This window comes from Delphinapterus leucas, chromosome 2, assembly GCF_059928025.1.
Source record: "Delphinapterus leucas isolate spDelLeu-1000000601 "Yukka" chromosome 2, BTC_Dleu_Yukka2, whole genome shotgun sequence".
NCBI lineage: Eukaryota > Metazoa > Chordata > Mammalia > Artiodactyla > Monodontidae > Delphinapterus > Delphinapterus leucas.
Genome location: NC_143130.1, coordinates 172,083,956 through 172,227,613, shown reverse-complemented (window position 1 = coordinate 172,227,613; position 143,658 = coordinate 172,083,956). Strand labels below are relative to the sequence as shown.

The 143,658-nt window shown below is 49.4% G+C and overlaps 1 protein-coding gene across 1 annotated transcript; it reads left to right on the top strand.

The window, feature by feature from the left end:
* The first annotated feature begins 25,191 nt into the window (after positions 1-25,191).
* Positions 25,192-140,385, top strand: CLMN (calmin). Its single transcript, XM_089906285.1, has 9 exons — positions 25,192-25,196; positions 38,048-38,334; positions 117,414-117,523; positions 120,233-120,316; positions 125,894-125,986; positions 127,738-127,928; positions 129,950-130,143; positions 132,111-132,193; positions 136,810-140,385. Exons 1-9 carry the CDS (start codon positions 25,192-25,194, stop codon positions 138,460-138,462), a joined length of 2,700 nt encoding a protein of 899 aa, XP_089762411.1. The 3' UTR covers positions 138,463-140,385.
* The last annotated feature ends 3,273 nt before the right edge of the window (positions 140,386-143,658 follow it).

Below are 143,658 nucleotides of genomic sequence, written 5' to 3'. Positions count from 1 at the left end.
GCTTTAACTGTGTTACTTCACCAAAACTTCACAGGAAGCCTCTGGGTTAGGTATAATTATGCCCATTTTACAGATGCGAAAGGCGAGGCTCAGAGGCCACACAGTACAATGAGCATCAGAGCTGGGGTTCTGTATCCCAGGTCCCGGCTCCTTCCACTGACCCGCACAGTCTCATATCCTGTCATTCCAGCTGGGCTGCCTCTCCCCTAGGATCCAGGGTTTCCTTGACTGGCTGGCCCAGCCTTCAACAGCACCCCAAATAGCGTCATGTAGATTCTGGGCCCTACTGGGGAGAGGCCAGGTTCTAAGTGGCAGCATGACCTTGGGCAAGTCATGCCCCATCTCTGACGGAGCTTCAAATCTCCCATCTGCAAAAATCATCTCCAAGGATTGTTGGGAGGCCAGGGAGATGATGTCTGGAAGCACAGAAGAAGGACTTTAACTTAGCCTGAAGAATCCAGGTGGCTTCCTGGAGGGGGTGACGCCTCACCTTGGACCTCAGGACCCACTAGGGTCTGGCCTGGAGAAGTCACTTGGTGAAGGCCTGCAGAATTTGGTTCTTGTGTGAATGCTTATTGAGTGTTTCCAATCTGAAGATGAGGTCCCTGTGATCATGCCACCTGCAGTCCCCAGCAGAGCCTTGGGTACAGGTAGGCACTGCCTTCTCCTCACCTGCTCTGATAGGCAGAGGAGAGAACATCATCTTCTGCTCTGGGAAACATATGGCAATGTCTGGGCACATTTTTCATTGTCACAAATGGCAGGGGTAGAGGGTACTACCGGCATCTAGTGGGTAGAAGCCAGGGATTCTCTCAACATCCTACAATGCACAGGATAGCACCCACCACAAAGAACGACCTGGCCTTTGTCCTTGAACTAAGATGTCCATCTTGCTGAGTGTGAGAAGCCCGTGCTAGTCCAGCTCTTCTGCCTCCTAATATTTTACTGATGGGGAAACTGAAGCTTAGAGGGGGAGATGCTTGACCTGGCTATGTTGAGGCCCACATGTGTCACAGTTCTGAGAGTCCCTGTGTGAGTCCCCATATAACCTGGGCAACGAAGCCATGACCAGGAGCCCATGTTCCTGGCTCTGCGTGCAGGCTGGGCATGTGTTATTTCATTTAATCCTCACAAGCAGCTTGTGAAGTAGGTACTAATATAAACCAAGCACAGAGAGGTTAGACAACCAGCCCAGGGTCACACAGCTATAGCAAACAGAGCAGGGAGTTGAATCTAGGACTTTGGATTCAAAGCCCACATTCTCTGCATTACCTGGCCTGCCTCAGGCAGAGCTCCCATCAGAAACACAGCAGCCTTGTTTTCTAAAACAAGGGAAAGTATCCTTCCGGGATCTTCACCACCGTTGCTCTTAGGGTCATAATCATTGCGCTCCTGTCGTTTGGGGACGTTCCAGTCCTTCTTAGGATCAGCCGCCCTCATTTGGCCTTGACCAAGCGCTCTGGAGTCTCTGAGCCTCAATTTCCCCACCTTAAAACAGACTCCAAGGCCAGTGCCTGCAGGACCGCTCTAAGGAATGAGATCACACGTGCGTGGTTCCGCCCCCAGCCGAGGACCAACCCGGCTCTGTCCCCTCTTCCCAGCCCTCCTTGGTAGCAGCAGTTCTGGTTCTGGGGTGCGCGGGTGGGTTTTATCCACCACCAGGGTGAGGGAGTCCTTGCATATTTGTGTGGGCGGCTGAGTAGCTGCCCCTGAACAAAGAATCCTCATAGCTCTACGCTCTCCACCCGCCTCCAGGGTGCTCGGAGCCGGTTCAATGGAGGGCCTGTGGCCCTGCGAGCACGCATTGTGCATTGTCCAAGGCCAGACGCAGCCGCTGTGGGTCCGTGATCAAGGTCGTGCCTGGGGCGCGCGTTTGTCTCAGGCCCTGGGCCGTGGGGACTTCCACAAAGAAAGCCTTCCCGGGCCCCTCGCCAGCCCTAATTAAGGCACCCATCGCTGGCTGACTGCTCTCAAACAGAGAGGGCAACCCTGTCCAGCACAGGCAAAACCCCACATTCCTTAACCGAGCCCTGAACTGAAATGACCCAGGAACCCAAGGCGGAAGGAACCCCCAGCTGAGGCCAAATGTTTGCTTTTCACTGAACCGGAACAGCACTTGCGGACTTTCCAAAGTCATTCACTCTGAACGTTTGTGCATTTGTTTATCCGTCCAATAAATACTGGCCACTGTCCTGTGGCTCAGACCCAGTTCAAGGCATGGGGGTTACCTAAGCAGGGAGTAAGACGTGACGTCTGCGTCAAGTTATCACAGCAGTGTAAACAGATATGATGACATATTGCAAGACACGGCGGCCACGTCCACACTTTTAAGTGCAAGGGCAGCGCCTGGTTCGGTGTGTTCAGTGGAGAAAGGCAGGTGGAGGAAGCTTGGAGAAAAGGAGAGAGGGAGGGAGGCGGGGACCCTAATAGAGTGTGACCAAGTGCTAGAGGAACAGAAGAGGGAGGACTGCTCACTTTCCTGGCAATCTCAATCTGAAGCCAACGTGAATTTCATCTCCTTGAACTGCACGAAAGTACATGAGAACGATAAGAGATGCTGTGGAGTTTTCAAAGGTCCAGAAGTTATCCTGAGCAGAGTGCCTGGTGGTTCATTAGTTCATCCGTTAATTCATCCATCATTCTTTCATTCAACTAGCATTTATGGAGTACCCTAAGCCAAGATCTGTTGAGTCTTAACCCCAAGCCCTTGCAGTTTCCATAGCAATGCAAAAGCAACTCCTAGGGAAGCAATTCAGGCCTTGAGGCTCAAAGATCTGGGTTCAAATCTCACGGCAAGTGACTGGAATAAGAAATTTATTTGGGCTTGTTTCCTCACTTGTAATGCTACCTGCCTTACAACAATATCGGCAGAGTGAAGTATAGAAAGAGCATGGATTTATTTATTTATTTAAAACATTTATTTATTTATGGCTTTGTTGGGTCTTTGTGGCTTGCTGCGCCTGGGCTTTCTCTAGTTGAGGTGAGCAGGGGCTACTCTTCAATGTGGTGCGTGGGCTTCTCTTGTTGCAGATCACGGGCTCTAGGCTCACGGGCTTCAGCAGTTGTGGCTCGCGGGCTCCAGAGCGCAGGCTCAGTAGTTATGGCGCATGGGCTTAGTTGCTACGCAGCATGTGGGATCTTCCCAGACCAGGGCTCGAACCTGTGTCCCCTGCATTGGCAGGCGGATTCTTAACCACTGTGCCACCAGGGAAGTCCCCAAGAGTACGGATTTAAAACTTTGAAGTTTGGCCTGACACTGTTACCAAGCTTCACGATGATGCCAGGAGACTCTGAGGACTGGTACTTCCAAAGTGATGAGTTACATCTGACATGTGGGAGAGACTCGAGATCAAACACCAAGGATCCACCACCTATTTGGGTCATGTCAGTGGCCCAGGGAATGTTCTAGGAGGACTGCCTGGTGAGACAGATCTTATTTTCCAAAGGTGGTCACAACAGTATCTCCCATTCCACATGCTTTGCTATTGTGTGACTTTTCCACTCTCCCAATCAGGACGTGGAGTCTAGTTCCCCTCTCTCTGAATCTGGCCTGGCCTTTCTGACTTGCTTGACCCATGGAATGTGTCTGGGATCTAGAACTAGGTCATAAGAAACCATGCGGCATCCACTGGGGTCTCTTGGATTGATCTGGGAGTGATCTCTCTCAGGACACAACCACCACACTGTAAGAAGTCCCCGCATGGAGAGCCCATTTTGGGGTGCCCTAACTGCTTTCCCAGTTGACAGCCAGTATGTCATCATGCTGTGTAAGCCATCTTGGACATCTGCAAGGTAAAGTCTGCAGATAATTCCAACCCCAGCCAAATTCTGATATGCAAACAGCATGAAAGACCCTAAGCAAGAACCAACCAGCTGAGCCCAGTCAAATCATGAGAGATGCATCAATATTTTAAGCCACAAGCTGTGGATGGTTTGTTATGTACTGCAATGGACAACCAGAACCCCTGGGAGTAGCTTTCAGGGCTCTTTGGTTAAAGAGAACTAAGGATGGGAATTTAATCAGGGCCCCTCGTCTGGGCTCCCAGAGCCTCCAACATGATCACGGGCAGAGTACCCTGAACCCAAATCATTTGTTTACTTGTCTCTCTCACTAGACTGTGAGCTCCTGCAGGGCAGGGAGGATGTTAGGATTCTGGGGTTGCTAAGAACAGAGACAAACACTGGTTTACTTATGTAAAAACAAGTTGATCAGGAGAATTTGGAAGAGCTTGAAGAATCCCAATAAAAATCTAAAACTGGATTCAGAAAAGAGTGAGGGAGCTCTAGGCTACAGGGACATATGGAGAGTCTTTTTTTTTTTTTTTTTTTTTTTTTTTGCGGTACGTGGGCCTCTCACTGTTGTGGCCTCTCCCGTTGCGGAGCACAGGCTCCGGACGCGCAGGCTCAGCGGCCATGGCTCACAGGCCCAGCCGCTCCGCGGCATGTGGGATCTTCCCGGACCGGGGCACGAACCCGTGTCCCCTGCATCGGCCGGCGGACTCTCAACCACTGCGCCACCAGGGAAGCTCACGGAGAGTCCTTTTAGGTGCCAAGGCCATAAATAAACAATAGCCCTTTGTCAGCTTCAAGTCACTCTGCTCCATATGCAAATTCCAGGGGAAAACTCTTGGGTCACAGAAGGACAGTCCCACCTGGATGACAGCCCCACCAAGGCTGTATCCATTAGCTGGGTCTGTTCCCTAAACAAAAGAATGGGGCGTGAGTACTGAACAGGCAAAGCTGGGTCACCTCATTCGCCGTAGCAATCCCAGTACCTGGCTCAATGACTGGCACATAATAGGCTCTCAAGGAATATTTGTTTGATGAGTGAACAAACAGTTGAATGAATAAACGTGCATGAATGAATGAATTAATGAAAAAATAAATGAGTGGACACCTGGATGTGAATGGGCAGTGTGCTGGCCTTTGAAGACACCTGCCAGATATTACAACAGGGTTTTCTCTTCCACCAGCCAGGCTTTTCTCTTCTCAGGAGAGTTTCCAAGCCTGGATTCTAGAATGTATAGAATTTTAATCCCTTTATCCTCTCAGTTTAAGAACATTATACACTTTGAAAAGAGTCTGTGATAATTCCTGAAAGCACTCCAGGAGCAGCAACTCCCTAGCCCTGCTCGATTTTAAATTAAGTTTTCAGGGGAAGGGCAGTGAAGCAGACAGATGTGAGGAAGAGTCAGCTCTGAGGCCAGAAACTGGGAAGTCCGATGTTTCTTTTGTGGAATCACCCAACTATTTAGCAGAAAGCAGCTACATGGTGCTTGGTCTGCTGGAGGCCATACTTCACTGAAGGCAGGTGAACCCTCCACACATCTGCCCCAGCGCTGCCCATAAAGGATGTCAGATGGTGCCTCAGCCTTTACACCATCTCCTGAGAGTAAATGGATGGACTTCATTAACCCGTAAACATGATCCTGCCCGTTCTGTTATTTGGTACACTCCCAGACACTCATCCTGAATGTATAATACAAAGTGGACATACAAGAGAAGTGTTTGCAATATTAAACAGAATCTCTGATGCCTTCATAATTTGTTAGAGCATATACAATGGAAGAAAAATTAAGAAGCAAATTGGCTCAGTATGTATTAACACTTAGAAACATCCTACTTTGTTATCTAGAGGTACCTTAAGCTGACCGCTGTTCTCCACACAGGAGGAAAAGAAAAGGGGGAGGGAAAGTCATTCGTGGTGAGCACCTACCATGTGCCAGAAGATGTGCAGGGCACTTTCATCCCTACAGTCATCTGGAGATTCATGTCAGCCCCATTCTCCAGGAAACTGAGTCCACAGAGGTATGGTACGTTACCAAGGTCACGAAACTGCCAGGTGGCAGAGTCAGGATTTTTACCTAGATCAAGTCAGACTCTGTGGCCTGTCTCCATTTCATTACGTCACACTGCCTCCAAGGAGTAAGCAAAAGAGGCTTTTCAGGGCTTCCCTGGTGGCACAGTGGTTGAGAGTCCGCCTGCAGATGCAGGGGATGCGGGTTCGTGCCCCGGTCCGGGAAGATCCCACATGCCACGGAGTGGCTGCGCCCGTGAGCCATGGCTGTTGAGCCTGCGCGTCCGGAGCCTGTGCTCCGCAACGGGAGAGGCCACAACAGTGAGAGGCCCGCGTACCGCAAAAAAAAAAAAAAAAAAAAAAGGAGAACTGACACAGATGGAAATACAGATCTAAAGGAAGAAAAAAAGCGTACTGAGAATGTTAAATATGTGGGTAAACATAAATGACTATTCTTAAAAAAGGTCTCTTTAAAATATGATTAAACATTTAAGGCAAAAAATATTTAAATGTACTGTAGGGTTTATAACTTATGTAGAAGTAAAATGGTTGAAAGAAAAGCACAGAAGGACAAGAAAATAAATGAATTTATGCCATTGTAGTTCTTGCATTTTACGTGAAGTGGTAAAATATTAATTTAAGGTAAACTGTGATAAGTTCGGGGTACATATTATAATACCTAAAGTAACCACTAAAAAATAATATAAATCCTAAAATGTAAATTAGAGGGGAGAAAATGGAACGCTAAAAAATACTCTATTATCCCAAAAGAAAGACTGAAAGGAGCAATAAAGAAACAAAGAGGAAAAGAGACAAAGAAGAAAAGTAGAAAATGAAGGCTTACACCCAACCATATCAATAATTACTTTACCTATAAAATAAACACTCCAATTAAAAGACAGCAGCTGTCAGACTGGATTAAAGAGTAAAAACAATAAAAAATTAAAGCAAGACGCAACTCCATGCTGTCGACAAGACAGAACTTGCAGTATAATGAAGAAAACAAATCTGAAAGTCTAATGACAGAAAAAGTTCATAACATGAAAACATTAGGCACAAAAAAGCTAGTGTGAATACAATAGCAGACAAAGTCAAGTTTAAGATGTATTGCCAGAGAAAAAGAGGAACATCTCATGTTAAAACCATCAATTCATAAAAAAAGCATAACAACCTTCAATGTATATGTATGGGTAATAGAGCTTCAAAATAAGTGAAGCAAAAATTCAAAGAATAAAAGGGAGCGGTAGGCAAAACCACAATCGTAGTTGGAGGTTTTAACAATTATTTGACCAGTAACTCATAGAACCAGGGCCAGGGGTAGGGAAAGGCAAGTGAGGCATTCACCTTTGGTGCAAAATTTAAGGGGCACCAAGAAACTCTGTAATCAAGGTAAATGGTATTTTAAGGCAATATTTTTTAAAAATCCACAAGGAACGAAACATCAAAATTTTAAATAATGACAACATCAGTGTTCCTGATTTCTCCTTTTGCCTTGGGCTCCAGTATGGCTCCGAAAAGCAGCATCATTGATTCTTCTTTAATATTTTTATATTTTCCTCTTTCCATGAGTCAGAAGAAGTCACAAAGGGAATTAGAAAATATTTCAAACTGGATGATAATGAGATATATCATAGTAAGATCGGAGGGATGCAGCTGAAACACTTAGAGGAAAATGTACATCTATAAATGCTTATATTATAAAAAGAATAAAGTTTTAAAGTCCATGATCTATGCTTTCAGGTTAACAGTCTAGGGGGAAAAGAGCAAATTAAACTTTAGCAACAGAAATTTAATTATAAAAATGAGTCAAAACCAATGAAATAGACAGCAAACAAACAATAGCAGAAGTCAACAAGGTCAAAAGTTGTTTCCTTGAAAAATTAATAAAACATAAATCCCAAGCTAGATTGATAAAGCAAATAGTGAGAAGAAACCAACACAATTTCTCAGTATCAAGAATGAAAAAGGGAGCATTGCTACAGATGCTATAAACATTAAATGGATAGTAATGAATAACGTTATGCCAATGAGTTGGACGGCTTAGATGAAATGGATAATTACTCAAAAAGTGAAACTATTAAAACTGATCAAGAAGAAATAGAAAAGCTGAAATTATTTGGTCCTGATGTTGCACGCAGCTCCCTTTCCCTCTGGCTACGGGCTTCGGATTACTTCTCCAGACTCTGTAAGTATGTCTTGCATCTCAGGGTTCCCTGGCATTCAGCCCCTCCTCTGGGGGATACAGTAAGTAAATGTTATTGATCGTATTTTATTTTATAGCTCTATCTCATCTATATTTATTCCCTCATTAATTCAGCAAAAGTTTACTGAGCATCTACTGTCAGGCACTGTGCTAGGTATTGGAGATACAATAGATAATTGCATTAATTAGTGGTGAATTGAATTTGATCATTTGTTCATTCTTATCAAAGAGTGGGCTTTGGGTCCTTGGTGAGGGATGTAGCCCATCATTATGATTTTGTTTCTACAGAGAAATCAGATTCGGTGGTTGTTATTTCAAGGCAGTATCTTTGCATTGGAAATGAAGTGTATTATAAACTTGAGGGTTGTCTGTATTCTATTGAAGCAGTAGAGACACATGTGATATGATTTAGAAAGTTTTTAACCAAAAACACTTACAAGATGGTCAAGGTTTTAAAGGAACTGTCAGTTATCTGGGAAATAAATGTCTGTGGAGGCTGACTCTCGAACAAGATGCTTCTGGATTGCCAGCGCCACGTGCTCCATCTGCTGGGGTGGCGTCCCGCACATCACAGGTGTGATGCTGCAAAAGTGGGGTGCATAAGCAGGAGCCAGGACTGAAGGGAAGCAGAACTGAAATCCCAGCTCTGCTACTTACCAGCTGCCTGTGTCCGAACGAGGCATTTCCCACGCAACCGCCCTGCGCAGGGCGCTGGAGGATTGGAGGAGAGCACGCAGGTCTCAGCACAGCCACAAAGGCACCTTAGCAGATCTGCTCTGAGTGTGGCTTCTGCTGACCCAGCCACCTTCCCTCACCTGGCCCCTGGGAACCAGAACAGCTAGCCAGGAGGGTCCCAAGAACACCTCCCTACTGTGCTCTGGTCCTACGTCCACACCTGCTGCAGCACCCATTCACGCAGACTCTAGAACCATCATAAACTATTAAGAGGAGAGGGAGGTACTCGTAGGTTTAGGACAATATCCACGTCGTCTTTACCTGATCGTGCACTTCACCACTTGTAAAGCCCTACCCCTTGTCTCATTTTATCTTCATAACCACCTCCTAAGACCCCAGGGTGAGAATCGCATGCCCATTTCAGAGAACGGAAAGTCGTTTGTCAGAGGGAAGTAGTGACTTGCCCAAGGACCTGCAGTCATGGGCACAACTGGGACTCCAGACCTGCCCGCATCTTTGTCCTCCAAGCCTTTGGGCTGCACCAGATTCCGATGTTCCCTTCTGGTTGGGAGGCTGATGTGCAAAATTGCTGTAGATGCTGTAGGCTTAGCTGGGACATTGTGTGTGTGTGGGTGTGTGTGTGTGTGTGTGTGCGCGCGCGCGCGCGCCAGCCATATAATGGTCACTTGTAAATATCCCTGGAGCCAGGTGGGGCGAGTAAAATGTTAAACAAATAAGGACTATCTTTAGAATCTACAGGTCATTTCCTGGAGTTCTGGCCAAGCAGGTCTGATGGAGGGGCGGGGTTACCCCTTCTGCTGTAAAGGAGCTCAAAGCAGCAGCCCTTGGGGGTGGTGAGCTTCTAGGGATGGGCCTTTGGTTTCCTCCCCAAACCTGCGTAAACATCTGAAAGCTGTCTTAAGGCCAGATAGTGTTTCTTAGGGTGACACAGCTGGACGGAAACTTGTTCTAGGAGGAGGGGGTACTGATGAGAAGGGGGTGCGGCTGAAGATTTCCCACTGTGTGCCATCTCCCCAGCTCCTGCCTCTGTCTCCCAGGCCGTGCAGATGACAAAAGCACCCAGTCTCCATTTCCCAGGGGCTTCTGTTTCTAGAAGCCTTGTTAGTTTCCCCCTATACCTTATTAGTTTCCCCCTATACCTTGTTAGTTTCCCCCATACCTTGTTAGTTTCCCCCTACACTTGTTAGTTTCCCCCGTACCTTGTTAGTTTCCCCCTATACCTTGTTAGTTTCCCCCTATACCTTGTTAGTTTCGCCCTATACCTTGTTAGTTTCCCCCCATACCTTGATAGTTTCCCCCTATACTTGTTAGTTTCCCCCTGTACCTTGTTAGTTTCCCCCTATACCTTGTTAGTTTCCCCCTGTACCTTGTTAGTTTCCCCCTATACCTTGTTAGTTTCCCCCTACACTTGTTAGTTTCCCCCTGTACCTTGTTAGTTTCCCCCTATACCTTGTTAGTTTCCCCCTATACCTTGTTAGTTTCGCCCTATACCTTGTTAGTTTCCCCCTATACCTTGTTAGTTTCCCCCTATACTTGTTAGTTTCCCCCTGTACCTTGTTAGTTTCCCCCACTACCTTGTTAGTTTCCCCCTGTACCTCTAAGGCTGCTGGACATGTGGTTGTTTGGCTTTTTCTCTGCGCCTCCATGACATTTGCTTCTTTTTGCTTCTTTTCAGAAGCAGAAATCTGAGGCTCTTCCTGCAATCTCTTCTCTCCAGCCCCACTCCAGGGTAAATTTCCAACATTTTGCATCTGCTGAATTCCTCCTGGCACCTCCATCCCAAGTGCAGGGTCTGTGTACCCAGACCCACCCCAGGACTGTTGCACTGCCCTGGGTCTCACCCAGTGGGAGCCCCAAAGCCAGCTTTGTGGGGGGCCTTAACTATCTCCACCTCCTCTCCACCAGCCTCATCCCTCCCAAGCCACTCCACATCAATCCAGGAGGAAAACAGCCTGCTTGTCATGGGAACAGCTTTAATACAGGTATCTTATCTCCTCCATTCTCAGGAAGACCCATCAATTTGTCCTATGTTGAAGTTCTGGAGCTGCCATAAGCCCCCTACCACCTCCAATCTATCCTCTCAACACCCTTGTGCCTCAGTTTCCTCATGTGTAAAATGAGAATAATAGGTCCCACCTCATCTCACTGCTGGAAGGCCTGTAACTGTGCCATGACCTGGCAGAACTTGAAGGTGTAATTATTAAGCCACTCCATCACCCCTTCTACAGCCTCCTTCAAACCTACTCTTGGGGGCTTGTTCCTGCCACTGGATGAAATCTTGGGCAGTCCTTGTGGCTTATCTGCTCACTCTTGGATAATACCACTACTGATAACAATCTGAGGGTCACAGTGGTCTCCTGGTCTCATTTTGGTAAATATTATGTTCATTCAATATAATAATCAAAACTTTTAACTTCATTCAAAGTTAAAGCTTCTCCCTGCTTTGGCTAGGGCCTGATGCAGGGAATGAAGGGCTGGAAGCACTGTGTTCCCTGGGGAACGCTTCTGCATCCTTTGTCCCATTATCGACACAAGTACAGTTGAACTGTCCCCTCCTCTGTTGCCAAAGCCACTTCAGGCAGCCTCTTAAAGCCCTTGAGGTTTCATAAGGTCGAGTCAGACACCAGCCCACTGTGTCCCTGAAGTTGTCAAAGACACGTCATGCTCACTGAGATCTCCTCAAAGCCCCTCCTGACTAGCCTTAGATGAGAGGGAAGCACCACCCACTTCTCCTGATTGGAGGAGGGGTTAGGAGTGTGGAGGTGGGAGGGGGCTTCATGCACAGGGACTTCTTCATTGAAGAACTCCAATTTCCTGGCTTTTCCTTTCTGTTCTGGGGTGGACGAGCGAACAGAGGTCACAAAATCAGTTGTCGGCTCGCTCCTATGCAAGCTCCACCTAGGTGGTCTGGAATCCCCTTTAGAATGCGGGAGTCTATTCCTTGGAACCATCATCTCAGGGCCTTGATAAAAACAGAGGATAAAATAGCTCCGCGTAAACACTACAGGATATAATGTTCTCTCCATTTAAAAGGGCCTAGTGCACAGCAACCACGCAACAAGTTCTGCTATTCAGCTAAGTGAACAAATGTTAGCCAGGGCTATTATTATTACTAATAATTACTATCATGACCTGGCCAGGCTCAGCTCTTGCAAAGTTTCTCTCTGCTTCTCTCCGTTTATGGTTGAAGCTTTCCAAATGCCTTGCAGTTTCTTGCCTTTGCCCGTGCTGTTTCATCTCCCCTGGATGCCTTCTCATCCCACTCTCAGTCTGGAGAATTAACGCCTTCCTTCTAGCCCTTGTCAACCCATGGCCACACTGGCGGACTGTTCAACCTCCCCAGATGAAGCTGACCCCTCTTTTATTCTGATGCTCCCTGCAGCATCTAATCTGCCTTTATCCTGGCACTAATCCCACCCGTTGCATGGCCTTCACCTGATGTCATGCCACCCACATGTACACACACACACACACACACACACACACTCACACAGAGGATTTTGAACCATGGCTTATGCATTAACATAGCTCTAGTGGGCCTGTACTTAGCAAGGATTCTTGAATGAATGATTGATGAGTGAATGTAGAATGGATACATCAAAGAGTCAAAACACCAATCCATCCATCCATCAATCAATGTGCTAGGGGAAGAAGTGAAATTTTCCTCAAAGAATTTTGCCCTAAGTTACCACCCCTGCTGAGCATTTGAATGAGGACTTGGTGGCCAAATAAGGCTTGGGGATTTTCTCTGCATAAAATTGTATCTAGATTTCACTACCCCATTCACCCAGAAATATAGACTGGTGAGTGGGAGCAAGGGTGTGGCTCATCTCAGGTCTTCACAGCAAAGCATCCAAGTGCCCTGAGTCTGGCAAATCCCAAGGTTCCGAGACTATTACAGTCTGTGCTTTGAGTTGTGATGGTCGCTCCTTCACTTTTCACTGGGGTCACCATTCTTGTGAGTCAAGAGGTGTGCGGGACCTACTCCCTGTAGAGTACTAGTGACTGTGATTATGAGCTCTGCATCTGACATTGATCCTTGACCGTTTGACAAGGAAATTCACTTACCTAGTCTTACTTTTAGTCAAGTCTTTAGAACTTCCAATTTGCCAAATCCACTGGTCAGTTTTCACCCTCATCTTCCGGGCAGTATTTAACATGGTTGATCACTATTTCCTCCATCTTGAAACACTTTCTCAGACACCACACTTTCATGGCTTTTCCTCCCACTTATCTGGCTTCTAATTCCAGATTCTGTCCTCCTCTGGTCTTTCCTTTCTTTTCCCTTCCCTTCCCTCCCCACCCCTCCCCTCTCCTCTCTTCTCTCTTTTCCTCTCCTCTTCCTACATCCACACCCTTAGTGACCTTGTCCATTCTCAAGGCATTAAATATCTTTTTACACTGATGACTCTAAAATATTTATCTCCAGCCCTGCCCTCTCTTCTGAGCTTCACAAAGCCAACTGCTTATTTGATCTCTCCCCGCCTTGGATATCTCAAACTTTAGACTCTTGATTCCCACTTCTCATCTAACCACATTAAGGTCTCCAGGCCTTGTTCATCTCAGTAAATGACAGTGTTGTTCATCCAGGCCAATAACCTCACATTGTCAGTCTTACCTTTTTTCTCCCCCTTATACCCACATTGGCAAATTCTGTTGGTGACGTCTTTAAAACATTTCTGGCATCTGACTACTTGTCTCCTCCCTGCTCCTGCCCTGGTCCATGTCACTGTGATCTCTTGCCTGGATTTTTCAAGAGTCTCGTAACTGGCCTCCTTGCTGGTCCACTATGTCCCATTTGTTCTCCACACAGCAGCCGATATGATCTTTCAAAACAGTAAATAATATCATGCCACTCCTTTGTTTACAACTCTCAGGTGATGTCCTCACCAATGCAATAAAGCAAGAAAAATATATTAAGATTGTAAAAGAAGAAGCAAAACCATCATGATAGAGTCTGGTCATGAGAAACCTCAAGCCGCATTTTGCTGTCATTTAGTTGCAGTCTCCTCTGATCTGAAATGGGTTCTCATTCTTTTCTATCTTTTACATCCTCAACAATTCTGTGGGATGACCCTCAACCTGGGCCCACCTGATGTGTTTATTGATAGGATATATTGTGTGTTCAGCTTTAGTAGAAACCATCAAAAAGTTTTCCAAAATGGTTGCATTTAGTATGCCTTCCCACCAACAGTTTACTGCACATCCTCATAAACACTTGGTATTTTCTGTTTTGTTTAATTTTAGTCATTCAGGTGGATGTGTAGTGGAATTTCAGATAGTCTGAATTGACATTTCCCTGATGACTAATGATGTTGAACATATTTTCATGTGCTTATTGGCCACTTGGAAGCACTCTGTTGTGAAGATTCTATCCAAGAATTTTACTCATTTTAAAAATAGGTTTGTCTGTCATTGATTTGTATGAGTTCATTAAACGTTTTCAATATGAGTCTTTAAATGTTGAAACTAATACGATAAAGTTTCTAGAAGAAAACATAGAATATCTTCATGATCTTTGTGTAGGCAAAAATTTATTTAAATTGTTTAGGCAAAGACTTCTTTAAATGAATATAAGAAGCACTAACCATGAAGGAAAAGACTGATAACTTGAATTACATTAAAACCAAGAACTTCTGTTCACTGGAAGATATTTTTGAGAGTCTGAAGGCAAGCCATAAAATGGGAGAAGATACTTGTAATAGGTATGTCTAATAATGACATTTTTTTTGGCCATATCTACTAAAGTTGACCATACAAATATACTATGAACTCATACTACATATTCCTGGATACATACCTAACAGAAATGCTTACATACGTGCATCAAGAAACATGAACAAAAATATTGTTAGCAGGATTATTCCTAATAGCTCCAAACTGGAAACTACCCAAATGACTAGCAACAATAGAATGGATAAATAAATTAAGGTATAGTTATATAATAGAAAAATATATAGTGATGGGGGAAAAAGGACCTAATTACTATATATATGAATGTGGATAAATCTCATAGACAAGGTTTGTCAAAAGAAGATAGGTACAAAGAAATATGTACTGTATATTTCCATTTATATAAAGTTTAAAAATAGGCAAAACTACCTTTCACTTTGTAAAAACTTATCACTGATGTGTTTTCTTTCTTTATTTTTTAATTTTTATTTATTTTTGGCTGCCTTGCGTCTTTGTTGCTGCATGCAGGCTTTCTCTAGTTGAGGCGAGCGGGGGCTACTCTTCATTGTGGTGCATGGGCTTCTTATTGTGGTGGCTTCTCTTGTTGTGGAGCACGGGCTCTATGCATGTGAGCTTCACCAGTTGTGGCACGTGGGCTCAGTAGTTGTGGCTCCCGGGCTCTAGAGCACAGGCTCAATAGTTGTGGCGCACGGGCTTAGTTGCTCCGTGGCATGTGGGATCTCCCCGGACCATGGCTTGAACCCATGTCCCCTGCATTGGCAGGTGGATTCCCAACCACTGCGCCACCAGGGAAGTCCTGACTGATGTGTTTTCTTAACATTTGTATAATTCATAGTATGTGATATACCTTGATTAAAATTAAAAGAAAGACAAACAGCCCTCTAGTGGCTTCCCATCTTACATAGAAGTCCAAATTCTTACCAAGGCTGTATATGATTGGCCCTGCCCAGGTCACTGGCCTTAAATTCTACCTCTCTCCACCTCATTTACTCCATTCTAGCTACACTGACCTTGTGGCTGATACTCAAACACACAAAACTATTTCTCACTTGTGGCAAATAGCATCACTGTTCCCAATTCTCCACCTTCTCTCCATTCATGCCCTTTGGATGCGACTTTGCAGTTGCTTCTGCTAGAGTTAAAGTGTATTTAGTATATTTCTCTGCCCCATTAATGTTAACCTTAACCATGTGATGTGCTCTGATCAATAGAATATGGGTAGAAGCCACAGTGTGCCAGTTCCAAAGCTCGACTCTACGAGAACTCATCTCTTTCTGCTCATCTTACTGCTCTCCTGCCTCCAACTTAAGAACATGCCCTCCTTAGCCTGCTGATCCAAAGAGGATGAGAGACACAGATATGTACCTTAGAGCCAAGCCCAGCTGAGGCCACCCTAGATCAGCCACCTACTAGCGGATCTGCAGAGACATCATCAAGAACCAATAATTGTTGTCTTAAGCCACTGAGTTGGGGGGTGTGTTTGTTATGCAACATCATTGTAGCGATAGCTGACTAATACAGCACCTCATGGTCATTACCTTCTGCCAGAAAAGTTAGCTCCCCAAATACTCACATGGTTCATATCCTTATTCTTGTCTTTGTTCAAATGCACTTCTGCAGAGGGGCCTTTGCTACCTATTCTACCTAAAATAGCCCCATTCCATCCCCTCATTCCTCTCCAACCTCTTGCCCTGCTTTGTATTTCTTCCTAGCACTTATTGCTACCCAATATTTTATTAACTACTTATGTATTTGTTCATTCAGCCTTCCATAAAAGTATGTAAGCTCCGCGAGGGCAGGGTCTTCATCCCATTCATTACTATATCCCCAGTGCCTGGAGCAGCGTCTGGCACTTACTAGGACCTCCATAAATATGTGTTGATTGAGCAAAGGAATCTGTGTCCTTTCTCTTACGCTCACCCACAGTGTTTCTACCACCTGAAGAAACTGACCCAAATGCCACGTTCTTTCCTCTGCTTACCAAAGTAGGGCTGGCACAGAAATGCAAAGTGACCAGCCATTAGGTTAGTGGAAGGAAAAAAACGGAAGCAGAACATCTGCAAAATTCACAAGCTGTCACGCCAGCCCCTGGGAAAACTCATCCATCATGATGGTGATTGGGTGTGAGCTAGTGGGTGCCCAGGGAGCCCAATTTCTCAGTCCATCCTTCCCAGAGCCCTTTCTCTGCAAGAGAACATGCCCCAGGCAGGAAACTGCAACCCATCAGTGCAGCGCTGTGCGTTTGCCAAACACCACCCACAAGCCTGATATTTCCAGAGTCCAACCACGGGCCATAAAGGGGATTGAGTGCCAACTATGTGTCTGGCCCTGTGCTAGGTTCTTTGTGAGCTTTATGACACAATCTTCCCAAGACCTTGCCGGGTAAATTTCATCATCATTACTAGTTACCAAGGAAACCACAGCCAGGGTGGTTAAAGAGCTAGTCCAGGGAAACTGGCAGAGCAAGGATTTGAACCCCAATCTGGCCAAGGCCAAAGCCCATGGGGTTTCCACCACATTACCCAGTCCTTCTGCACAAAGAGGGTGGGGTGAATGCTCTCAGCTGGTGAACTTCAGGGCCAGCATCTGAGCTCCCAGAGTTTTAGAGTCAGCACTTTGATATTCTCACCGCACATTCCTGGGTCTGGAATTCGATTTTGTGGAAGCATCACCTTGACCCTGACCTGCTCACTCTGAATTATTTTTGAAGTCTCAGGTAGATAAACAGACAATTCTCACTTGTTGCTTCAGATCCCAGCCTCCTCTTGAAATGCTTAAATAAAGGTGAGGGAGTGGCACCTACATAGCACCTATAAACACAGGTGCAGACATAGTTATAAAGATGTACAACTGGAAAAAAAAAAAAAAGGAGGAAGTGGTCCTAGAACTATTTAGAAGGAGCTGACATAGAAGGAAGGCAGAGAATAAAAATTACCTAGGCTTCTACAAGGAACTAGCACAGCAGTTTGCAGAGCTGTGTATACAGAAGTCTGTGGCAAGAAGAAAAGAAAAACGCAAAAAGTTTCTCATCAAATAACTTTCCCAAGTGCAGTGCAAAGGTCTCTTGGTGTATGCCCAGCACACCTCAGCCCGGAGAACAGCAGTGGGCAATGCGCGGGTGGTGTGTCGGGAGAAGCAGGACAAACTCACTAGAACAGGCAATTGAGGTCAGTGCTCACCGGCCTGGGAGGTGAGAAGCGGTGGGTCCTGAATCAGCCCTGAAAGTAGGAAATCCGCATGTGACCTCTTTGTGGCTCTGCAAGCCTCTCTGTTTGGTGACCCAGGGCAGTGGCTAAGAGCTGGTGCAGGTATTTATTTATTATTGCATGTAAATAATAATAATCCTTGTGCCGCTCGCAAAGAGCCTTCCCATTTGCGTATTGTTCGTTATTTGTCTACCCCAGTGGAATAGAGGCTCCACGATGCTGGAGGGTGAGGATGTGGAGTCCTGGGCTGCATGCTGAGAACCTGCCCAGGGCCGGCACACAGCAGGAGTGCAGGAAAGGCTTGTGGGTGTGAACATGTGTACACTCAGGGGCTGGGTCAGACCCTTTGATGGGATCAACCCTCAGTGGACTCTGGCCAGCATGCAGCCCCGAGGACTCTGCTATCTGCCAGTCGTAAACTCCTGATGGCACCATCAAAAAGATTCAAGGTTCAAGGCCAATGACATCTCCTCCTGGAAGCTTTCCCATCCACACTAGTCAGAATGAATCCCCCTGCCCTGTGTGTCCAAGGCTCATGCCGTGGCCTTTATCACTCCACTGATGGTGGCACTCCCTTTACACAGATGCTAGGCGCTGCGTCAGTGACCTTCACGAATCTTCCCCTGGCGGAGTGAGAAGCCACAGGATGGTTGGAGCAGAAAAGCATCGACATCTGGATGAAGTCTTAACAGGATCCGTCCAGCTGCTGGACTGAGCCTAGTCTGCAGTGGGCGAGCAAGGACAGACACAAGGAGACTAGTCCAGAAGCAACTGTAATAATCTCAGTGCGAGAGGATGGAGGCATGGAAGGTGGGGAGAAATGGCTGGGTGGTGGAATTTTATTTTATTTTATTTTTATTTTTTAGTAAAACTGACAGGGTGTCCTAGGTACAGAGAGAGTACCCAAATACTGAGATCTGGAAGACTGTTGGGGGAGCCAGTTTTGGAGGAAAAACCAGAAAGTCAGTTTGGGACATGTTGAATTTGAGATGTCTGTTAGACATCAAGAAGAGATATCAAGCAGGCAGTTGGATCTATGAGACATAAATGTGGGCGTCGTCAGGGTAGAGTTGATATATTAAAGCCAGGAGCCTGCATAAGATCACTAAGAAGTGAGTGTGACGGATAAAAGACAACCAAGGAACTGATCCCAGGGCTTGACTACGCCAAGCTGAGCCTGGCTCTGTACTAGCAGCTGTGGGAGGGCACGGATTTGAATGAGACCCAATTTCTGTCCTCAATGGGCTCACAGCCTGGTAGGGAAGATGGAGCTTGCATCTCACCCACAGATACAGGGAGCTGTGCCATGTGGAAAGAACTCCGGCCCCGAGCCAAGCAAACCTGGACCGGACCCTCTCTCCCCTCCCCACCCACCGGCCTTGGCTTTTCCCTGTTCTACGATGATCTCAGAGCCTCAGGCTCCTCCTCTATAAACCAGGGATAATTATATGCCCTGTCAGAGAAGATGCGGAGAGATTTAAAGAAAGGAGAGGTGCTTTGCACAAAGAGGTACTCAGCGCCCTGTGCTTTCTATGATTTGCTAGCACGTTTCCCTCCCCCGGACCCTCAGCTCTGGAGCCCCATCTTAGCACATGGCATCAGTTGAGTTTCCAGAGGGCCCGGTCCCCAGGTATGGGCCCCGGGACTCCCCGTGCCCACCACCCAGCCTTCCTCCGTGCCTGCCGCTGCCTCCTGTGGGCTGGGGACGTCTGGAGGCAAGGTCAAGGCCACGCTGCCCCCTGGAGTAATTGAAGATGACACAACAATATTTCGTGTCTCACGGAGACTGGTGGAGATCAAAGGCAGCATGAAGGAGCTGCTGTGACAGGCAGGAATTCCCTGGCAAATGCCACCAATTACCCCAAATTGGCTGCAGTTACAGCTATTACCATTAAGGGCTGCCTGGCTTCCCCCAAACTGCCGTGGAAGCGCATTTCTGACAGCGTGTGTAAGAGCATCCCGGCAGGGCTGGGGGGAGGCCCAAGAGAATCCCAAGGTGTCCACCTACCACACTTCAGGCTTCAGCACGGATTGCTGACCCAGAGACAAGCAAAGGGGAATCTGGAAATGTTCTCTGGACAAATAGGAAGTGGAGGTCCTGGAAAAATATGTGGGGAGAGAAGCTGAGTTCTAGTGCCCAGCAAGGAAAATAACCGTGGGCTCTGGACTCTGTCTCCATTGGCTGCAGCTGTGCCTCGCCAGAGAGGTGGGCATCAGCCCTCTGCTCCGGGGTCCTGACCAGAGGGCACGGCTATAAATATTGTGCCAGAGGAAGGCCTCGCTTCAGGCATGAGAACAAAGCGAAGGGGACCTTGATAGGTTACAGGAGCCTGAACAAAGGTATAGGGCCCTGCTGGTGTCTGGTGCCGCCTCACTGCCTTCTGGTCCTGGCAGTGGCTTTGGGGAGAAGGTCCTGGGGAAGATGGGCAGCCAGAGAGTGGACCCTAGAGCAGCGTGGGGTGTGTATCAGAATTCCAGCAGGTACCAGGGACAAGGGAATGGTACAGGAGCAAATCACTCCTTCAAGGCTGGACATAGTGGAAAGACTGTCATCTTTCTAGACATGAAACATCATGGATCTGATCTCTGCCTCTAACACCTATGAGCTGTGTGACCTTAAGCAAGTTACCTAACCTCTCTGAGCCTCTGATGCCACATGTGAAAAGTGAGCAAAATAATACTGACAACAGAATCATACAAGACGGCACCATAATATGAATCATGAAATTATTATTGCTGCTAATAAAAGGTCCAAGTCTAAGGGCTGCTTGGTGATCTGAGTGGTGTCCTCACCGTCTATAAGACACACATAGACTGTTGTTTCTTGTGCTATCAGTCAGCTGGTCAAAGAGGATCGAATGCATCATCCTGAGAGTAAAAAATGAAATGGCTTTGGCTTAGGTTGCTTTGGGCTGCAAGTAACAAGATGCCTACTTGACAGTGGCTTAAACAATGAAAATTATTATCTCAGTCAGCAGCTGAGGCGGCTGGTTTAACAGCTCAACAAATCAGGAATCCAGCTCCTTTCTATCCTCAGGCTCTGCCATCTCCAGCCTGCTGTCTCAGCCAGTGCCGGCTATGTAGTTTTTGTAGCCCAGTGCAATGGAAATGCAGGGCCCCTTATTTAAAAGCAGGGGAAAAAAGTACTGTAAAGTATACCACAATATAAAATGTTTTCCTTTCTTTCATAGTCTCTTTCTTGACCTGTCTTGGCGTTTTTATTTGCTATTTAATGCTGTGCTTCCCCATGAGGGCACGAGGATGACTGGGGGTCCTGCCCTGCAGCTGGACACACTGACTGCCAGGGTCCTCTCCCCCAACCATAGACTGACATTTGGTGACCAGCTGGGACATGAAGCAGCAGGAGGTGGGGAACAGGCAGCCAAGACTCCCCCTGGGAAGGCAGTGGGAATGGGGAAACCAAGGCTCCAAGCCTCCAGCACATGCACCATTGTCCCATCAGACTTCACTTACAAAACACAAACTCAAAGATAAAATTATTCAGAATTTTAGGACAGCAGCCAGAGCATGAAACCCCAAGCATGGGGCTCTTCAGAGTGACTGCACTGACCACACACCCTCGAAGCCAGCCCTGGCCTGGGCTCTGCCCCTAGCATCTTCACCTGAAGACACCCACAGGTAGGAAGAAAAGGGGCTTTTCCCACAGCCTCTCACTTCTTTAGGGGAAATAAGTATTTCCCTGAGGCCCCCTAGAGGCCAATGAGATGAAAGGGAAACTTCTGTCATCTCATTGGCCAAACCAGCTCATGTGGCCACTCATAGCCACAAAGGAGTCTGGGAAAGGGAGCATCTAGGATTTCCAGCTACTGGAAGAGGAAGTGGGCAGGGAAGAAAAAGGCTGGCAGCAGGTGCTGTGTAGACAATCAACAGTGTAGGCCACAGGCGGGTATGGGAATTGCTCTTCAAAGCCAGCTCCCGTGACCTAGATCTGCTTCTGGCTGGTGGGTCATCAGCTGTAAGGAGTTCAGGTCCACTGGCCAAAGGAAGGGGCACAGGGCACTGAATGGAGGCCAAGCAAACACCACGTGTCGCGTTCCCGAACACAATGCATCGTTCTCACCCCAAACTACGCGACAGATGGTGTGAGTCTCGCTTTCTGCTGACTCGAAAGCTGAGACTCACAGCCTCAAGTAAATTGTCCTGTGTCACCTGGTAAGTGAATTAAGTGTAAGGGTAAGAACAGTGAACAGGAATTTCTCTGATTCCAAAGCCTCTGTCACAGCCCGTGGCTGGTCCAGGACACGCCGAGGGTGAGAAAGTTCAGGTGACTTGCCTGAGGGGTGGGGGCCAGGGCAGGACTCCAAACCAGGAAGGGTGTGAGGGAATGTTCAGAATGCTAGAGCTTAGTCAATATCGCCCCACTGTTAAGTAAAATGAGGAAACCTGTCTCAGGAAGGTCTCCACTTTTGCCTTCAAAAATTTGTGATGAGCTGAGGACTTGAATAGCAAAGTACTTTGCTGACAGGAGCAGTAAAGGTGTTCCATGAAAAGCTGACAAAAGAAGGTGTGGTGACGGGAGTTTTTGGGCTTCCCAAGTCTGCTTCCACTGGATGCCTTCAAAGCTCTGCCCCAGCACATTGGCCTCCACGACAGCTCCATGACAGTGAGGTCACGTGTGTTCCCATTACCACCGTTTGCTGATGCCATCCCCACCCACCACTCACAGAAGGGTCTTCCCAAGGCCAGGCACGTGGCATGGTGGGAAGCGCACTGGCCTGGCCGCCTGGCAACGTGGGTCCTTGTCTTAAATCTGCTACTAATCCACTGAGTGACCCTAAGGACACACTTCCTGTGTCAGCCAGAGTCTGGGGGATGCAAACAACAGAAACCCATCTGGCTACCTTAGGCAAAAAGGGGCAGAACCGAGAGGGTTTCAGAATTAAAAGGAAAGTGAAGGACCAGACTGTGAAGGCAGGATAAGGTTGCCCAGGGTGGGGATGGGGCTCCATGGGACTCCAAGCAGCAGGAACCAACAAGAGTATCTCCTTGGCAGGCTACCTCACCCTCCTCTCTGGGCTGTTTCAGCCTCAGCCATTTTCAGTTTTTGAGATAGAAACTCCAGGGATTGAGAGAGAGAGCCTCTGATGGGCTGAGCTAGACCAGGGCTGGACTTTGGCCAAAGGACCTTGGCCAGATGGACCTTGGCCGGAGGATGTGGGTCCCTTCATTGATAATCCCGCCAGCCAGCACATCATGGGGAAGAGGCAGTTCCTCCCAGAGAAGTCAGGGTACCACTATGAGAAGGAGTGGGAAGCGATATTGGTCAGAAAAAATCAACTCACGTCTACTACACTCCCCCTCTGGAGTCTCAGTTTCCGCATCTGTACAATGGAGACGATGATACCCGTCTAACTGGAAGGTGGTGCTGATTCAGCGTAGCTGTGCATGGGACTTCCCTGGTGGCCCAGTGGTTAAGACCCTGCATTTCCTGCATTTCCAATGCAGGGGTCATGCGTTCGATCCCTGGTTTGGGAACTAGGATCCCACATGCCACACAGCGTGGCTAAAAAATTTTAAATGAATTTAAAATTTAAAAACAAACAGAGTAGCTGTGTGTGCCCTGCACAGGGTAAACAGCCCACAGGGTGTCGCAAGATACTGTGACCTTCCCTCATGCAGACGACAGCTGGATGGCTGTGCATCTGGGACTAGATAAGGGCTAGGTGTTCATGACTGCTTGTTTGAGTCCAGAAGGTATTTCCTTCCAGGAAGAAAGAGGTGAGCCATAGGGATATTCATTCTCACACAACCCTCACGGCCAGCCTATTTTCCAGATGGGACCCAAGTCGCAGAGAACCTAAATGGCTCACTAATGGTGCTCACTGCTGGATGCGACTCAGGTCCGTGTGGCTCCACAGTAGCGACGGCAGTCACAGCTCAGGGGCTGTGCTGCACGTCCCAGGTAAGCAGCCTGACTCACTGGCACCAACGGGGCCACCGCATCCCTCCAGGAGGACCTCGTGTGGAATTCCTCAGTGAGGCTCCCTGGGCCCTACAGACGGTTCTGTTCCTCCTCTGGAAGAGTATTATGTGGATTCACTTGAAGTCGTTTTTGGGGGGTGAGCAAGTTCCCAGATGCTGGCACGCGGCCTCCCCCTCACTCTTCCTGAGAGGGATGAAGCTTTAATTTTTGATTTTCTTAAAAAATAATGGTTCTGGGGCCAGGACGACACATATAGGCAATGTGCAGACAACTCTTGGTTTCCAGATGCCCATCAACCAACCTCAGGAAATGGGCTGCCCTCACAGGTAGGGGCTGCCAGAAACCCTTTTCGGCTGTGCAACATCCCGGTGGACGTTCTTTGTGGACCCTTCTTTGTATTTAGCAGCGTTTAAGAAACGATCCCCGTATCACTGCCGATTAAGAGGGACATCAATTTTAATGGAGAGGTGGTACCAAAGTTTGCCCATATGCCCTATCTGGAAAAGGTCACCCCTTCTCGTGTGTCTGCATTCTTGTCCTTCCCAAATTAGGCACGGGTGTGTGGGGTGGCAGCCTCTATCACTTCATGGGACCTGGGGTCCTCCTGGCAAAGATATTCTGTGGCAATAATATTCCTTCCACTCAGTTGTAAAGGGCTGTGGGCCAGGAGTGGAGCTACAGATTTTTCTGGTCCTGAGGTCTCACCTAGAAAATCTTGGAAACATGATAATCCCTCCCCCAACCACAAATCCCCCTCATATAATGTCCTTTCTCAGGTGTTATTTCATGACTGTGTGCATTTTCAGCAATCAAACAGAGTTGAGAGCATGCGAATTGCAACTTGTAAAATCAAAGACATGTTGAACATTTGAAGGGAGACCCAGTCCTCTTGGACTGCAAAGTCTCTGCCAATCTCTTTACCAAAGATTTGCTGAGGCCGAGGGAAGAGATGGATGAGCTTCTAGCAAGTAAGGAATGGAGAAAGGGAATGGTCATACCATGCCCATCAGTCCTGTTTAAGTTCCACGGAAGGCCTCGTTCATGTTGATCAGGTGCCTTGGTTAGATCGTTGTATTTTATAAAGGCAAAAATAAAGTATTGATAAGAAGAGTCATTCTACATTCACAGTGGAACAGCCATGCTAGTCATGGTGCCAAGACCTGGGGACAGATGCAGAAATAAGAAGAATGCAGGGGATGTGCATGGATTCATTTCTTCATTCATTCATTCATTTCCCCGACGAACTTTAATTGAGGGCCTACCAAATGCCAGGCAGCTTTCTAAGCACTGGGATTCAGCGATGAGCAGGGCAGGCAAGATCCCTGCCCCCAATGAGCTGCACCTCCGGGATTGCAGCACCAAGGGCATGGAGGAGAGAGAAGACAAACAGAAGCAAATAAATCACACCAGCCCATTAAAAGTGCTAACAAAGAAAGACCCAGGGTAGTGAGATAGTAGTGGGTTTCTTATTGCAGGTTAATGCACACGGATGTTACAGGTACAGAGATACATGCGTACGGAGTCCAATTCTCCTGGGGAAATGGGGCAGGAAAAGCTTCCTAAAAATAAGTACAATTTTTGGAACCCCTATTATGTAGCAGAAGCTCTATCAGGTGTTTGATGTGTATTTTCTTTAACCCATACAACGACCATGAGGTGAGCATCATTGTCCTGCTTTGTAGATGAAAAAAACTGAGGTTCAGAGAAGTTGGGTCATTTGTCCAAGGTCACACAGCAAAGTGAGGCCAAGTGAGGGAGGACCTCAGGCCAGTCTGTCCCAAAGGGCATAGGCTGTCCAGTCTCACTCTTTTTGCAGAGGTCATGAGACCTGAGTAGGTGTTTACCTACTGGGCCGTGGCTGCAGAGGTGGGAAGGGCAGCAGAGGGCGAGTCAGATGAGCAGAGATGGTAGGTGTGTAAGTGCCTGGTGTGGTCCAGGAGCCCAGTGTGGCAGGCAGCAAGCATGAGAGATGGAGGCTGAGGCTGGAGGGCCTGGTGAGGGCAGGAACCGGTCTTCAGCGCCAGAGCCACGGAGGGTAGGAAGTCAAGGAGGGAGATTTGTACGTCTTTTCCAAACTCAGCCACCTAAGCCTGCTTTTGCACGGGCCTCCAGCTCCCAGCTGCGGGATGGAGGCTGCCCCATGTCATGGTCCGCAGCACAGCCTCGGCCGGCAGACGGTATAGCCAGGTTCAAATCCCAGCCCCATCCCCTCCTCACTGTGAGGTCTTGCGGAAGGGACTTACTCACGCTCTACCTTAACTTCTTCCTTTGTGACGTGGGGTGTCATAGTGTCACGGTGAGTTGCTGTTTGTTTGGTTTTTATTTTTAATAGAATTTTTTTAAAAGGAGTTTTAGATTCACAGCAAAATTGAGTGGAAAGTACAGAGATTTCCCATATAACCTTTGCCTCCACACATGCACAGCTCCCCCGTTATCTACAGACCCCCTACCAAGTGGCCCATTCATTTCAATCAATGAACCCACACTGACACGTCATCATCATGGAAAGCAGATACTTTATACTAGGATCTACTCTTGATGTTATACATTCCATGGGTTTGGACAAACGTATAATGACATGCATCCGTCATCGTAATGTCATACAGACTAGTTTCACTGTCCTAAAAACCCCCTGCATTCCACCTAGTTATCCCTCCAAGTCCCTAACCCCTGGCAACCCCTGATCTTTTTACCATCCCCATAATTTTGCCTTTTCCAGACTGTCACATAGTTGGAATCCTACATTGTGTAGCCTTTTCAGATAGGTTTGTTTCACCTAGTAATACATACATTTCCCCATGTCTTTTCATGGCGTGATAGCTCATTTCTTTCTTAGTGCTGAATAATATTCCATCGTCTGGATGGACCACAGCTTATCCACTCACCACGGTGAGTTTTCAACAAAGTAACATATAAACAGCATGGAGAGCGGTTCCTGGCACATCATAGGCACAAAGTGAAGAGCACTTACTGTCCTTTGGGGCATCTGTCAAGTGCCCTACAGGGCAGAGTGGCCCTGAGGCATGTCTGACCCTCTTCTGAAAGCTGGACCTCGAGGGAAGGCAGGATCTGAGGTTCCTAGTGATCTCAGAGTTCCTGTCCAGCAAGTGACACGGACCCATTTGGAGCTGTGGCCTGAGCGCGCCTCTGAAGGTATGAGGCCTCTGGGCTCACAGGATCCTTGAACTTGGTTCACGCAGAGAGGAGGGACCCGTGTGGTGTCGGTCAGTAAACGAATTTCTTGCACACCGAGAATCTCACCAGTGAGAGAGCATTTGCAACAGCTCCTCTGCTAATTAGCTAAAACATTTGGTGCCGATTCAACAAACCCTATTTGAGGCTTGCTGTTCCGTGGAGCACGATTCCAGATTATGTTACTTTGATGACCTGCCCCAGGGCGCAGGTTAGGGTTAACCAGCACACCTGTACTCCTCCGGCAGGTTATACCGAAGCTCAGCTCTAAAGATGGCCACAGACCTGCCACAAAGGAATCGATTATGGATTCGATCCCGGCGGCGTCCACCTGCTGCCTCTGCCTCTCTCCTCTGTCCTGTGTCTCAGGAACTGACTCTTTCAACAACCAGTCTCTGCTGTAGAACAAAGTAAATCAGCTATATGTATACATACATCCCCATATCCACTCCCTCTTGCGTCTCCCTCCCACCCCTCTAGGTGGTCACAAAGCACCGAGCTGATCTCCCCGTGCAACGCAGCTGCTTCCCGCTAGCTATCTATTTTACATTTGGTAGTGTATATATGTCCATGCCGCTCTCTCACTTCGTCCCAGCTTACCCTTCCCCCTCCCCGTGTCCTCAAGTCCATTCTCTACGTCTGTGTCTTTATTCCTGTCTTGCCACTAGGTTCATCAGAACCATTTTTTTTTCTTAGATCCCATATATATGCATTAGCGTATGGTATTTTTCTCTTTCTGACTTACTTCACTCTGTATGACAGACTCTAGGTCGACCCACCTCACTACAAATAACTCAATTTCGTTTCTTCTTATGGCTGAGTGATACTCCATTGTATATATGTACCACATCTTCTTTATCCATTCATCTGTCGATGGACACTTAGGTTGCTTCCATACAGCAGAAACTAACAAACACAACATTGTAAAGCAATTATACTCCGCTAAAGATGTTTTCAAAAAAAGGGATGGAAGACTTAATGGCTCAAAGTGTATAAGCTCGGGCTTCCCTGGTGGCGCAGTGGTTGAGAGTCCGCCTGCCGATGCAGGGGACATGGGTTCGTGCCCCGGTCTGGGAAGATCCCACATGCCGCGGAGCAGCTGGGCCTGTGAGCCATGGCCGCTGAGCCTGCGCATCCGGAGCCTGTGCTCCGCAACGGGAGAGGCCACAACAGTGAGAGGCCTGCGTACCACAAAAAAAAAAAAAAAAAGTGTTTAAGCTCAACCTTTAACCATTCATTGGCTAACCAACAAGCTATACTGATCCAGGGAGATCTCTAAGAAACAAGTCTTAAAAATGGAAACAAAAATGTTAATGCATTGTGGCTAATAATGCAGGAAAAGAGAGCCCGAAGAATGATTCGTCCAGGCAAGTCACTAAACAGATAAGCAAGCAGCAACGAATGCCATTCTGGGGGTCGGAATCCAGATTTGCAACATTACCTAAAATATCCAGTAATCAACAAAAGGCGATGAGACGGTGAGCTGTGCACAGAAAGGGGCAAGTGTGGCCAGATATCCAAGAACGTGACAGTCCGGACCCCAGATGTTAGATTATCACAAAAACTTCAAAGCAGCTGTTATAACTATGTTCAGAAAACTAAAGTGAGTTAATGATACTATGTTGTACATTTGAAAGTCGTTAAGAGAATAAAACCAAAGTTCTCAGCACAAGGAAAAAAAATATGTAAGCATGCGTGGTGATGGATGTTAACTAAATTTGGTAGTCATCATTTTGCAATATATACATGTATCAAATCATTACATTGTACACCTAAAATCAATAGTGTTATCTGTTAATTATATCTCAACCAAAAGCAAATATTAAAAAATAAAGTTTAATGAAAAACAAACAAACAAACAAACAAAAACAGCTAGTCTCATCCCCTGGGCTGGTTGCAAGCCTAGCTGGAAGCTGGGTGTGGGGGCAGGGAGGAGGGGCTGGGAAAGCAGTAAGGAAGGGTAGGGCGTGACAGGAAAGCCCTGGCCCGGATGAGGGATTCCCAGCTGCCCTAATTTGCTGTGTGGCCTTGGAAGCCTTTTCCCCTCTCGAGAATCAAGTTCACCTCTTCTCTGAACAAGCCACTGGGCTCCCTCTGACACTTCAACGGAGACAAGGTTGCTCACCGCCCACAGGGCATTGCCCAGGGAGCTGTAGGTCTGCCCCAGTGCCCTTTCATCTCAGGACCCCTCCTTCCTCCTGTTGGCTGCCCTCCATCTGCTATCACCCAGAGGGCAGAACCCAGGTCCTCCAGCTCCAGCATCCATGAGGGCAAACTGCTGGAGCCCCAGTCTCCCAGCTCGGGGCCTCGCCCAGCAATGAACCCAGTCCCATGCAGACAGAGGAAGAAGCCTCTTCCTTCAAGGGCATGCAGTCTCACTGAGGGCATCACAGTTTGGGGAGCCTTGAGCCAAACTGGCCTACACTGAATCCCCACATCACCTCTTCCTGGCAGGTGACCTTGGACGTAGAGCTTCCCTGAGCCCCTTGTTGTCATCCATTTAATGGAAATATCGATACGGTCATCCTAGATTCCTCCTGGGGCTGGTCGGGTGTTGAACTGAGATTGTGAAGAGGCACGTGTTCGTGACAGTGAGGGCAGTGAATGCGAGGGATCACTTGAGCCATGCAGATGTTCAGAAGGGATGGAGTGGAAAGTTGCTCAGATTGGGTGGGGGCCCTTGAGCCGTTGAAGGAACCAAGGGCTAAGAAAGCAGAAGAGAGAAGGTGGGAGGGCAGCTGATGGGCGGAAGAGGATGAACCAAGATGCAGAGGCTGACCTGAGAAGAGTGAGTTGGAGGGATACGTATGGTGCCCAGCCTCCCAGAGATTGTCCAGTCTGTCCTCTACCACAGAAATGCTTCCATTTCCCCAAGACTTCCTCCCTCCCTCCCTTCATCTGTCTTCTGCTCCACCCTTTCCTCCTCCCTCCCTCCCTCTCTTCCTTATTTCCTTCTCTTCTTTTTACTTCCTTTTCCAAATATTTATTAGTATCCATCGTGTCCCAGCCACTGTGCTGGCCACGGTGACCACACACCAGCCCCTGCCTGAACAGAGTTACAGGGAAGTGGGAGAGGAAGGTCATGAACAACTCACTGTAAAAATAGTCAATTACAGGGGGATGAGCCCCACTGAGGGCAAGTTCAGGGAGTGTGAGAGTATATAACAGGGAAGCTGTTCTCTGTGTGGGGTGAGGGCAGGGCAGATTGTTTAGAAGATATGGCCATGACTCCTCCCATCCAGAGGTGGAGTTTATTTCTTCACCTCTTGAATCTGAACTTGGCCATGTGACTTGCTTTCACCAGTGGACATTAGCAAATGTGACACACGCAGAGACTTAAGAAGCTCTTGTGTGTTGAGGCGTGCCCTCTTTTGTGGCCCTTGGAATCCTGAGATCATGATGTGACGAGCCCAAGCGAGCCTGCTGGAGAGGCCACATGGAGGAAGACTGAGATGCTCCCAGCAACAGTGTGACAACTGCCACACACAGGAGGCCACCCTGGGGCAGCCAGCCCAGCCAAGGTGCCAGCTAACTGCAGATTACATGAGTGAGCCCAGGGGAGACCAGCACTAGACTGACCCAAATTGGCAACTACAGAGTCATGGGCTCATTACTGATTGTTGCTTTAAGTCACCACATTTTCAGGTGGTTTGTTACACAGCCAGGACTGACTGATACAATAGGAAAAGGGTTTCCTAATGACAGAAGGTCTGGGCTAGATCTGAACAGGAATTAACCAGAGAAAGACTGAGAGAGGGTAGAGAATTCCGGGTAGAGCAAGAGTGTGTGAAAAAGTGTTTTGGCAGGAGGCAGAGCAGCACTTTTATTTTTGAACACTTTATTGAACATACACCCAGAAAATGCACAAGTTAGTGAATTATCACAGAGTGAATAAACACTTGTATAATCAGACCCACAAAAGAATCATAACATGACGAGCACCCCAGAGAACCCCCATGTCCCTTTCCATCCACCACCTCTCTCCAAAGCTGTCCACTATCCTGACTTCTGTCATAGAAAGAAGTGTTTTTGAACTGATGAATTTTAAACTTCATAGATGGCTTCTGAACTTTTTTTTAAAAAATTGAAGTACGGTTGATTTATAATATCATGTTAGTTTCAGGTATACAGCATAGTGATTCAGATTTTTGCAGATTACGTTCCATTTTAGGTTATTATAAGATATTGGGTATAATTCTCTGTGCTATACAGTAAATCCTTATTGCTTATCTATTTTATGTACAGTAGTTTGTATCTGTTAATCCCATACCCCTAATTTATCCCTCCCCACCTTCCTCTCCCCATTGGTAACCACGAGTTCATTTTCTATGTCTGTGAGTCTGTTTCTGTTTGCATATACATTCATTTGTATTATTTTTTAGATTCCACATATAAGTGATATCATATAGTATTGCCTTTCTCTGTAATTTCACTAAGCATAATGTTCTCTGGGTCCGTCCATGTTACTGCAGATTTTTACTGACGGGCGCTGCAGTTCGCCATCTTCTGCGTCTGGCTTTCTTTGCTCCACATTAGGGTTTTGAGACTAATCCTTGCTGTCTTTTTTTTGTTTGTTTTGTTTTGTTTTGTTTTCCTTCTGCGGTACGTGGGCCTCTCACCGCCGTGGCCTCTCCCGCTGCGGAGCAACAGGCTCCGGACGCGCAGGCCCAGAGGCCATGGCCCACGGGCCCAGCCGCTCCGCGGCATGTGGGATCCTCCCGGACCGGGGCACGAACCCACGTCCCCCGCATCGGCAGGCAGACCCCCAACCACTGCGCCACCAGGGAAGCCCCATCCTTGCTGTCTTTTCATTCTTGTTGGTGAATTCCGTCATTTGTCCATCCTCCTTCTGATGAGCATTTGGGTTGTTTTGCTTATTAAGAATAACCCTGCTGTGGGGCTTCCCTGGTGGCGCAGTGGTTGAGAGTCCACCTGTCGATACAGGGGACGCGGGTTCGTGCCCCGGTCCGGGAAGATCCCACATGCCGCGGAGCGGCTGGGCCCGTGAGCCATGGCCGCTGAGCCTGCGCGTCCGGAGCCTGTGCTCCGCAACGGGAGAGGCCACAACGGTGAGAGGCCCGCGTACCTCGGGTGTTCCAGAACCCCGCTTCCACCATATTCTCTTGGGCAAGCAAGTCCATCCTAGGCTTCAGGACTTATATTACTGGTTTAAATAAAGGCTTTTGCCCTTACTCCCTAAGAATCGACCTGTTAAAATCCATTTCGACAGCATAAAACGTACATAGTTTTCCAGCAGAATCGCACTGAGGGTTCTTTACAGCGAAATGCTGCCATTTGAGATGCTCAGGGGTCAGAAGTAGAAATGCCTCCCAGCATATCACACAAACACAAGAAACCTCCCTACAGAGGGCAATGGACACAGTTTTTCTGTGTCTGACCTAGTAGGAAAAACTTGCCCCCCCCCCCCACCGTGGTCTTGTTTACCTAAGGCTGAACTCATTCTCCAGTGAATCTCCAATGGGAATTGCTCTGCTTAGTAACCTGGGCCAGTTCAAAAGAGTCTACAGCTGCAGCCATGGAGAAGAAAAATCAGACTTGGTTTCTGCACTACATCTGGGGTCAAGTCCTTTCTCTGCTAACCTATGACCTGTGTGACTTTGGGGACATTACTGAATTTTTTTTGTCCTTTGTTTCCTCATCAATAAAACCAGGATGATAATCGTACCTCCTTCAAAGCGTTGTTGAGAGGACTAAATGAGATAATGCAAGGCACTTTGTACAATCCTTGGCCAAGAGTGAATTTGCGGTGAAGGTTAGCTGCACAGCAGACAAGAGACGCACAATAAATTTGTTGAAACTGATTTGCCTGTGCAGGGACTGTGGGCTCCAGAGGAGCTGGTCCAGGGATTTTTATTTGCACTAAGTTTTGGCTTTTAAACCACCCTTCCTGGAATTATCATCAACGAAGTTTTCTTTTGTTTCCAAAATGTTAAATTCTATATATTTCCCCAAGGTTGTTGCAAGCACCTTATATAGGGTGTTTGTTCTCCCTCACAGCATCCTGTCTCTCCCGACATCTTCACATGGCCAACATCTCACACTTGGTGGGGAAAAAAGTTTTTATCATTTGCTTTACTGGAAAATGTACACTCCTTAAATAGTGTTCTAATGCCTGCAAAAAAAAAAAAAAATTAGCAGAGCTGTCTCCAGGGAAGCATCCTTTGACTATTCAAACCTGGAAGAAATGAAGGGTTTTATTTGTGGAAATTGGGACATCCGGTGCTGTATACTTAGGGAAGCAAGATTTTTTTTTTAAACCATCCATCAACACCTCCACACACCAAAAAGTAATAAAATCCCAGAGAATACATTAATAGTTTACATTATGGGTAATCTCCCAAATTCAGGGGCAGTGTTTCTTCCGAGTGCAGTTCATTTTATGCCATAGAAATTATCTGAATCTTACTGAAGCATCTTTTCTCTATCTTTGATCTCACAGCAATTTTGCCAGGTAGCAACTCTGGGCCCCATTTTACAGATAAAACCCCTAAAGGCCCAGAGAGGTTAAAAACTTGCCCAAGGTCCCACAGCATGAGCCTCTACTGTCTGCCCACTGTCCACTACACCACACGTCCTCCCTCCTTTTGCTTGGACCCGAATTCCTTCTGTTTCTCAGCATCTCTCTCTGCTACCAGCCTTGGCATCATTTCCCGCAGTATTCCTGGAAGTGGGTAGCAATCAATGGGGAAATTTTAGCAGGAAAAAACGAGCAGACGGACAGACACTTGGCATTCCTAAGGCATAGAAGAGACCCTGACTCTTGAGGAGCCCAGGGCTCAAAGAGTTTTTAGAGTTACGGTTTGGTGAAGTTAAATACAATTTATTTATTCATATACGTGACTAAGTTTTATTGAGCACCTACTATGTGCCCAGCATGGTACTGGGCTCTGGTAAGACAGTGACGAATTAGGCAGCCCTGTTTGCACAGCATTCTTGAGAAATTTGCAGTAAAGTGGGCTTAAGAGACATGCACAAGTACAAGAACAGGTGCCACAAAATCCTTTAGCCAGCCACCAGGTACTGTCAATTCCACTCTCTGAATAACCTGAGAATCCATCCCCGCAGCAGCTGCTCTGGTGTGGACTACCACCGTCTGGCACCTGTGCCACTGAGGCCAACAGGGTCTCCCGAGCTCTGATCCCTTCCCACACTGCAACTCAAGGGACAATATGACCCATTTTCATCCTGCAAAGGCTCCTCTCTGCCCTTACAACAAAGTCCAAACTCCTGTGCTGGGACGTCTCCTCACAGGCAGATTCTCAGTCTTGTCCTCTGTTGGGTCCTCATGCAGGGCCAGGCCACAGGTGGGCATTCAACCAATGTTTGTTACATGAATAAGTGAGGTGGGGGAGGGGGGGAGGATGGTCTTTACCTTACAATGCAGCCTCATGACATCATAATGCAGATACCCTGCCCAGAAGATGATATTGGTCTATTTGAAGGACGATTATTGGTTTATCTAGCTAGGAGTCATCACAACCTCTTAACTGGACTTAATATGAAACTCCTAACAGTTTCCCTATGCTGACAAGTGCTATGGCTTTAATGGAGCTATGATTTTTACAATGTTATATAAACATGACAAGGCATAGGTATTTGGGATTGATGTGAGTGGGCAGTGAGGGCTACATGACAAAGTCTGGTTTTGCCTTACTCTGTGATTTTGGACAGCTTACTAAGCAGTTTTAAGCCTCATCTAAAAATGATCCCTGCCTAGCTGCCCTAACGAGGTCACTGTGAAGACCAGATTCGCTCTGGTTGAGAAAGGACTGTCCAAACCCTAAAGGGCTGTGCACACAAACGGGGCCATGACAGTGACCAAAGAAAACAGCTTCCCACTATAGGATGTCCCCATCACACTCCTCCCCTGGAAGTGGTTGGGAGGGTCCACCAGGGTTATCTTTGTTGTTTGTCTTCTTCCCCAGTGGGGTTGTGGGTGTGGTGAGGTAAAACATCTGTCCAGATGATCTGCGTGAATTCTCCACTAGCAGAGACAGGAAGATCACTGCGCCAGATGTTGCAAAGTCCTTACGTGGGCAGGGATGTTGGTTTGATGATCTCTGAGGTTCAGACAAGGGATTGTCTGCAGTTCTTTTCCTTTCCCTTGGCAGGAGTCAGTTTTAAACAATGATAAGGATTCTACCAGAATTGGGCAATTTCTAGAAAATCTGTTTCTGGAAACTCCCGGGAAGCCAATCCTTCAGGCAGAGTACTTTTCCTTCTCCAAAATAAAAGTGCAAAAGAAGAATATTACTGTTAATTCATGCAAGAGGGCAAATAACCGAATCCCCCTTGGAAGTCACATGACCCTCTCTCCCAGCCAGAACTCCAGACCTGGGAGGCTGCACAGGCCTGAGGAAGGAAGGGACATTTCACAGTGTGGTACTTGCCTGGTGCCGAGCAGCATGGGCTTTGCCCATTACTAATATGCAAACATTTTTTGATCGCCTCCCCAGAAGTTTGCTTGGGCCCAGGACATGGGGGAGGTCAACTGTTCGTCATTTGGTCCCGGCTTTCTGAGTTCAGGCCAATAATTAGTCATTTATTCATCCATACACTCAATATTGAGACCTGTCTCTGTGCCAGGCACTGTGCTAAGGGCTCAACTAGAGAAACTAATGAGACACAGCTCTTGGTCTCAAGTAGTTCACAGTTAATGGGGGGGGTAACCATCAAGTAAACATAATTATACAGCAGTAATCCAGGTAAAGGTGAAGGGCAGGGGACAGGGAAGGGAAAGGGCATTTCAGAGGGAGCAGAATGAGTAAAAGCCTGGAGGTGACCGCGTGTGGCCATGACCTGCAGTACTTGATCAAAAAGTGTAAAACCAGGATTGATGGACAAGGAGGTGGCACAGGGACCAGTCGGGGAAGACCAGAGTCCAAAGACACTGAAGGGTAGAGGGGTGATATTGACACATTGGTTCAATGACTATCCAAGTACCTTGTAGAGGCCAGCCTCATGCTCAGGGCTGACTCAGGCTCCCATCCTACTTTAAAAACCACCTAAAATTCTTTCCATTTTGATGCAAAGAAAGAAGTTCTTTGGGCTGGTGATCCAACATCCGGTACACAGTTGGTGCTCCATCAATGGTGACCGTGGCCCCTCCCTGCCAGGGAGTTGTTGCCACCTATGCAGTGTTCCCCAAAGATGCAGCATTTCATTCACAGGAACAGACATCGTTGTATCATGAAAAAGGGCCCATCCCTGCAGCTGACATCCACACCGCTTGTTTAAAGCCTTCTATCCCCTGAGATCTTAATGTCAAGGAAGGCTGATTCTCATGGCTACTTTACTTGGAAAAGAAAATGACTTTCCGCCCAACTTCAGCCCATAACAATTATGCAAAATAAATTGAAGTGTAAAAACAGGAGATGGCTAGCCGATGGGGCAAAATTAGGTAAGGTATGGCTTCTAGCGCCCTACTCTACAGACACAGAAGCAGACCCTGCCCCCTGGAGTGTGAAATGACCCTGCACTTTTAAATCCAATCAGGGAGAAGGCAGCACCAACCTCGGCCTGGGGGCATGTGTTTGGACACCCGTGGGTCCCCGTTGGCATCACAGGGCCTCCACTGTGCTCCCAGACCCGCAGATGAGGTGAGCTGGGGCAGGCTGGGAACTCCTGGAAAGGGCCTCCAGAGGTTAAAAGAGAACTTACTGGTTTTCTGTCTGATTGTAAAAATATGTGCTCATGGTGGGAAACTTGGCAAATGGAGAACAAGGAGAAAGAAAAAAGCAAGCTAGAGCTCCGCACCCTGACAGTAGATTCCCATTCGCCCTCTGGATAAACACCCCCCACGGGACAGGCAGTGCACGTGGGCAGCCACGTCCCTGGCTGTGCCATGGCGATGTCTCCACTGACCCCCTGCCCAAACTGCTGTCGCAGTGGTGGTTCCCTTCATCCTTCAGGCTCAGCTCCAAGGTTCCCATCCCAATTACTTATCCCAAGAGGATTTTTTTCTTGAACTCACTTCTGTTTGCAGTTGTCTGGTTTCTTTGTTTGTTGGCAGTCCACTGTTCCCAGGAATTTGCCTGAGGTAAGGCTTCTTCAATTTAGGGCTGTGCCTCAAAGGCACAGGGTCTGTCTATCAGCAGGGGCTCCCTAGTTATTTGTTAATTAGGAAGTAGGCCGTCTGGGTTTCTAGTATTTCAGTACCATGAATATGGCAGTGATGAACACGGCCCATATATATAAATGCTGACGAGCCCTGCCCGTTTTTTCTCTCTTGGAATGTCTCATATATAAACCATTCTCCTCTCCTCTCTCTTTCTGTGTGTGTGTGTTGGTATTTGTTTTCTGGAAAGGGTCAGAGTACTGAGCTGGGGGCTGGGTCCTCAAGTCCCTAGCTCATTCTTCAGCCTTCGGCAAATTCCAGGACTCCAAAGCCTCCTTTTTTCTGTGTTTTAAAAACCAGTAAAGAACTCTGCCTAAGGTATGAGTTGTGAGCACCAAATAAGATAAGATCCTGGAACTCTCAAGACTCAAAAGAAACAGTGAAGAAACACACACACACACACACACACACACACACACACACACAAATACACCCCACCAGCAAGGCCCATACTCATTTTTCACTTTCAGTAAAGCCCCAGAGAGGGTCACTTGGAGATTCAGGGGCCCTGGATTCCATGGGGTACCCTCCCGGGGTGTCGGCTGCTTCTCCCTCCTCCTCAGAATCTGGGGTCATCTCTGGACTGGATCCCCGGGGAAAAGGTTCCCAATACCCAGACCCAGGAAGGAAGTCTTTCTCTCCACGAGTCCCCAATCTGGAGACAAACGAGCGAATCCCCCAACATCATCTCCACACTCGCTGGCCTCCTACCCAGTCCCTCCCGATGCCGGTAGGTGTCCTTGGGGCGGATGGGCACGGCTTGGGGGACCCCCCCCTCCGCAGGGGGCTGCCTCCCCCAATTTTGCCGGGGCAGAGGACCTGGGGTAGAAGAGTGTGGGTGTCAGGTTCCTATCTGGGACCGGGCTGGGGTGGGGGGAGGCGCTGGGAGTAAGGGTGAGAGGGGGCGGGCCCCATGGGTACCGGGACCCGCGGGCTCATCCCAGGTTGCGTCACCCGGCCCACCGCCCACTGAGACATCACAATCGGAGGGCCGGGACCCCGCGCCTCATTACCAACCCGACTGCAACCAAACAACCCAAGCAACAAACACCCCGGAAAAAAAAAAAAAGAAACCAGCCGGAGTCCAGCCTCCCTCCCCGCCCCTCCCCCTCGCCCCCCGGGGCCCCCGCCCCCGGATGCGAGAGTGAGCGCGAGCCAGGCGCCCCGCTCCCGTCAGCTGCCCGCCGCCAGCCCGCGGCGGGGGCGGCTCGACCGCGCGCCCGCCCCGCCCGCGCCCCGCCCGCGCCCGCGCTCCTCCGGCTCCGCGGCGCCCTCGCCGGGTGCGTGCCGCTTGCACGCTTGCACGCCCGCCCGCCCGCCCGGCTCTCCGCGCCCGCCGCCCGCGCCCGGTCCCGGCGCCCCGGCCCTGCTGCCCGCGCTTCATGGCTGCGCACGAATGGGACTGGTTCCAGCGCGAGGAGCTCATCGGACAGATCAGCGACATCCGAGTCCAGAACCTGCAAGGTAACGCGCCCAGCCTCCCCGGAGAGGGGCGCGGAGCGGGGGAGCCCGGGAGCCCCGGGAGCGGCTCCCCCCACCCCCACCGAGGAAGCTCCGACCCGCGCCGCCCCCGGCCCCGTCCTGACCCGGTCCTGTCACTTACGGAGGGGAAGAGGGTCGAGACACCCTCCCCCAAACCCCGGCATTGCCTCCCCGGCCAAATGAACAGTGGCCTCCGGGGGTGTGGGGAGGCACACGTGTGTGTGTGTGTGTGTGTGTGTGTGTCGGGGGGGGAGCATCCCATTTGCTTGAGGGGGGCGGGGGCGTCACGATTCCTCCTCCAGCCGCAGCTGCGAGTTTGGAGAAGTTTGTACTTGGGCCCTTGGGGGCGGCGGCCCAGGTCAGGGAGGGGAGGAGAAAGTGAGATGGCGTGTGTGCGTGCGTGTGTGTGTGTGTGTGCGCACGCGGCCCAGGTCAGGGAGGGGAGGAGAAAGTGAGATTGCGTGTGTGCGTGCGCGCGTGTGTGTGTGTGTGTGTGTGTCTGAGTTCGCACAGTTCCTAAGTACCTCCGGGGCTAGGGGAACTGAATGGGGCGCGGCGGCTCGGGGTGGACGGGGGAGAACGAGGTCAGAGGCGCGGGTCGGTGGGGTCTGGCGGCTTCTTTGTTCGGGGAGCTGCCCCTCCCCTGGCCCGGGGGTCACCTGGGCGGGGGTGGGAGGGTGGGGTAAGGGCGAGAGGCCGGCCGGCGCGAGACGCTGGGACCTGCGTCTGCCTTGGGACGAGGTGAAAGAGACGCTTGGGAGCCGGCAGGTCTGACAAGGGCTGGTGCGGGGCGGGGGGGGGGGGGGTTCTCCCACCACAGACGACATGAATTTATCTTCCAGAGGAGTTTGTTCATTGTGGAAACTTAGCACAAACATATTTAAAGGAAAAAATTCACCAACAATCACCCCATGACCCATGCACGCCTCCCCCCACACACACATGAAGAAAGCCGCTTTTCATGGAGGTGTACTTCCAGCCTCTTTCTTTTCATATGTGGACTTTGCAGAACTGGACAGAGTTCCACCTTTCGCCTCTCTTCACCCACATAGACCTGGACAGGGAAGTTTAGCAGCTTCCTCTTCGGGCTTGGGTTTCTAGAGATTGCAAGGTCAGGGGGCAGCTCAGAGAGAACTGGGAGGCCTGGACAGAGAGTGGGTGGGGCCGTGGGCCCCAAGCAGGTGCCCTGCCTTTACTGCTGGAGGGCAGAGAGCCCCAGCGGTCAGGGTGCAGTCTTGGGGGGTGACTAGGCAGTCAAGTTTAAACATTACACCTGATAAAATGTGTCCCGGGAGCCCACATGGCCTGCTCCACCCCTAGGTTGGGCAAGGACAGTGCAGGCAGAGGTGACCTGCAGTGGGGAGGAGGGGAGCCTAGTGCACTGGACACTGGAAACTTGAGTTTGCTCTGTGCTCCCTTGATTTTTTCTGCAGTGATTTGTGTAAAGTAAGGAGGATTGAGTTGGAGATGCTGAAAATGATCTTTTTCGCTAAGCCTCACGTCTGGGTCCTGTTGCCTGAGAACTGACATCCTATTTTGGGGGTGGGTGTTAGTATCTTTTGCTGAGGTGGCATCTGGTTTGGGCCGTCAGGTTGTGTGTGTGTGTGTGTGCCTTAGGCAATCAGTGGGTGTTTATTAAGCACATACGAACCAATTCTTGGTGCAACAACTTCCTGCACTCCTCAACTCTCGGTAAAAAGGAGATCGACTTTTGTGAAGGGATGTTCAACAATATGAGCAACTAGTTACACCTGGAGCAGTGAGAGAAGGCTTCACTCAATGGGGACAATTTGAAATGGGTCTTGAGGGTTGGGTAGGAGTTCACTGAGTGGGCTCCTCTCTCTCAGCTCCCAGTGAACTGTCCTCACTTTTAGGCAATTGCCAATTGCAATTTGAGCATCAATGGGCTTTGCCATTTAAAAAAATAAACTTCTAACTTTATGTGTATTAATGATTATATACATGTATATAAAATATGCATTAATCTCAAGTACAAGCCCAACACATTTTTATGTATGGATACACCTGTGTAATAACTGCCTAGATCAAGATGTAGAAGTTTTCTAGCACCCTGGATGGATGCTTTGTCTCCCTTCCCACTCACCCCCTCCAACAAAGCAGCTACTATTTTTATCTTTATTGCTGTAGTTTTGCCCCTAGAACTTCTTATAAAATCGAATAGCACAGTATATATACTCTTTTGAAATGGCCTTTTTTTGCTCCACATTATGTTGGTGCGTTTCATCCACTTTCTTGCTTGTATCAGTAGTTCCTTTTTTTTTTTTTTTTTTTGCGGTACGCGGGCCTCTCACCGCTGTGGCCTCTCCCGTTGCGGAGCACAGGCTCCGGACGCGCAGGCTCAGCGGCCATGGCTCACGGGCCTAGCCGCTCCGCAGCACGTGGGATCCTCCTGGACCGGGACACGAACCCACGTCCCCTGCATCGGCAGGCGGACTCTCAACCGCTGCACCACCAGGGAAGCCCAGTAGTTCCTTTTTTAAGAGAGTTTTTATAAAACTACTGAGGCAGTTTTACATATTGTAAAATTCAACCTGCTTTAAGTTTATAATTCAATGATTTTTAGTAATTCTGCAGAGTTGTGCAAACATCCCAACAATGCAGTTGGGGAGCACTTTCATTACCTGCTAACGGCCCCTAGTGCCCAGCATCTGTGTCAGTATCGCTCCCAGCCCTAGATCCAGGCTGTCCATAGTTCCTTGTTTTCGCCGAGGACTCTTCCATCATATGGATGTACCACAGTTTGTTGATGTGTTCTTCGGTGAGGGGCGTTTGGGTTGTTTGCAGCTGGGGGCTGTCCTCAGTGGATGGAGCTGTCAGTCCTGGTGGGCGCTGTGGAGTTGCTGCCCAGCGTCGCTGAGGAGAGGCTAGGAGAGGCAGTGGGCCAGGAATCTGTCTTGTCTCTCTCCATCTTTCCCTTGGCATCCTCGTCTCTTAAGGATGCTAAACAACCATTTTCTCTCCTTGTCTCTGTGGTGCTCAGGAAGTCCAGCCAAAGGGCTGGGTCCAGAAAGCGGTCCTCGCCATGCTTAGAACGTCTGCCCAAACCAGCTGGTGGGTGTTGGCCGGCCCTGGACGTGTCTGGGTGACACGTGGGCCATGGGCGGAGGCCTTGTTCATCTGAACTCGGCATGGGTGGTAGTCAGGAGTCCAGGCAGAAGGGTTGTTTTTCAAACTCTGTGCTTCTTTCGCGAGCACAGGTAGAAGCAGTTGTCGTGGTGATGGGACGCTGGGTACAGGGGAATTTCACAAATCTGCCATCATAGGGACTGAGGCGGATCCCCAGCCTCCATCAAGCTTTTGTCTATGGCCCTGTGGAATTGTGGAATCCATGCAAATATGACTGTGATGTCACCAGACCATCCCCCAGGTCGGGGGGAGCAGGGCAGAAAGCGTGGCCTCTCCCAGGAGGGCTGTGACAACTCACTGTACCTGACACATGGACACGTGAAGTCCTCTTGATGTGCTCACTTCGATGGCTCATAAAAGTGTCTGTAAATGAAGGACTCCCTGGCAGGGAGCATGGATGTCCATCTGGGCGAAGCTGCCTGTGCCACCCTCACAGGGTCCTTCGCAAGGAAATGGGGGCGGCCCAGCTGTTGACCTTTTCAGAAGGGAGAACATGGAATTGCAGGATGTGGGCAGCCGCCACCTGGTGGCCCCCGCTTCCTTGGAGCCTCGTGGGGTAGAGCTGAGGTTGGAGGTGGCACTTCAGGTCTGTGCATTAGTCCTCAGCCGGGCTGTGGGCAGCAGGCGCTCCGGTGCCTTTCCGATGACAAGGCTGCCTGGCTGCCCCCTCTCCGTCTTTGGCTTGGCCTGAGGGTCCAGCTGAATGCTCCACCAGTTCTGGGATCCCCTGACTCTTGGTCCAAGGCAGGTGTCAGGCCAGTGTTCGGAAGATGCTCCCGTTTCTGTAGGGAGCCTCCACCCTGCCCCCCCCCCCCCCACAAGATTCATAGTCCTTTTCTGCTGAGTTTAGCAAACACGTGCCAAGCATCTAGCATCGTGCAGACACCAGGGAATGCAGAGCTGGTTCTTGTCCGTGCCTTGAAGGAGCATGAAGCCATCACGGCACCCGGCCAGACCGGGGCTTGGAATTTTCTGCTCCTGGCAGCACAGATGTCCGTTCAGTTCGTGACCGTCTCCTGTTGCTCTGGTGCCTGTTGGGTCTGACGCTGTGAACTTTGACCTCATTGTTCCGGAGCGACTTGGCCAGAGTTGGAGGTGGACGGAGTTAGATTAGGCTGGGCAGACATAAGGCTTTCCCACTGCATCTCTGGGGCAGTCAGCTAGGTAGGGGTGTCCAGCGCTGCCAGCTGAGCCCCGCCGGCTGGAGCTCCCTGAGCGGCAACCCTCCCCCTCTGCCTCAGTGTCTCCCTCAGTCGGAATTTCTTGGGAAGCAGTACCACCCAGGGTTAGCAAACAGAAACTGTGACTCAGGGCACTTGGAAATGACTGCCAAACAGGGGTAGTAACATTCCAGCAGCCTGTGTGCCAGACACGGCGCAAACTGCTGTGTTTTAATGCTTCTGCAAGCCTTTAAGGCTGTTTCAGAAGTGGAGAGGTAGAATGACTTGCCCAGGGTCATGGGCTTGGAAGTGGAGCTGGGCTTCGAACCTGGGTCACACTAAGGCACACTTCCCATCGCACTGGCTCTGTAAATCTTGGGCAAAGGCTGCACGGGTGAAGGAGCTGGTAGCCTCAGGGCTGGGAGCTGGGAGGGCCTCTCACAGTGGGGGCATTGGAACCAGACCTTGAGGGCAGAGCAGAAACTTAACTGCGTGAGCTCTGTGCTGCACAACCCGGTAGGCAGGAAAGTGGCTGGGATCTCCTGAAGGGAGGCTCAGGGCCAGGACTGTGCCCGCGTGCTCACGATGGGCCCTTCTTGCCTTGTTACCCACTTCCTCCTTTCTTCCACCGGCCCGGGCCCTCCTCACGCCTGCCCAGTCTCCGCAATGACCTCTTTATGGCTCTGGGCCTTGTGTCACCTCCTTCAAGCCACCCACCACCCAGCCACCAACACATGTCCCTGCTAATGCCTTTAGCGGGTCTCCACGGCCACCCTGTGCGCCCAGGGCAGCTCCCGTCCAGCCCAGGACTGATAGCATCCTTATCCACAAATGCCGGGATGTAGGAAAGGTCAGGCTGCACCGGTGTACTGGGTCGAGTCCAGGCCCCTTTGCCTGACGGGTGAGGCCCTCTGGGGTCTGGTTCAAGATGCCGCACCAGGCTCCCCTCCCACTCCCCGCACCCAGTCCCCTCCCCTCCCATTCCTTAGGTTCTTATCTCCAAACCTCTAGGCCTCCTGTGCAGACAGCCATGGGATTAGGGATGTCGCCTGGTCAAAGTGATCCAGCACCCACAGGAGCCAGGGAGCCGAGAGGGAATCTTTCCTGCTTCTGTGTCCCTCAGCTCTTGGAGGGCACAGCGAGCTGCTGGAGGTTTCTGTATAAAAACCAAAGAAAATCAAATTCAGAGGTTTCACCGTCCTCCAAGAACTTGCTGCCCATTAGGGCCCAGCCCCCGGGGCTGTGTGCTTGGCTCTAAAGGATGAGTCATCATGTAGAACATTGCTTTCAGCCCCCCAGCTGGAGTCAAGTCACTGGCTTTGAGTTAACTCTGGATTTTGCCCACAAAAGGCTGTGTTCCAGCCCTGGCTGCATCCCTCCCTCCGGGTGTGGATTCTTCTCCAGCAGCCTTTCCAGGTGGGAGCATTTGAGCAGCTGGGGAAGACACAGGACGGGGCAGCTGAAGGCCTGGGTCTGGGGCCTGGCTTTGCTGCTGACTTGCTGTGGGATCCTGGGAAATCTCTTCCCCTCGCTGTGCCTCAGCTTTCACATCTGCAAAAGGAGAGGGTTGGACTCTCAGGGGCTCACATGGCCCACCCCCACCGAAGGTGGTGTAAGGAGGGTGGGACCTGGACAGAGATGCCTACGTAAAGCCATCGTCATCCCAGCCCCTGGAACACGTGGGCGGGTGGCCGTCGTGCAGCTCTGGGCACCGCTGAGCACAGCTGGCTGCGTTCCTGAATTCTTTTCACTGCCAGGTGCAGGAGACTCACTCCCACTAAGGGTTCCATGTAGAAAAGGTTGCAGTTCATGAGCTCTGTTGTAAAAGTACATGTGGGTAAATGATGTACCTTCTTGGTTTATTCTTGGCTGATTAATTATGGTTTCTATGAAGAGCCCAGGAAAGGCCTGGGACACCTACCCTGAACTAGCTGGGCAGAGTTGAAGGTGCCCTTGGGGGAGGTTTAGGGACCTGCCCACGGTCCTGGCAAACTGGGCGGAGGGGGGCACGTCCTGCGCATGCACATTTGTACTGAGGAACTTTCGAGACCAGGTAGAACAGAGGCCCGTCACCGAAAGGGTTTGTCGGCCGTGAGAGGGAAGCCCTCCATCTAGAGGGCAGCCCCCGGAAGAGGTTTCTCCCTGAATCCCTTGTTAGTGGCCCCGGTCGTGGTTGACCTTGACTCCATCAGAGCAGTCCCGCGGGGTGAGGTGAGGCTTCTGAGCAGATCCAGCGCTCTGGGGAAACGGCCCTTTGCCCAAGAGGCCCAGATTACAATAACCGCCCTCCCGGACCCGGGGTACACTGTGGCATTTAATCTTTGCCTGGAACAGCTGAGGCGCTGGCAGAGTCCTGCCCAACAAGCCAGAGGTCACTCCCGCTCCGCCTCAGAGGGGAAGAGAGAAAAAGAAAGTAATTCTCTTTTCAGTGGTTGAAACATTAAAAGTAAACTCCCGGTTCCCATAGAAACCTTTTCTTGTTTCCCCCACCCCCTCCCTGCACCTCTTATTTTTTAAAACAGTGGTGGATTGTATCAGCCACAGAAGGAATTAGAGGCAGCATCAAAAATCACAAGTGTGGCTTTAAAGAGTCTTTCACAGTTTTTTTCCCTCACTAGCCTGTCTGCCTTTGCTTTCATTAATTTTTTTTTTTCCTATCAGAGCAGGGATTGGTGAACTACGGTCTGAAGGCTAGATCCAACCGGCTCCCTGTTTTGGGGAATAAAGTTTTATTGGAACACAGCCGTGCCCATTTGATTGCATATTATCCAGGGCTGCTTTTGCACTTACAATGGCAATTGAGTAGTTGTGACAGAGGAGATCCACAAAACCAAAAATATTTACTCTCTTGGCCCATTTGGAATGTGGGAATCCAGAGAGCTTCCTGTGGGGTGGCAGGGACCTTGTATTCTAGACCCAGACTCGGGGCACATGACAAGTAGGAGATGTTTGTGAATGGCTGCTGCATGTGTAACAGCCCAGCCCTCTTTGCAGAGGGTGCATGCCTGGAGTGGGTTCTGCACCCACTTTAGAAATGGACTTCCCCACTGGAAGCCTGGCCATTTGTTCAAATAATAGTTATTGAGTCCTCCTGGCAATGCTGGGAGCTGGGACGGAGGGATGGATGGGACACTCTGGGAGCCCCTAGTACCCGGAGGACACAGGCATCGTGAGGCTAAGATGAGCATTTTAGGACTAAGGATGCCAAGGCGTGTGCTGCCAGGAATATGGGGGGAGGGGAGGCGTGATCCAGCCTTAAGGGTGGTGGCCTGGAAAAATCTGTAATCCCAAAGGCAGGCAGTGTGGAACCAGGGGGTAGGGGAGTATGGTAGGGGTTTGGCAGGGGCCTCTCTGGTGGGATTGCAGCCAGGGTTGGGGGGGCCAGTGCAGGGGAGTGGGTCCCAGAGGACCCATGCAGCTGCATTCCCCTTGACCTTCCTGAGCACCGGGATCCACTGCTTCTCGGAGGTGACGGTCCAAAGCCCCGAGGACCAGGAAAAGCCAGGGAGGATTGGGGGAATTTGGCAGCATCCCTGGAGTCATTCTGGTGTCAACCAGCTCCTGCAGAACTGGGGGGTCTAACTGGAAGACATTGGGGATCCGATGACATCATGCCCCACTCCTGCTTCCCCCTCCTGGGGGGCCGTCCAAGTAGGCAGGAGCCTTTGCAATATTTCTATCCCTTTTAAACTATTTTTAATCTTTTACGGTATGACATACTTAAAAAGCAGCAGCGTTCTGTGGCCTTCTCGCTGCGAACTGGGGCGAGGTGGGGAGAGGGCACAGAGATGGCCTGACAGTTTGGTGGTGACATAAGTTAGCCCTCGGATGGGCTCCTCCACCGGCCCCTCCCTCACCTCTCGCATCCTCAAGCGTCTCTCCCATCTACACCTTTCCTTTCTTGCCTGCTTTTGCGAACATTCTCCTTGGCGGTTGCTAGGACCACTGTTTTCCTGCTCCCAGCTTCCCGGGTCCCACTTCAGCCCAGAGATCCGGAAGTCTTTCCCTCGCCAAATCCGTCCTCTACCAAGACTCCTCTTTGCCCTCGGGCAGAAACCCTGCTGTGTGTTCTGGGCACCCTCACTTCTGTCCTTTCTGGAATCAACCAGCTGCACCCGGAAATCATCCTGTTTATCCCACAAACCACTCCTTTCTCGTCCCTGTACCTTTGTCTGCATGGCTCCTTCTGCAGAGAACGACTGTGGCCGCACCTACGGCAGCCTCCCTATACCCCGCCTCAGGGGAATTCACAGCCACCTCCCCTGGACTTCCTGCCGCCCAGCCCTGAGTAGGTCCCTAGAGGAGTGCATGCATTGTTGTCCCGCCAGCCCCCAACATGGAGTAGGTCGCCAGAACTGTTTGCCAAACTACTGTCGGCTGAACTATGGTCCACATCTTAATCCCCAGAACCTGGGAATGGGTTACCTTCCTAGGTAAAAGGGACTTTGCAGATGTGATTAAGTACAGGATCTTGAGATGATCCCAGGTTATCCGGGTGGGTCCCATTAATCAATCACAAGCATCCTTATAGGAGGGAGGCAAGAGGGTCAGAGAGGAGATATGTTGATGGAAGCAGAGGTCATAGCGATGCCATTGCTGGAAGGAGCCATGAGCCATGGAGTGCAGGCAGCCCCTAGGAGCTGGAAAAGAGAAGGAAATGGATTACTTTCCTAGGGCCTCAAGGAACACAGTCCCACTGATAATTTCGATGTTAGCCTGTCAAACCCATTGTGGACCCCTTACCTCCAGAACTGTCAGATAATAAATTTGTGTTGTTTTAAACCTCTAAGAATGTGGTAATTGGTGACAGCAGCAACAGGAAACTGATACATGAATGAATTACAAGTGGCTTATCAAGCCTTCTCCTTTTTTCCTGGAAGAGACACATCTGGGGGACATTTGCACACCTGGAATACCCTTTAGGTTCTGTGGGAGTGTGATGGACACCCATCTGTGGGAGTGTGCTGGCGCTGAGCTGAGTTTGAGCCAGGAGTGCAGAGACCTGGGCTCTGGTCACAGGGTTGGCGCTGCTTGGTTGTGGAACCTGGGAAGGCTGCCTGACCACGGACAGCAGGGCAGGACTTGAGCGGACAAGAGAGGGAGTCTGCCCGGGCCTACAGAGACTGTCTGCTCAGAGGTCCAAATGCAGCAGTGCTGTGATCCGAGATACACACCGGGCTGTGAATAACCAGGGGACGATGTCATGGGCTGGCCCTGTGGCCTATGTCCTGCGGCCCTGGCGGTGTGGATGGTGCAGCAGGAAGTGGGTGATGTCACAGCAGCCTCCAGGTACACACCCTGTCGTGTGGACCCTGGGGTTCAACGTGCTCCGGCACCAATAACATCTCTGTTTTAATCCTTGTGTTGTTTTAGAGTTGAGGTACGTGAACTCTGGAAATGCTGATAACTCCGAGTGAGTCAAGTCTGGAATATTTTGGATAAACATTCTTCTATTTCATGTGAAATATCAAAGTCTTTTTGGAAAACCAGAGAGCATCATTAGAGGATTGGCTTATATGCAGTTCCTGAGTTTTTTCTACATTACATCAAGCATTAAACATACAATTATGAGGAACTGAAATTCCCAGGGAATGGAAGGAAAACCCTAACCGTGCCTCACTGTTTAAGTATGGTTGAATGACATCATACTATACTGTTGTTTCATTTATTTTCCTGAACTTCCCCTCTCTGCTTGGTTGAAGGTCACCCCATAACTTTCACTGCTCTGGTTCCATCGGCTCCATGGTATTGTTTATGAAACCAATAGTGATCATTGATAATGACACTTCCATTTTTTCTCTTTCTACTTATTTTTATAAAACAAGGATGAATTGCAGTCAGATGTTCCAGTAACTCCCCAAACATGCGGTGCAATGAAGATGCCAGTGTAGCTAAAAGGCTCCCCTGTGCTGTAGCTTGGCCCCTTCCTTGTCAGGGTGATTTAGCCAAGACGCAACTTGAGTGACTAAAGAGAATTTGGGGCATTGCTGTTGTAAAATGTATAATATAGAGTACAGGTTCTATAAAAATCAGTTAAGTCAGGGGTTGTCTTAATTGGTTATGGGGCATTGATGTTGTGATTATGGGGAGTCTGGGGAATGGGGGTTGACCCCTTGCTGGATCCTGCACTGCATCTTCCCAATAACCCCTGTGGTGGGCATTATCATCTATCCGCCCAGAAACTAAGGCTGAGCAAGGGTGTCATGAATGCCAAGCTACTGAGCTAGTAAGCGGTAGAACCAGGAATCAGAACCAAGTCTGGGAAGAGGGAGTAAGTTGCGGGGAGGGGATGTTAAGAGGGGAGACTGATGGGATGTGGACTTGGGGGAGGGGAGAGACTTGATGAGCCCTGGCTCAAGGCCCCGCTGGCTGTGGACGGGGCACTTGATTTGGAACCCAGGAAGAAAGCTGGGCCAGGCTAAAGGCTGTTTGGCAAGCAGTCAGCCAGCCTTGGGTGTTGCTTCTTATCAGAGTGGGCTCAGTGACTCTGCTGTTTATAGTCACCTATGTACCATGCACCTCACACTGTGACAGAGTAAAGTCTAAATTCCTAACTGATGATTCCTGACTAGTAATTCCCCGGGGCAGATCTGAGAATTGCGGGGACAAGGATCCCCTTTTCAGAGGTTGAGAAGACGAAATCCTTGTAACCTTGAATTATGGCAGAGGTGACTGGAGGCAGCCATGGGAAACCAGCCTGCCATCCTCGTCCTGGGCCGTACTATGGCCATGGCAGATTATAAAGCGCAGTCTTCCCCATTACATCATTTTAATTCTCCTGGAACCCTCTGAGGCTGGTGTCATAGCCCCACTCTACAGATGCAGACACTGAGGCCCAGCGGAGTTCAACCACTTTGCTCTGTTCCACAGCTAGTGAGCAGCAGTCTGAGGTTTCCTTCCACACTCTGGTGTCTGGGACTTAACCCTGGACCTGCATACCCACCAGCACTTGCTGAGGCTGGTCTGTGCAAGGTTATTCACTTTCCCTTCATGTACACAAGGGACTGTGTGTGTGGAGCTCTCCCTTGGAGAACCAGTCTGGCCTTTGAGCCCGACTCTGATCTAAAACAAAACGAAACATGATACCTTCCAAATCAAAGCTGAGGGCCTTGGACCTGGGTGGCAGTGTGTTGGCAGGCCTGGGTGATAGCCTGTTGAGTTCCCAGAAGTGTTGTGGGCAAGAGCTAAGTAGTGGCATGTAATGACTCACTTGTGGGGCGGTGGGGGGATGAGGTGCCATGATGCCACAGGAACAATGATGGGCTGGCAGAGGGGGAGGCCAGGAACCAGACAGGTGTTGCCCTTGATAGATTGTGACCACCCAGGGTGGGCACTGCTGCACTTGGATTTGTTATTAGTGGTGGCTTGTTGACTGTTGGTTTGCCCTGGTAGACCAGAAGGCTCATTGGATCGGTCCCTGGGGCCCGTCCTGTCCACCACTATGTCTCAGGGCCTAGCCTGCTGTCCCAGGCTCAGTGTGTGCTCAGTTCGTATTGGTTGAATATATGAATGGAGACTCAAAAGGAAAGTGTGGATTCTGGGATCAGGCAGAACTGGGGTCTGAGTTTTAGCGTCTTTTTAGTGTTGCCTAGCTGTAGGTAGTCTGAGCCTGACAGTATCTTTTTGGTGAAGAGGGGAATAAACCCAACTTCTCTTAGTTGTGAGAACATTCGGTGATGTCACATGTCTTCATCAATGTCAGTTTCCCTCTCCCTTGCCTTTTCCAAGTCGTATGAGACTATACTTGTCCAAGGTTTATATGAAAAACAGTGGTTCCCCCTCGTTGCCCCTTTTCCCAGAGGCAATCGCTTGCAAATTATTTTAGTGCAGCAGTCCGCAGCCTTTTTGGTACCAGGGACTGGTTTCGTGGAAGACAGTTTTTCCATGGACCGGGGCGGGGGGTAGGGGGGGCGGGATATGGTTCAGGCGGTACTGCGAGCGATGGGGAGCGGCTGTAAATACAGATGAAGCTTCGCTCGCGTGCCTGCCGCTCACCTCCTGCTCTGCAGCCCTGTTCCTAACAGGCTGCAGACCAGCACCGGCCTGTGGCCCAGGGGTTGGGGACCCCTGTTTTAGCGGATGATTTTGGTATTTTCTTCCACGTCTGTAAATAACATGAATGTATTCCTTTGTCTTGAGTTTTTGGTTCTAGGCTCCTATTTCCTACTATGGAAGGTAAGGATGTAGGTCTCCTTTTTACCTCTTTTAACCTCAGCTCTTTCCTGTCCTCCCAACTTCCTGATATATTTCATCATAATTTTGGTAAGATCAGTAATTGGGGTTTACACTGTTCCGACTAGATCAGTGAGATTCAGAGCTTCGTCGTGGAGTAAATTATGATCACCTCTCCTGCTGTACTTTCTGGTTTCCTTGGAGTTAAAAATTGTCTACTGTTGTTGGCATATGTGCTTAAATTCTTCCTCAAAGTCTCTGTTAGTGTCTGGATAGCCCCTCACGTTGTTTGGATGCATCAGGTAAATTCTCTCCACTTCCTCTTCCTGAGCACTTCAGGATCCTGTGACCTGGTTCCAGTCTGGACTCACTGTCCCCCACACCTGGGACCTGGCTGTTACCTGGGCTGTCTGTCACCATCACCTGTGGTTCCCTTCTCTCCTGGGTCAGATCTGCCATTTCCTGTCTGCCTCGTATGGCTTCGTCCCTTGAATACAGGAGCACATCCTTCCTGAGAAGGTCTGCCTAGAGGGTGAACTTTCTGAGAACTTGCACGTGGAAAAATCAGCTTATTCTCCACTAATTCTTTTTTTTTAAATATTTATTTATTCTTTTGGTCACTCCGGGTCTTAGTTGCAGCTCGTGGGCTCCGTAGTTGTAGCACATGAACTCTTACTTGCGGCATGCATATGGGATCTAGTTCCTTGACCAGGGATTGAACCCAGGCCCCCTGCATTGGGAACATGGAGTCTTCACCACTTCACCACCAGGGAAGTCCCTCCACTAACTGTTGATTGCTAGATTAGCTAGGCATCAAATTCAAGGTTGGAAATCATTTTCCTTCCGAGGATTGAAAGCCTTGCTCCACTGCCTTCTGGCTTCCAGGGTTGCCGTTGAGAAGCATGAAGCCATTTTTGACTCTTTGTGTGGCCTGTTTTGTTCTCTCTGGAAGCTTATAGAATCCTCTTTTTGTCCCCAGTGCCCTGAGATGTCAGGTTGACCAGCCTTGGTGCTGGCCTCTTTTCATCTGTCATGCTGAGCTCTTCTTAGTGAGACTCTTCCAGCTGGAACTATGTCTTTCGGTTCTGGGAAATTTTCTTGGATTATTCCATCATGGTTACTACTCCTTGGTTTTCTCTAATCTTCTAGAACTCCTTGTATTTGGATATTGGTCCTCCTGGACTAATCCTCCAATTTTCTTATTGTTTTCTGTTTTCCATCCCTTTTGCTTTTTTGCTTTACTTTCTGGGAGATTGCATCAATTTTATACTCCATATTTTAATCTACCACATCTTTAATTTGCAAGAGCTCTCTTATTCTATCTTTTTGAATTTTATTTTTTTACTACAGCAGGTTCTTATTATCTATTTTATACATATTAGTGTCTACATGTCAATCCCAATCTCCCAGTTCATCCCACCAACCCCCTCCACCCCCCACGAAGAGCTCTTTCTTATTCTTAAGAGAAGTCCAGAATCTTCTCTTCCACACTGACAATAGTAATGATGGACAGTGGTGGCCGGGGTGATGCTTTGAAAGGCAGTGGTTGAGAGCACTGAGCCACATGGCCTGGTTTGAATCTCGCCTCTGCCACTTCCTTGCTTTGTAACTTTGGGCAAGTTATTTAATTTCATTATTCTTCAAACACCTCGTCTTCAAAATGTGAATAATACTAATGTCTGCCTCAAGAGCTGCAGTGATTACAGGAGGGACTACAGAGGGAGGGTTGAGAGCTGCCCATGCACACTGGATGTGCTGAAATGTGTGTGTTCCTTTTGCCTCTCCCTCTGTTTACTGCGTTTGTTTGGTCTGGAGCTTTCACATTAGAAACTTCTTTCTTTAGCTGGCTGACTCATTCACAGTCCTTGGTTGGCTACTCATATTTAAGAGTTGGGAACTAAAAAGTATCCTGCAGGCTTTGAGCACAGGGGGCAGGGCTCCTTGACTAGAGCTCCTCTGACGAGTGCCCTGCGGGTTGTGTCACAGGGAACCTCGATGTCACTATTTTTAAGTCTTTCCTCCTGGGTGGGCAGACTCCCCACGGAAGGGTCTTACAGTCTCCTGTCTGGAGGGTGAAGGTCGAGCTGCTGGGGGTAAGGGCTGGGGGTCTGGGAGCTGAAAGAAGGAAGAGGGCTTAGGACAGGGAGGTCTTCTGCATCGAGTATGTGTAAAATCACTTAATCTGCCTGTTTTGAGTACAATTCACACTGAGGCCTTCTGATTTACCCTCTTCAGGGAATAAACTTCCCGTCTTGTGCCCGATGGAGGAGGGACAGTCCCCCAGCTAGGAGACTTGTGGGAAGGGATACCAGGACCTGTCTGGTTCTTTCCTCTAAGCCTCTTTTTGCATTCCTCCGTCCCAGCCGCATTTCTAGAGATGCCTGTCATTACTCTTTCCTGAGCCTTTGGGACATCCGCGTTGTATGTTGGGTTGATTATTGTCCTTTCTCGCTGCCACTTGGATATAGATTTCTTGAGTTTGGTAAATCAGGTATCAGAGGCTGGTCTTCTCTCCACCCTGCAGAATTTGTCCCTGTGTTCCCTTCTGTCCTTTCCATCCTGGAAGGTTTCTATTCTATATACACAATATATCCAACAGACAAGATCCCTTTACTCTAGGTTTTAGTGGAGTTTCCAGATGGACTGGAGTTAGAGCCCGTGTTCTGTGTGTCCTCTTCTCTGAGAAGTCACTCCCTCACCTTTCCAAGTGTCTCGGGACAGCCGCGGAGGAAGCTGGCAGGAGGGTGCTGCGTTCACCTTAGCCTTGAAGATTGCAAGTGTGAAGATGCTCGCTTGGCGATGTTCCCTTCCCTTTTGACTGTTTTCCAGAGCCCGCTGCTGAATGCTTGTTACCAGGAGACCTCGGGAAAATAGCAGGAGGGCTTCAGTCACCTGATGGCTGTTTTCCCAGCCACACACTGTGGTTACCTGGGGCTGGGGACCCAAGGCCTGGGGGTCAGGGATCTGGGTGGGTGGAAGGACTTCCTCCCATGAACTTGCCACTGAGCTTCCCCCAGGCCTCAACACCCTGATGAGTGGGCTAAAAGCTCCTCTCGGCTTGACAGGTGGGGTTTTAATCCGAGCCCTGGCGCTAATCTTTATGCACTTGTTTTTGCTGTTCTTGCTTTAAAGCTGCAGCCTCTGCTACCCACGGGTTGCCTTGGCGCCTCGGGAGACAAAAACCAAACCACTGGAGGGAACAGGTTGTTTGGTTTCTACATTATTTGATGTTGGAACCCTTCCTGCTTTTATAAAACCTTCCCAAGCCCAAAGCCACAGGCTACCTGGGGGAGAATTGGCTGGGGCCAAGCTTTGAAAGTTAAGCTATTCTTCATGGCAAGATTAAAGATTATCCAGCCTGAGCCTCCATCACATACTGCCAGGCTGAGTTGACTTGATAGTCTAGATTTTAAAAATTTTTTTTTTTGCGGTACGTGGGCCTCTCACTGTTGTGGCCTCTCCCGTTGCGGAGCACAGCCTCCAGACGCACAGGCCCAGTGGCCATGGCTCACGGGCCTAGCCGCTCCGCGGCACATGGGTTCTTCCCGGACCGGGGCACGAACCCGTGTCCCCCGCATCGGCAGGCGGACTCTCAACCACTGCGCCACCAGGGAAGCCCCGATAGTCCAGATCTTTGAGTGGGTTGGATTACCCGGGAGGAGGAGCGCAGGAGAACCACCCTTTGAATAGTACAGTAAAGACCGAATCAGTACGTGACCCTCCAGGACCCCTGAAATGATGCCTCTTTATCAACCGCAGCCCTTATCGAGTAAACACAGTTGATCAATAAGAACAAAACCAGAGAAAGAAGAGCCTGAGGTGTTGGAAACCAGGGGTGAACTTGAGTTTTAGCTCCTTCACTTTGTAGCTGTAGAACGTTAGCCAAATTACGTGTCCCTGCGGAGCTTTGATCTCTTCCACCTGTAATGTGACTTCAGTCACAGGAATGCCCTCTCGGGGTTGTTTGGAGGATCCAGTGAAACTGTGAATGCTGAGTGCCCGATACTAATCAGGACCTTTTGAACAAATGTTTCTTTCTTTTAATTTAAAGTGAAAGAGGAATTGTGTTGGTATGGTGGTCGATGTTTGGGTAGGGGTTCAACTGAATGGCGTGAATGAATCCATCACTTAGTCAATATATTGAGGTCAGATTTGGTGTCTATACTCAGGGGTCACGTCATGGAGACCACAGGGCAGTAGTTGACAAGCGCTAAGTAAGTTGTCTAGTTGGAGGCCTGGAGTCCCTTGGAGATGGGCGAGATGATGGGGGCCGAGCCATCCAGCAAGGTGCCGGCCGTGCAGCAGGACCTTGTGTTGGGTGGAGATTGAGGACGGTTAGGTGGAGGTTGACAGGGATGGCTCTCCAGGTGAGGGAGGAGGTTGGCACAAGCCAAGGTGCAGAGGCAGGAATGTGCTGGAGTCTTCAGAAGGTGACTGGTCCAGCCTGGGTGGGTGGGAAAAGGACCCAGAGGGGACGGTGTTAGTGGATCCTCATTAACAATGAAGTGCCCTTTTGGACTCATTTTTTCTCTGCCGCCATTTCACCCTGGGGGCATGGCCTGGGCTGGCCTCTGGCGAGTATTCCACAATGTGTAGGTATTGGGGGGATGTTCTTGGGTTTTGGAGCAGGTGGTCCTCCTTGGGTGGGATGTTCCACGTGTTACAGGAGATTTAGCATCCTTGGTTGAGCCCACAAAAATGCCAATCACGTGACGATTGAAATCTCCTTCCACTTGGGGGAGTGGTACCACCCATTTGAGTACTAACAGGGCACCATGTATGCAGATGAAAGGGGGAAGCTGTGCTTTTCCAAAGAGCCATCTCCACTCTCGTACACAGAGGAGCTGTGGTAACTACGTGTGCCCCTCACTCAAAAGACTCTTTGATAGGAACCTCCAGCTTTGAGGCTCTTGGAAAATCAATGGTTGATGTAATAGCTGTTCTGTGAATTGTGTCCATTATAACCAAATCCTCGCCAGTTCTTGGAAGAGTCCAGCAAAGTGACGCAACAATGCACGACCCTTTGGGCTGTTCCGTGGAAAATTACTTAATGTGTTAGGTGCAGATGCCGCAACGTTTGTTTTCCAAAATACTGCCGCTTTTCTCTCCAAGTCCAACCAACCAGAGCCCTTCTGGTTCCTGAGTGAACTTCACGCGACGGCCACTTGGAGCAGATGTTCGTTGAGTGCCTGCTCGGTGCCAGGTGCTCTCCCAGGCTCCAGGGAGATACAGCCCTCGTCTCTGGTCCATGGCAGGGTATCAGTCCCCACAGTCCCGCCGGGGTATAAGGATGACTGTGAAGTCGGACACAGTCACGTGAGAGTGTCCAACAAGGGAGGTCTGCAGCAGGTGCCATGAAGGGCGTTCAGACAAGGTGACATTTTAAGTTGAGAAGAGAAGGATAAGTGGGAATTAGCCAGATGGAAGGGGGAGAGGGACATTCCGTGCAGAGGAGACAACTCACCCAGAGGCTGAGGCAGGCAAGAGCATGGCTCATGGACATGGCTCTACTGACTGGAGGGGCCAGGGGTGGGCTTGGGGGCTCTGTTCAGTCTGGAGCATCTCGTGTGCGGAACCCTTGAGCCCCACCCTGGATGAAGATGTCTTTGGAGTTGGAGGTAGAGCTTCTGGATTTTTCCCATTCAACGAAGCGATAGATCGGGGCTCTGGGCCATTATCACAGGGACCAAAAAGTCTATGATTCGCTGTCTTTCTTTTTGTTTTTTTGGCTGCACTGCGTGGCATGTGGGATCTTAATTCCCTGACCAGGGATTGAACCCATGCCCCCTGCTTTGGAAGCACGAAGTCTTAAACCACTGGACCACCAGGGAGGTCCATCACTTGCTTTCATATAGGCTCAGCTCTGAAGGGGGGCTCCCCACCGCTGATAGAACATGGGTTAGCTCTGACACTGGTTCCCAGAGTTGGGTTGCCTCGGGCGCAGCAGGCGCTGTGGTACTGGTGCCCCGTGGGTATGTCCTCTCCTCTCGCCACGCCCATCTCTCTCATTTCCTCTTCCTGCCCTGACCCAGGCCAGGCAGATCTGCCTCTGAGACAGACTGCTCCTTTCAAGCTTCAGTTTTCTGGGTTGGGGCTGATGGAAATGCAGTTGCTTAAGGCCATATATTCACCACCTGTATCACTGTCATGTCTCCATGTTGAATACCGACGGTGTGCCGAGAACTCTGTTGGGTATTTTATATTTAACTCTCACTGTAACTGTATGAGGAGGGGAATTGAGGCTCAGAGAGGTCAAGTACAAGGTTCATGGTCACACAGCTGGTGACCGGCCACGTCGGAATTTGGCTTTGGATATTTCTTGCTCCAAAACCTGTTGTTCTTTCTGCTAAGCCACTCTCATCCCCCAGTTGAGTCAGGCACTGTGATTAACAAGCACATGGCTCTGGCCTCATTCAGTCACCTCTTTGGACCTCAGTATCCGCAGTGTAAACTGAGGGGTGAGCTGCCTGCTACGGTAGCCACCAGTCACCTGTGCCTATCGAGGCTGTGTCTAGTCCAGATTGAGATGTGCTGTGAGGGTACAATGTAGAAGAAAATTGGAAAAACTTACAAAATCGGAAGACTTTTGGAAAAAGAATGTAAAACATGAATAGTTTGAAAATATTTTGCTTTAATGTTGAAATGAAAATACTTTGGATATAGTAGGTTAAATAAAGTATATTATTAAAATGAATTTTGCCTGTTTCGTTGGACTTTCTACAACATGGCTACTAAAAAATGTAACATCACACGTGTGACCTGCATTGTATTTCGACTCAGCAGGGCTAGGTTAGGCTATGATTTCTGAGAGCCTTTTAATGCTTCAATGTGCAGACTCTGGGACTTGCATCTCTCTCCTTCCTGTGCAGTGTCTTTAAGACCCAAGCCCCCTTTGACTTCCTTGTCCTATGGTTGACTCTCTAGGGGGGCTTTTATCCTGTCTCCTGCCTGACTTCTGACTCCATCGCAGGAAGGAAACTCACCCGCTGCCCTGGACAAGTTGTTTCACCTTTCTGAGTCTCAAGTGCCTCAACTTTCAAATGGAGGTGAATCTTGCCCTCCTCACAGGGTTGTTCTGATAAGGGATGTTGGTAAAGCCCCACGCTAGCAGGAGCTCTACACACACCCACCCCCTACTTAACATTCTGTAGCTGATGTCTGTCACCCTCCCAACAGATTCCAGTTGGGGTTGTCATCGTCCCTGCCGTGGATGGTGTCCATTTCATTTCTCTGGCAAATTTGTTGGGGATGGGATGCCGCAGAGTCAAACGAGCCACCCGCCCCTGCTGATCCGCTGGTCCCCAGTTGGGGGTGGTGGTGATGCTGCCCCACCCTGTGCCCTGGAGGCCAGGATGTGCGTTGGAGTCTAGATTTGACTTTGCACCTGGTGCAGGGAACTCAGAGGCTTCTGGGCAAATGGATCGAGTACGTACCTGGAATCCTCTCTCCGCTGGCTGTAGATCCCACGCTGGCCCATCTCTTTGGGCTTCAGGGGCCTCAGATCTAGAAGCTCTGGGTTTGAAGAGTTGAAATGGTCCTTAGGGTGCCAGTGGGGCAGTTCTGGTGAGCAGTGGTGATGAGGGGGCAGGTATAGGACAGGAGGCTGTGCTGTCTGAAACAGAGCCCTCACGTGCCACAAAAGCCATGGGCTCCAGGGCGAGACCCCTGACCTCGCAGGCCCTGTTCCCCAATGTACTTAGAGGAAACCAAGTCCTGCCTTATTAATAGTGTACGCGAAGCCCTTGGCCTGGTACAGCAGTGGTATCATCCGTGGTGACTGCTGTTCTTGTTTTCATGGGGTTGTAAAAGTCAGACACACACACTTTGGGGCCACCACCCTAACACAACTGCCGCTGTCAGTTTTGTGTGGTCCCTTCTGGTCTTTTTCATATGAGTTTGTATTTTTCACACTTGTATCCCTTACCCGTTTGAGTCCTGCTTTTTCCTTTTCCCTGTCGCATCTGATCCAGCGCCTTCTTCCATGCTGTTGGTGGCCTCCCTGGCACCCCCAGCTGGTGCCCCTAACCCCTCTGCCCTCAGCATCACGTCTCAGCTCTTGTCCTTTTTTCGTCACTCTGCCGTGACTTGTCTGATCCTCCATCAGGCACGAGCCCTTTGCAGGAGGGTCTGGTCTGAGCCACCTCCATGGGCTGGTCCAGCAGTGCCCATAGAGTGGACACACCGCATCCCACTGAGCACCCGGGCCGGACTTTTCTTAACCAGCTCCCTCCTGGGAGGTGTGAGGTTGCTCTCCAAGCAGAGTTCCCTTCTTGAGCATCTGACTCTGTACAGCCGTCTCCACTCTGGGGTGATGTATTCTCAGGATAGGGTCCCTGAATAACGATGACCAGGTCAAACATTGTGTGGCTCTTGGTCAACATTCACGGTGAATTTTAATCTTGGGACCGCCTCTGCCCTTCTTTTTGGGAGTGGGGTCCTGGATCCCCCAGACTCCCTTTCACTCGGCACTTATGCAGAAAAATGAACTGTTAAGCCGGCTCTGATGGGAGAGGGTCAAGCGAAGAATACAAATGAAGCAGAACAGTCAACCAAAGCTTCAGTGGACCCAGCCGGCACGGGTCACGGGGAGCCGATTGACGGCTGTCCTGGGAGAGCCAGGCATGCGAGCCAAGGAGTCCTCCAGGGTGGTCTGAGCGTTCAGAGCCACATGGGGCAGCTCCCTGAGAAAGGGGACTGTACGGGCAGGCGTAGCTGTGGTGAGGAGGCAGAAGGAGGGGACACAGTAGCAAGTGTCAGGAGTCGGGGGTGGGATGAAGAGTACGGAGCTCAGAGCCCGACGGCCTGGGTTGAATCCTGGCTCTGCCTCTGAGCTTGTTTCCTCATCAATAAAATGGTGCTGCTGTAAGGAGTGAGACCTGGCATCCAGCCGGTAACTCCACCAATGGAGGAGGTTACTGTTACCGAAAACAATTCCCCTGTAGGCTCCTGGAGGGAGGGAGTCGGCTTCGTGCCCTGTGGAGCAGAGGTTCTCAAACTTTAGGTCAGTGGATCTCAACTCGGGGTGATTTGACCCCCAGGGGATGTTCGGCAACGTCTGGGGACATTTCTGGTCACAGTTGCAAGGATGCTCTTGGCACCTAGTGGGTGGAGTTCAGGGATGCTGCTGAATGTCCCACAATGCACAGGGCAGCACTCACCACAGAGAACGATGCAGCCCAGAGCGTCCACACGGCCGGGACTGAGGAGCCCCGCCTTTGACGCCTGGGCATCCTCTGGAGGCCTTGTTGAACCACCGCTGGGCTCCACCCCCGGGAGGTCTGGGGGGGGGCTGGGCATTTGCATATCCAGCAGGTCCCCAGGTGCTGCTGGTCCCTTGAGACGGATCCGTGAGCCAAGCGCGCTGCCACCACCTAGACTCCTAGCTGACGCTCTTTTGGGAGCTCACGGTGTGCCAGACACGGTGTAAAGGGATCACTTGCATTTCACTGCCATCCCCTAAGAGAGCTGCTTTTATCAGCTCCCCTATTTTCCAGATGAAGAAACTGAGGCTCAGAGAGTAGGATTCCCACTAAGTATCTGGACACATCACCCCCTGAGAGGGGGCTCAGCTCTCCTCTGGAAGGGCCTGCCCTCAGCCCAGCGGCAGCCTACTGGCCCCGCAGCTGCCAAGAGGTGAGATCACCCGCCCCTTTGTCTCTTCCCAGAGCTCTGCTTATCAGCCTCGTGGAGGTAGGAAGGGGAGGATCCCTGGGCTTTGGTCCCAGGCTCCAGAGGAGAAGGGGGAGGGCGGCCAGGAGGGCCCAGGAGAAGCCTGCCGGGGCGCCAGCTCTGGGGACCTCTGGTCTCCCGTCTGGGCGGCCGGGCAGGACCTCAGGGCTCAGACGGGGGCGTCGCTTAGCCTGCCCCCTGCCGAGGTGCTCCCGGGGGCTCCCCCCGCCTGGGGCCCCTTCACCCCCCTTTGTGTGGTGGGCTTTGGTGCTGGCAGCTGAAGCCTGACGGGCCCTCGGAGGGCTTCAGCTGCCAGGAGACACTGGTGTGCGGACGGCAGTGCCCGTCTCAGGAAACAGTGCCCCTCGAGCCGGGGTTTCAATCTTGCCTCCTCCTGTGACTTTGCCCAAGCGACTGTGTCGTGGGAAATGGGGGGAAGTTCTCCTCTCTCCCACAGGACTGGAGTGCAGATTAATTAATGCCCACCAGCTCTGTAACCCAGACCCGATGCCCAGCAGCCCCTCCAGAACCAGCAGCCGCTGGTTCTAAGCTGATGGGAGGCCCTGGGACCCAGACCAGCCTCCTGGCCTCAGTCTCCTCACCTGAGATGGAGGTTTGAAATGGCTGGCCTACCTTCCTCACAGAGCGGTGGGAAGGTCTGATGAAGCCTGGATGAGAAATGCCCCTCCCTCTATACCCCACCTGTATACCTTTGCCACTCACCATCTCCAGGCAGCCTTCCTTGATTTCCACCCCCACCCTGCTTCCAGTGCCCCAGTGCTTAGCCCTCTGTCCTCGAGTGGGTGTTGACAGCCCTCCCCTCCGCGTTGCGAGTCCTTATGGGGCCGGGGCTCTGCCGTGGTCCTCCTGTGTCCCCAGTGCCTGGTGCAGAATGAGTGCTTGACAAACATTGCAATGAATGCATGGAATGGCAGGATGAGGGACCTGGTGCCTGAGGACCTGGTGCTTCTTGCTCCTACTTTCAGAGCATCTCCCCTTCCGATGTGGATCCCAGTGGGAGCTGGGCACTGAGGAGCCCAGAAAGTTCTCTGTGGGCTCTGGGTTTCCCCAGCGGGCTCCCTCCTGACTTGGATGAGCCTCCTTGGGTTGGGAGAGGGACTGGGGGAGCCACAGGGTAGACCCTGGGCAGCCTCGTCGCCGCACCCCGACCTGTTGGCTTACCAAACCATTAGTCCTCTGAGGACAGGATTTTGTCTTGTTCGTTCACTGATGCTTCCCAAATGTTTGGAACAGTGTCCAGTACATAGAGGACACTCGAAAACATTTGCATGAATGAATGAATGAATCCTGGCAGGTGCTGGAAGTGGCTTTCTATGGTGCATAGAAATACCTGGAACCTGATGGTAACATAGTTTTTTCTTTTTTTGAAAAGTTATTTATTTATTTAAATTATTTTGGCTTCGTTGGGTCTTCGTTGCCGCACGCAGGCTTTCTCTAGTTGAGGCAAGTGGGGGCTACTCTTCGTTGCGGTGCGCGGGCTTCTCACTGCGGTGGCTTCTCTTGTTGCGAAGCATGGGCTCTAGGCGCACGGGCTTCAGTAGTTGTGGCTCGCGGGCTTAGTTGCTCTGCAGCATGTGGGATCTTCCCAGACCAGGGCTCGAACCCGTGTCCCCTGCATTGGCAGGTGGATTCTTAACCACTGCGCCACCAGGGAAGCCCCATAGGAGCTTTTAAAATACGTTTCCCTCCAAAGATACCTTGGAGTCAGGAAAGACCGTATGGAATCCCATACTGGCCGCTCTGGCTGTGTGACCTGAGCAGGTGATGGCTCATCTCTGAGCTCTCTTTTCTCTGCCATAAAGTGAGGATGAAATACCCAAATCCCCAGGGGGTTAGGCCGGATATGCTTGTTGCTGTGTAGCCATCTCATTTTATGTTTGCTTCTGCCAACTTGGCTGCCCCTTCTTTGTGGGTGTAGATGTGCCTTTGTGAGCAAGCATGTGTGCTCCCCTGTTGTAGGTTGTCCTGGGTTACCCTGGGGCCAGTGTTTCAGCCCGAGATTTCCATAGCCTGGGTGGAGAGCTTCTTCCTCCCTCCTACAGATTGTGTGTTTGGGGGAGGTAACACTGACAAGTGGGGGAGTCACATTGCTGTCAGCAAGGTCACCATCTCTTTGCACGACTGACCCCTTCCTCCCCCCGGGGTCCCCGGGCTGGTGACTCTGTGGTCCCTTGAACAGTCTCTGTCTTCTCGTTCCAGTTTGTCTCCAGGGGTGGCAGACGGGACAAGAGAAGGTTGTGGTGGCCAAAAGGGGAACCTTTCTCAGGCAGTGGGGGGTGACCTGGGACAGGCCGAGCTGAGTCCAGCAGGTCACCCTCAGGGAGATCTTTCCGTCCATAACAAGAGAGAACACAGGCTCCCCGTTGTGCTTTGTGGTTAACTGGGGCACAAGACTTGTTGGGAGTTGTGGGGGGGGGGAGTGGGAGAGGAGGAGGGCTGCAGGAAGGAACTGGTGGGGAATTGGGTGCGGTGGGGTGGCCGGGCGGGCTGGGTCTGGGTGGTGACTGACCTTGCAGTTGGAAGGATTGTCTAGAATGCTGTGCCTTGACAATGGTCCCTCTCTCTGCAAGTGCTGGCCAGGCCTTGGAGCAGCTGAAGTGTTCCTACCCTGTTGGTGGGAATGCAGAATGGCACAGCCACCTCGGCAAAGTTTGGTAGTTTCTTATCCAGTGAAACATACACTGCGATTCGACTCAGCAGTTCTCCTCCTTGGTATTTACCCAGAGTAACGGAAACCTGTCCACACACACAGCTATACGGGAATATATGTAGCCGCCTTATATCGTGTGCATGGACACAATGCGCATGCCCTTCAGTCGGTGAATGGATGCAGGCGATGGTACCTCCGGACAGTGGTACTGCTGGTACATGCTGCTCAGCCGTGAGAAGGAAAGAGCTCCTGGTATACGTAACACGCCTGGATCTCCAGAACACGCTAAGTGAAGGAAAAAAGATTCTAATGGCTCTACATATGATTCCATTTAAATGACATTCTGGAAAAGGCAAAATAATCAGAATTTTAAAATGGCCTTGTGGTAATCAGGGGCCAAGAATTGGGGGAAGAGGTTTGGCTACCATGGGGCATGGAGGGACTTTTGGGGGGTGATAGAATATTCTGTGTCTTGAGTGAGGTGCTTCCATGATTTTATTCACATTTATTTATTCACAATGTTCTACATGAGAAAGAGTGAAGTTTACTATATGTAAATTATACTTCAATAAATCTGACTTTCAAAAGAGACAGAGCGAGAGGGACGCCACAGACAAGCTGAGAATCTCTGTATCACAGTTGTTTTCATAATGCTGGTGTGTCCATTTATACAGGGCGTCACACAAGTGGCCTCTTTTGGTCCTGTGACTGCTGATGTAAGTAAGCACGTTCTAGACTGATCTTTGAAATCTCTTCCTCATAAAAAACACAGGACCCCACTGAGCTCTGGGCATAGATTTACCTTGTAAGTGAGACTTTACAGACTTCTTTCAAGCCTAGTAAAGTGAGACCCGCAGGGAGGGCCACAGGTAGGAGTCTGACAGCCACCCTTCCACTCCAGGCCCCACAGGCACCAAGCCCAGAGCTCTCCCTGGGAGCACACTAGCTGGCATGCCTTTGCTTTCTTTGCCTCCGAGAGAGGCCTGAGGGTGACGCTGGATCTGTCTCGATTAGGTTTGGCTGCGAGTTACTGAAACACCCAAATAACAGTGTTATGAACAGATATGCGTTTCTGTGCGGGCAGCCCAAAGCTGGTAGGCAACTGTCCACCACAAAAATCTGAGGGACCCAGGCTCCCTCTAGCTCATCACACTGTCATCTTCCAGTGTAGCTCTGACCTCACAGTCCAAGATGGCTGCTAGAGCTCCAGCCATTGCATTAGTGTTTCAGGCAGCAGGATGGAAGAAGGGACAATAAAGAAGGGTCAAGGGGTGAACTCTAGCTCTCTGTTAGTGGAAGTTTCAAGAAACTGCCCCTTGGCGTTTCTGCTTTCATCTCATTGGCCAGCATATGGTCACATGGTTGTAATTAACTGCACGGGAGGCTGGGAAATAGAGTCCGTGGTGCCCACCTAAGAACAGGGCGTCTATTTTTATGGAAAAAAGAGGGAAGGGATATTTGAGGTGAGGGGCAACCAATAGTCTTGACTACAACTCTCAGTTTCGCCGTGTCTTCGCTGTGGGGCCTTGGACCAGTCTCTAACCTCTTGAGGTCTTACTTTTCTCATCTGTAAAATAAGCACAATAACTCCTTCCTCACTTGCTGGTTTTGGAAATGAAACAAGATAATGTGTATAAAATCCCTGGGGCACAGTTTCCCCATGGTAACCATTTTTATTACTCCCACTGTGGCTTCTGTAAATGGCCTCTGGTTATTAACATCTGGGCTAAGCGGGCACAGCGGAGAGCACCGTAAAGAGGGGACACACTTTGCAGATACCCAGGATCCAGTTACCTGACCAGATTTACTCAGCAGTTAACTCTGATAGGCCCTGGGCACCAGGCTACCATATACTAGGATCACCGCTGACTTACTCTGTGGCAGGCACTGTGTGCATGCAACAATGCTCTTGCCATCCCTGTTGGGCGGAGGGGGGGGCCTGAAGCACTGAGAGGCTTAGGGACTTAGTCACATGGCCAGTGAGAGGCGGGGGGATTTGAGCCCGGGCACTGTGGAGTAGGGTCCGGGTTCTCTCGGTGTGTCGTGGGTACCCGTGGCTTTGTGCAGGGACAGACTGTGAATCAGGGCAGGATGGCGGGGCAGGGGGGCAGGCGCGTTACACGGGGCCGTGGGAACCCCAAGATCAATGCCCCCTTGAAATAAAAGTAGCCGGGTAGAGAGATGGTGTAGGCGGAGGGTGGAGGGCACGCCAGGCAGGGGGAGAAGGTGGCGATGATGAAGCGAGTGGGGTGCGCCATCGGCAGTGAGCTAGAAGAGGTCGTGGCGACTTACTCCATTCCTGGTTGAAATGCTGGTCTTCAGAATAATTACTGCATGTGGGGGGGCATGTCATCGGCAATGTGGGTACCGAGTGATGTGAATCCCAGCCCCCACCGCTTGCCGGATGTGTGGCCCCTCTGAGCTTCTGATTTGTTTTCCCCCCCGTATCGTGGGCCCTACACCAAGCCTGGGTGAGAGGAGTGGGAGTTTCCACTCAGGAGGCACCTGGCACCTCTTGGCAGTGGCCTGTTCTCCCCTGGACTGTCCTGGCCGTGGCCCTCACCGGCTCTGTGGCTCCTCTGCACCCGGCTGGGGGTCTGCTCTGCGGATGAGCCCCCTTGCATGTCAGGGTCCATAGTGCCCTCTTCCTTGGGTCCAGAGCCAGATCCTTGTCCTGCCTTTAAACACGCCCCCTGTGCCCAGGGGGTCAGCCAGGTCCTCGAGGTGGGAGAGGGGCCCAAGCCCCCCTCATTGCCACATCATTGACAGTCACATTGCCATCAGTGCCTTTTCTCTGCAATTCCCTCACTCAGCGAACGGGGAGGAGAATTTTGCTGCATTTAAAAGCCCCAGGATGGGGGCTTCCCTGGTGGTGCAGTGGTTAAGAATCCGCCTGCCAAGGCAGGGGACACGGGTGGTTTGAGCCCTGGTCCGGGAAGATGCCACGTGCCGCGGAGCACCTAAGCCCGTGCGCCACAACTACTGAGCCTGTGCTCTAGAACCCACGAGCCACAACTACCGAGCCTGCGTGCCACAACTACTGAAGCCCGTGCACCTAGAGCTCATGCTCTGCAACAAGAGAAGCCACCACCGTAAGAAGCCCGCGCATCACAACAAAGAGTAGCCCCCGCTCGCCGCAGCTAGAGAAAGCCCACACGCAGCAACAAAGACCCAAGGCAGCCAAAAATAAATTAAAAAATTTATTTATTAAAAAAAAAAAAGCCCCAGGATGGACCTCAGGCTGCTGACAGAGTTCCTCTCCGTGTGCTGGACCAGTGGTTGTCTGATATTTTCCTCTTTTCACTTATGTGTGTTCCCCAGTTTCTCTAGAAACAATACGTTGAGTTTTTACTAATAAGGAAAGCAAAGGTTTTGAAGAATGAGCTTCCAACATTTTGCCTGGTGCATGGGAGGCATTCTTCCGGGCCCCGCCCCCAGTCCTGCCTTCCCACAGACACATCCACCCCACTAGATCATCTGTCTCCATTTTAACCCACCACTGTAGATGAAAATGGAATGTATTAAAACTCATGAATAATTCACGTTACAAAAGGAGTATTGGCTTTACGACGTCTGCTTTCAGAGTTCATTGTCTGACAAAGGCTGCCTAGAAAACCTAAAATGTTAGCCAGCCAGAGAGTGGAGCTACCCATTCTGTGCAGTTGTCGGCAGGTCATTCTCTCCTGGGCCTGCTTCTTCACGCAAAAAAACCACAGGGTTAGATTTGGCTGCCTGTTCTGATCGATGGTTTGTGCCTGCCTAGGTAAGGAGAGGGGCCAAGTCTGGGCTTGGTGGAATGGCGTGCTGGGTTTGATTAGCAATGTCTGCTGTGACGCCAGTTGGTAGTATTTAACATGAGTGAAGGATTTACTGTCCCAGGACTAGATTATCTCAGAAATCTCTCTTTTTTTTTTTTTGGCCACTCTATGCAGCATGCATGATCTTAACCACTGGACGGCCAGGGAATTCCCATATCAGAAATCTCTTTGATAGTCTGTGTATCTATGAGCCGCACTCAGGGCCAGCCACATAATTGGTAGAGTCCAGTGCAAAAAAAACTGGGCTCTGGCTGAGAGTCGGGACATCAGTCTCCTTCCCAGGAGCTCACTGCCCCAGGCCCTCAGACAGGAGTTCCCTCTAGCCCACGATGGGGTCGGGGGCATGCTTCCAGATGGCTGCTGGCCACCCCTTCTGTGCCTACAGACGCCCAGGTCCCCAGCGTCCCAGCCGCAGACCTATAATGCCTCTCCCCCTGTTCTCTCTCTGCTCTTGGGCCCAATGCCATCTTGTCTTTGGCACCCACCCCCCTGACTGTAAACCCTCCTCCATTGGCCCCCTGGTGACTGTTCTAGAACCATCAACTTTGGCAGCTCCATGAGGAAGCTGGCCTCAGTGCCTGTGACCTACAGGAGGCAAGAGCCAGGCTTTCAAAACCACTGCCTAGGGCTTCCCCGGTGGCACAGTGGTTGAGAGTCCGCCTGCCGATGCAGGGGACGTGGGTTCGTGTCCCGGTCCGGGAGGATCCCTCGTGCCGCGGAGCGGCTGGGCCCGTGAGCCATGGCCGCTGAGCCTCGCGTCCGGAGCCTGTACTCTGCAACGGGAGAGGCCACAACAGTGAGAGGCCCGCGTACCGCAAAAACGAACAAACAAACAAAAACCTGCTGCCTCCCAGGAGTGGGGGTGGGGATAGGGGAAGCCTGCCAAGACTTGGCTGTCAGCTGGGCCTCACTTGCCTGCTCTCCCTCCCTCCCAGCACATGTTGATTGGGCATCTACTATGTGCCAGACACGGTTCTAGGTGCTGGGAACACAAGGTGGTCCAGACAGACTAGATCCCGCTCCTCTGGAGCATCACATCCTCGTGGGGGAGACAAGCTGTAAACAAGCGCACAAATAATCAAAATCCGGATGTTAGAAGTGCCTGGAGGAACATTAAGATGGCTTTAGGGAAGAGGGGGTGGGGGGAGGGAAATGTGGAAGCCAAAATAGTGGACCCCAAAGAAGTCCACATTCTAATCCCTGGAACCTGCAAATATGTCCCTTTCCATGACAAAAAGGCCTTTGCAGCTGTGACTGAGAGATTATCCTGGATTATCCGGGTGGGTCCAGCATAATCACACGGGTCTCTCTAAGTGAAAGAGGGAGGTGAGAGGTCAGAGCCAGAGTGATGCAGCTTGAGAAGGACTTGACCAGCTGTTCTTGGCTTTGAAAGGGGAGGAAGACCGCGAACGAAGGAACCTGCGTGGCCTTTAAAAGCTGGGAAAGGAAAGGGCTTTTCCCCTAGAACCTCCAGAAAGAGTAGAGCCTTGATTTGGGCTCAGGGAGTCTCATTGCAGACTTTTGACCTCTAGAAGTAGGAGATAAATTTCTGTTGTCTTATGTCACCACGTTTGTGTTGATTTGTTACAGCAGCCAGGGAAGACTCATACAGGAAGCTCTTTGTGGTCAGGGGAAGCCTCTGAGGAGATGAGCAATGAGCAGTAGCAGCTATGCAAAGATTTGAGTAAAAAATACTTTGGGCCTAGGAAACAGCGAGTGCAAAGGTCCTGGGGTAGGAGTCGTTTGTGGGTCGCTCTTCTGTCATGGCCAGCTGTCACGTGAAACGACCTGGGCCTTTGATCAACATGAGAACTCTGACCTTTGCCCCACCAGGCCTCTGTCTTTGCTCCTGTTTCGCCCTCTGCCCCGCATGCTCTTTCAGCCAGCGAATTCCTACGCATCCAAAGAGGCCCAACCCAATGTGTTCTGAGAAGCCCCTCCTGACACCCCTGTACAGAGTAACAGTTTCCCCCTTTTCAGTCCTCGGCTCTCATCCTCCTTATTCTGTTGCATCAGTCACTTGTTTATACATCTGTCCCCTCTGCTGGGCCATTCCCCAGGAGGAAAAGCTGTCTCTTTTTCTCCTATCTTTAGCACTTGGTACAGTGCCTGGTGTGCAGGAGGTAAAGCATTTGTTGAGTACCTGAGAGCTCTGACCTGTGAACTGATTTTTCTGAAGCCTCCTGCTTACCCTCTCCAGCTACCAACCTCTTGGACTAGCCTGAACTCACCAGCTTGTGGGCGTGGCAGCCTGAACACATTTTCCCCAGAGACACAGTGTCCTCCACCCTGTTATCAGGACAAAAAATGCCTTGAGCTTATCACAGGGCCTTATCAGCCAGGAGCCCAGAAGGAAACTCACAGGGGAGAGTCTGCAGGGTTTGGTGAAGGGCTGTTTACAGGGGTGGGGAGGGAGAAGGGCCCCAGCAAGGGAGGCGCAGCCCTCGGGGACTCACGGCAGAGGTGGGGAGCTGTTACAGGCAAGGAGAAGGGTGGAACTGTGGGAACCCCCCAAAGCCGTAGCCTGGCGAGGGGTCCCCGGCGGGAGCTGTGGGCCGAGGTGGGTGAATGCAGCCCTGGCTGAGACAACAACTGGGGAGGCCAGCGTGAGAGCAGGGGGATGAATCATCGGGCCCCTCTCCACCCCCATCTGGTCCCTCTCCACCCCCATCTGGTCCTGCCAGCCTCTCCCAGTGGTCAAACCCAGCAGGTGGCCAGAGGACAGGGGTGCCCAGAAGCTGCAGGCTGGGGAGGGGTCAGCCTCCCAGATGGGGCGTGAATTGGAGGGAGGGGTTAGGCAAATGGAAACTAAACAGCACGGGAACATGCATTCTGATGTTCAGCCCAGCACTTTAAATAAGCATCTTTTCTGCATGTTATTATAGAGCAAGAGTAACTTGCCCAAGATGGAGCTGCTGGGAAGGAACGGGCGAGGGAGGGAGCTGCAATGTAGATGCAGGCCTGTCTCCCGGGTCTTTCTGCTCGACCTGACCCTTCCACCCAGTTGCCAATGGGCTTGGGTCCCTGAGCACCTACTGTGTGCAAGGTGCCTGCCAGACAAGCACCCCAGCCCACCTCCTTCCAGAGGCGTCCTGGGGTTCAGTCTCTCAGAGCCTAGCTTTCTTCATCCTTGCAACAATCACACTTTGTGGTTCTACGGTTGGTTGTGTTTTCTTGCTTCCCCAAGGCAAGCAAGGACCAGGCATCTTGCTCAACACTGTTGCCTCATCCAGTGCCTGGCGCATAATAGATGCTCAGTAAATACCTCTGGAAATATGCATGCATCCTACCCATTCATTGCAGGTCCTTCAGCAGGCAGGCGGACCCTGCTGTCCTGGCTGCTTGGGGTGTAGTGGGAGGGTGCTGCCTGGGGCAGTAGGGCAGCTCTTCAGGGCCAGACTTCTTGCCTCACCCTCCTTCTCCCCCCCCCCACATCTCCTCAGCATCCCATTGGTCTGTTCTTAGTGGGGGTGTGGGCAGCCCACCCCCACCCCCAGCCAGGCGTGGGACTGGCACCCTCTCTGCTGGCATTCAACAAGCTTTGGCCGCAGCATTAGGTGAGAGACTAGTGGGAGGGATTTTTTCCTCTTCCTTTCTTTATGCTTCCGCCTTCCTTACCACTTGGAACCCCAGGGCTGATTTCTGAGGAGATCGGGTTTGTCTGATAGCCCCGAGGAGGGAGGGAAGGAGCCTGGGCCCCATTCTCCACCTCGCAGGGACAGCTCAGCCCGGGGTTGCGTTGTTGCCACGCATTTCTCTTTTCATTTCTCAAAGCAGTGAGGGCTTCCTGGGGGCAGTGCACCAGCATGGCTCTGCCCTTCCCCACTGGCACGGATGCAGAGCCAGTTCAGAGCTGTTCCTGGGCGTGGTCCAGAGGGAACAGTGAAGACCAGAGCCTGGCAAACTTCCCAGGAGAGTTTCAAAAATATATATGTTCATTTGATTTGATTTAAAAATAAATTAGAGAAAGCTTTGAAAATGGGGGGGGGGAAGAAAGAAAAAGTACCTTCAAGCCCATTCACTCTGATATAATTATTGTCATCTTTATGTTTTTTTTTCCATTTTTAATCATTTCCCAAATACATTTTTATTGGTTCTCCTGGCCATAAAAGGCTACGTGCAAAATTGCATTCTGCTCTGCGTCACTCACCGACTTCTTTTTTCTGGGACTTGGTTGCCTCCATCTGATGATGTCTGATGGCTGGTTGGGTGAGCTGGGATTGAACTCGCCATGGCTCGGAGAGGCACAGACTCCGGGCCTCCTGTCCCCACTGCATCCTGTGCTCTCACAGGCCTGACCTCTCCGAGCCTTGTCTTGCCCTCCCAAGCTGGTCTGTGCTAATCCTTGGTGATTTTTCTCCTGCTCTCAGCAAATCCTGGCTCCCGGGAAAGCTGGTGTTTTTAGCAAGGTGGGAGGTGAGGCAGCCTGGAGAACCTGGAGAGCAGGTGAAGCCAGCGGGCCCCCCTTGGCCCCCTGAGTGGGCAGAAGGGAAAAGCTGTTCTCAGGCTTTTGACCTGAAGCTACTGAAAGTCAAGGGCATCATCTCCTGGGAAGGAAAATCAATGTGTAAAAGACAGTAAGGCTTTTGCCCATAGCAAGCAGGGCGGGGAGTCCTGGGAGGGCAGGTCTCTCATTACTGGTCTTTGTCTGTGTTGTTGTTATTTAAACCATTCTAGGGGAGGTTATGGCATCTCTGGAGGCTTTTAAAAATAGCACAGTTTCTGGTTTTAAAAGTAACACATGTCCACTGTATAAAATGTGGAAAATATCCAAAATATAAAGGAGAAAATAAAAATCATCTCAAATGGCACCACCCAGAAATGACTACAGTGAATATTTCCTTACATTTGCTTCTCAGGCTTTTGTTCCCGTAAATGTGTTGATGGTTTGAGCATAAATGGTTTAACGCACAGTCACTTGGACCTGCATTCTGGTCCCAGTGTCACTGCTTACAAGCCGAGTAATAATTGAACTGAAGACTTCTCTCCATGCCTCAATCCCTTTCTCTGTGAAACAGGCCTAAAGTCGGACCTCCCTCAGGGGCTTGCAGTGAGGCTAAATGACACGTTGGGCCCCAGCACAGCGCCAGGCACACAGTAGGCGTTCAATAAATGCTTGTCGTCGCCATTAGCAATTTTGGTCAATCGTATACACAATTTTGGACCCTGCTCTTTTTCATTTTGTATTAAGATCTCAGAATTTCCCTGTGTCTTAAAAGCTGAATAAACGTCATTTCTGTGGCTGGTGAGAGTTCTCCCTATGACTTATTTAGCCACTGTTTACCATTCAGGTCTTCTCCACCCTTTCACTGTTTTTGATACATCCCACTGTGATGAAGTTCCTTGCCCATTCATTCATTCTCTGGGTTTCTGATGATCTTTAGGACAGATATGGCCGTGCAAACATGTTGGGTCACAGGCTGCAAGAATGTCTTTCTGGGGCTCCCGATAACGCGAGACCACGTTACCTTTTAGGAGGGTGATACCGCTTTACATTCCCTAGACGGCTTTGCTAGGACCGGTCTCCCTCCCCTCAGCAGCATTCTGTGGGGGTTTGATGTTTATTTGCACAAGTAACCATCCCCAACGATGCCTGTAACCAGGAGCCTCTGTGGACGAGAGGCAGACACGCTGGCCAGTAACATTTCCAGGGAGGATGCAAGTGTCCGTTTTTTGGTTTTTTTTTCTGGCATCGGCAGTATGCAGCCGCAGTTATTAGCTCCGAGAAGGCGAGAAGGGCAGGAGCTGAGGGAACAAGATGATGCGGATTGGCGTGGACAGGAGGAGGTATCTGTTTACAGAGCCATCACTAGGCAGCTGGGCTCTCATTTAACGTGGCTGCAACAGGTGGTTTCCTGGATGGCGAGCCAAGTCCCAGGCAGTCAGGAGGCGCCACGCCTCGCGCTCAGTGAGTGGATGGTGTCATCAGTGACCAGGGACGCGGAGGCAGCCCCAGTCCTGCTCCAGCCGGCTAAGGCCTTTTCCAAGGTGGTTTCTTTTTAAATTGTTCCTCTTCTTTTGGGTTGGAGCCTAGCACATAGCTAAGAGGCTATTAATAATAATGATAACTACAGCAAATATTTCAGAGAGCTCTGCTCTTTCCAAGCATGTTTTCCTGCGATCTCCCCTGCAACCAGATGGGATGCATGCCCCTAGGAATCCCAGTTTCTGGGCATCATTATTCCTGGACTGCTGAGACTTACTGGTCCTGTACCAAACACCACCCCCTGCCCCCCACCCCCCACCAATGAGCTCTTGGAATCTGAGCAATACAGACGAAACAAAACAAATATAAAATAAAATGACACCCATTTTACAGATGAGGCTCAGAGAGGTTAGCTTGTGCAAGCTCACCCAGCTGAGAAGGGGCAGAGTCAGGATCTTACCAGGGTCTGTTTGTCTCCCAGATCTGTGCTTCTAACCTCCACTGTATACTCCCTTCATTCAGCTGGTGCTACTGGGGCACCCATGGCCGTTCCACTGGGTGGGGCTGGGAAATTCTGAGAATAGCAAAGCTGATCTGACATTCAGTGCCTCACAGCATCTTAAGGAGGTGTGTGAGTTTCCTATGGCCGTCGTAACAGATTACCACACACTTGGTAGTTGCAAAGAATGCAACTTTATTATCTTACACTTCTGGAGGTCAGAAGTCTGATGAGGTCTCACTGCCCACGGACCAGCAGGGCTGCATTCCTTCTGGAGGCTCCAGGAGAAAATGTGTTTCCTTACCTTTCCTAGCTTCTAGAGGCCACCTGTGTTTCCTGGCTCTCAGCCCCTTCCTCCACCCTCAACGCCAGCAGTATCTAATCTTCTGTCTCTGACTCCGCTTCCGTTAATGGCTTTCTCTTCTGTCTTCTGGGTCAGATCTCCCTCTGCCCGCTTCTTATAAAGATTTGTGATGACATTGGGCCCATCCAGAGAATCCAGGAAAGTCTCCCCACCCCAGACCCCTGCATCAGAGACTCTGGGTGCGGGGCCGGGCAGTCTGTGTGTTTTGGATGTGCGCTCAGGGTTGACAACCCCTGCACTCCGGGAACGGGGACAGACACAGACCCTTCTCTCCCTCTCTGAGTCACTGAAAAATACGCATCCGGCTGCTGCCTCCTGATGCAGCTGGCTCCCCAGAGATGCCGGGGTGCCAGACCTGTGCTGAGGAGGACAGGCAGGTTGAGGCTGGCCCCACACACCTGGCCCTCTGATGCACTGGGCTTCGGTGGAGAGTGACCACAGGGCTGGGCTAGGAGGTCACAGAGACACTGCCTATGAGACAGAGGGTTTGTGGGCAGAGAGGGCTGGCATGGGCGGACAGGTTTTTGCTTATTTGTATAGATGCAGACATGATGCTCAAATCCACAGGATTATCCTGGTTTGCAAAGTCAGCCCATCAGAATTGCCTCTCACTCTCTCTGCAGATTCACGGGAGAGGAGTGTCCAAGGGGAGGTTCAAGGAGCCGGCTTAGGCGGGTACTGGAATTCTGGGAAGGGTGATGGAAGCAAAGTGCAGCAACCCTGGGGGAACATGACCTGGGAGGCAGCTTAAGGTATAGCCACTGGCCCCTTTTTGCTAGCTGCTCACGCTTCCTCCCAAATTATAGACGTGCCTTTTACGTTGCGTGTCTATCTGCAAAACCTCGTGCAGACTTTCTTTGAGTTCACATGGCAGGCGGAGGGTGATGAGTGAAACCTCAGCGATCCCAAATGATCTGCCATGAGGTCTGGGCCTTTGAACTTGCTGTTCCCTCCGCCTGGAGGAAAGGAGTCCCCCGTCTCCAGATGCTTCATCGTCACGTGTTTAACTCCTGAGTATTTTATTTTATTATTATTTGAAAATATAGCGTTTTTATTTTGGAGGATAACTTTTTTTTTTTTTAACCAAAGTGCATAAAATTAACCATTTTAAGGTGTACAGTTCGGTGGCATTTAGTACATTTACAGTGTTGTGCAACCATCACTGCTATCTAGTTTCAAAATACCTTCATCACCCTAAAAGGAGACCCTACACCCATTAGCAGTTAATCCCCACCCTCACCCCCAACTCCTGGCAACCACTAGTCTGCTTCCTGTCTCTCTGGATTTGCCTATTCCGGACCTTTCATGTAAGTGGAATCATACGATATGTGGCCTTTCGTGTCTGGCTTCTTTCATTTTGCATAATGTTGTCTGGGTTCATCCCTGCTGTACTGTGTGTCAGTGCGTCATTTGTTCTTATGGATGAATGATATTCTACAGTATGGATATTACATCTCCCCTGCCCAATCTCACTACAGTGAGATTCTCCCATCTCACTATCTGGGACTTACTGTTTTCAAGTAAATTTCAGGCATGGTGCCATTTTTATCCATAAATGTTTTAGTATGTTTCTTTAAAAGATAAGGACTGTTTAAAAAAGCATGGCCACATTATCATGGTCACAGCTAAAACAATTCATGATAATTCCTTAATATCCTCAAGGAGCCAGAGGAAGCAGTTTTTCAGCCTGGCATTTGGCAGCCAAGTTTACCTCATCTCCTCTCTTCCTCCTCCCCCAGACCGAAGATCTCACATCGATTTTATCATGTGGTTCCACGTGGATCAATTGTCAGTGGCTGCCTGAGGGCTCAGTGCAGAAGTATTTTGAGGTCAAGCCTGGGATTGGTGGGAAAGTGTGGTGGTTGATTAGTGATGCCTGCCATGGGCACCAGTGGAGGATGTGGTAGCACCATGGACCCTTTACTTTAGCCACGTATTTTAGAGAGTCTCTCTGCCTTTATTCCAGGAATCCAGGCACCTGTACATGCTCCCTGACATTCCACCCACCCTCTCACCCACCCAAGATCTTGCCCTGTTTAATACCCAGCCCTGTACCAAAGTGACTGCCACTTTCTATTTGAAACATCAGAAGGAAAGTTAGCGAGCTTACCAAGATTTCCATCGAAAGGAGTTTGGATCATCAAGAGATACGCTTTGGTTTTCTAGAGCCTGCGTGACTTGGAATAGTTCTGTCCTGATGACCTGCCTAGACGCTGTTCTTTGAAATGATTCAAAGGGGTCACAGGTGGGACATGAACTTGCACCTAAGGCTTTGGCTGCTGACTTGCTCACATCCCCAGAATGTAAATTAATCAGAAGTCTGACGTCTAAGCTTGATTCTTCTTCTTTGGCCTGGCCTAGGTCCCCACCTGTAAGATACTCTCGGTGGCCCGGGACTGGGGGAGAGGGGCACTTGGCAAAGGCTTCTTGGCACTAACTCCATTTTATTCTGAGAGCATGTTGAGAAGGCCTGTCCCAAATGCTAGCCTCTGGTTAAGGCCTTGATCAATGGGGAAGATAGTGAAGGGTTCCAGCAGCAGGGGCCTTGGCACTGTGACAAGCCCCTCCCTCCTTATGTCCCTGTATCCGTGACACCAGGAAGTACCAGTTCAGGACCCTAAGATAGATTCCCTCACCCACTTCTGCCTATCAGGAGGGGATGATGAAATTGATTCCCCCAAAACTTTTTCCTAGAGCTACTATATATTTCAATCCCTATTAATTAAAAAAAAAGTGATTATAGAATATTTCAAGCATTCACCAAAGTAGAAAGAATAAGACGGTGAACCTTTTCCCCTCTGCAGCTTTAGCAGTGATCGAGCTGCTCGTGTGTCACCTGTGACCCCAGGCCGCCTCTCCCACCTACCCTGGTGGTTTTGAAGCAGATCGCAGACCTCGGATCACTTTGTCCACAGATATTTTAGTAGAGAACTCTAGAAGAGACTCCGAAATTCTTGGAGGGTTTAGATGGATCGGTGCCGCTCCAGCCCCACCAGCCAGCCCGGCCCCAGCGTGAGCTCCCCGGCCTCTGCTACACTACTTCCCTCAGCTTCCACCTGCCCTTCCACCTCCCCGAACAAGCGTCTTCTTATTCCTGCCTTATTATTGCCTTTCCACGGGGTGTTTGTGTTCTAAACACCCCACAGGTGTCTGTGGTACTGAACATGACACAGGGATATAGAGTGAATCTCACCGGAAAGATACGTACAGTGTGCCTGACCGCTTTCAGAATCCACGCTCACCTGTGTTGTGCGTGTGCATGTGATCATATAAATCTGCCACCCCGTTTCCCTCAGGTCTCTACTCAAATGTCACCTTTTGAGTAAAGCTTCCTTTGCCAGGGTTTCTTGACCTCAGCCCTAGAGACATGGTGGGACGGATAATTCTGGTGGGACGGATGGATAATTCTATGTCAGGAGGGGCTGTGCTGTACATTGGAGGATGTATCACAGCCTCCCCGGTCTCGGCCCATCAGATGCCGGTAGCACCCTCCCCCCAGTTGTGACAATCAAAAAGGTGTCTGAGAATTGCCAAATGTCCCCTGCGGGCAAAATCGTGCCAGAATGAGTACTATTGACTTAAATTTTAATTGGGAGAAATAAAATAGCACCACTTTTCATCCATCCACCCCTCCACCCACAATCTCCATCCCCCTTCCCCTTTCATGTTTCATTTTTCTCTTTGGCCCTTATGCCCGGCTAACAGACTAGATATTTTACATATTTATCCTGTTGATCGTCAGTCTCTCCATATCAGACTTTCAAGTGTCACACATCTGGGATTTTTATCTGCATCATTTGCAAGATACCCTCCTATGCTGTTTCCCCAGGGCCTAGACCACTGTCTGACCCATAGGAGGGGTCAGTAATTGTTTGTTGAATGAACAAGTGATCGTTTTATAACAATACTGGGAGACACGCAGAGGAGGGAGTAGGCAGTCAGGGGCTCCCCCACAAGGAGCCACAAGTTGGGAGACATCCTTCCAAGGCAGCGTGCTGGGACCAGCTCCCTGAGGCTCAGGACATGCTTCCCTCCCAACCAGTGGCCAGGGCCATGTGCCCAGGTGTCCAGAAGCCTGACAGGAAATGACGTCTGCCCGCCGCTGCTGGGCAGAGACAAAGGCAGCTTCCTAGGGGGTATGTTTGCTGACCACATTATGGCATGATGACAGCTAATCACGGGTCCATGACTGCCAAGCATGGGCAGGGGTGGCAATTAAAATACCGACTGATTTCATGGTCCTGGATGCCTTGAGAAGTTTGAAAGGTGTGGTTAGTGCAGTGTGGGTCTGATGGGGGGAAAAGAAAGAAAACAGGCGTTTCCAAGCACAGCAATGGGGGAAAAAGACCAGAGGAGGGAGAGAGGGCTATGGGTGTGCAGGTCTGAGAGCTGAGCATTTCCAAGAGGAAACAAGCTGGAGCAAAAAAACAGGGGGGCAGAGGGACTTCCCTAGTGGTCCAGTGGTTAAGACTCTGCACTCCCAATGCAGGGGGTGCGGGTTCAATCCCTGGTTGGAGAACTAAGATCCCGCATGGCATGACCAAAAAATAAAATAAAATTAAAAAATTTAAACAAACAGGGGGCAGGGACTGCACTGCAAATGTGGGGAAGAAAAGTTAGAATAATTGCGAAATAGAAGGATTGCAGTAAAGGATGGAGTGAAACTGGTCAGTAAGCCAGAGCCCTAGTCATAAACCCAAGAAGAGAACAAGGTAAAACTCTTCCATATCTTTCTCTGCCATAAACGTGCCTAGAGAACAGGAAGTAAATCAGCTCTCAAACCATGTGGGTAAAGAATCTGTTCTCTATTTATCAACTGAAGTGGGTAAAGTGTTCAAAACTGGACAGCTGAGGGCTTCCCTGGTGGTGCAGTGGGTGAGAGTCTGTCTGCCGATGCAGGGGACGCGGGTTCGTGCCCTGGTCCGGGAAGATCCCACACGCCGCGGAGCGGCTGGGCCCGTGAGCCATGGCCGCTGAGCCTGCGCGTCCGGAGCCTGTGCTCCGCAACGGGAGAAGCCACAACAGTGAGAGGCCCGCGTACCGCAAAAAAACACCCCCCCCCCCCAGAATTGGACAGCTGAGCTGAGTTCAGAGTGAGATTCTGAATGTAGGCTTGGCCGGATGGAAGATGGTTCTGTAGGAGGCCTTTGAGAGGGGTTCCGAGGATGGCATGCGATCATTTTGCTGTTGGGCCAGTTCTGGCAAACAGAAATTTGTAGCTGTTAGTATTGTTATTGACTAAGGTGTGTAGTCAGAGCGGAGACCAGGTAGGTGAGGGCAGAGGTGGTATTTATAGAACCACAGGTCGAATGCCCACTCACACTTACCTGCCCTGCCCCAGGCTAAGATAGTCAAGGTTATTAAATTCCCTAGACGTAGCAGTGGGTGTATGGATGCACTAAGTGTATGATTGTTACTGATCCGTCCCAAACACCACGGAGCCTTTCGGGGCCTTTCCTGAACACGCTCGTTGTGTTGGGAGTATTATTTATTTAGGGGTGAGCCAACCTCAGTTGGGGTGCCAGGCCCTATCAGATGGCAGAGCTGGCCACGTGCAGCTCCCAGTTATAAGTGAACTATACTCTCATAAGCACTGCCACCTTCTCCTCTTTGCTGAAGAACACCAGGCCCGGATGAGACACACGGAACCCTCCCGAGCAGGGGTAAGGGATGACTTCTCCCAGATGTGTGACCTCTGATGGGATGGGGTGGGGGGGATTCACTGGTGCAAATCACCCCAGAAATGTCCTCAGAGCAGATGCCCACACCATCCTCCTTACACCTCTGAGCCTTCCGGACATCCTTGGTGGCTTTTCACCTGCTGTCCCTCTTTCTGGAACCTTCTCCCACCATTCTGCCAGCCTCTGCAGGGCCCAGTCCTTTAGAGTCTGCCGATTGGAGGGCGGGATATTATATGTGCATTTGTTTATAAAGGGCTAAAATATTTCTGGAAGAGATCACACAAACCGCAACTAAATCATTTGCTTTGGGGGAGGGGAATTGGCTGGAGAGAGAGGGATGGGAGACTTCAGTTTTATTATTTCATAATTCACTTTTATTATACTTTTTGAATTTTGAACCAGGTGAGGGTTTATTCGAACTTACATTGTGAGGGAGGCTTTTCACAACCTCGGCCCCAATATTTTCCCTTCGGAGCGCTAATGAGCAGCTTACAATTATTTTATGGATTCGTTTGATGTGGCCTTTCTTCTCTCCTCTAGAACTTGATCTCCACACAGCCAGGGCCCAGGTCAGCCTAGTTGTTTGGTATCTGGTACAGGCCTGGACACACAGCCTGACTCGATGGTTGGATACATTAAGAAGGAATGAACTAACTCAGGACATGCGGCTGGTGTATTGTGGTACTGAACTTGAACCTGTAGCCACCAAGCTACCCACTTTAAACGCTGCTCCGGATGTCAAGGAGCTCACGGTTGTCCGTTGAGTTTACTGCTGAAATGCCCGAGATGCCGGGCCCCCCAGTACAGGGCCTGGAACCTAGTAGGTGTGCAGGAGAGATCTGTTGAGTGTGTAAATGGATAACTTCATCTCCCCTCATTCTGAAGCGTTTTGGAGTCTCCCTCACCCATTCTGTTCCCAGGCCCCACTGAGGCTAGGGCGTTGTCTGTTACGGCAGTGAGCATGACTCTTATACCCCCTCATCCTCTCTTCCTACAGTGCCCTCCCCTCCCCTGCCCTCCCCCCGCAGCCAGCAGCCTCCCAGCAAACTCCTCCTCTATCTCAGCCTCCGCTCTTCTGCACAGCCTGCTCTAGCCCCCTGCTCATCCTTTCTCTCTTTATTTTTCTCCTGGTGGACTGAGTACCTCACTCTCCCCAAGGACAATCCCGGATTTAACATTTTGACATTTTTCTTTCCACACTTTTCTCCATGCACCTATTTATATTTAAAAGAAGACAGGAGTTTTAAAGAAATTTTATTGGAGTAGAGTTGATTTACAATGTTGTGTTATTTTCAGGTGTACAGCAAAGTGAATCAGTTATACAGATATCCACTCTTTTTAATTTTTATTTATTTATTTATTTTGCGGCACGCGGGCCTCTCACCATTGTGGCCTCTCCCGCTGCGGAGCACAGGCTCCGGACGCACAGGCTCAGCGGCCATGGCTCACGCGCCCAGCCGCTCCGCAGCATGTGGGATCTTCCCAGACCGAGGCACGAACCCGTGTCCCCTGCATTGGCAGGCAGACTCTCAACCACTGCGCCACCAGGGAAGCCCTAGTTATTTATTTTTTATATAGTAGTATGTATATATCAATCCCAATCTCCCAATCTACCCCTCCCTCCCCCTCTTTCCCCCTTGGTACCATAAGTTTGTTTTCTACATCTGTGACTCTATTTCTGTTTGGTAAATAACTTCATTTGTACTGTTTTTTTTAGATTCCACATGTAAGCAATATCATATGGTATTTGTCTTTCTCTGACTTACTTCACTCAGTATGACAATCTCTAGGTCCATCCATGGCATTTCATTCTTCTTATGGCTGAGTAATATCCCAGTGTATATATGTACCACATCTTCTTTATCCATTCCTCTGTCCATCACATTTAGGTTGCCCCCATGTCCTGGCTATTGTAAATAGTGCTGCAGTGAACGTTGGGGTGCATGTATCTTTTCGAATTACATTTTCTCTGTATATGTACATCCAGGAGTGGGATTGCAGGATGATATAATAGGTCTATTTTTAGTTTTTTAAGGAAGCTCCATACTGTTCTCCATAGTGGCTGTATCAATTTACATTCCCACCAACAGTGTAGGAAGGTTCCCTTTTCTCTACACCCTCTCCAGCACTTATTGTATGTCGACATTTTGATGCCTGGTGTGAGGTGATACCTCTTTATAGTTTTGATTTGCATTTCTCTAATAATTAGTGACGAGCATCTTTTCATGTGCTTTTTGGCCATCTATATGTCTTCTTCGGAGAAATGTCTATTTAGATCTCCCATCCATTTTTTGATTGGGGTGTTTGTTTTTTTCATATTAAGCTGCATGAGCTGTTTGTATATTTTGGAGATTAATCTCTTGTCAGTGTCTTTGGTTGCAGATATTTTTCTCCCATTCTGTGACTTTTTGTTTTGTTTATGGTTTCCTTTGCTGTGCAAAAGCTTTTAAGTTTAATTAGGTCCCATTTGTTTATTTTTGTTTTTATTTTCATTAGTCTAGGAGGTGGATCAAAAAAGATCTTTCTGTGATTTATGTCAGAGAGTGGTCTTCCTGTGTTTTCCTCTAAGAGTTTTATAGTATCCAGCCTTACATTTAGGTCTTTAATCCATTTTGAGTTTATTTTTGTGTATGGTGTTAGGGAGTGTTCTAATTTCATTCTTTTACATGTAGCTGTATAGTTTTCCCAGCACCACTTATTGAAGAGACTGTCTTTTCTCCATTGTATGTTTTTGCCTCCTTTGTCATAGATTAGTTGACCATAGGTGTGTGGGTTTATCTCTAGGCTTTCTACCCTGTTCCATTGATCTATATTTCTGTTTTTGTGTCAGTACCATATTGTCTTGATTACTGTAGCTTTGTCGTATAGTCTGAAGTCAGGGAGCCTGGTTCCTCCAGCTCCATTTTTCTTTCTCAAGATTGCTTTGGCTATTCAGGGTAAAAGAAGACAGGATTAATGCCCATCAACAAGAGAGCAGATAAACAAATTGTGCACTAGTCACACAATGGAATAACATGGTACACAGAAATAATAATAATAATAAAAGATCAGACTATTGACATGCGCAGTAATATGGATGAATATTGAACATTAACAGAACAAAAGAAGACAGACACAAAAAAGGCTCTGTACTCTGTGATTCCGTTATGTGAAGTTTATCTATGGGAATGAGAGTCAAAATAGTGTGTACCTTTGGATATGCACTGGGAAGGGGCACAAGAGAACTCTCTGGGGTGATGGAAATGTTTACAGTCTTGATCTGGGTGGTGATTATACAGATGTACATATAGGTTAAAGTTCATTGAGCTGTACACTTAACTTTTGTATGTTTTGTTGTACTGAAACATGCTTTAGTTGGAGGGAATAAAAAAGAGAGTCTTGTGCTCTATGTGCTGCTCTGTTCCCTGACACTTTCACCTCATTTGTTCAAGCATACTGACATTGCGTAGATCTGCGCTGTAATTTTAGTGGCTACATAGTATTCCATTGCATGGATTCATTTGTATCTTCAGACCAGTTTTGTTCCCGGGTAGAAAATCCTTCTGAAATGATGTAAGAGGAGAAGGAAAACCCAGTATCTTTGGCATCATCTTTGTGCTTCTCAGGGATATGGTTCTGCAGACAGGCCAGGAGAGCATGGCTGCTGTTCTGGGATCAAATTGTTCAGAATATTTTGGTTCATCAGGAACAACTTATAAAAACGAGCCAGGTTCATCAACATTAAAAACTTCTATTCTTCAAAGGAAAGTGAAAAAACAACCCACAGAATGGGAAAAAATATTTGCCAGTCATATATCTGATAAGGGACTTGTTTTCAGAATGTATAAAGAACTTTTATACCTCAATAGTAAAAAGACAAACAACCCAATTTAAAAATGGGCAAAAGATTGGAATAGACGTTTCTCCAAAGAGGGTATACAAATGGCCAAAAAGCACATGAAAAGATGCTCAACATCATTAGGGAAATGAAATAGAAACCACAGTGAAATACCACTTCACACCCACTAGATGGCTAAAATCAAAAGGACAGACAATAACAAGTGTTGACAAGAATGTGGAGAAATTAGAACCTTCATACACTGCTGGTGGGAATGTAAAATGGTGCAGCTGCTTTAGAAAACAGTTTGGCAGTCACTCAAAATTTCAAACAGTTACTATATAATCTAGCAATTCTACTCATAGGTGTATACCCAAGAGAAATGAAAACATACATCCACACAAAAACTTGTACATGGATGTTCATAGCAGCATCACAGAATTATTCAAAAACTGAATGTCCAAATGTCCATCAACATGAAATGGATAAATGAAATGTTGTGTATCTGTACTATGGAATATCATTCAACAGTAAAAAAGGAGTGAAGCACCGATTCATGCTATAACATGGATGAACCTCAAAAACATTATACTAAATGAAAGAAGCAAGTCACAAAAAGCCACATATTATATGACTCCATTTATATGAAATGTCCCAAAGTAAGGGAGGCAGAAAGTATATTAAGGTTTGCCTGGGGCAGGGAGGGGCATGGGGCATGGGGAATGACTGCTAATGGGCATATTATTTCTTTTGAGGAAAGTGATCTGAAATTAGATTGTGGTGATGTTTCCACAACTCTGCACGTATACTAAAAACCATGGACCTGTACTTTAAATAAGTATATAGTTTGTAAATTATACCTCATAAAATGAGTGAGGCATTTGGCAAATATAAGGGGGAATTAATTATTTTTCATTGAATTACCTGGAAAACACTGAATGAGGTGATGATGATGGGGAGATAGTCAACAAAGACAGCATTAACTGGACCACGGTTTGGCCAAGATGTGGCACGTTGTAGGGGGAGGGTCCCCACCGACAGCCTGAATCCTGGGCTTGTCCCTCCTTGCTGGCTCTTTGACCCTGGCCAAGTCATCCTCTACTCCTTGGATTTTGTTTTCTTCTTCATAAAATGGAAACCAGTGTTAGGGGAATGCCAGCTACTCTAACAGAGGAGCCCATACATCACAGTGGGTTCACGTAGCAGAAGTTAATTTCTTACTCATGCCAAGTCATACTGCCCTCCAGCCGGTAGATGGGATGGGAGAGAAAGGGCGGATGACCAGGCCGGAAGTGACACACATCCTTCCACCCCATCCATTGGCCAGAACTCTGTCACACGACCCCAGCTAGATACAGGGGCCAGGAGATGCAGTCACCTCCCAGGAATGTCTCCACACTTTGAAAGGGGAGCCTGAACCTTGGTGGGCAGGCAGCTGGGCTGGGGGATGCAGGCGGGGAGTCTGGGAGTCAAGAGGCCACATCATTGTCCAGTGGGACCTTGAGTACAATCCCTGTGGTGAGTTGAAAGGCACCATATGAACACAAAGTGCTGTAACCTTTATCATGAGTCACGAGCTGGGATGAAGTCCTTTCAGTTCTGCCAGGGTCAGGCCATCTGACCACCTTTCAGGAGATCTGCCAATCAGAGGGGAAGCATATTTTTACAGGAACACCTATGAACTCCCAAATCAAAAGACCGTAGCATTGCCTGCTTCCTCCACTTCGTTCAGGTCTGAAGCTGAGGACTAGATATGACCGTCCCACAAGGCTCTGCTGTCTCAGACGCTGATGGAGACTTCTCCCCTGGCCTAGGCATGAGTTTGGTTTCACCAGGAGATGGCTCACAGCTACGAAGAGGATTGTGCTGTGGGGCTGTTGCTATAGAGAAAATCTGACTATATTCAAACTCAAGTTCATTCAACCAGAATATTCCTTTTCCTCAAGGCTGGAGAATGTCACAGGGAGGGCCTCCCTCCCTCTGCCTACTTCAGGCTACTGGAGAAGGCCAATGTTCAAGAGGGCCGTGTCTGAGCATGAAAAGAATGCCTTGTTCCTTCTGATCCCAGCCAGCTGCTCGGTATGATTCACTGGAAATAAAAATGAGAAATTGATATGGCTGGAACAATGGCAAACGGTTGCAGCCAGGAGGTCTGATTCACAGGTAGTGACTTTCTCCACTTTTCTACACTCACGCATGCCACGGTGCAGCCCTGTGTGTATTAGGGTTCTTCAGAGAAACAGAACCAACAGGATGCGTCTACGTATATAGATTTATTTTAAGGAGTTGGCTCATGTGATCATGCAGGCTGGCAAGTCCAAAATCTCCATCAGGCTGGAGACCCACAGAAGAGTCGCAGTTCAAATCCAAAGGCCATCTGTGGCAGAATCCCTTCTAACTTGGGGGAGCTCAGTTTTTGTTCTGGTCCAGGCCTTCAACTGATTGGATGAGGCCCACCCATGTTATGGAGGGCATTCTGCTTTCCTCAAAGTCTCCTGATTTAAATGTTGATCTCATTCAAAAAGAAACATCCATAATGATGTGTGACTACATATCTGGGTGCATGGCCCAGGCAAGTTGACCCATAAAGTTAACCATCACACCGGGTTTATTACAAACGTGCTCACAGAAGTGGTGGGCTGGCCTGCAAAGTGCATGGATGCCAGGAAGCTTGGGTGTGAATCTTCCCTCCTGAATTTTCTAGGGAGGTAACTGTAACCTCTCCGAGCCTCTGTGGTCTTGTAAAAATACTGGCCATTTATTGAGCCCCTTCTCTGACCAAGGAGAGTGGATTCGTGATTCTCCCCAGGTTTAAAGCCAGGGCATTTAGGGGACTGGCCCAGGGTTGGGTTATACAGCTGCGTGGTGAGGAGAGGAACCCGGAATCCAGGTCTGACCCCGCCCCCACTGGCTGGTGCTCAATCAGTAAAAGGTTTTTCTTCAAAAGGCCCCTTCGGGGATGGTGGTGTTCAGTCTGGACTTGGAGAGTCTAAGGCCATAATGATGATGGTGACAACCTTCTTACTGTTGTTTGCTGTGCCGGCCACTTGTCTATGCTCTTCCCAGACACTCAATTCAGTCCTCATGACAACCCCATGAGGTGGGAGTGGCGATGATCCCCAGCTTTACATCCTGCCACCCAGAGGACCAGCCATGTGGCCTGTGGCATGTTCCCTGACTCCCTAAGCCCAACTTCCTCAACCAGAAAATGGTGAGAAGATCTGGAAAATAGCCTCTACCTTGAATTTAGTAAGATTGGATAAGATAGTATCTCTAAAGTACGTGTAGCAGAGTGCCTGCGTGGCACACAGCAAGCGCTCGAGAAACACTTTTCTTTTTCTTAATTTATTTATTTTAATTTATTTTTGGCTGCTTTGGGTCTCCATTGCTGCGCGCGGGCTTTCTATAGTTGCGGCGAGCGGGGGCTACTCTTCGTTGCAGTGCACGGGCTTCTCATTGCAGTGGCTTCTCTTGTTGCAGCGCACAGGCTCTAGGCGCACGGGCTTCAGTAGTTGTGGCTCACGGGCTCTAGAGCGCAGGCTCAGTAGCTGTGGCGCATGGGCTTAGTTGCTCTGCGGCATGTGGGATCTTCCCGGACCAGAGATTGAACCCGTGTCCCCTGCATTGGCAGGCAGATTCTTAACCACTGTGCCACCAGGGAATCCCCAAGAAACGGTTTTCTGTTTTTATTAGGCATTTAATAAATGCCAAGTGGATATCTCTTGGCTGACTCTGCTTGCTCTAGGTCATTTTTCAGGTCGTAGCTTGCTGAGCTGTCCTCCGGTCACTGGAACGTATTTGTCTTTTGTGGAGGGAGATAGGGTTGCTCTTCTGGTAAGCAGAACAGCTGCGGAAAGGCTAAGTATTCAGTAGCCAGGCTAAGAACTGGGTTAACCACAGGGCAGATACAGGGCCCTGAGAAAATGTCAACTTCAAGAGAGTCACCAGAGCCGGCTCTGAGATTGGCGTTAATGCTCTTGAACAGGTGATGACACTTGACTGCTGATGCCCTGCGCGAGGTGGGGAGACACGTGGAGAGTTCAGATTGATTTCCCGGGACGTTTGGGAATGCAGGTGGAGATGCTGGCTGAGTCTCGGCACCTGTCATCCAGGCTTTTGATGCTGGCTCTTCTGGGCCCTGAGCCGAGCTGCTGCTCGGAGGAGGAATTCCTAGGAAAGGCATCTGGAGAAGGAGCTACTTGCAGGTTGTCAGGATTCATTCCTTATCAGAACGAAGTTGACGGATGCTTTAGGAGGCCTGGGAGTGAGAGGATGGTGATGGCTTCCAGGTTCTCGCTGTGGATGGGAGACGGGCTGTGGAGATCCCCGTGTTACCTGGGGGGATGGGGGAGCCAGCACACCTGCAGGCAGCCTAGGGTGAGCAGGGGTGGAAGAGCCACCTGCCCAACAGCAGTTATGTGCTTTGCTGGGCCCACTGCAGAGGCACAGGTCTCAAGACCCTGGTGACTCTCAAACTGGAGAGTGAAAGGGGGAGCTGTTAATTACATTCCATGCACATTGTCCACAGATTCCGTATCTGTACTTCGCCTACTCGCTAACTTTATTTGTAGCCCCCAAATCAATACTTGTGGTGCTTTCACGGTCATTTGCAGACACGCACAGAGTGGCAAAAAATTTGAGTAACGCACGTGTTCCAGCTGAGATGGAACAAAGCATCAGTCTGTCTTCTTATTTCAGTTCTCGTGCTATCAACAAGTGTCCTTTCGAGGTCTAGTTAGTGCCACATTTTTAGCATTTTTCTGCTTTTCGCTGGTGATCTCATTGTTTAAAATGCCCCACACACATTGTGCTAAAATTCAAGAAGGCTGTGATGTACCTCAAAGAGAAAATACACGCATTAGATGAGCTCTGTTCAGGCGTGAGTTATAGCACTATTGGCGCTGAGTCCCATTTTTTTAAATAAATTCATTTATTTATTATTAATTTTTGGCTGCTTTGAGTATTCGTCATTGTGCACGGGCTTCCTCTAGTTGCAATGAGCGAGGGCTACTCTTCGTTGTGGTGCACGGGCTTCTTATTGCAGTGGCCTCTCTTTGTTGCTGAGCATGGGCTCTAGGCACACAGGCTTCAGTAGTTGTGGCACACGGGCTCAGCAGTTGTGGCTTGCTGGCTCTAGAGCCCAGGCTCAGTAGTTGTGGCGCACGGGCTTAGTTACTCTGCAGCATGTGGGATCTTCTCAGACCAGGGCTTGAACCCAGTGTCCACTGTGTTGGCAGGTGGATTCCCAACCACTGTGCCACCAGAGAAGTCCCCTGAGTCCAGTGTTAAGGAGTCAACAGTATATATTAAGTAAGGTGTCTTTAGACAGAAATACACATAAAACAAGGTGTGTATTGATTGGTTGACAAAAATGTGGCCAGAGGTTCTCGGGAACCCAAACCCGTGTTTCCCCAAGGAGCAATAATTCAGTACTTGCTAATTCAGTGTTCGTGGTGACTTTCTAGAATGTAACTACTGTGAATAATGAGAATCAACTGTATTACCTTTGGTCAATAGGAATAAACTGGGTCATATAGGCACTTAAGACCTAATGCAAAGCCACGCCTTCAGGAAGCCTCCTCTGGTTTCTCCAGCCTCTGAAGATCTTTCTCCTACCCTGTCTCACCCCACAGTATGTATTATTTACCACTGATTTTTTTTTTTGGTACGTGGGCCTCTCACTGTTGTGGCCTCTCCCGTTGCGGAGCACAGCCTCCGGACGCACAGGCTCAGCAGCCATGGCTCACGGGCCCAGCCGCTCCGCGGCATGTGGGATCTTCCCGGACCGGGGCACGAACCCGTGTCCCCTGCATCGGCAGGCGGACTCTCAGCCACTGCGCCACCAGGGAAGCCCTTTACCACTGATTTGACACGTGACATTGACTGCAAGATATTAGTCATTTTTCCCACACATTTATCTTACAGAATGACAATGGCACGAGCTTCTTGAAAGCCGGGAATGCGTCTATTATAATTCTTTGGGCACTGCTCATAGTAGAGTGTGTTTGAGTCTTTCTGCAGATACTTGATTCATTAATTTGATTTGCATGTTGGATTCATCCTCTTAATGAGCAAATAATTGCAAGATTGATGGAAGGAAGGGAGGGAGGGAGGAAGGAAGGAAGGAAGGAAGGAAGGAAGGAAGGAAGGAAGGAAGGAATGATGTGCTTACTGAATGCCAGGCACCCACGGGAGGCAGTAATGATGAGAAAGTCACAAGACAAAGAATCCCGGGTGCTGCAGTTGTGGGGAACAGAGAGGAGGTGGCTCCCCATCCTAAGATGGGTAGGGTGGACGTCCAGAGGAATTTCATGAGTAGGTGGAGAAAGGCAGGAAGGGTGTTCCATGCGGCGTGAACAGCATGTGCAAAGGCCCAGAGGCACGGTGGGCAGGTGTGTTAGGGAGCTACAAGACGTGCAGCAGCAAGGGGAGAGCGGGAGTGAGGAGAGGGGAGGACAGGCAGGTGGGCCGGGCCCCCGCGGCCTCGCATCTGCACACTGAGGAGGTCTGAGTTAGGAAGGGCCTTTGGGGGGTTAAGCACTCAGGGGTTTGCGGTTAGACGCGATGCTCTGGTCCTTAATTAGCTCAGCAGCACATGCACATAATTCAGGACAGGTATCCACCCTGAGCTGGCTGGTGGGGTCAGAGGACTAAGGTGTCCCAGGGGCTCAGGGAGCTCACGCCCAGGAAGGGGAGACACAGACAAGTCAGCTCCTTTCCCAGCCCCACCGGCTGGGTGTAAAAACAGGATCCCCAAGCAGGTCAAGATGGTGTTTTTCTGTCCTGCTCCCAGCAGCTCTGTGGGAACCGCGGCCCGGCCCTGCCCTCTCGCTTCCTCCCAGATGGTTCTTGAAACCCCAGGAGGGTCTGGGCAGAGGTGGGGGTGGGGCATCCTCCTGTGTTGTGTGAAGGACCCTCTCTGGCACCCGCCGGGCTGGTCCATGCTGCCCTTCCTCCCTGCTCTGAGGTCAGGCCTGGGGTGGGGGCAGCTGGTGGACGGCCAGGGCCCAGCCAGCGTCCAGCCAGCATCTGAGCTCTCCGCTTTGTCCTGTGTCACAGCCACACACGGTCACCTCCCTCCATTCTGCCCTCGGGGGGCGCTGTCCGGCTCCCACTCCTTTCCCAGCCCTGGGGGGCCAGCTGCTCATGCCTCCAGGTCCAGGAGCAATCCCTGAACAAACACACACACACACACACACACACACACACATACCACAGACACACCACAGACACACACACCACAGGCACACACACCACAGACACACACACCACACAAACACAAACACAACACAGACACACACACCACACAAATACACAGACACACATACCACAGACACACACACCACACAGATACAGACACATACACTACAGAGACACACCACATGGACACACAGACACACACACACCACAGACACACACACACCACAGACACACACCACACAGACACACACACACCACAGACATACACCACACAGACACACACACCACACAGACACACACACAAACACACAGGCACACACACCACAGACACACACACACCACAGACACACACCACACAGACACACACACACCACAGACATACAGCACACAGACACACACACACCCCACACAGACAGATACCACACAGACACACACACACACACCACAGACACACAGACACACCACGCAGATACACAGACACAGACACACACACACCACACAGACACACACACCGCACACACACGCACACACCACACAGACACACACATACCACATACAAGTACACACACTATATACAAACATCCACATACGTCACATAGCCTACACTACCTTTACACAGCCAACATACCACACCCGCTACTCACACATGCACACCACAGGTACTACACACAGCAGACACACAAAAATACCCACGCACGGCCTAGCCCCTCCAAACACACCACACATGTGCTATACACACCATACACATACACAAATATGTATATTTACACATGTATATACACAAACACACACACCATACACACGCACACCACCTCCCCCACACCATAAGCTACACACACATCCTACACAAATACACACGCTATACACAAACATCCGTACACATCACATACCCCACACACACCTGTATGCACAGCACACACACCACACACACTACATACTGATACACACCCCACACACGTACATCACACACCCCTTACACACATCATACGCCCGTACACACACACACCCTCACACCACACACAGATACACACATGCTGCACGTACACCACACAGCCCTCACACACCACCCCTTACACACACCCCTGCACCACACACAGATACACATGTACCAGACCCACACGCGCGCGCACACACATACACGAGATGCGGTGCTGCCTGAGGCTGCAGGGCCAGCCCCCTACGCTCCCTGTCTCCTCAGAGGTGTTGCCTCCCAGCGCTGTGTTTTTTGTCTCTTGGAGCCTTTATTACAGGCCCCTTGGCCTGAGGCTCCCCGCCAGCGCTTGTTAACATCAGGCCCACCCCACGGGGCGGGCACCTGCCCCGCCGCCGGACTTGAGCTCACCCCATCCCTCCACACTGGGCTCTTTGGGGGCGTCCAGTGAACCACGCACACTTCATTCTCTCTTCTCTGGGGATGAGCCCACACCTGGAAGCTTCTTCGTCCCAGTACGTAGAGACCTGGCTGGCTTTTCCCACCAGCCCTTCAGCTTAGAGCAGTCTGTTCAGGAAAGATGGAAATGTGTCACCTCCTGTTGGAACACTGTTGTCAAGGAAACAACAGGCTTCCTTGAAGGACCAGCAAAGGACAGAGAAACTTCTGCAGCTCGTGGGGCAGTGTGACTGTTAGAACAGAAAACACAGCTGCCATTGCAGGCGTGCCCATGACGCGGTGGCCATGAGTGCCTGCTTTTCCCTTCTTATCACGGCACGCCCTGCACCCTGGGGCCACAGGTGTTGCTTTAGTAATTGCACAGGCGGGAAGAAGGAATGTCAAGGCCTCTGTTTTGTTAGTGCTGCATAACTAAGTACAACAGCCTGGTGCTTTAAGACCAGAAATGTATTTTCCTACAGTTCTGGGGGCCAGAAATCCGAGATCAAGGTGCCGTGAGCGCTGGTTCCTTCTGAGATCCGTGAAGGAGGGCTCTGTTCCAGGCCCCGCTCCTTGCGTTGTAGACCGCCGTCTTCTCCCTGTGTCTTCACGTGGTCTTCCCCTGAGTGTGTGCAAGGACACCAGTCCTAGTGGATTAGGACCCACCCTAATGACCTCATTTTAACTTAATTATCTCTGTAAAGACCCCATCTCTAAATACAGTCAGCTCTGATATCCTGAGGGGTTAGGAATTCAACATACGAATTTCTGAGGGGACACAGTTCAGCCCATCACAGAGACGTTAAGCAAATTACTCTTGACCACACAGCCGGCTGGTGGAGCTAAGAGAGAAACCAACATCTCCCAGCGGCAAAGGCCATGCAGGGCCAGAGCAGAACCCAACAGCAGTCTTCTTGGAGAGGGCTGTCTCCCTTGCCCTGTGGGGACTGTTGCGGTTGAGGGGACTTGATGAGAAAGGATGCAGCAGAGCAGAACCTTTCCATCCCAGCTGATGCCTTTATGTCCTTAGCTCCGGAGATGCCCTGCATTCCAACCAGAAGGACCCATAGGGTCAGGCATGGAATCTGTTCCTTCTGTTGCACGTACCCAACAAATTCTAGTTCTGAAACTCCAGCAAGCGCCCAAGCCTCGTTTCTTCGTTGGTGAGATGGTGATCATAACACCTGCTTCTTAGGACTCCTGGTAGCAAGTGACAGAAACCTGACTGGAACTAACCTAAGCACAAAAGGGAAGGAATCTGCTTTTAGATTTCAAGAAAGAGGAACCAAAGAAGCCACTGGCAGGGTCGGGGGGAGGCTGAGCCCCAGGAGTAAAGGAATCCAGGAGTCAAACATCACCAATTGTTTTGCTCCTCTCTGCATTTTGACTAAGTCTCTCTTATGCCCTAGACCAGCTTTCTCCACCAAGTGGGAAATGTGGTCTTCATGAGCCCCCAAGTTCAAATATCATGGCTTCAGTCATGGGAGGGACATCTCCGATGCCCTCTGGACTCCCAAGTCCAAAGCTCCCAGGGAAGTAGCTCATTGGCTCCGCTGGGCTCCCGTGGCCTTTAAGTCAATCTGACTGTGACCAGGGAGGGGCAGGGTGCTGAGACGTGGCAGGGTCAGAACACAGTAGCTCCACACCCCTTATAACCATGTGGCAGGGGCAGGGGAGCAAGTGGGCAGTCTCCCAAAGAGTTTGAACACACCATCGCTGAGAAAATTCAACGAGATGCTGACTGCCTGACTCTAGTTAGCGCCCTTCTACTCCACCCACCCATGAGGTAATGCCAGTTAATTGGAAGAGATTAATCTGGATTAATGAGGTGCAGTTCAAATATTGTAAACACTTAAGCAGAGTTACTCTATTAGCAAAACATTTTCAGTGGCTCCTGCCGGGTCTTTGTCAATGGATAGACACCTTATTGACAGTTGGCATCCTTCACATCCAAGAGAATGACTTGGAATCTACTACTTGTGGAAGATAAAGAGGGAGGAGAGAATAAAAACAGGAACAAATAGCTCCTCGTCTAGACACAGCTGGCAGCGGGTCCTCGACAGCTGTTTCACTGGATGAACAAAGTACAAATCATTTGTTTTACTCTGGCCTCTGCCTTGGTTTACTTCTCAAATCTAATTCGCAAACACTGCAACTGGGATGAAAGATCACACATTCTGATTCAAGGAATCCATAGGAATAATGGCTTCATTGTATATTTGGTCCAAAGGAACCGCTTGGGTGGCATTCAAGGCTCTCTCACCGAGTGTCCCCCCCCACCCCCGTTTTTGCCCCACTTCTCCCTGCCAAGGAGCTGGGGGCTGACAGGTCTCAGAACCTACCCTTTGTTATTGGTCACGCTCCAGCCTTCTCTGTTCCTCTGCAGGGAATGCCCCCCCCCCACCTCCCTCTCTGCTGACCTTGGACCTTCAAGTTCCTGCTCCAACTCCACCCCACACGGGAAGTTCCTGAGCGGAGGCTCCATCCACCACAAGAGCCCTTCTCCGAGCACTGAGTTTCCCTGTACCTGTGTGCCCGGCAGGGTGCTGACCGGGCCCATGCATTCAGCAGTTTTTCTCTCCTGCCAACACAGACACACACTATGCGTCCAGTGAATTGCTCAGTTTCATTTTTAAATGAATAAATGAAGGAACGTCTAGCCAGGAGCCACCTGGTCATTTCAGCGTCTTGAGTGAACATTTAAGAGATGGTTGGGGGCTTCCCTGGTGGCACAGTGGTTGAGAGTCCGCCTGCCGATGCAGGGGACACGGGTTCGTGCCCCGGTCCGGGAAGATCCCACATGCCGTGGAGCGGCTGGGCCCGTGAGCCATGGCTTCTGAGCCTGCGCGTCCGGAGCCTGTGCTCCGCAACGGGAGAGGCCACAACAGTGAGAGGTCTGCATAACACACACACACACACACACACACACACACACACACAAAAGAGATGGTTGGGAAGAGAGGTGTTGGGACCTCACTGGGTACCCAGCCAGCGCGCAGGGCAGATGCCCTCCCAGGGGCATGACAGGTGGGGGTTACTCTAGGTGGCTGGCCTTTCCTAGGAAGCAACGAGCTCATAAAGAAATCATTTTCTAAGTGTTAAGCCCGGCAATTCTCTGTTGAATCACAAAGCGACTGGCTGGTTGCAGTTTCTTCAGGCAAGATTCACTGTCTCTGACAACACCAGGAGAGAGTTCCTTCCCACTAAACACTCACAAGCCTGATCAGATTGTGTTCTTTTGTCAGTCAAATTGGGTTAAAATGATGTAGGGAGCTCCATGAAGTCCTTCCTGATCTGGCAACTCACAACCTGGAAAGGTAGGCGCTGTGCGTCCCATTTTACAGATGTGGAAACTGAGGTGCCCATGAGATTGCATCTGAAACACGCTCCACTTAGTTGTTTCCAGTTTGGGTGGTTGGGGGTCCCAGTGGACATGAAACTCAGGAGGGTTGGTGTCGGGGAAGTTGTCTGGAATTCACCCTCATTTCTGACACTAACTGCAAAGTTCGAGGGGTTCCCCAAACCACCCTCAGGTTTGATAATGCATTAGAAAGACACAGAGCTCACTGAAAGCGGTTCTACTCACGTTACCCTCCTGGCACTGATGTGTGACAGTACACACAGACATCACCCACTAGGGAAGCTCGTGTGAGCTTCGGTCCCCAGGGTTTTTACTGGGCCTTCGTTAAGTAGGCATGATCGATCCATCGATTGATTGGTGGCCCACATGGTTGCACTCAGTCTCCAGGCCCACTGGTACTATGTGACCCACAGCCCCCATCCCAGGTCACACTGTTGGTCTCTCTGGCGTGGTCAGCCCCTGCCCTAAACAAGGACACTCCTGCTGGATGGCGTAGGTCACCTCCCAGAAGCCAAGGGCAAAGGCTAGTCCTCTCTTTGGCCAAAGTCAGATTCTGTGCTACTCAGAAGTGCTGGCAGGAACCAGCTTTGACTGGCCTGATGGCTGTAAACGTGCTCACCCTATCACAGGGCTGGGGCTGTCCCATCTGCCGTTACTGCCATGTGTCAAGTTCTAAGCATTCTGTAAACACCTGCTCTCACTGCATCCTCATGCCAACCCCACGGTGCTTTAGACTGTCCCCCCACTTTACAGATGGGGACAGTGAGGGGAGGCACTTTGCCCAGCAGTGCAGGGCTGGCACGTGGTGGAATCAGAATGCCTCGGACCTTTACTGTTGCTGCGTTCATTTTTAAACTTTTTAAAAACATGAGTAAGTTGCCGCCCGACTTCAAATGGCCTGCTCAGCACCCGTCCGGTGCTCCTTTGGTAATTTCCAACTCCTTGGAGAAGGAAGGACCACCCTGAGTGCAGTGGTCTTGGGGCCAGACTCAGCCAGAGCTGGGAGGAAGAGACACAAAGCCATAAAGCAGCCAGGAGGGAAGTTATTTTTCAATCAAGTTGGGCTTTGCCTGCTAATCCTTCCCCTCTGCAGGGGCCGAGGGCAGAAAACTCTTCTCTGCGTGGAGACTCCAAGGTCTGGCCCCGGCCCTTGGACCTGAGTTTAGAACCTGGCCTGCAGCTTTGAGAGTAAGCAAAAGTAAAGGAATGCCTCAGAAAACCACCAAGCCCGGAAGAGTTCCAACTGCTCCTTATGAAAGAAGGAATTGAAGGGAGGGAGGAGGGGACCCCTCATCAACAAAGACCCAACAATTCTCTCTGTGACACCACTCGCCCTAGAATTTAGAGCACATTTGCTCAAGACATTTAGAATTCCTTTTTTTCCCTCTTGTCTGATCCTGAACACAAAATTCCCTCACCTCTGAGCCTCAGTTTCCTCATCTGTAAAATGGAGATATTAATACCCACCTCACAAGTGCCCAGCACAGAGCCCAGAACTCAATAAATATAGGGTCCTAGTTTTCACAGTTGAGGGTTAGAGAGGATCTTTGTGATTTTAATGCCAGGATGTCAAGTCCTTGTCCTGTAATAAATGAGTTCTATTTATAAAATGGAAGACATTCTGGGTCGGACACATAGGGAACAAATGTGTTTAGAAGAGTGCAAAGACCACTTGACTGGGAGATGAGTCTCTTACTACATCTCTGATTTTATAGGGTCGGTCAGTGAGAATAGAGGATTCACTTTAACAGCCAGAGTGATTGGACCCCATCCACAAAACAAACATCAAGGGGCAGAGGCACCAAGGTTTTCCAGAACACAAGATGGCGGGTGGTGGTTTTGTCATCATCACCTGAGAACTGAGAACATGGACATTTGCCTTTGGCCCTTCAGTGCCCTCCCACTCCCCTCCCCCACCCCCACTGGGATCGCTGTGTGCAATCACCAAATGCATATACCACATGGGAAATAAAAAGGGCCTCAGGAAATCCAGAGGTTAGAGAGGGTGACGTTTGGTTCCAGGTGGTTCCTGGAACAGATTTCCTGTATTGTTAAGAAGCAGCCCTCTCCTAATACCTTTCAAGATCTCATAGTCTTTGCCACCTTTTCGAACACCTTCCCAACCTCCCTGCTGCTTCTCCAGCCCACCCCGACACACGCAAACGTTGGCTATCATCTCTGAGGATTTTGTCCCATGCCCCCCGCTATGGTGTTCAGAGGCCCCAAGCAATATACAGTATTCCTGAGCCTTTGCTTATGCCTTAATGTATTGCAGTCATTCGTTCTTTGCACCCTGCAGTTAGAGACAGGCTTCCTGGTTTCGCGAGGTGACCTCCCATAGGGTTAATCTGCAGGGTTTTAGAACCTGGATGACACATCCCTAGCTCTTCACAACTTGGAAGTGTTTCTCATCTCTCACTCGGATTCAGCAGCCACCATTTACTGAAGTTGGATGATTTTTTTGAACAGAACATAGATGTTAGGGGGAAACATAAAGGAGAGAGAAGACATCATGGAAAACCTGGTGCCTATAACGTGGCCCTTGAGCCATCCTATCTTGAAACATTTTCCTCTGGCTTCGTGAGCGAATGAACGTGAAAGAGTTTTGCTATAGAAATGTAAGGACCACGGGTGCTTCTGCATAATTGTGCGTATTACTGAAGTATTAACAGCACCCCCAAACCTGGAACTAGCATAACTATCCAACAATAGGGATATGGTTGAGTAAGCTTTGAAGGGTTTACGTTGGGTTTATCACGTCATACAAGAGGATGTGTATTGTGTCAGTTAAGATCGTGTTGAGCTGCAAGTAACAAAAACCCAACTTACAGTGACTTCAAATAGGATTGATTTATCTGAAGCCTGGAGATAAGCAGCTTGGGGCCAGTTCTGGGGCCCAGTAGAGCCATCATGGAGCCAGCTGCTTCTTTTCACTGCTCAGTCATTCCTAGAAGTGGCTGTTATGTTTTCTAGCTTCATAGTTTCATGACTGGAAACCAGAGGATTAAAGGCAAAGTAAACCTCAGCCTTTTCTGCTCCCCTTTACAGGGCACTCCTGGAAACCCCACCCCCTAACTTCCTCTTCCACTTCATTGGCCAAGCTTTGTCACATGACTCCCCCAGACTGCAAGGGAGGCTGGGAAGTGATCATTTTTAAACTAGGCAGATTGCTGGCTCAAAATCAGCATTCCGTTAGTTGAGAAGAAGGGAAGGACGAATGTTGGGGCGGCAACCAGCGGTTGCTACAGGCCGCTCCATTAGCTACTCACCATCCATACATACCTTTTTCCTTCTCAGAACTCATATGAATGTTCCATATCAGAACATTCCCAAGGAAAAGTCAGAAAATTTCACTCTGAGCCAGGCCTCAAAATCCAGGACCATGAAGGGCTCTACCAGTTGCCTATCAGGTTTGAAAGTGTCTGTCTGGTTCCTTGTACCTATAAACTAAAAGACAAGTTATTTGCCCCCTCTTCCAACACAGCCAAGACACAGTGATGGAGAAGGGGCAAGATTGATGACAGTAATAATAATAATGACAATAATAATGATAAGTACTACTACTACCATTCAGGAAAGGTGAGAAAAGATATGGAACAGGCAAACAACAGTGCCCACCCCCACCGAATACCACATGGCATGTATAATATGGTCGAAATTATGTTCAAACAAGCAAGCAAAAATAAAAAGCATGTAGAGGAAGAATGGAAGGAAATAAGCTTGCCTTGGAATAATTGAATCCATGTGACTTTTTTTTTTCCATTGTATTTTCTGATTTTTTTGTGTGTTTTAGGTATCTACTAGTTTTACAAACAGAAAATTCTTTTGTCAGCTCTGGCATTTGGAAACATTTCCCCCAGTGGTATTAAGGTCAAAAGATGAAAAAAGATTGCACTAGGCACAGGGTTGGGTACATAGCACATTTTTTAAAGTAAAGCTTAAAATTTCTATCACATGTATGCACATCATTTAAAAAATTAAATATTTTTAAACTTATTAAATTTTAATAAATAATAAAATTAATAAAAATTAATTTTATAATAAAATTAAATTTAATAAAATTAAAATGAATTAAATTTAATTAAAATTAAATTTAATAATAAAATTAAATTAATAAAAATTAATTTATTACAAGATAAGTTTGTAATAAAAGTTGCAGTCTCCTTCCCTAGCTGTCTGCACTTTCAGGCCCGCTTCTACCGGGAAGCCCTTTTATAGGTTTTAGACTTTTGAAGATAGGGTTCTTCCTGGGTAGAAGTTGTGGTTTAGTGTGGGAGAACTGACAAAATGTATGAAATCGCTAATAGCACAGCCTCGGAAAGTAGGCATCCCTCTGCAGTGGGACCCGCCAAGGTGGCACACGGCGTGGCAGGAGGTGGTAGTGACCTAAATTGGAAGGACTTAGAATAGTCCTGCTAATGAGCTCCGCCCTGGTTTACTGCGAAGTCTGGGAGTGGTGGTGGCGTCCGGTGTGTCCCGGTCAGGGTTGAGATCGGGAGGCAGTGTGCCCAGCAGACTGGGTTTGACACAGGCTCTGGGGCCAGGCCTGGGTATGAAACCCGGCTCTGGGTGGCCAAACTCATCCCTGCCTCGGTTAGTGCATCTGTAAAATGGGAATCAGGAATGTTCAAGTTAAGGACTGTTTGTTGTTTTTTTTAACATTTATTGATGTATTTAAATTCCCTATTTCTTCTTGCCCTGATTTTGGCATTTTATAATTTGCTAAGAATTTATTTCAGTTATGTTTTTGAACTTCCAGAATACAATTATTTTATCTTCATAACAGTGTGTTTGAATCTGGATCCAAATAAGGGCCGTACATTGCAATCCGAGGGTGTCCCTTGAGCCTTTCTTAATCTATCGGTGTCCCTTCATCTCTTTGAATTTGCAGTTTGCTTGTTGAAGAAATTATGCTTTTAACTGCAACCAACAGAAACTCACAAGAGCGTGATTAAGCTTAAAAGCTGCCTTTGGTTTAAGAAAAGTACAGGAAAAAAAAAAAAAGTACAGGGATCCCACTGAATCCAAAGGCCAGGGCGCGTGTAGCAGGGCCTCGAGAATAGGCCAGAACAGAGCTCTCCTTTGTACACACTTTCTCCTTTTCCGTCTTTCCCACCCCATCTCTCATCGCTGTGTCTCTCTTTCTTCCTGATTGATCTGTTTGCTCTCCAGTCCGAGTGGCAGCAAATGGCCCCTGTGCCGCTTGCTCCATTCAAGGGACCAGTCAGATGGACGCTGGAATCAGACCCAGTCTGATTCCCAAGAAGGAGCTCAGGCTCCAGTGGTCGTGCCGTTGACTTTCAGGGTCCCACTGCCTTTACCACCTGGATCAACAACCAGGGAGGGGCATCCCTGTACCGGGGGTGCCCTGCAGGGCACTCCGGCGTGCACACCATCATGACAGTACCCGTCCCATAGGGTCACGGATCAGAGAAAAGAGATGAGCCATGTGTAGCGCAAGGCACACAGTGAGCCCAAAAAATGTGGCAGCTTTAGCAACAAAAAGCAGACACCAAAAACTCTTAGGCATCATGAATATTAGTTCACGCACAGTGGCACGGCGCCCGTTTTCTTCCCGAGGGGCAGCGAGACGCAGTATCTTAATTGGCTGTTCATTTAAGCCAAGTGCCGAGATGCCTAACCTGGGCCAGGTGGTGGTCCTTTTGCAGTCAGGCTTGTTCTCTTGATACCTGAACCTGGGAGAAATCCAGATCCAGCTCTCACTGATAGAGCCATGGTGATCTGTTCCACCAGAGACAGATGGTTGTAAGCCCTTCAGGCCGGAGCACCACAGAGTTGGTCCCCATACTGATTCCTGGGTATCTTCATCCGGGCTTTCTTGGTTCAGTCCTATAGATTCCACCTGAGACTTGGCTCACTGGAACAGCCTGAGCGATTCTGTGAGCAGGAACTGCAGGTACAAAAAGGGAGAAGACCTAGTTTGTGTTCCTAGAGCCACACTGGTGAAGTTAGATGGACAGATTGGAGGTCACGGTCGCAGCTGGGAAGTGAGTGATCCAGGCTGTATCAGGATGAGCATGGTGGTTTTGGAGGCCAGATGCAATGAGTGCCGTGGTAGGTGAGTTTTCCATTGCTTGCTTGATTGATTGATTCAACAAGCATCTCTACTTATACACCAGGCATGGGTGGGGTGAAGGGTAACAACCATGTACAAGACACTCTGTTTACTTATGGATTTACTCATTCACATGTCTGTTCATTCATTTATTATACTCTACTTTCTTTTTTTTTTTTGCGGTATGCGGGGCTCTCACTGTTGTGGCCTCTCCCGTTGCGGAGCACAGGCTCCGGACGCGCAGGCTCAGCGGGCCTAGCCGCTAGGCGGCATGTGGGATCTTCCCGGACTGGGGCACGAACCCGCGTCCCCTGCATCTGCAGGCGGACTCAACCACTGCGCCACCAGGGAAGCCCTACTCTCCTTTCTTGAACAAAAACATTTAAGGTAGTTTACCTGATCCATAAAACAAAGCTTAAAAGTTTATAAACAAAAGAATCTGTATCAAATTCAGTTGGCCCTCAATACCTGTGGATTCTGCGTCCGTGGATTCAGATAACAAATATTCCAAAAAGCATTTCCAGAAAGTTTCAAAAAGCAAAACTTGAATTTGCCACGGGGACAACTATTTACGTAGCACTTACATTGTAGTAGGTCTCATAAGTAATTTAGAGATGATTTAAAGTATATGGGAGGATGTGTGTAGATTATATGCAAATACTGCAGTGTTTTATATAAGGGACTTGAGCATCCACGGATTTTGTTATCTATGGGGGTCCTGGAGTCAATCCCCTGCAGATAACAAGGTATGACTGTAATATTTTTGTAAAAATTGAGGTCCAGGGGAAAGTTAGTATCCAGATATGCGGGCCACAGTTCTGCTCATTTGTTAAACTTGGCCTTCAAGTTTAATGAAGAATTTCCTGACGGCAAAGTGAAAAAGGAAATTGAACTCGTTTTGAGATTCCTCCAAAGAGGAATATTTGCAGTGACCACTGTCCCTTTGTATAAGAACCTGTTCAAGAATCTGTTAGTGATGCGGTTATGTCCCAACTTTTTGTGAATTAGTGTGTTTCCATCTCCTACATAAATATATGGATTCATTTTCAAGTAAAAATTCACCCCTAACCAACCTGTTACAAGAACTAGTTTTCATAGCATATCTAGTTGGAGGAATTACAGTAGTTATCAGGAGAGGTACCAAAACCTCCTTCCAGCTCACCAGATTTTCCAACAGCCTGAAAAAACATTTACCAGGGCTTTCTAGCCAGAATCTCAGAGTATCTGTGTGTTTTTAGTTTTCCTCTAAAACGTTAAGATTTGAAGAGCTGGAAATGTTTGGTATCCCATCCCACTATTGGTCAGCTCTGATGGCCTAGCTTCCTGATATCAAACTGAAACCTGTCATCCTCTAGCTCCTAACTTGTACCCACTGCACTTTCTCCTTTTCCATAAGACAAGCTTTGAGATCATGGAAGCCTGATTTTGGAGAGGTACTGAGTGCCTCATCCTGGGACGCATTCAAGTAGACCCTGGACGACTGCCTCGATGGCAGTGTTGGATGAGAAGCTACCCTAAGTATTTAATGGCCTCTCCAGCCAGAACACTGAACTGCCGAGTACTCTGATGGGCAGAATAATTCTGGGTTCCTTGCGGTGCTAAGAAAATGGGTGAGGGAGATTACTCTCCTTGGACAAGGTTTAATCTGCTAAGAAATTTTGCCTACGGGTAGCCCTGTTTGATTTTTTTTTTAAGCCTGTTTCCATTTAAACTTTACAAAAGAAGAAGGAAAAAAAATAATGATTGTGTGGGGTTGTTTTCCTTCTCCATGTTTGCTCCCTTGGATTCTTCAGACAAAGTGGGTATTTAGCAGGGAATGAGGAGAGAGAGGCTAGGTGATAGGACTTGGTTTGAAAAAGGCTGGCTGCTGAAGAAGGAAAATAAGGACAAGAATCACTTAAAAGTCTGGTTGCCCAAATGTGATTTTTCTTACAGTTTTGGTGATGGAAGGAGGAAATCCAAGTGGATTTCTCTGACTTGCAGGGACCAGATACTCAGTTTTTCTGCTGCTCTTATTTCCCATACACTTTCTGCTCCATCCACCCCACCACTGCTGTTTGCTTTTCTTATAACAGTAAACAGAATGCAAACAACCCCCTGCTCCTGAAGCCCCAAACTGACTTTTAAAAGTTGGGCCGTGAAGGGTATGGCCACCAGCAAAGTCTAGAATGGCTGATTAAATCAAGCAATGGGGCTTGTGAAGTCTAGAGCAGGGCTTGGCAAGCTGCGGCCCACCACCTGTTCTTACAAATAAAGTTTTATTGGAACACACCGTGCTCGTTTGGGTATACCTTGGCTGCTTTCTACCACCACTGCAGAGTTGGCTAGTTGCCAGAGACCATATGGCCTGCAAAGTCTAAAACATTTACTATCTGGCCCTTGACAAAAAAAATTTGCCAACCCCTGGCTGAGAGCAGTGGTTCTCAGCCCTGGCTCAGTGTCAGGATCACCTGGGGAGCTTTAAAAATGCAGATACCTGGGCCCCGTCCTCAGGGATTCAGATTCAATTAGTCTGGAATGGAGCCCAGGCATCTCTGATTTTTTTTTAAAGATTCCCCAGGTGACTGTGAGGGTTGAGCATCACGGGTCTAGCCTCAGTGGGTTTTGTAGGATTACCGAACTGGAATTTGCCATTCTACAGGGTTCTGCCCAGTGGCAATGGTCTGCCCTTGACCTCAGCGTGAGTGCGGTCCTTGAGGCCTGAACCATTACGGCTGTGGCATAGGGAGACCTTGCAATGACAAAATCCCTCCAGTGACCCTGGGAACTAAAGGTCCCTGAAGAAGGTTGAAGGTGACCCACATTACCTTGAGGTGTGTGTGCGTGTGCGTGTCACTTTTCGTTGGCAGTTTAAAGTTGTAAATGGGAATTTCAGGGTTTGTTCTGTCCCTGGCATTTAAAGCAAATATTAACCACCTCGAGTTACGCTGTCTTGGTCTCCCACGTGGCTCCCAGGGCCTTCTGCCCCTCCCAGCAGCTGTCCCCTCCTTCCTGCTCTCCAGGACACAGTGCTGTGTCTACTGCTTAGAATGGCCAACTCATCCCAGTTTGCCTGGGACTTTCCCAGTTTTAGCACTGGAGGTCCTGTGTCCCGGGATCCCCCTCAATCCAGGGCAAACCAGGACAGTTGGTCGCCCTAATTCTAGAGAATCTCACAGCTGATTGGCCTTTGCATGTACATAAAAACATTGGTATTTGAAGGGTGAGTGTGGGGCTTTATTAAAAATGTAAATCAAGGTCATGTGTATGCAGCTGAGCGTTTTAATCTCCTTTTTAAAAAAGAGCTGAACCCAAGAAGTCAAGCTAACTCTTATTAGGTCTGTTTAAGCTCTGTTTGGGGACAAAACACCAGGTCAGCCTGTATTCTGCCGAGCTCACCTGGGTGTGAAACCGATTCTTTGTGAAGGTTCTTCAATAAGATGTTTGTTTTGAAGGGTTCCACCAGCCCAGCAAGGTGCCGTGGAGAGGGTATTGGCTCACCAGGCTAGACTCTTCCCTCGGCTGTGCAGCCAAGCACTGGAACAGGTCACTTCCCCTCTCTGACACTCAGTTTCCCCATCTGCACCAGAAGCACCATCGCTCACCTGTTGAGGTTGCCGTGAGGATTCAGTGGCGGAGTATTTCTCCCTGTGCCTGGAAGAGGCTGCAGAAATGTTGACTTTTCCCTTCTCCCCTTCCTCTCGTGCACAGGGGAGGCTGGTTCTCACTTAAGGCAGGTACAAGCCTGGTTGTCCAGCTGCTATAATAACAATCCCCAAAGGACTCTGGCTTAACTCAGTGAAGGTGTATTTCTTACTCACTCAACAGTCCCACAGTGGTATTCCTCATGGGGTGGCACTACTGGGGGGATTTGGGAGTCCAGACTCCTTCCCTGCTATGGCTCGGTCCTCCTCTACATCCTTGGCACAAGGCATGAAGCATTGGCCTGGCCTCGTCTGAAAGTGGCATGCTTGCACCTCCCTGCGTACCGTTGGCTGGAACGTAGCCATGAGGCCCCCACCACCTGCAAGGGAGGCTGGGAAATGTAGTTTGGCTATGTGCCCATGAGAAAAAGGAAACAGGGTTTGGCAAACACATGGGAGTCTCTGTCACAGGAAGTGTGGCTGCCTAATTCAGTGGCTGTGAGGACCCAGTGGAGACATCCCCCATGAATGAACATCTCTCTGTATTTCCAAAGCAGGAGTCTACAAGAAAGTTGTGATCAGTTTTACCCAGAAAAGGGGTCTGGCTTCAGATGAGCTTGGTTGAGACCAAGTGAAACACGTCTTTATTGCAGGACTTATCAGAGCCTTAAAAATACTGATCACAAATATCCATGAGAGGAAACAGAGGATGCACTATTTCCCAGCTTTATTGGGTTCCTCTTTTGAAAGGCCTCTTAGAACTAGTCCTCTGCAGAATGTGGTTTGGAAAACACAGTTTTAGAAGTTACTCAAGTTAGTATTCAGAAGCCAGGATACTTTCCCGAAAATACTGGTATTAGAAAAAAGAAAATCATCAAAATCTGTGGTCCACAAGGGAGAGTTCAGTCCCCCAGGAATCACGGTCTCCATAGTATGGGAAGAGAATATGTTTCTATCTTGCTTCCCTTCCTTCCTTCTCTCCCTCCTCCCCTCCCTCTCTCCATCCTTCCTTGTGGGACCTGGCAAAGGAAGCCCATGAGGACGGGGTCCACATTCTTATTTTCCATGGTTGAATGTAAGCGTCAACCCATTTGCTTCCTGGATGGGTGTGTGAATGATCTGTCCGACACCACTTAACTCTCCGTCTCCGTTTCAACTGGATGCATCCGGGCAGTCTGCCTGACTTGGTCATGTCACCTAGTCTGCCCATCTGGGTGGATGTTAAAATCCCTTTTCCCAACCTTGGTTTTTTTTTGGGGGGGGGGAATTTTATTTTATTTTATTTTATTTATTTATTTAACATCTTTATTGGGGTATAATTGCTTTACAATGGTGTGTTAGTTTCTGCTTTGTAACAAAGTGAATCAGTTATACATATACATATGTTCCCATATCTCCTCCCTCTTTCGTCTCCTTCCCACCCTCCCTATCCCACCCCTCCAGGCGGTCACAAAGCACCAAGCTGATCTCCCTGTGCTATGCGGCTGCTTCCCACTAGCTATCTACCTTACGTTTGGTAGTCCAACCTTGGTTTTTATGGCTGTCTGGCTGGCGTCATCTGTCATAAATCAGGGTGGACCGAGGTTGAGCACTGAGGTTAGACAGTATCACTCACAGAAAAAACTAGAGTGGGTTTATTTTTTTATGTTAGTCACAGGCACCCGCCCTGTATATATATACATATAACTTAAAAGTTAATTTGGTGTGAAATTGGGACTAGCTCTTTGGAGCCCTGGGGTATGTGTTTGAGAGCAGCTAAGAAGCAGGGGCATGGCGGGGCAGGACGTGGTATGTTAATTGGTGGCCTCTGGGACCTGTGAGAGAATTGGATTTAAGTCCGCAGTTCGAATAAGCTTGGCAGTTTTATTGGAGTCTCCCCAGGTGCATATTGGGGAGACCACCGGTTTGCACCGGCTGGAGCCCGGACTCACTCTTGGTCCTGAGGCCCATCGGCGCATCCTCAGTCCCACAAGGGACAAAGGAGAGAAGGCAGCAGAGGAACTAGAAAGGGGGAGAGGGCCCTGGCAGCTCTGCCTGCCACTTCCCTGCACACCGACTGGTAGGAGTTGCATGCTCCTTGGCCTGTGGTCCCAAGGAGGGTTTTGCATTTTATTACCAAAGTCTCAATAAAAGGGACTTGGGTCAGAGCAAACATTGGGGGGAGGAAAAAACAAAGGAAATTAAATGCAAAATCACCACTGGTGCAAACCACTCGGAGGCCTTGGCTTTTAATACCGCCAGAGCCGATGGTGGGAAGTAGCCCCCGGAGTCGGAACCGAAGGCTGCTGGCCTGGTATTCCTGAAGCCTGGCTCCCCTCCTGCTGAAAAAGAAATTGCTGTTTAATTTGTTTCTGAGTTTTATTTCTCAAATGAACCAGCATGGGGCCATGTAATGAGGTTGTTCTGGGAGGTGTTGAAAGATGGGGAAAGGAGTGAAACCACGAGGCGGGGGACCCGGCCTCTTCGGGGGGCGGCCGCGGGCGCCTGGGGGTCCAGCAGTGCCAAGGGCTGGGCGGGGGCGGGCATGCAGGGGCACCCCCGAGGGCTAGCTTCTTTGTGTGCTGTCTGTGGGGCGGCGGGTGCCCTTGATCCTGGGTTAAAGATCCCCGGTTGATGGAAAGAGCTGGCACAGCTGAAGCAAGCCAAGGGGGACACTTAGAATGAGTGGGGGTCTGAGCCATGGAGAAAAAGAAGGATATTTGGCAAGAAGGATAGTGGCTTTCCCAGCTAGTGGAGGAGGTCAGCTCAGACCCAGAACGGGAAAGTGTATGTGAGTGTCTCAGGACGTCGCTCGTCTAAGGTGGGGCAAGAGGTTTCTGGACCAGGATGCTATCAGAGGAACCCCTTGAGACTGTCATTGTCGGGGGCTGTGGCTTCCCCTGGAGCCGAGATGGCCCTCTGTACAGACCCGGGCTTCTGGCGAACAAGGCCTGGGGCGCAGGAGCCTACGCGTGCCAGGGTCCTGCCCTCACACAAAACAGGAGTAAAGCTTGAAAAGTACGGGGCCTCCTGCCACCCTGCCTCCTGGATAGAGAGGGCTGAGTGGGGGACTTCGGTGATCATTCCACAGGGGACAGGGAGGGCCCACCAAGCTGTCACCAGGGTAGCCACGCCCCATCCTACAGAAAGCTGTCAGTAGGGCCCACGTATGGGTCCCTGGAATGCTATGAATTGTGAGAAGAAACAAGTCTGTTTACTGAGGTCCTCTGTGTGTCCGACACACACACACACACACACACACAGGCATCATTATCTCATTTGGTAGGGGAAGGCGTTGTCTCTATTACACAGAAAAGAAACTCAACTTCAGAAAAGTTCAGCAGCTTGTCAGAGGTTAGTGATAACAGCTACAGCTGCGTTTGTTCAGCACATGCACTGTGCCCGGCTCTGGGCGCGGGCTTTGAGCTCCTGGAGGTGAGGCCACAGCTCGCCCCAGCCGCCTCCCTCCCGCCCGGGCAGTGCCCCTGCGGCTGGAAACAGGTGTCCCAGCTGCCGCAGCTGGATGGACGTCGAAGGATAAGCCTCCCCTGCGGGATTCTGCTCTGCGGTCCTCCAAGGCGAGCTCTGATTCATCTCTCGGGAGTATCAGAGCAGCTGCGTGAATTTAGTGACTTAAAGCATTATCAGGAAGAGCATTTTTGACAAAGCAGGAAAGAAATTTTTGTTGCCAGCGCCAATAAGCAATACTGTAGCCAACCCGGGAGCCCTATCCCTGTCTCCGTCTCAGGGTGAGGGGTGGCACTGTAGGCCTGGCTCCAGAACGCCGGCCCTTTCTCCTCCACCAGGTGACGTCCCATTGCCATCTCTACTCTGCCCGAAGATGACCAAGGAACCGTGCCACTTGTCTCTTCCCAGGAAGACCCAGGTTCTTCAACTGTGTACTATCATAACCCCCGAGCTGGTTCAATTCAGATTCCCAGGCCCCAGCCCCAGAGAGTGTGACCCAGTAGGTCTTGGCTGAGGTCGAGGAATTAGCATTTTAACTATCACCCCAGAAGCCCAGAAGCTCTTGATATTAGGGATCCATGGGCAATGCTTTGACGAATACTGAGTCTTTAGGTGACCATGTTGTAGTTGTGTACATGAGCACCCACGTGCATTAACTCTGAACCTGTGTGTGTGTGTGTGTGTGTGTGCGCGCGTGTGTGTGTAGTTCTAGGAGGATGGTCATTAAAATGGCAATACTGGTGATCTCTGGGTGTAATGATTTCACGAGATTTGAGATATATTTCTCTATGCTTTTCTTTCTTCCTTTCTTCCTTTCTTTCTTTCCCTGCTCCGTGCAGCTTGTGGGATCTTAGTTTCCCAGCCAGTGATCAAACCTGGGTCACAGCAGTGAAAGTGCCAAGTCCTAACCACTGGACCACCAGGGAATTCCCTCTCTGTGCTTTTCTATATTTTAATTTTTTATGATGAGCATATTATTTTCAACAGATAAAGCCATCAAGGCTTTCCCATGGGCGGGGAAGAGCAGACTATTATAGAAGAAATATTATATAGGAAGTAGGTTTGAGGGAAATGTGGACCTACGGAAAGACAGCCACAAATGTAAATGAGTCTTTTTTTTTTTTTTTTTTTGTGGTACGCGGGCCTCTCCCTGCTGTGGCCTCTCCCATTGCGGAGCACAGGCTCCGGACGCGCAGGCTCAGCGGCCATGGCTCACGGGCCCAGCTGCTCCGCGGCATGTGGGATCTTCCCGGACCGGGGCACGAACCCGTGTCCCCTGCATCGGCAGGCGGACTCTCAACCACTGCGCCACCAGGGAAGCCCCTAAATGAGGCTATTTTAACTCCCAGAGCTAGTATCCCTTTTTCAGTGGCTTCCAACCCCTGAGCCTGATATTGAGAAGGAAGGAATGTCACACCTCCTGTTTTCAAATTGCCTGTTCTAGGCAAAGCCGGGGCCAAAGTCATGCCTTGGAATTTGGGAGGGTGGAGTTGAGCCAGAAGGCTGGGCTGCCCCTTCTGTGCGTCCCTGGCGTCCCGGGCCTGGCAGCCCCTCCCCGCCTCCACCTGACCTGGTGCTCGAGCACCCTGGCCGGCCAGGCAGAGCTGGGATGGCGATTTTACAGCGCTGTTATTACTCCGTTGTTGCCCAGTAAACCCACACCAGGCCCCACAAACACTCCTCACGAAGGCCAGACCCTTCCTGAGAAATGGTTTCCTACACCTTTACAACGTGATAGGTGCCGTGGACAAAAGGGGCCGTTGGGTTTATGGAGACTATATAAAGTTTATAGAGTCTTGGCAGGGCCAGAAGTAGAAAAGGCCTGTGGCATGGGGGTGGGTATTTGGAAATGCAGAAGGCCCGGAAAGAGCAGCCAACCTTTGTGTGGAGACGCCAGATAAAATACCCCAAGGGCATGCGATGTGGCATGGGGCTGGGGGAAAGGTGGCCCTTCCGGAACAGCTGTTGGGAATGCCTTTCTGGCGGATCCCTTTTGATCTTCACAGCATTCCTGTGAGGGAGGTACAATTATCCCCATCCTGCAGAGGGGAGACTGAGGCAAAGGTATTTTGAAAGTTCTGACTTTCACCAAGGTCAGCTCATGGTCTAATGGTGTGTGGCTCCCAGGTGGGCCTTCTGGGGCAGGCTAAATTCTCGCATTCTCTCTCCTGTGTATTGAGCGGCGTGTCCTAGTTTCAGGGACAGAAAATATGGTCTGCGTACCCTATTTCTGTTTGGGACTCATTTGCTATTTGTGACCTAGTCTCACAGGCCCCTGGTGTCTTCGGTCATCACCTTGCCCTCCTATGGCTCCACTGTGCTCTTGAAGCTGATTTGTGCCCGGATTCACCCACTGGCCTTGGCTGGAATGGAAGTGAAGCCACCCAGAGGTTGGCTGTGGATCAGGCCAGGGCTAAAATGCTGTCTTTGCCTTTCAGGATCCCTCCGTGTCCTAATTCTATGGGGGGGATCATCTTAGGGCCCCCAGAGGAGTCCCCCGTGGAGTCTGAAATCACCTCCTCCCGTCCCATCAGCTCTTGAAATTTCTAATCCATTTCTCCTTGTCTCTGTGCCTTGTGGCATCCGTGTTTTCTCTTCATTTCTCCTTGTTTCTGTGCCTTGCGGCATCCGTGTGTTTTCTCTCCTACTGGCTGTCAATTCTTGGAGTGCAAGATTCCATGAATGCTTAATTCTTCATTTCTGATTTTGCCCACAGGGTTGGGCATAGTTCCCAGCAAGTAGTAATCATTGAGTAAGTATCAGCTGGGAGGCCGGCTGAATGGATGAATGGATGGATGGATGGATGGATGGATGGATGGATGGATGGATGGAATAATGAGTGGGTGGATGGATGGATGGACTAACGGGTGGATGGATGGATGGATAGATGGATGGATGGAAGGACTAATGGGTGGGTGGATGGGTAAGTGGATGGACAGATAGGTGGCTCAGTGGGCAGATAGATGAGGCATATGTAGACTAACAGACACCCACTTCCTCATTTACACCCACTTCCTCATTTGCACCCTGCTGCACAGTTAAACTAACAGCCTACGCCTGGTTCTCTTAGGCTTTCACTGAATGCACTTTTGTTTCAGGAGACAGACTTTGCTCTCTCTGAAGCCATATGGAGAAACCAGTCTGAGTGTTTGAATGTGTGTGTAAATACTTTACAATCCCCATAAACTTGTTTAAAGACAGGTTGGGGGTGAAGATATAAACTGGGGCAGCCTTTTGGGAGGGCAGTCTGGAAGTCGCTATTAAATTTTCAAATGTGCCCACTACTAAGACCCAGAGGTTCCGCTTGTAGTCGTCAGGCGTAAGAACTATAGTCACACGTCTGTGCACAGAGACTCACATGCCAGGTTGCCTGTGCCAGGGTGCTGGCAACTGCACTGCTCCATACAGTAAAAAACCAGGAATAGCCCATGTCCATCAACAGCGGGACAGACCTAAACTATGGGAAGACCCACGCTATGGAAAAAGCTGCAGAGGCAGAAAGGTCTCTTCCATCTTCTGGGAAGTCCTGGAACTCTGTAACTCATGGCCCTCAGCACATGCCCCCCTCCTGGCCTCGCTTCCATCAGCTTCTTTTCCTTCCTCCCTCCTCCCGCCTCCCACGAGAAACAGTTCACTAGAATGAGCTCTTTCATCCTTGTGCCTACTAGCCAGTGACCTTCCCTGACGGAAAAAGAGGAAAATGAGAGAGAAACAGTTATGTGCATAATTACTGTCTGCTGGCTCTTCAATTAAAAAGATTGAAAGGCACAATATTAAAATTTGATTTATGGGCACCACTATCTACCTAATAATGAGGCTGGGAGGAAGAAAAGAACCACAGTCGCTAGAGAAAACCATAGCCTTTTTTTCTCGGCCAAGAGATAAATTGCCTCTCATTTTCTTATTGCTAAAGAAATATGAAATGGTTTTAGGCATATGTGATATGTTCTTCCAATATGTTGAAATCCAGAACTTAGTAATTTAGGAGTCCTCTGGCTCCGACATTTCCAGGAAGCTTCCTGAGAGGTGTAGTGTCTTGAGCTGCAGGGGCTGCTACTATGGTCCCCGGGGCGCCCAGACCCAGGCACTGGCACCACCGCCTATCACGGAAACTCCCTCCGGGTCCCCAGGTGCCAAGCCAGCTGATGCCACAGAGCCTAGGAGCGAATGGGGAAAGCACAGACTCTAGTTCCAAGTCCTAATTTTGTGGCTTATTAGCTCTTTGATCCTCAGTTTCCTCATCTGTAACATAGGAACAATACCCTTACTAATTGCGTGTCGCTGGGCAAGTGCCCCAGTTTTCCCATCTTGAAGGTCCCTCCCTGCGAGGGTTGTAGGAAGGATTAAATCAGTGAATGCATGTGAGGTGCTTAGATGTGTACCTGCCCACATAGCGGGTGTTCGGTAAATATGTTTTAGATCATTATCATTACTACTGCAGATGCCTTTGTCGTAATTTTTGGAAGAGATGGAATTCAAACCCAAGCCTTCCATTTCCAGGGAGCTGGCTGATGAGGGGCAGACAGACAGATGCTCAGCTCTGTCTCTCTCCAACTGATGTCCGGGGCAAGTCAGGGTACCTCTCTGAGCCCCATTTTGTTCATCTATAAAATACTAGTTTCTACTTCGCAGGTGGTATTGTCAGGATTAGAGATTATTGGAGACAAAGTGTCCAGGACACAATTAGTGCTGGGTAGATAGATGGCAATAAGTCTTGAAAAGGAAAGACCTTTCCTCCTAAGAAACCTGTTTGGGAAGTTATGTCCTGTGGGAGAAGGGGTCTGTGTCTGGTTGGCGTCTTCCCTGCTCACTGGGGCTCTGCAGAACTCTCGCCTCCTGGGGCGCACAAAGTATTCCCTGGCTCTAAAAATAATTGCTGCAAAGAAAAAAAAAATGAGCCGCTATTGTGCCAGGAACCCTGCTGAGCCTGACCTGCAGGATCGCAGGTCAGTCTTACGGCAACCTGGAAGTAGGCTGTCACCCATGTATCTTCATGGGGAAGATCAGATATGGGGATAGGCGACTGGCCCAAGGACACAAAGCTGGGAGGTAACCAGGTTAAGAGTCCAAGCCAGGACTGTCAAATTCTTTCCACCACGCATTCACGAGCCCCCTCCCAATTCCTAATCACTGACCTCCCCTCCTTTCCTCCATCGTAGCTCCTCTGACCCACACTACCGCCAGGCAGGTGTGTGACACCATCACCTCGTGCTTTAAATTTGTATCTTCCCACCAGTGCTTCTTATGCTGGAGAGTCAAATGTCCAAATGCTCACGTTAGCTTGTGCATAAGATTTTGTTCTGTGTGTCTGAATTCGTGGGTCTTTAATCTATTTAAGATGCTCAGGGTTGGGCTGGAGAAAATGGATTCTAGGTGCTCCCCAGGCCCTTGCCAGCCTCCTTCTGGGAAGGTCTCCATCCCTATATGGGACCTCCGGGGCTCCCCATCCTACAGAGATTCCATAGACTCTCCCCTTGGGAAGAGGAGGGTGGGATTTTGCATGTATTTCTTTGCACCCAGCTAATGGCACTTCTTTGTTTTCAGTTGAGAGGGAGAATGTGCAGAAGCGGACTTTTACTCGATGGATAAATCTCCATCTGGAGAAGGTAAGCAGGGCACTCGGCTTGTTGTTAAGTGATGGATTCCTCCATAACGGAGTGCACAGTTCAGCAGAGCGGGGGTGAGGGTGCTCAGTGTTTCTGTTGTGTTGTTGTTTTTCATTCATTCATTTAAACATCTGTTGAGTGCATTCTCATTGCCAAGCGTCAGGCTCAGTGCTGGGAACATGAAGGTAAGTAAGACATGGGGTTCTGACCTCCTGGGGTTATCAGTCTAGCTGGGGAAGGAGAGGGTCCATCTTTAAATAGGAATCGCTGAGCAAAAGTTAGGAAACATTCACTGTTGAACAACCCAAACAGGGGGCTGAGGGGATCTCGACCTCTAGTCTGGGGTGGTCAGGGAGGCTCTCGTGAAGACCCATTTGTAGGTATTTGCGTTGATTCAAGCAAAAACTCCTCGCACTTTTTAACCGAGCCGGATTCCCTGGTTCATCACGTGATGCTCCTGTTGGTCAACGATATTATCTGCTTGTTTGGGTGCATCGAGCACACATCTCCCTTAACCCTCAAGACAGCCCTCCTTACCCTGCACCCCATCCTGTTACGAATGAGGAAACAGAAGCCTAGAGACATTGAATCGCTTCTCTGCAATCCCATGACCGAGAAGAAAGCTCTTCCTGTGGCTTCTCCTGCATATTCCACTTTGTGACCCCTCTTCTCCCCTTTTTCTTTTTTTGCTAATACACTCTGGCCAAGCAACATTGAAGCGCATTTTGTCTGCCGGCTTCTCAGGCACACACACCCTAAAACAAAAGCAGCTGAACCAGACACAAGGATGAGCCGCAGAGAAGGGGCGGGATGTGAAATGGATAAATAAACAGCTCGGAGGAGGAGAAATCCGAACCCTCCTCACCACTAGGTTAGCCCCCCACCCCCCCACCCCACCCCCGACAGAGAACATTCTAAATTGCCCGGGGCTGGGGGAGGAGAGATTATTTTTCTTATTATAAGAAAGCTGGTTTATCAGGATTCATTTTACTCACTTCACATCTTCTTAAATTCCACTATCTGGTTCTCCAAATAGACCCAGCCAGTAGTCTCATGTCTTTCAAAGCTGGTGGTATTCAAATATCCTACTTCAGTGAGTTTAATACCTATATTTTCTTCTCTCCTCTCCTCTTAAAAGGCACAAGAGTAATATTAACTGCCCTTAGAGTTAACCCCAAAGAAAGGTTCTTAGAGGAAATCACTGAAATGATTAGAAAGCAGAGAAAATAAATGTGGTTTTTTAGGAAGTGGAGCTCTTGACCAAAATTTTAATTCACGTAGCTTAAACTTTAGGCCTATAATATTTCCCGAGCAGACGCTTGACCACCCACACTTCTCTTCCCCGCCTGTAGAACGGGTTCCGCTCGACCCAGGAGGCTCCTGAACTCTTCAGGGCAAAGTCTCTCTATACCGTGGATGAAGCGCGATAAATCACTTGCCCGGTTGTTTTGACTATTGGTGCATTTTCGGCACTGCTCACACAGTGAAGGGTTATTTTTGGAAAAAAAGGAAAACCGTTCCCCAAATCTGAGTTCACTGAACTCCTAAATTAATGCCTGATGTGTATCAGGGTAGCTGGAAATTCCTCCTGGCAGACGGAGTTCAGTGTATTTCTTTCTTTCTTTCTTTTAAAAATAAATACAGAAAAGTACAGAGGGTAATAGAGCAAATACCCTCGCAGTCACTCACCCCCACCCCCACCGCCACACGAACCTCTGTGAGCATTGATCGCATCCAGAATTTTCTCCGTGGCCATGCTTCTGCTTCCTTTTTCGGGGCGGGTGGGTAGCACCCACTCTACGGATAAATCAGCACCTGAAACTGATTTGTAATAAACAGGGCAAAATTCACAGCCGTGTTTCCAACCTTGAGACTTTCAAGAACAACTTTTCATGTAAGGGAAACCCAGGAACTCCTTGGGGAAGTGGGCTTAACTGCAATTTGAAGGCTGTCAGAAATATTTACGGGGTCTCTGGCTTCTGGAAAAATTCCTTAATTTACCCAAGGAGTTAGATCACGAAGAAACCCCTGGCGGTGCTGTTTACTCGGCCATACCAATCTCATGAAGCCCATGGACCGTCTGGGGCCCCGAGGAGTGTTTTCACTGGAGTGGGTTCAATTTCTCCTCCTGCCATCTTGCAGATGGATGCCGGCCAAGGCCCCGCTCGCTGCTGCTGGGCTGAGGCTCTTACAGACACTGTCAATGGAAATTATTCTCCAGGTTCAGCTCAAAAGCAAGGTTTGGCCACGGTCGGGGCTGCTAACGGGAAATTTTGTGAGTTCATCTATCAGGGGCTGTTTTGTTCAGGTCTTGCGTTTCTGCCCCGCGTTAACAGGAATAACATTTCCATAAGAGTCTTGGTAACCTGATACCGTCATGCTCCGTGTGGAATGTTCCTGCAGAGCAGTGGGGAGTTGGCAAAGAAAATAATTTGCCTTTGGGTTCAAAGTCGCTGTTGCCCTTGAAGCAAAGCTCTTTTCTGTGCACCTGTGGGTGGAATTGCCCGGTATTTTGACTAACTGGGAGTCAGGGGGCTCGTATAAGAGGTAAGGAAATGCCACCTCCCGAATAAAAAAAGAAAACATGGGCCCTCCAAGGCTTTCACAGGGAGGAGGCCTTCCTGGAGAGGAGGCCTTCCCGGAGGAAAGGGTGCCTGGGCCACAGCTCCAAGATTTCCCTGGCTCTCTGATGGGTGACAGGCGCCATACCTGTCCCCCAATTAATCCGGTCTCCTGTGGGAACACCCCCCCTTCGTCATCCCCAAGAGCAGTAAGTGTTCTAATGCTTCCAAATGCCCCAATACCAGAAAGTAAATAGAATTTATGCTGGGGGGGGGGGTTAATGAAAAATGCAGGTTCCTGGACCCTGTCCCCCAAGATTCAATAAATCCTAACCATCCTGCATTAAAGGAGTTTTTATCAAGCTTGTTTAGTCAACAGAAACCTTTCTTTAAGCAAAGTCTTCCTGGAACCCTAAATAAAGGCCATTAAGAGCTATCGAAGGGAGTGCCTTGAATAAGCCTCCTCTGGGACCGCCCCCCCCCCCCGCCCCCATAGGGCTCTGTGAAGTGCTCTGCTGAAGCTCTGTTCTGGGAAGCACAGTTTGGAAATCGATGTGCTGGGATATCTGCCCAACAAGTTCCAGCCGGCCCCGCGGACCCCAGGCCACACCCAGCCAAACTCTTGGTGGACACAACACAGGTCCCTCAGACCTCCCCAGGTCAGAGAGGAAAGCAGGGGCCTTCTGACTTTTTCTACCCAGAGCCTCCTCCACAGCTCCCCAGCGCACCCACTGCCCACGGGCCACCTCCAGGGAGAGGGGATCGCTGTCTCCTTGGATGGGCCCTGCTGCCTGTAGGCACATCTGGGTGTCCGGAAGTTTTTTCTCCAGTGAAAGCTGCAGTTCTGAAATTGTTTTGTGAGTTACACAGATCACTAATCGGCTACTTTCTTTCCCCCTCTTCCACAGTGCACCCCACCTCTAGAAGTTAAAGATTTATTCGTTGATATACAAGATGGCAAAATCCTAATGGCTTTGTTAGAAGTCCTGTCTGGGCGAAATCTGGTACGTATGCTCCAGAAGGGTTAGGAAGAAGTAAAAATGCAAAGGAAAGCATTGCCAAAGGGTTCTTTTCTGTACAGATCTATGTGTATGTACATATATACCTGGCCATCCATAAATCCTATGATGGGAAACCTGGGAGGGTGACATTCCTTTCTCGGTGACTAAGACTGATACAGTCACGTGTAACTAAGCAAATATACTTTAGCAAGTAAATAAATAAATGCCCCATGTTTTCTGTGAGTCCAAAGCTAAGGATCATGACTGAATCATGACAGTTTAGCTGGCCAGCCATGAAATTACCTAGAATGAGAGCTAAGAGTCAGGAAGATGGAGAAGAAAGGCATCTTATCAGCCAAAATCTATAATCCACCAACTAGATACACAGAATTCTAGAACCTTCTTGCGAGTATGACCAAAATTGAATTGAACCAGCTGATCTTGGGGTTCCTTCCACTTTGGATCTTCACCAGAGCTCTCCATGTTGCCTGTATCTGCTGTATATAGGTCGGTCCTCTCTCCCCAGTTCCACACTGTTGGCATCTTGGCTGGGGTAGTTCTTTGTCATGGGGGCACTGACCTGGGCATTGCAGGATGTGTAACAGCAAGCATCCTTGGGTCTCTATCCACTGGATGCCAGTAGTACCCCCAGGTTTGACAACCAAAAATGTCCCCAGGCACTGCCAGAGGTTCCTTGAGGGGGCACAGTGATCTGGTCAGAATACCAGTGGTGTCAATTTTGAGAAACCGGCTCTAGAGTCCAGCGTTTGACTTGGCTCAAGTGACCCAGCGTGGCTGATACAAAAGTGCCGCGATGGGGTATAGCTCAGCCCGTGTGGACCTCTCTGGATTTGTTCCTTTTTTTTTTTTTTAAAATAAATTTATTTATTTTATTTTTGGCTGCATTGGATCTTCTTTGCTGCATGGTGCGCGGGCTTTTCATTGCGGTGGCTTCTCTTGCTGCGGAGCACGGGCTCAGTTGCTCCGCGACATGTGGCATCTTCCCGGAGCAGGACCTGAACCGTGTGCCCTGCGTTGGCAGGCATATTCTTAACCACTGCGCCACCAGGGAAGCCCATCTGGATTTGTTCTTAACTGTAGCTTTAAACTCAAGAGCCCCTACTTCTGTTCTCAGCTGTAATGTGGCTGGAGTCTTATCACACCCCTTCCTTGCCTTTGCTTTCCCAATAGCCTCCCCACCCCGCCGCAAGGGGGCGGTGCAAAGTGATGCTGTGAATTCTAATGAAGGGCAAAGCCACTGCAGTAAAACCCCTACATATGAACGAGTTCCATTCCGAGAGCGTGTGTGTAAGTCCAATTTGTTCATAAGTCCCACAGAGTTTGCCTCGGTACCCATCTAACACAATTGGCTATATACCACTGCTTTTGGGCTTGCTTCCGGACATCCTGGGCTTGAAGTAAAGATACTGTACTCTATACAGTACTGTACAGTGAAGTACACAAAACACAACCACTTGTAGAGGATGCACGCACGTGGCAATGTACGCCAGACACGTGAACTAACTTACGTGATGGGACATGCGAACGCACATTCGCATCTTTGAAAGTTCACAACTTGAAGGTTCGTGTGCAGGGGACTTACTGTATTTGGTTTCTTTGCACATCTCACAATGGGCGGCCAGCATGGTCTCTAATAGGCTTCCTGAAAAAGCGCGTTCTAGCCCCTCGTTCTGTGTTCCCAGCAGCCCAGGCTCCCACTTCGCTGCCAGGGCACTGGTTAGGAGCTACCGTGTCCTTGCGGGGCCTCTGTTGGGAGTCTTTGATCCTGGAGCCCAGCCAAGAACATCCAAGACCTCACCCATTAGCTTGCCTGGAAGTTCACACCGTGTGGAAGTGATACCCACTGGCTTGCCTTATAGTGTAAAGCACCCACCTGGAGGAGCGGGGACGGACTTCAGTTTCAGGATGAGTTTCCTTTGCTGATGCTCCTAGTGGGTACGACGAGCATTGTCAGAGCTTTTGCTTCTGCAAACACCTTTCTCTCTCTCTCTCTCTCTCTCTCTCTCCTCTCTCTCTCTCCCTTTCTCTCCTCTCTCTCTCCTTTCTCTCTCTCTCTCTCCTCAGTCTCTCTATGCTTCTCTGTGTCTCTCTGTGTCTGTCTCTTTCTCTGTCTCTCTGTTCTCTGTCTCTCTGTGTTTCTGTCTCCGTCTGTCTGTCTGTCTGTCTCTCTCTCTGACCTGGGATAAATGCCCACAAAGCTCTTGGCCAGAAAACAGAAACATCTGCGGCCGCCAGGGAGGGCTTACTGGATGATTTAGCAGCTGTGGGTGACACTCCCGGCTGACGCTTTCTGCCCTGACGAAAAGCATCAGTGCAGTGAGAACATGTCACCGACAGTCTCTGGAGGAGGGAGGAGTATCAAAAGCCAGGAGCTGGGTCAGAGAGAAACATTTGACAAATCTGTCCCTTGTTTAACCCCTGGATTCCCCTTCTTCACCAACTCGAGTGAGTTTGGTCCCAGGAACCATAAATAAGGTGACCGTCGGGGGCCCCTGAGGGTACGGTTGTGCATCCTGGGGCCCCGTGCCCGGCTTTGGATGTGGTCCGTGTGGGCTCTGCTATGAGCCCCAACCTTCTCTTGAGACTAATGTGAAAAAGGTAAAGAAAAAGACAAGCACATCCGACGGCACCGCTGGGGACTGAGTGCCTGTCTTGGCTTAACTGCTTGTTTTGTTCTGGTTTGTGTTACAGCTGCACGAATACAAGTCCTCATCCCATCGTATTTTTCGGTTGAACAACATAGCGAAAGCGCTTAAGTTTTTGGAAGATAGCAATGTAAGTATCTGAAACACATCTTGTTAACACAGACTTCCCTTTGACCAAAAGGACATAATTTGAAGTTTAATGCTGGTCACAAGAGATAAGGGCAAAGGGGACCCTGCTGAGATGGTCGAATGAAACTAAGTTGAAATGTAACAGAACTCCCACAGTTAATCCATCAGCCGGAGATACAGTCCCTGACTCCCTGCCCGCCCCTCCATCTCCATCAGGCTCTCAGATGTTCAGAATTTAGTTCACATTTTCTTTTTCATTTGGGGGGATAAGAGCATGGCAGCGTGTAAAAACTTTTTCTTAGAACTCAGAATATGGGAGAAGCAAGGAGGAAAAGGGGGCCAAATGAGCCGGGGGAAAATTACATAATTCTGTCCCCTTTGATATAACTTTCTCGACTTAAACCTTAGCCTTTTCTGTGTTTTGAACTCTGCTTCGTGTCCTTCAAAACTGGGAAGGAATGGCCCTAGAGGGATGAAATTTCCAAAGTTCCCCTTTCATTAAGTTTCACCAATTAATGACCAGGTGGGTCCCTGCATTGGGAGGGGGAGGGGCCGTGCAGTGGTGCCGGCACTTAGCAGCCCTGGGTTTCATCCCAGCCCTGATTCCCCAGTCTTCCAGGTCATTCTGTGACCCCTTGGCATCCTTTCAACACATTCCTTTTCTGCTTAAATCAGCCCAGATCAGATCCTGTTGTTTACCATCAGGAACCCCAAACAAATTGCACTTCGTGATGATGGTCTGCTGTACATGCCGATGTGTCGGGCAAGCTGAGGGGTTTTTACTGCACTGTCCCCCTGCCTCCAGCACAGCCCCTGGAAGGAACTCTCGGTGTCACTCATTCAGATTCTAAGGCCTGGGCTGATAAGCCTGGATCCCCACCTATGTCCTGGCTGCCAAGGGCAGGGAAAAGCACCTTTGGCTTTTGAAGAGGGAGGTGTACCCTGCCTCCCGTACTGTGGGGAAAGCCCCAGACCTAGGAGGGAGTTCAGGTGGCGACGGCCAAAAAGCACCGCTCTGCTCATGGCAGCATCGTTCATAATAGCCAAAAGGCGGGAGCAACCCGGATGCCCATCCATGGACAAAGGGATGAACAAAATGTGGTCTGTCCGTGCAATGGAATATTATTCTTCCATGAAAAGGAATGAAGTGCTGATACAAGCTGCAGTGTGGATGAGCCTTGAAAACATTATGAAAGATGCCAGACAAAAAGGACCACTTCTTCTATGAATCGATTCCTGTGAAACGTCCAGCAGGGAAATCTCTCAAGTCAGAAAAGAGATGGGTGGTTGCTCAGGGTTGAGAGAGGTTGGGGGATTAGACAAGTGACAGTTAAAGGGTATAGGATTTCTTTTTGAGGTGATGAAAATGCTCTAAAATTATGGTGATGCCAAAAAACCATGGAATTGTATATTTTAAATGGGTGAATTGGATGGGATGGGAATCGTATCTCTCAATAAAGCTGCTTTTAGAAAAGCACGTCCCGTTTCGTGAAAACGCTGGCCTCTCTGCAGTCAGTTTCGCCATCCGCCTCGGTGCTGACGGCACGTTCAGGGCACCGCTTCCATGGCTCCCACTCCTGGAAAATGATGTAGACGCCTTGAGCCTCCATTTCCACATCTGTTACACAGAGGTGATGAGAGCCAAGCCTACTTCAGAGAATTGTTGAGGATGGAATGTGCCTGTCCAGGTGGGGTTTAGCCAAGTGCGGGCACAGGGCGAGGGCTGCGTTCGTTAGCTGTGGCTCTTGCTACCTCCCCTCAGCTCCATAGCTCCACTGTCTGCTCCTGGAAGGGAGCGTTAGGCGTGGCCCTCCTGGGCAGTGTCCACCCCTGAATTCCAAAGAGCATTGTTTTTATGATAACGTGGGGCCTTGGGACCACTGCCCGGGATACTCACTGTTCTTCCTTCCAGCTTGTGAACCCCTAAGTAATTTCCTGCTCTGCCAGCTGCCACGTGTTGATGGGTCTGTACTGTAGGCAGAACTCTCCCCCTGCGTTTACAAAGTGTCTTCTGTGGGCCCAGGGCTGCGCTCAGCCTTGGGGACATAAAGCTGCATTAGGAGCACATCTCTGCTTCAAGGAGCTTAGAGCCTCGCAGAGGAGGCCTCACGCGGACAGCAGGCTGCTCATCACTGCAGGGGCCCAGGGAGGAGCAGTGATCCTGCAGAAGCGAAAAAACAAACAGCCTGGGAGCCTGCTGGGGGGCGTTGCAGGTAGGACTAGCCCATGCTCAGGGGTGGCAGGCCTGGCCTTCTGTAATCTGTCCCTAAATGTTTACCCAACTGCAGTAGCTGCCTTATGGTACAAAAGAAAGAACAGTAAAGCTCCCTTCTTCTTTATTTTCTATTTAAAAATCTGGAAATATGCCCAATGTGGTTGTGTTATGTCAGCTCTTTGCCCCGTTGGCTCCTGTGGCCGGCAGGTGAATGGCCCCATGGGGAGGAGAGCACCGGTGGGTGAGGCAGGTGGAAACAGGCATTTTGGTTGCAGTCTCTTTCCCATTGCCAGAATCTGGGCCCTTGTTGGCCCCTTCCTGTCCCACTGTCCCAGCTCGAGGGAGGACGGGCCACAGTGGCTCTCCTGAGCCAAAAAAGTGCCCAGCACTGGGTGATCAATGCCAAGCGGGTGCTGGAGGGGCAGCAGTCAGGTCCCATTTGCCCCAGGATTCAGGTGCTGCTAGTGTGGCCAGCCTCTGTCCCTCCCTCTCTCCCCTGAAGCTATGAGGCTCAGAGCATGGTGTTCACTCCTGTGTCAGAGACCCGCTGCCCCACAGGACCAGCTCTGTGACCTCCGGCAGGTCATTCAACCTCTCTGAGCCTCAACTTGCTCATCTGTGCAATGGGTATAGTATGACTAACCCATGAGAACCACTGGGCAGAAGTCAGCTCTCCCCGGGGAGGGCATTACCGTGATGACCATTATCACTGCCCCACGATGGATGTGCCAGCCAGAGGGGGAGAAGGAATATTCCCAGAAGCCACTTGGTCCATTTATTGTCAGTGTGGCGAAAAAAACCAAGTTAGCGGGAAGAGGGGGAGGAGGACATTGTCCCTGAAGCTTCTGACTGATGTCCGGCTGCTACATCGTCTGTTTGCCAGGGAGAACCTGTGGCTGGGCACCGGAGGCAAGGTCTTCGGGAATATCCATAATCCCCGCCTTCCCTCAGCCAGGCTCCCCAGTCCCTGTGGCCAGGAGAGCGCTTTATTCTCCAAAGGTGACAGCTGCTCCCTGCTCCCCCTTCCCTCCCTGTCCCAAGAGGGTGCACCCTCCTATTCCCCACATCCCTACAAGGCAGCTCTGTGATTTCTCACTTTGGGACACTTTCCATGAACCTCAGCTCAGAGGCCGTGCTGGGCTTCCTCCAGGGGATAGTGAAGGCCAGGATTGACTAAGTGCTTTGATGTGACTCCCCCGCGCTGGGATGTGATCAGTGAGCCACAAAAACGGAGGGAGCTGCCAGAGCAGAGGTCCAGGGTGCGCGATCAGCCACCACAGACTGCAGGTGATTCATCCCATGGAACATGTGGCCATGATGAATATGGACGGACTATTGGGCCTGAATTCGATTGGCTTTGTTGTTCACAATATTGACAACTTCCTTCAGCCTCTAACCCACCAGTGATGAGCTTGTGCTCCCTGGATTATTCTCTGGGCATCAACCTGCAAAACACACCTGAGCCAGGGGCTCAGTATTCTCACCTGTGATTAGGAAAGCCCAGGCCCTACTGATGGGTGTGGTCAGAAACCCCTGATGAACTGGTAGGATCAGAGACCCATCTTTTTTTAAAGCCCCAAAGGAAAGAGAGAGAAGTATTTGTGTGAGACGCTGTCTTTGTGTTTTCTTTCCCGAGTCTCCTGAGCAGAATTTTATGAATCAAATTTGGATTTGAAAGTTTACCTTGGGACTTTCCTGGTGGCGCAGTGGTTAAGAATCCTCCTGCCAATGCAGGGGACGTGGGTTCGAGCCCTGGTCCAGGAAGATCCCACATGCCATGGAGCAACTAAGCCCGTCCGCCATGACTACTGAGCCTCTGCTCTAGAGTCTGCGAGCCACAACTACTGAGCCCTTGCTTCGCAACTACTGAAGCCCGTGTGCCTAAAGCCCATGCTCCGCAACAAGAGAAGCCTGTGTATGGCAACGAAGGGTAGCCCCGCTCTCTACAACTAGAGAAAGCCTGCGTGCAGCAACGAAGACCTAACGCAGCCAAAAAAAAGAAAAGAAAAAGTTGACCTTGATTTACTTGATTTCTCCTCTCCTCCCACTGAAGAATGGAGTTTACATTTGCAAAGGGTGGTAAAGAATGAAGGGGCGGAAAATGTGACACAGACGGTTGTGGCCTGCAATCTTCAGTATTTGCTGTCTGGCTCTTTCCAGAAGTTTGCAGACCCCTGATCTACATACTCAGGTTTTGTTTGCAGAGTAAAATGATGACTTAGGGCGGTGGTCCTCACACCCAAGCGTGTAGCAGAATCACCTGGAGCTCTGGTTAAAATGCAGATTGTGGGGCTTCCCTGGTGGCGCAGTGGTTGAGAGTCCGCCTGCCGATGCAGGAGACATGGGTTCGTGCCCCGGTCCAGGAAGATCCCACATGCCACGGAGCGGCTGGGCCCGTGAGCCATGGCCGCTGAGCCTGTGCATCCGGAGCCTGTGCTCTGCAACGGGAGAGGCCACGACAGTGAGAGGCCCGCGTACAGCAAAAAAGAAAACAAAAAACAACAATGATGGAGTCACTAGGCTTGATCGAATCAGTTCAAATAGAATATTTAAAATGCAGATTGTGGCCCCTCCCAGGGTTTCTGATTCAGTTGGTCAGCGGGAGAATTTGTGTTTCTAAGGAGTTCCCAGGTGACAACATGCTGCTGGGCCAGGGACCACACTTTGAAAACCAGTGCCTCAGGCATTCACCAAGGGCAATCATCCTGTGGTCAGAACATAGTTAAATAAATAACGTAATCTCTTAAGGGTTTCTCAAATATGCCCATCTGAACCAGTCAGTAGGGTATTTTGTTGCGGGATGTTGCAGAAAGATGCAGAAACGCTGGGTAGCAGCCTTATCCCCACACACTATTTCTAATTAGTAATGGACAATTGTCTTAGCTGTGCGTGTTCCTTGATCGCTGATGTCAGTGCTCTGTGTTTGTCCAAAGATGTGTTAAACCTGGAGGTTTGGCGGTGTTAGTGTAGTACACAGACCGCCCCTGGGCATTTACCATCTGTTCTTGGAAAAGGATGACTTTCTTACTAGCTGTGTGTCCTGGGCACGTTACACTGACTGCTCTGGAATTTCTTTGCCGGAAATATAGAGATAATAGAAGAATCTGTGATGTGGGGCTGTTGTGAGGTTGAATACTTGTAAGGAGCTTAGAATAGTGTCTGCGCATGCGAAGTACTATGCACGTGTTTATTAGACACACTTACGTACACTTTTGCATGTTGGGGTCCCCGAGAGGTGGCCTGGGGCAGCACCGAGCAGCACAGGTGAGAAAGAGAAACGGGCCCACGACGACAGCATCAGAAAATAACATGTTGCATCCTGTTTGGACACTCTTGTTAAGCTTATAAATTGCTTCTGTCCAGGTAAAACTGGTTAGCATCGACGCGGCAGAAATAGCAGATGGCAACCCCTCTTTGGTTCTTGGGCTGATTTGGAACATCATCCTCTTCTTCCAGGTAAAATCATTTCTTTCTTGTAACACACGGTAATGATCTCCAGCGACACAAGAGTGGAGCTGGATGGAGGGAGACAGTGAGATTTCATTTCTAACAGATTTTGACTTTTCTGTTTCCTGGGAAAGAACTAGAAGAACCTGGTTGCTAAAGGTTTTGAATTCCTGTGATTCTAAAAGTGATGTGAGCTCTGTTCTCCTCTTGGTACTTGAAGAGTTACATATGTACTTGGAAAAGTAATTTTGTTCTGAAGTGTCACAACAGCTGGGGAATACTTCCAACCAAAAATTGAACTTGGTAGAGTTACTTTCCTAAAATGACTTGTGTTCATCAGAGATGGTTAAAGAGCCTGTACAAAGATAGCTCTAGGAAGAGGTGTGTGTGACAGGAAAGACCTTGTTTTTCCATCCTTAGCACCCTCAGCCTCTATCTGGAAATGCAGATTTTATAGAGCAAGGACAGGGTCTGTGGCTGGAGTATGAAGAGGATATTTCAAATTGTGCTCAAGTTCTTTTCCCTGAGTAGGATGGAGTAAGTTGATGTTTTATCTTCTAAAATCCCCCTCTTTTGAAATAGAAGATAATGGCTCGTTGCTTAATGGGTCTCCCAAGCGTAAAAATGATCTGCACAGAGGCTCATGCTTACATTTCAGAGAAGAATGAGCTCAAACAAGGCTTGGAGACAATAGCCCTGAACTTACAAAACCAAAGGCTCCCTCTGAGCCTCAGTTTCCACATCTGTGAAATGGTAGCAGTGGTCCAAATATGTGGTGGGCATCAAGAGATGCTACGTGGGAAAGCCCTCTGTCAGTTGTACAGTGTCATACAGGCTTTAGTTACTGATGTTTGTTCAACTCCCTGATAGACTGGAAACGTCCTGAAATGTGTAAAAAGTCCTTAACTCCACTCTGGATCGTCATTCATTTATTTGGTAAATGTCTAGTGAGCTTCTCCCGTGTGCCAGGCTCTGAGCATACAAAGTCTTGCTCTCATGACTTTCTGGTATCTCAGACAGGTCAGTCCCATATTATAGAATTCTGTGGTGCAGGCCATGATCAGCATATGAGCGGAGTGTTGTAAAAGCTCCAAGCTGGGGCAACTATCTCAGAGGGGGAAGGGGGGAGGGGAAAACTTCCTGGATAAAGTGACACCAGAGCAGGGTTTTAAAGGATGAGGAATTCACAAGACAAGTGTCTCTCAGACTTCATTGTGCATACCAATCACCTGGTATGGGGGTGGTATTGAAATGCAGAGTCTGATTTCGTAGGTCTGGGGCGGGGCCTGGGGTTCTGCATTTCTCACAGGCACCCCATGGTAAGAGCACATTTTGAGTAGCCAGGAGTTCAGTGTTGGAAGGGAGGGACATCCAGGCAGCAGGACCTGGGTGAGCATAGGCGGTGGGGCTTGAAACAGCATGATGCACTCTGGGAGCGATGGCCATGAAAGGATGGGGTAGGGGTAGGTGGAGTCAGGTCAGGAAGACCTCATCTGCAGCCTCTGGCCAGAGCTAAAGAGACTCCAGGAAGAGATGATTTTCCCTGCAAAGCATCACTGCACGCACCACAAGCCACAAGAAACATCCAGGCCATCATGAGTACTGACCCCTGACCCCTGACCCCCTGACACACGACCCTCAGGAAGGGGTTTCTCCCGATCTGGAGAACCAGTTCTGCACAAGCTGGTCCCTCCAGCCGGGGTCCACGAGGGACCGTGCTGGGTCTGCCTCCGGGGTCTGAAATGCCGTTTTCCTTCCAGATTAAAGAACTCACCGGCAACCTCAGCAGAAATTCTCCATCTTCCAGCCTGTCACCCGGCTCGGGGGGCACAGACTCAGACTCCTCCTTCCCACCCACGCCCACTGCAGAGAGGAGTGCGGTGATATCGGTGAAAGACCAGAGGAGGGCCATCAGGACGCTGTTGACATGGGTGCAGAGGAAAACAAGGAAGTAAGCCGCACGCCCTGTGCCCCAGCACCCCGTGCTCTGCCAGGCAGGGGGAGGAGGGCTAAGAAAAAGGGCATCATCACCGTTTACTCAGTTATGTGCCCGGCGCTTCACGTAGACTCTCAGAAAAGGGATCCTGTCAGTTTCTGCTTCTGCACACAAAACTGTACTCACCCCGTGTTTGGTTTGCAGAAAGCTGGTGATAGAATTGGAATAGAAATCCCAGGGGCCTTCAACACACTAAATCCCAGTGTGGGGATGGCCCTTGGATCCTAATAACGTGGACACATTTATTATTAAGCTTCTGGGTATCTTTCAGAGTCTGTACCTACTTAAAAACGAGTAACAATAAAGGCTGCAACCTATCAGAGTCAGGTCTGGCCCTTCCAAAACTGAGACAGGTGAACTGGAACCAAGTTCCTGGCCTTCTGTTTAACCCCTTCCAGACTGGGGAGAGCCTGGTGAATCTCTTACCTTTCTAAGCTGCATCTGTAAGATGGTGACTTACCATTCACCCCCTTATGGGAGAGTTGGGGTTAAATGAAATAAACCCTGTGAAAGCACCTTGCAGAGTACCAGCACTTAGTAAGTGCTCAGCAGCGGATCCTGGCTCCCCAGTGTATGGAAATAAAAGATGAGAGAGAAGTTGGGTCTTTGGGGGTTTTGATTAAGGGGTTAAGCGTGATAGAGTTGATTAATGTGAGCAACCAGTAAATGGTATTTTAAAATAAATTTATTTTATTTATTTTAAAATTTATTTTAAAATAAATCAAGTGAGCTCATTGCCAGGAGTTAGGGTGGCTATAACAGAGAGGAAGGGCCTTTGCAGGGAGTAGAACAGTCTGTATCGCCATTGTGGCACTGGTCACAGGAATGGGTGCTTGTGACAAAATGTCACGGCACTTACACCGTCCCCGTGACACTGAAGCCAATGAAATCCTAATTCGGTCTGTGGTTGTAACAGCCCTGTACCTACGTCGGTGCCCCGGTTCTGATTAACACACGCCGGTAACGCAGAATGCTGCCGTTGAAAGAAGCTGGGTGAAGGGTCTACAGGGGCCCCTTGTACTGCTGTTGCAACTTCTTATGAATCTCAAATGATTTCTAAACAACAGGATTTTTATTTTTTTTTTGCGGTACGCGGGCCTCTCACTGTTTGGGCCTCTCCCGTTGCGCAGGCTCAGCAGCCATGGCTCACGGGCCCAGCCGCTCCGCGGCATGTGGGGTCTTCCCGGACCGGGGCACGAACCCGTGTCCCCTGCATCGGCAGGTGGACTCTCAACCACTGTGCCATCAGGGAAGCCCCAGGATTTTTTTTTAAAGAGAGTTCAGGGATCACAGTTGAGAGACTGACGGGGCCGGATATGGTCTCAAGAGATGGAGTCCAAAGGAAATTAGTGCCTGGCAGGATTATCTATCTTTGTCACTTTTAATGTTCTGATTTTATTTATATTAATCATGACGTTAGCTGTCCCTTAGTGAGTGGCTTTCATGTGCCATCTGCATTGCACATTAGATTGTCCACGTGACATGGCCATTTTGGGGGATTCAACCTAATACTTGCCCATGACAGCTGCCCTGTTTTATAAATGAGTTTGAGGCTTAGAAGGTATGTGACTCAAGGCCACAGCACTGGAAGCACAGTGGGGCAGCCGGAATGTGAACTAGTGTCTTTCTGGCTCCATTTTTTTACACAACACATCTATGTTTGCTGCATTTTGAACATCACTGGTAAAAGGAACAGTGTATAAAATGACTCCTTTATATATATGTGTGTATAAATATGTATATATCTGGGAATTGGGAAACACAAAGTTCTGTTATGTCTCCTCGTGTGATGTACACCTTCCTATCCTGTTTGTCTGGAAGTGGAAATACCTATGGTTCAGTGCAGCTATCCCAATCCTCAGGGCCTGGGGCATCTTGGCCTCCCCAGGTCAGCAGCTCCCAGCCCCGCTCGGAGGCCAGCGAGGCATCCCCGAGTCTGCTTACTGACCTGCACTGAGGCTGCTCCTTTTCCTCAGGTATGGCGTGGCGGTGCAGGACTTTGCAGGCAGCTGGAGAAGCGGGCTGGCTTTCCTGGCAGTGATCAAGGCCATCGACCCCAGCCTGGTCGACATGAAGCAGGCGCTAGAAGACTCCATGCGGGAAAATCTAGAGAAGGCTTTCAGCATCGCTCACGACGCCCTTCACATCCCCAGGCTCCTGGAGCCAGAAGGTAGATGTGGTTCTCTCTCTTTCTCTTTCTTCGTTTTATATATATATATTTTTTTTACGTATGTAACACCTGCTGTCCAATCTGGAGAATACAGAAATATCTAATGAAGTCATTTTTATATCTCCTGTATTCCTGCCACTGAGATCATTTTCCCAGTATTTTTCCTTACATCTAATTACAATTTTTTTACCTAATTGGGATCATTCAGTGTATGTATGGTTTTGTATCCTACTTTTTTTAAACCTAATGTTATAATTGTGACATAAGTATGCTGATAGGAGGTCCCCATTACATATTTTTACTGGCCGCATAATGGTCCATTTAGTGGGTGCACCAAAATTTACTTAGCTCTTTACTACTGGTGGACATCGAGGTTGTTTCAGAATAGTCATGTTTATATATAACGCTGCAATGAACATCTTATTGGTTAAAGCTCAGTGTGCATCTCAGATTATTTCCTCCAGGACCAGGTCCCAACAGCGGAATGAATGACACAGCTAGAAACTACACACCTTTTTAGGGCACTTGGTTATCTCTGTCAAATCGCCTTCCGTGTGGATTAGGCTAACGTAGGACTCCCTCTGGCAGTGAGTGGGGGTCCCAGCTCAACAGACTAGCTGATGGGGCAGGCAGTGAGCTGGCTGCTGGCAGGGAGGGACTAAGACAGTAGGGAACGACAGAATCTTGGGTGCAAGGAGAGCTGGAGTCTTCATTCCACCTTCTCTGCTCATCAGCCACTTGTGAGGCTTCACTCAAATCATTCCCCTTCTCTGGGCCTAGATTTCCTGAAGTGTACAATAAAGAGAAAAAACCTCCCTGGTCTGTGGGATCCTTCGCCATCAAGCATCCCAAGATCCAATGTAAAAACCACGTGTTCTTGTTGGTGGGAATGTAAATTGGTGCAGCTCTTATGGAAAACTGTATGGAGGTTCCTCAAAAAATTAAAAATAGACAATCATGTGATCCAGCAAACCCTCTACTGAATATATATCCAAAGGAAATGAAATTTAAAAAAACAACAAAAATAAACCAACCACCTCAGGAATTCCCTGGCAGTCTAGTGGTTAAGACTCAGTGCTTTCACTGCTGTGGACCTAAGTTTGATCCCTGGTCAGGGAACTAAGATCCCACAAGGCACACTGCATGACCAAAAGCCCCCCCAAAACAAAAAAAAGCCCCCCCCAAACCCCCCAAACAAACAAAACACAAACAAAGGAAATGACATTGCAATCTTGGAGAAATATTTGCACACCAGCGTTCACTGCAGCATTATTCACGATAGGCAAAGCATGGTAACAACCGACGCGTCCATCAGTGGATGAAGAGGTAAAGAAAATGCTGTGTGTATGCACGATGGAATATTATTCAGCCACGAAAAAGAAAGAACTCCTGCCATTTACCACAGCACAAATGAACCTGGAGGACATTATGCTGAGTGAAGTAAGCCAGGCACAGAAAGACAAATACTACATGATCTCACTTATACGTGGAATCTGAAAAAGCCAAACTCATAGAACCAGAGAGTATAAGGGTGGTTACCGGGGGCTGGGGGTTGGGGGTGGGGTGGGAAAGTAGGGAAATGTACAAACTTTCAGTTATAAATGAATAAGTTCTGGGGAGTCTAACATACAGTATGGTGACTATAGCTAATAGTACTGTATTGTGTACTAGAAATTTGCTAAGAGAGTAGACCTTAAGGTTTCTCAGCACACCAAAAAAACCCAAAAAACAAAAAAGGTAACTCTGTGAGGTGATGGATGTGTGAATTAACTTGATTGTGGGAATTATTTCACAATGTATATGTATGTCAAGCCATCATGCTGTACACCTTAAATATATACAATTTTCATTTGTCAATTATACCTCAATACAGCTGGAAAACAATTTTTTAATTCAAAATGTCTTAAATAAATAAAATAAAAACCGTGTTTTGCGTGTCCTTCTAACTCCTGTGTCTCTCTTAACAGACATCATGGTTGACACGCCAGACGAGCAGTCCATCGTGACTTACGTGGCTCAGTTTCTAGAACATTTCCCGGAGTTGGAAGCCGTATGTCTGTTTTCCTTACCTATAATTCAGAAACCATACATTTCCATCAGCTGGCCGTCCCACGGAGCTTGGGGTTCGGGCTGTGTTGTTCTGTGTGACAGCTGTAAGGATCAAAACTCGATCTCAAGCGCTTTGCCGCTTACTCATTTCAAAATCATAGATAACGTGTATGACATTTAAAAGCAGAGTGGGAAGCTAGGCACACCTCTTACAAACCTCTTCCCATCCCAGACTTTATTAAGATTAGAAGAGATGCCCACTTGTAATATGAATCAGCTACTTGATTTTCTAGATGCAGATGGAACCTTTTAGCAGTCTACCAGATTTTATCAGAATGTGAAAAATTCTCATAGACAATGACCATTCAAAAGCATGCCTTTTTATTTTCAGAATCTGAGTATACTTGGTGACAGAGTGTTTGGAGCAGAATCAGACCCTTTAGAAGTTGTCATGGCTCTGTTGAATCTCCAGCCAACCCGTGCATAAGCCCTAGATGATAATAACGATGATCACAAGGATAACAACGGTCCTTTACTGAATGTATTGGAAATCTGCTGAACACCTACTGCTGGCTCGGGGGAACTTAGCAATAAGCAAGATGGATGAGGTCCCTGACCTTTTGTAGCTTTGTTCTAGTAGAGGAAACAGTTGACAAGTCCGCGAACATGTCATCATTTCAGGTAGTTAGACGTACTAGACAAAAAAGAGAAAAGCATAAAGAGCTAATACTTGCAGGGAGAATGGGCCACTCTTTTAGCTGGAGGCTTGTCAGGTAACCATCCCTTGTGTCTCTGGGCTGACTGCCACCTCTGCGATTCCACTTGACTTGGTATCATTATTTCCACTTTGTAGAAGAGAAAACAGATACTCTAAGAGGCTTAGCTTAAAGAGCTCTCCAGGGTTGCCCAGCTACCAAGTGTAGAGCTGGGGTTTGATCCCAGTTCTCTGTGGTTGCAAAGTTCAGGCTTTTAGATTCCTTACAACGTATGCTGAAACTGAGACCCCATTTTGCATAGCTCAGAAGAGCCAGACTGGGTCTTCCCCAGGATGTGGCTCTCATTCCAGTCCCTACCTATGTGTGTGTTTCCCGTCTGTTTCTGGCCCACAGATCACTTTCCAGGGTACTTTAGAAGCAGGCATTCCACGGGCTGGAATGTCAGTTCTTCCACTTGAAGCTGTGTGACCTTGAGCCGCTTTCTTAACCTCTCTGATACATGTCCGTATGAGATGCCATCTGTAAAATGGAAAGATGACCCACGTTTCAGAGTTACGTGAAGAATAAATAGATACATAAAGCACTTACTCCTGTGCGTGGCACAGCAGTTGATGCCCAGAAAATGGTGGTGATATTATTTTGCAATTTAATCTTCATAGGTCATTACTAAATTCTGAAATACTAGGCACCAGGGATTTTATTAGCCCTGAGCTCTAAAGCTGTAGGCAGAGTTTAAAATTAACTAAAATTTATGATATTCGTGTGAGTCAAGGTCACGGCCAGGATTCAGCAGATCTGACACTTGGATCTCCCCAGTGCTGGGGTCAGAGACTAGGGCTGGGGCAAGAGAGGTTGAACAAGATACGATACCTGGAGTAGGTCATCCTGACGCATGGGACACAGGGCATCACCACAGAACAGCCCATTGACATCCCCGGGGATACAGATGAGCCATCCCAGCGAATCTAGACTCCCATTAAACCGCTGTTTTTTGTAAGCTTAACAATTCAGCTGAGTTTAGTACATTTCAGTAAACATTCGTTAAGCCCTGACTGCGTACCAGACACTGTGCCTGGCTTTATGGCCCGACATATGGTTTATTTGGGTAAACATACCATATGCACTTGCAAAGAATGTGTCTTGTGCAGTGAAAGTGTTGACAGTCTTTAAATATCAATTAGGTTGAGTTGGTTAATATGCTGTTCTAATATCCTATGGACATACTGACTTTTTTTTTTTGCTTTTCCTATCAGTGAGTGTGAGGGAGAAAAGTTAAAAATCTCTGACTTATGATCGTGGATTTGTTGCGCTTCTTACTTCTGTCAGCTTTTGCTTTATGTATGTGGAAGCTCTGCCACACATGTATACACATTTAGGACTGTTGTCTCTTCCTGACGGCATCATCATGTTATTTTTATTTTATTTTGTCTTGGAGTGTCCTTGGTCTGGCAGGAATATAGCCATACCAACTTCCTTATGATTCGTGTTTGTGTGATACATCTTTTTCCATCTTTCTCCTTTCAGAGTATGCTTATGTTTAAAGCACGTCTCTTGCAAATAGTATGGAGTTGGGTCTTGTTTTTTTGTTTGTTTTTTTTTTGCCATACGCGAGCCTCTCACTGTTCTGGCCTCTCCCGTTGCGGAGCACAGGCTCCAGACGCACAGTCTCAGTGGCCATGTCTCATGGGCCCAGCTGCTCCGCGACACGTGGGATCTTCCCGGACCGGGGCACGAACCCGTGTCCCCTGCATTGGCAGGCGGACTCTCAACCACCGCGCCACCAGGGAAGCCCATGGGTCTTGTTTTTTTATCCATTCTGACAAGAATTAGTGTGGCATTTTATTAGTGCATTTTTTTACCATTTACTTCACATAATCTACCATCTTGATTGTTGTTTTTTATTGGTCCTATCTGTTTTATGTTCCTTTGTCCTTCCTTTCTAACTTTTTTTCTGATTATTCAATTACTTTTTTGGTTTCCATTTTATTTCCTCTGTTGACTTTAAAACAACATCTCCTTGTTTTATCTTTTTAGTAGTTTTCCTAGGGGTTATGATATTCATCTTGAACATAACTCAGTCTACTTTGGATTACTATAATACAACATTAAATAAAATACATATTTATATATTTTTATATATGCAACTACGTCATTCCACTCACCTCTTCTCCATTCCTTTGTGCTGTTATTGCCACTGACTTTCTTCTGCATATGTTTTAATCCTCAATGCTGTGTTATTATTTGTGCTTTAAACAGGAGACTTTTTAAGAAAACTTTTTAAATAGTCTTTTATATTGGCCATACATTTACCATTTCAGGTACTTTTCATTCCCCCCTTCAGCACCAGGCTTTCATCTCTGATCCTTTCCTTCAGCCTGAAGAAAAACCTTTGTATTTCTTGTAGTATAGGTTAAGCAGTTATTTTAGACTCTTTATTTCCTAGTTCTAACCCCAAGTTATCTTTGGGTCTACTTCTAATGACTATTGTTTCTCCTGATTATGGGTCTCTTCTCTTGCTTATTTGTGACTTAAATTTTTTTTATTTTATGCCAAATCTGGTGTATAAAGGAGCAGTACAGTTGAGGTAGATGACATTTTTCCCCCAGAGAATATAGCCCTTGCCCAAACATGGACCTATAATGAGGAGCTGATCATTTTGACCTTCTCAGGAGCTGATAAGGGCTCTGTTGAAGTTTTGTTTAATTTCAGCCCTCCAGTTTCAAGCAATTGTATAATGAGGTCAGTCCACCCTCCCTACCAGTGCATTGGGAGCCACGCTCTGCAGTACCACCAAGATTGCTCTCTGCTTTTCAGCCCTGCTCTCAGCTGCTGCATCTTTTTGTTTCTAACTGAAGTGTAGTTGGTTTACAATGTTATGTTAGTTTCTGGCGTACAGCAAAGTGATCCAGTTACATACATATATTCTTCTTCATATTCTTTGCCATTATGGATTATTACAAGATATTGAATATAGTTCCGTGTGCTATACAGTAAGTCCTTGTTGGTTATCTATTTTATATATAGTAGTGTGTATATATTTACCTCAAACTCCTGATTTATCCCTCCCTTGCCTTTCCTCTTTGGTAACCATAAGTTTGTTTTCTACGTCTGTGGGTCTGTTTCTGTTTTGTAAATAAGTTCATTTGTATCATATTTTAGATTCCGTGTATAAATGATATCATATGGTATTTGTCTTTGTCTATCTGCCTTACTTCACTTAGTACGATAATCTCTATGTCCATACATGTTGCTGTCAGTGGCGTTATCGCATTCTTTTTTATGGCTGAGTAATATTCCATTGTGTGTGTGTGTGCGTGCGTGTGTGTGTGTGTATACACCACATCTTCTTTATCCATTCCTCTGTTGGTGGACACTTAGGTTGCTTCCATGTCTTGGCTATCGTGAATAATTCAGCTGCATCTTACTTAGCAGAAGTCTCTGTGTGGGAGAATTAGTATATGAAGAGAACTAGTTTTGTGTTTGGGCCCCTTCTAGATTCAATCTCTCACGCCAGCCCACACAATCAATAGATATTTAGCTGATCTTTCCTCATCTCGGATGAGTTCGCTCTCCTGTCCATACCCAGACCAGGCAGTGGCCCACAGGTATGAACTCACGGACAATCTCTGCTCACTTAGGAAGGGCTCATCCTTCTCCAGAGTTCAGTTCATTGATATGTCTTTGCAGCCATAGCTTTAAAAAAAAAAAACACATTCTTTTAAACTTTGGTGTTCTTACATTTCAGCAGGAACAGTAGTCATTTGCCAGTCTACATCTGCATCAGAACACTTCCATTCCTTCTGAAGTGCTTTTTCCACTTTGGTGTTTGTGTTTTGAGAGGGGACGCCGCGTGACACTTAGACGCTCTGCTGATTTCACGTTGCCCTGTATTTCTTGGCAGGAGGATTTTGCGGATTCCGACAAAGAAGCCCCTATTGAATCCACCTTCGTTCGCATCAGAGAAACCCCTTCTGAACAAGAGAGCACCGTCTTCTTTCTGACTGAGAACGGGGAGCGTGCCTACACCGTCAACCACGAAACGAGCCACCCGCCACCCTCCAAAGTCTTCGTCTGTGACAAGCCTGCGGGCGTGAAGGAGCCCTGCGTTACCAGCCGGGAGCTGGCAGACAGCTACTCTGAGTTCACGCACCAGATCATTGACCAGGTTCTCCAAGGGGTCCCAGGGAAGATCAACAGCACCGGCGAGCTGGCTCCAGAATCTTCCATCTTATCATCCAGAAAGGACAGCCAGAGGTCCACCTCTCTGCCAATCAAGAAAACTGTGCACTTTGAGGCTGACACCTACAAGGAGGCCTCCTGCAGTAGGGACCCTTTCTACAGTCCAGACCTTCACTTCGAAGGAAGCCCAAGAGAGACCAAGGAGTCGTCCAAGCAGGACGGACAGGTCTTGGCAGCTGAGGTTGCTGAGGAAACACCGAAACAGGAGGCCCTGGAGATCCTGGAAGCAGCCTCCAGTGAGGCCCCCAGCGACGTGTCTTCAGTGGATGGTGAGGTCAGTCATCCTCCGACTTCCCAGACCTCTCCCTCCTGGAATGGGGCGTCGGAGAGGGCAGCTGGCCCAGGGGAAGAGGGCCGTTCCCCGTCATCCCTGGGAGAGGATACCATTGTAGCCGATTCCATGGAGATCGAGGTTAAGCTGCTGACTGTAGAAGCTATGGATAAGGAAGACTCTTTCGAAGGCATACCATTAAAAGCCTCGAAGTTTAACAGCGACCTCGTAGATTTTCCCTCCACCAGCCAGGCTTTCCACGAGGTTCCTTCGCCTCATGAGAAAAAACCTGCCGAGGAGGAGGCGTCCGAGGATCGTGCTGAGAAGTTGCGTAAAAGGAGAGGTAAATCTGCCCACAGGGAGACGGATTTGGATGAGCCCCCCGTGAAGCCCAACCAGCAGGAACCTCACAAGGACCCTGGACCAGAAGACCAAGGCTCTTCTTTGGAGGCACCGGTGGATAAAAAGCCAGAAGTGTATGAAAAGGCCAAGCACAAGTCCCCCCGGCGCCGTCGGGGTGAGGAGGGAGGGGAAGCCGAGGGCCCGCGGGGCCTTGGGGGAGAATTGCCTTCCAATCCAGCCAACAGCAGCAGCAGCTTGGAGACCCTCCGCAGCCCCAGCGAAGAGGGCCTGGATTTCGAGCCGTCTCCACCGCCCTCCAGGATCTCCATCATCCCCCATGACCTTTTCTACTACCCGCATTATGAGGTTCCCCTGGCTGCAGTTTTGGAGGCTTATGCAGAAGGCATGGAGGATTTGAAAAACGAAGAAGTGGACCTCGAAGAGCCAGAGGGGTATCTGCCGGACGCGGGGGCCGGGGAGGCCGAGGCCTCCCAGAGCAGCTGCAGCTTCGCCGGGCGGGGCAAGGGCCACCCCCAGGCCAGCATCGTGGAGGATGCCAGACCAGCCTCGGAACCCGGTCCCCCGTCCCCGCAGGAGGACCACCAGCCAAGTGAGGACGCAGAGAGTGTCCCCGTGCAGGGCCACCAGGTACTTGACTGCGGGTGCGGGAACGCTGAGTGGGGAATTCTGTGCTTCTCCTAAGCTCGGCTTCTTCCTCCATAAAACGGAGAAAGGCAGCTTCCCTCACAGGCATCCCAGGTCCAGAATTTAAGGAGACACTCACTCAGGCTCGGGCAAGGTCAGGGTTAGCACCGGAGAGGAACACTTGTCGTCAATTTTGCACCCTGGGTGTCTCGCTGGCCTCCCCCTAGTCTGGGCCCTGCCCACAGGCTGCCAAGGAGATCAGATGAGGCCATGCTTGAGGTGCTTGAGGGTCCAGCACAGTAGTAGCAGAAATCCTTTTAAGTAGTGATCGCAGCTCTACCTAGCGCGCACTTAGCGAACCCAACCCCGCGGCAGCCTGAGAAAACCAGGCCAGACCTCACACTGGACTCCAGCCTTGATTTTTAAAGGGCTTTTGCTTGTTGAGCACTATTGTTTGGCTCCTGTGGTTAGAAGTGGGTTGTGTAAACAGGGCAAGGCGGACGCGCACTTCTGAGCCGGGGCAGCTGGGCACGTGCTCCTCTGCCACCTCGTGTCTCCACGTCATCTGGCCCAGCAGCTTCAGAGGGGCCCCCCCCAGAGTGATCATTGAGAGGGTGTGGGGAGCCCTGACTGCATGTCCCTCTGGGTCCCCCTCCCCACCCTCCCCTCCGGACAAGCCCACCTCCTCCCTGCCTCCCAGCCTGCCTCTGGGCTTTGCTGGAGCTGGTCGCCCCATCTGGACGCCCTTCCCCACACTTGGCTTGGCGAGCACTTACTCCTCTTCAAAGCCCAATGCCAACAGCATCCCCTCCCGGGAGCCTGCCCAGCTCCTCTCCAGGCAGCGCAGCCACTCTTCCATTTATAGTGATAACATTCTCGATGGTTCTGTAGTGGACTGCTGCTGCTTTCGTGGGTTGTGATTTTCTCTCCTGGGAGAGAGCATTTGTGTATTGATCTCTGGGCTCCAGAGGCCAGCCTGACAGGAAACAAGGTGCACTGCATGACAGTTTGGGGTATCAGGTGAGGGCAGGTAAATTAAACCCTGAGGTGCTGGAAAGTCAGGACAGGACCCAGCGGAGGCCCAGAGGTGCTCGGAGGAGTGAGAAAGCCTTGCCCTGGGGAGGCTGCAGGAGAAGGGGAATCTGAGTAGACTTAAAAGGCATTTAGGATTTAGATGGGCCAGAAGTGGTAGCATCATTTATGGGTCTGCCAGCTCCAGGCAGTGGGGAGTAGCTGCCCGAGTACTGGGAGGCCTCAGAGTTCTCTGGCACTAACAGTCCAGAAGCCACGTGTGGCCGGACCTATCCTTTGGTGCCGAGCACCCATTCTCTGTCCGTCTTCGGCTGGAGAAGAGGGCTGGGTGGCTCCATAGGTGCGAGAGACCTGCCTGCCACCTTCCCCTTCTGCCCAGGGGCAAGGAACCTAGTCCTGTCCCCTGCCCCTAGCCCTCTGTCTGCTGTCTGTCAGAGCAGGCTTGTCCTGTGGGAGACCAGAAGATCCGGCGGGTTGAGAAATGCCCCTCAGTGACATCAGGTCTCGGGGTCCCCAGGTTGGGGGATGACAACAGCAACTGGGGTGATTCTCTGGATTATTACAGGCCGAAAAGCTCTTTTAGAACAAAAGAAAAGGGACTGGGATTGGGGAGAGCCTGAGTTGCCTTTCTGCCCCTCTGTGTGACTTAGAATGGCCAATGAGCGCCTAAGTTCCCCTCCCCCAGTGATGGAGTGTGGCCTGTGGGCACGCGGATTAGGCATCCGACGAGCAGGTGCCCACTGCTCCCAAGCGCACCTTGCCATTGGCTCCCGAGTATAGCCCTAGCCTTGATCCCTGTGAGTGAGCGGGGCGGGGGAGGGGAAGGGGTGCAGCCCAGGATGACTTGCCTCCTGGCAGAGAGGATGACGGGGTGGAGAATTTCTCCGATACCTGGCCCTTCTTTAAAAAGAAAAGAGAAAACTATCTTCTAAATGGACTAGAAAATGGCAAGTTCTACTTCCAGTCTTTAAGAAAGTAAGTCCTCTCCTCACTTCACCTTTCAGAAAAGGTAGCATTTGCTCATTGATAATGGAGGAGCAGCTGGCCTTTCAGATTGCTGAGAGCGGGTTTTAATTTCTGCAGGGAGCTTTGTTCTCCTGGGCTGCACTGGCCGGCCACTCTGATCCCCTTATTGGGACACCTGTTGAGCAGGTTTTTCCAGCCCCTGTGAGAATTCTTGAGAGGTGCTGCCAACAATTCTCACGCTTCTCGATTTCACGTGGGAGCATCGCTGGTGGGTTTCAGAGTGCCTGGGGGCGGGGGCAGGTGGAGGTCAAAGATTCCTTATCGTATAAATGCTACAAAGGTGGCACTACCATACACCTTCGGCCAAAAGCACGGTGAAGATACATCTCTCCAAACACAGGAGCCACCTTCACACCCCTTGGCCCACCTGGCCTCTAGGATTTGTTCCTCTGTTTAAGTGGATGATGGTTGTGTGAAGGGTCCAACCATTGTCCACTGTGAGGCACATCCTTTATAGGAAGCACTGTGGTATAGTGGGAAGAGGCTGATAATCATTATACCCATTTGACAGACAAGGAAACCAAGGATCAGAGAGATAGTCAGTTGCTCAAGGTCAGATAGCTGACTTAGCCAGGATGTGAAACCAGGTCTTACTGACTGTAAAACCCATGCTGTTTTCGATCCATCAGTCTGGAGCATTTGGAACTCTGCCCGGGGAGCAGCAGTTCGGGTGGGCTTCTCCTCCATGGTGGGCTGTGCTGGAAGGAACCCATGGAAGAGGCAGGATTGGAAGGGGCGCCCTAGCTGGGCCTCGGAGTCAAGGTGGAGCAGGGCGCTGCCGGGTGGCGTCACGCACTCAACATCTCAGCGTAAAATTCTGATTTGTGTTTGGTTGTCATATCCTTCAGTCCCAGGAGTTTCCAAACTCGGAAAACTTAGCAAACCCATTAGAAGAAAAGGTAATGGAAGAACCGATCAGTAGTAAAAAAAAGGAAAAAAGAAAACATGTGGACCACGTAGAAAGTTCAATATTTATAGCACCCGGAACTGTTCGCTCCTCAGATGACCTGGAAGAAGACACCTGTGACCACAAAGTCCTTTCCAGGTATTTTATTAACAACTTCTCACCCCAGATCCTGAGCTGGGAAGCTACTCTCTGAACTCATCCCATTTCTGGTTTCTGATTGGATGGGGGACGCAGGGGTGGGGCTGGACAGCAAGGGAAACAGATTCAGGCAAAGTCCTCATTCTTCACACCTGGGCTCCCCCACTGACCTCCCCCCGCCATCCCGCCCCCAACCAATATCAGACCTGCCCGTAATCGGCAAAACCAGAAGGACTTGAACTTTGCCTTCTCTCCTCGCTCCACGTAGCTTCGGGTGGAAACTGGCAGGGAGCAGAGAGGTGGCTGAACCGTAGGTAGGGGTGGGGTATGAAAAGTAATAGCCTTGGAGACTCTGCCGGCCGTCTCTGGCCCCTGATAACCTCCGGTCAGTCTAGGTAGAGACCAAACTTAGCCGTTTATAAGCATCTTACAGGATCAGAAGGGAGGCACTGGATACGCGTGGAGGGGACCATTTATCACTGTCGCATGGAAGCTGGACTTTAATATGACCGCTTCACCCACGAGTTTGGGTCCAAGGCAGTAAGGGTGGAAACTTGAGGAAACTAACATGACTGTCTCTGTATCAGGCCCATTCACATGCAACACCTCTTTCTCCTGTGGAGCAATAGGGCAGGGCCACTTTGACCTGCAGTAGGCTAGTATCCCCACCAGCTCCATGAAGTAGGTATGGTGGGAATGATGATCCATTTCACAGATAAGGAAAACTGATCAGAGATGTAAATATTTGACCAAGGTTGCCAGTTAATCAACCAGGAGCCAGGATGACAGCCCAGGCCTCTGGTTGGGTATCTTTTTGCCTTAGCCCCGAGTGAGCCAGCTTTATTGGAAGATCAGAGAAACACATCAGCCTCAAAGATATAGTCAGAAAATTAGCCTCCTCGTGTATGAAAGGAAAAGAGGTGGTCCACCCAAGAGCTAGGCAGTCAGCAGCATTGTGCACAGCAGGAAGCACTGAAAAGGGAGTCCAGGTCCCAGGTCTCAGCCCAGGTCTGACTTTAGCTTGCAGAGGACGTCTGGTGAGTCCCAAGACTTCGGGATACTTAGAAAAAGAGACCCTTTCCTGCCCCCAAATCCTATGATTTTTAAGAATATGTGGTCTGCTTTCTATTTGAAATTCTTTCTCGCTGTTTTCTTTTTTTTTTTTCTTTTCTTGTTGACGAGGGCTCAGTGTGTCCCTTTCACATCATCCTGCTGTTTGTAAACACACTCCACCCCGAGTGGGTCTACTGGATACCATGTCTCATTTCCATCACTAGGTCAGAAATCAGAGCTTGCCTAAATCCACATGTGGCAGCCTCAGGATGGGGGCAGCAAGAAGTTCTTGGTGGCACCAATTCAAAACGTGTCTTTATTTTGCAGGACAAGTCACAGTGACTCCAGCATTTACGTTCGACGACATGCTAATAGGTCTTTGGAACCGGTTAGTATGTGAATTTCTTCTTCTTTCATCCGGCCCCTGCTAATCAATTCCTTTCCATCCTTCCTCCTCCCCAGCCCAGAGCTTTGAAATTACTGACTTGCAACAGCTATGCTTTGGGATAGAAGACAAGCAAATTGAAACCTTGTCAGTAAGCATAGTCCAATCAGATGTCCAGTTTGGGCAATAGGGGATGTAAATAAAGTGATGATTTTAAAGCCCAAAGGCATCTTTGTCATAACAAACGCATCCAAGACCCCACCCCTGCACACACGTCCAGAAAGATCACGTTCAAAGACAGAGGTGCCACATAAGCAGAGGGTTCGCTTTGTCTTCGCAACCACTTAGCTGTGGATGTGTTGGGACCCAAAGCCCTGGGATCCACAGCTTGCCCTGATTCGGGTTGTTATGGGGGAGGGGAGCCTTCCGTCCGCCCGTGGGAACGACGTAGAATACTGTACAGTCATTTTACTTTGGAACTAGATGTTCGCAAGATTGAGAAAATCATGGCATGCTCGACTTCGTACGTTTAAGATCATTTCATTTTCTGTTTCAGAGATTTCATCTTTACTAATTGGGTTGCGGGGTTTTGTTTATGAATCTCACTGTAGGATCATTTTAGCTATGCTCAGTTGAGGGACACAGCAGACCAGGATGACAGAAGAAACCGAATGTTAACCAGGTACGTGGCGGTAGTCCAAGCTTGGGGGGG

Bases quoted from the DNA above. Each gene is read 5' to 3' on its own strand.
- CLMN (XM_089906285.1), top strand. The intron at 120,317-125,893 runs GTAAGTATCTGA...GCTTCTGTCCAG, and splicing joins AGTTTTTGGAAGATAGCAAT to GTAAAACTGGTTAGCATCGA. The intron at 130,144-132,110 runs GTAGATGTGGTT...CTCTCTTAACAG, and splicing joins CAGGCTCCTGGAGCCAGAAG to ACATCATGGTTGACACGCCA.